This window comes from Oryctolagus cuniculus, chromosome Y, assembly GCF_051225735.1.
Source record: "Oryctolagus cuniculus isolate XC-2025 breed Fujian yellow rabbit chromosome Y, ASM5122573v1, whole genome shotgun sequence".
In the NCBI taxonomy this organism is placed as follows: domain Eukaryota; kingdom Metazoa; phylum Chordata; class Mammalia; order Lagomorpha; family Leporidae; genus Oryctolagus; species Oryctolagus cuniculus.
In genome coordinates this window covers 1741799-1884817 of record NC_142889.1, presented here as the reverse complement: position 1 = coordinate 1884817, position 143019 = coordinate 1741799, and the positions used below count along the sequence as shown (strand labels likewise).

Below are 143019 nucleotides of genomic sequence, written 5' to 3'. Positions count from 1 at the left end.
TGACACTGGGGGGGTTTCTCCCCGACTCCACTGGCAGCCAGTCACACTCCACCAGGATCCCAGGGCCACATCTGGGTCCCCATGGCCACATCCGGGTCTCCAGGGCAATATCCGGCTCCCCAGGGCTCCACTCATGTCCGCAGTGACACATCCAGGTCCCCAGGGGCACATCCTGGTCCCCAGGGCCACATCCAGGTCTAAGTGCTCCATCCAGGTCTCTGGGCTCCATCTGGGTCCCTAAGGGCTCCATCCGGGTCTCTGGGCTCCATCCGGGACTCCTGGCTCCATCCGAGTCTCTGGGCTCCATACAGGTCTCTGGGCTCCATCGGGGTCTCTGGTCTCCATCTGTATCTCTGGGCTCCATCTGGGTCCCTAAGGAAACATCCTGGTCCCTAAGGCTCCATCCGGGTCTCTGTGCTCCTTCAGGGTCACTAAGGCTACATCCGGGTCCTTAAGGTTTCTTCCGAGTCCTTAAGGCTCCATCCAGGTCTCTGGGCTCCATCCAGGTCTCTGGACCACATCCGGGTCTCTGGGCTCCATCCGGGTTTCGGGGCTCCAACTGTGTCCCTAAGGCTGCATCCAGTCTCTGGGCTCCATCCGAGTCTCTGGGCTCCACCCCAATCTTCAGGGCCACATCCAGGTCCCCAGGGCCACATCCGGGTCTCCAGGGCCACATCCGGTTCCCCAGGGCTCCATTCGGGTCTCCAGGGCCACACCAGGGTCTCCAGGGCCACACCAGGGTCTCCAGGGCCACATCCGGATCTCCAGGGCTCCCTCCAGGGCCATATCTGGGTCCCAGGGCTCCACCCAGGGTCTCTGGGCTCTCTCCAGGTCTCTGAGCTACATCCGGGTCCCTAAGGCTCCATCCTGGTCTCTGGGCTCCATCCTGGTCTCGGGGCTCTGCCCGAGTCTCTGGGCTCCATTCGGGTCCCTAAGGCTCCATCCGCATCCCTAAGGCTCCATGCGGGTCTTTGGGCTCCATCCAGGTCCCTAAGGATCCAACCGGGACTCCTGGCTCCATCTGAGTCTCTGGGCTCCATCCTGGTCTCGGGGCTCTGCCCGAGTCTCTGGGCTCCATCTGGGTCCCTAAGGCTCCATCCGCATCCCTAAGGCTCCATGCGGGTCTCTGGGCTCCATCCAGGTCCTTAAGGCTCCATCTGAGTCTCTGGGCTCCATTAGAGTCTCTGGGCTCCATCCGGGTCTTTGGGCTCCATCCAGGTCCCTAAGGATCGATCCGGGACTCCTGGCTCCATCCAAGTCTCTGGGCTCTTACAGGTCTCTGGGCTCCATCCATATCTCTGGGCTCCATCTGGGTCCCTAAGGATCCATCCGGGACTCCTGGCTCCATCCGAGTCTCTGGGCTCCATCCAATTCCCTAAGACTCCATCCAAGTCCCTAAGGATCCATCCGGGTCTCTGGGCTCCATCCAGGTCTCTGGGCTCCATCCAAGTCTCTGGGCTCCATCCGGGTTCCTAAGGCTCCATCCGGGTCCCTAAGGCTCCATCCAGTTCCCTAAGGCTCTTCCGAGACTCTGGGCTCCAACTGGGTCCATAAGGCTCCATCCGGGTCCATAAGGCTCCATCCGGGTCTTTGGGCTCAATGCGACTCTGTGGGGTCCATCCGGGTCTCTGGGCTCCATCCATATCTCTGAGCTCCATCTGGGTCCCTAGGGCTCCATCCTGGTCTCTGGGCTCCATCCTGGTCTCTGGGCTCCATCCGGGTCCCTAAGGCTCCATCCGGATCTCTGGGCTCCATCTGGGTCTCTGGGCTCCACCTGGGTCTCTGGGCTCCATCCAGGTCCCTAAGACTCCATCGGGGTCCCTAAGGCTCCATCCGGGTCTCTGGGCTCCATCCGAGTCCTTAAGGCTCTATCGGGTCTCTTGGCTCAATCCGAGTCTCTGGGCTCCATCCGGGTCTCTGAGCTCCATCCAGGTCTGCAGGGCCACATCGGGTCTCCCAGGGCTCCACATACGGGACCCAGGGCCACATCCGGTTCCCCAAGGGACATATCGGGGTCCCCAGGGCCACATCCAGGTGTCTCGGGCCATTACCGGTTCTCCAGGGCCACATCCGGGTCTAGGGCCACATCCAGGTCTCCAGGGCTCCATCCAGGTCTCCAGGAACATCTGGGTCTCCAGGGCCACATCAGCATGATCAGGGCCACATCCGGGTCTCTAGGGCTCTCTCCAGGGCCACATCCAGGTCTCCATCACTACATCCGGCTCTCTATGGCGCCATCCAGGTCTCCAGGGTCACATCCGGATCTCCAGGGCCACATACGGGCTCCCAGGGCCACATCCGGGTCCTTAGAGTCACATGGGGGTCTCCAGGGCCACACCCGGGTCTCTAGGGCCACATCTGGGTCTCCCAGGGCTCCATCCGGGTCCCCCAGGTCCACATCCGGGTTTCCAAGGCCACATCGGGGTCTCCCAGGGCTCCATCCAGGTCCACATCAGGTCCCCAGGGCCACATCCAGTTCTCCCAGGGCCACATTCGGGTCCCCACGTCCACACCCGGGTCCCAGGGCCACATCCAGGTCCCTAGGGCCATATCCGGGTCTCCAGGGCTCCATCCAGGTCTCTAAGGCTTTATCCAAGTCTCTGGGTTCCATCAGAGTCTCTGGGCTCCATCCGGATCTCTGAGCTCCATCCAGGTTCCTAAGACTCCATCCGGGTCTCTGGGCTCCATCCGAGCCCCTAATGCTCTATCTCAATCTCTGGGCTCCATCCAAGTCTCTGGGCTCCATCCGGATTCCTAAGGCTCCATCAGGTCTCTCAGCTCCATCTGGGTCCCTAAGGCTCCATCCAGATATCTGGGCTCTATCAGGTCTCTGGGCTCCATCCGGGTTCCTAAGGCTCCATCCAAGTCTCTGGGCTCCATCCAGGTCCCTAAGACTCCATCAAGGTCCCTAAGGCTCCATCCGGGTCTCTGGGCTCCATCCGGGTCTCCGTGCTCCATCCGGGTCCCTAATGCTCCATCGGGGTCCCTAAGGCTCCATCCGGGTCTCTGGGTTCCATCCGAGTCCCTAAGATTCCATCCGGGTCCCTAAGGCTCCATCCAGTCCCTAAGCCTCCATCCGGGTCTCTGGGCTCCATCCGGGTCTCTGGGCTCCCTCCAAGTCTCTGGGCTCCATCTGAGCCATAAGGCTCTATCTCACTCTCTGGACACCATCCGAGTCTCTGGACTCCATAGATATCTCGGCTCCATCCGGGTCTCTGGGCTCCATCCAAGTCTCTGGGCTCCATCTGGATCTCTGGGCTCCATCCAGGTTCCTAAGGCTCCATCCAGGTCTCTGAGCTCCATCCGGGTCTCTGGGCTCCATCCAGGTCTCTGGGCTCCATCTGGATCTCTGGGCTCCATCCAGGTTCCTAAGGCTCCATCCAGGTCTCTGGGTTCCATCCGAGTCTCTGGGCTCCATCCGGAACGCTAAGACTCCATCGGGGTCCCTAAGGCTCCATCGGGGTCCCTAAGGCTCCATCCGGGTCTCTGGGCTCCATCCGGGTCTCTGGGCTCCATCCAGGTCTCTGGGCTCCATCAGGGTCCCTAAGGCTCCATCCGGGTCTCTGGGCTCCATCCTGGTCTCTGGGCTCCTTCTGGGTCCCTAATGCTCCATCGGGGTCCCTAAGGCTCCATCCGAGTCTCTAGGTTCCATCCGAGTCCCTAAGATTCCATCCGGGTCCCTAAGGCTCCATCCAGTCCCTAAGCCTCCATCCGGGTCTCTGGGCTCCATCCGGGTCTCTGGGCTCCATCCGAGCCATAAGGCTCTATCTCACTCTCTGGACACCATTCGAGTCTCTGGGCTCCATCCATATCTCTGGGCTCCATCTGGATCTCTGGGCTCCATCCAGGTTCCTAAGGCTCCATCCAGGTCTCTGGGCTCCATCCGGGTCTCTGGGCTCCATCCAGGTCTCTGGGCTCCATCCGGGTCTCTGGGCTCCATCCAGGTCTCTGGGCTCCATCCAGGTTCCTAAGGCTCCATCCAAGTCTATGGGCTCCATCTGGATCTCTGGGCTCCATCCAGGTTCCTAAGGCTCCATCCAGGTCTCTGGGCTCCATCCGAGTCTCTGGGCTCCATCCGGATCCCTAAGACTCCATCGGGGTCCCTAAGGCTCCATCCGGGTCTCTGGGCTCCATCCGGGTCTCTGGGCTCCATCCGGGTCTCTGGGCTCCATCCAGGTCTCTGGGCTCCATCAGGGTCCCTAAGGCTCCATCCGGGTCTCTGGGCTCCATCCTGGTCTCTGGGCTCCTTCTGAGTCCCTAATGCTCCATCGGGGTCCCTAAGGCTCCATCCGAGTCTCTGGGTTCCATCCGAGTCCCTAAGATTCCATCCGGGTCCCTAAGGCTCCATCCAGTCCCTAAGCCTCCATCCGGGTTTCTGGGCTCCATCCGGGTCTCTGGGCTCCATCCGAGCCATAAGGCTCTATCTCACTCTCTGGACACCATTCGAGTCTCTGGGCTCCATCCATATCTCTGGGCTCCATCCGGGTCTCTGGGCTCCATCCGAGCCCCTAAGGCTCTATCTCACTCTGTGGGCTCCATCCATGTCTCTAGGCACCATCCGGATCTCTGGGCTTCACCCAGGTTCCAGGGCCACATCCGGGTCTCCAGGGCCACATCCGGATGCTCAGGGCCACATCCAGGTCTCTAGGGTTCTCTCCATGGCCACATCTGGGTCTCCAGGGCACCATCCGGGTCTCCAGGGTCACTCTGGGTCTCCAGGGCCAAATACGGGATCCCAGGGCCACATCCGGGTCCCCAGAGTCACATGGGGCTCTCTAGGGCCACACCCGGGTCTCTAGGGCCACATCTGGGTCCCTAGGGCCACTTCCGTGCCTCCAGGTCCACATCCGGGTCTCCAGAGCCACATCCGGGTCTCCATTTCTACATCCGGGTCTCGCAGGGTTCCATCCGGGTCCCCCAGGTCCACATCCCAAGTCCACATCATGGTCTCCCAGGGCTCCATCCAGGTCCACATAAGGTCTCCAAGGCCACATCTGGTTCTCCCAGGGCCACATCCGGGTTCCCAGGTCGACACCCGGGTCCCAGGGCCACATCCAGGTCCCTAGGGCCACATCCGGGTCTTCAGGGCCGCAACCGGCTCTCCAGGGACACATCTCGATCCCCCAGGGCCACATCCAGGTCTCCAGGGCTCACTCAAGGGCCACATCTTGGTCCCAGGGCTCCACCCAGGTCTCCAGGGCCACATCCGGGACTCCACGGCCACATCCGGGTCTCCAGGACCACATGCGGGTCTCCAAGGGCTTCACCGGGTCCCCAGGTCACATCTGGGTCCCCAGGGCTACATCGGGGTCCCCAGGGCTCCTTTAGTGTCTCCAGGGCCACATCCGGGTCTCCTGGGCCACATCCGGATCTCAAGGGCTACATCGGGGTCTCCAGGGCCACATCCGGGTCTCCAGGGCCACATCCAGGTCTTCGGGGCTCCCTCCAGGGCCACTTCTGTGTACCAAGGCTCCACCCGGTTCTCCAGGGGCACATCCGGGTCCCCAGGGCCACATCCAGGTCTCCCAGGGCTCCACTCGGTTCCCCAGGTCCACACCTGAGTCTCCAGTGCCCCATTGGGTCTTCAGGGCCACATTCAGGTCTCCGGGGCCACATCCGGGTCTCCAGGGCCACATCCGGGTCCCCAGGGCCACATCCGGGTCTCCAGGGACACATCCGGGTCCCCAGGGCCACATCCGGGTCTCCCAGGGCTCCACCTGGGTCTCCCAGGGACACATCCAGGTCTCCCAGGACTCCACCTGGGTCCCCAGGGCCACATCCGCGTACCCAGGGCCCCACCCAGGTTTCCAGGGCCACACCCAGGTCTCCAGGTCCACACCCTGGTCTCCAGTGCCCCATTGGGTCCTCAGGGTCACATCCAGGTCTCCAGGGCCACATCCGGGTCCTTGGGCCATATCTGGGTACCCAGGGCCACATCCCAGTGTCCAGAGCCACATCCAGGTCTCCCAGGGTCACATCAGGGTGTCTAGCGCCACATCCGGATCTCCAGGGCTACATCCAGGTCTCCAGGGCCACATCCGGATCTCCAGGGCCACATCCAGGTCTCCAGGGCGACATCTGGGTCTCATGGGCCACATCCGGGTCTGCAGAGCCACTTCCGGGTCTCCAGGGCCAATTCTGGGTCTCTAGGTCCACATCCGGGTTTCTAGGGACACATCTGGGTCTCCAGAGCTCCATGCAGGGCCCCACCCCGGTCTCCAGGGCCACATTGGGGTCTCCAGGGCCACATTGTGGTATCCCAGGGCCACATCCAGGTCTCCAGGGCCACAACCGGATTTCAAGGGCCACACCCAGGTCTTCAGGGCCACATCGGGTCCGCAGGACCACATCCGTGTGCCCAGGGCCACATCCGTGTGCCCAGGGCCACATCCAAGTCTCCAGGGCCACATCCAGGTCCACAAGGCCAATTCCGGGTCCCCAGGGCCAATTCCGGGTCTCCAGGGCCACTTCTGGGTCTCTAGGGCCACATCTGGGTCTTTAGGGCCAAATCCGATTCTTTAGGGCTACATCCTGGTCTCCAGGCCTCATCTGAGCCTCCAGGGCTCCCTCCAGGGCCACATCTGTGTCCCAGGGCTCCACCCGAGTCTCCAGGGCCACATCCGGGTCTCTAGGGCCACATCTGTGTCTCCAGGGCTCCATTCGGGTCTTCAGGGCACATCCGGGTCTCTAGGGCCACATCCAGTTTCCAGGCACATCCAGGTCTCCAAGGCTCCCTCCAGGGCCACATCTGTTTCTCAGGGCTCCACCTGGGTCTCCAGGGCCACATTCGGGTCTACAGGGCCACATCTGGGTCCCCAGGGCCACATCTGTTTCCCCTGGACCACATCCGGGTTTCCAAGACCACATCTGGGACCATCCAGGGTCTCCAGGGCCACATACGGGTCTCTAGGTCCACCTCCGGGTCTCCAGGACTCCTTCCAGGGCCCCAACCTTGCCTCCAGGGCCACACCCGGGTCTCCAGGGCCATACCTAGATCCCCAAGGCCACATCCGTATCCCCAGGGCCACATCCGGGTATCCAGGGTGACATGCAGGTCTCCCAGGTTCATATCCAGGTGTCTAGGGCCACATCCAGGACTCCAGGGCCACATCCAGGTCCCCAGGGCCACATCTGGGTCTCCCAGGGACACATCCAGGTCCCCCAGGGCCACATCCAGGACTCCAGAGCCACATCCAGGTCCCCAGGGCCACATCTGGGTCTCCCAGGGACACATCCAGGTCCCCAGGGCCACATCCAGGTCTCCAAGGCTCCCTCCAGGGCCACATCTGTTTCTCAGGGCTCCACCTGGGTCTCCAGGGCCACATTCGGGTCTCCAGGGCCACATCCGGGTCCCCAGGGCCACATCCAGGTCTCCAGGGACACATCCAGGTCTCCAGGGCCACATCCAGGTCTCCAAGGGGCACATCCAGGTCTCCAGGGCCACATCCGGATCTCCAGGGCCACATCCAGGTCTCCAGGGCGACATCTGGGTCTCATGGGCCACATCCGGGTCTGCAGAGCCACTTCCGGGTCTCCAGGGCCAATTCTGGGTCTCTAGGTCCACATCCGGGTTTCTAGGGACACATCTGGGTCTCCAGAGCTCCATGCAGGGCCCCACCCCGGTCTCCAGGGCCACATTGGGGTCTCCAGGGCCACATTGTGGTATCCCAGGGCCACATCCAGGTCTCCAGGGCCACAACCGGATTTCAAGGGCCACACCCAGGTCTTCAGGGCCACATCGGGTCCGCAGGACCACATCCGTGTGCCCAGGGCCACATCCGTGTGCCCAGGGCCACATCCAAGTCTCCAGGGCCACATCCAGGTCCACAAGGCCAATTCCGGGTCCCCAGGGCCAATTCCGGGTCTCCAGGGCCACTTCTGGGTCTCTAGGGCCACATCTGGGTCTTTAGGGCCAAATCCGATTCTTTAGGGCTACATCCTGGTCTCCAGGCCTCATCTGAGCCTCCAGGGCTCCCTCCAGGGCCACATCTGTGTCCCAGGGCTCCACCCGAGTCTCCAGGGCCACATCCGGGTCTCTAGGGCCACATCTGTGTCTCCAGGGCTCCATTCGGGTCTTCAGGGCACATCCGGGTCTCTAGGGCCACATCCAGTTTCCAGGCACATCCAGGTCTCCAAGGCTCCCTCCAGGGCCACATCTGTTTCTCAGGGCTCCACCTGGGTCTCCAGGGCCACATTCGGGTCTACAGGGCCACATCCGGGTCCCCAGGGCCACATCTGTTTCCCCTGGACCACATCCGGGTTTCCAAGACCACATCTGGGACCCAGGGCTCCGTCAGGGTCTCCAGGGCCACATACGGGTCTCTAGGTCCACCTCCGGGTCTCCAGGACTCCTCCCAGGGCCCCAACCTTGCCTCCAGGGCCACACCCGGGTCTCCAGGGCCATACCTAGATCCCCAAGGCCACATCCGTATCCCCAGGGCCACATCCGGGTATCCAGGGCGACATGCAGGTCTCCCAGGTTCATATCCAGGTGTCTAGGGCCACATCCAGGACTCCAGGGCCACATCCAGGTCCCCAGGGCCACATCTGGGTCTCCCAGGGACACATCCAGGTCCCCCAGGGCCACATCCAGGACTCCAGAGCCACATCCAGGTCCCCAGGGCCACATCTGGGTCTCCCAGGGACACATCCAGGTCCCCAGGGCCACATCCAGGTCTCCAAGGCTCCCTCCAGGGCCACATCTGTTTCTCAGGGCTCCACCTGGGTCTCCAGGGCCACATTCGGGTCTCCAGGGCCACATCCGGGTCCCCAGGGACACATCCAGGTCTCCAGGGACACATCCAGGTCTCCAGGGCCACATCCAGGTCTCCAAGGGGCACATCCAGGTCTCCAGGGCCACATCCGGATCTCCAGGGCCACATCCAGGTCTCCAGGGCGACATCTGGGTCTCATGGGCCACATCCGGGTCTGCAGAGCCACTTCCGGGTCTCCAGGGCCAATTCTGGGTCTCTAGGTCCACATCCGGGTTTCTAGGGACACATCTGGGTCTCCAGAGCTCCATGCAGGGCCCCACCCCGGTCTCCAGGGCCACATTGGGGTCTCCAGGGCCACATTGTGGTATCCCAGGGCCACATCCAGGTCTCCAGGGCCACAACCGGATTTCAAGGGCCACACCCAGGTCTTCAGGGCCACATGCGGGTCCGCAGGACCACATCCGTGTGCCCAGGGCCACATCCGTGTGCCCAGGGCCACATCCAAGTCTCCAGGGCCACATCCAGGTCCACAAGGCCAATTCCGGGTCCCCAGGGCCAATTCCGGGTCTCCAGGGCCACTTCTGGGTCTCTAGGGCCACATCTGGGTCTTTAGGGCCAAATCCGATTCTTTAGGGCTACATCCTGGTCTCCAGGCCTCATCTGAGCCTCCAGGGCTCCCTCCAGGGCCACATCTGTGTCCCAGGGCTCCACCCGAGTCTCCAGGGCCACATCCGGGTCTCTAGGGCCACATCTGTGTCTCCAGGGCTCCATTCGGGTCTTCAGGGCACATCCGGGTCTCTAGGGCCACATCCAGTTTCCAGGCACATCCAGGTCTCCAAGGCTCCCTCCAGGGCCACATCTGTTTCTCAGGGCTCCACCTGGGTCTCCAGGGCCACATTCGGGTCTACAGGGCCACATCCGGGTCCCCAGGGCCACATCTGTTTCCCCTGGACCACATCCGGGTTTCCAAGACCACATCTGGGACCCAGGGCTCCGTCAGGGTCTCCAGGGCCACATACGGGTCTCTAGGTCCACCTCCGGGTCTCCAGGACTCCTCCCAGGGCCCCAACCTTGCCTCCAGGGCCACACCCGGGTCTCCAGGGCCATACCTAGATCCCCAAGGCCACATCCGTATCCCCAGGGCCACATCCGGGTATCCAGGGCGACATGCAGGTCTCCCAGGTTCATATCCAGGTGTCTAGGGCCACATCCAGGACTCCAGGGCCACATCCAGGTCCCCAGGGCCACATCTGGGTCTCCCAGGGACACATCCAGGTCCCCCAGGGCCACATCCAGGACTCCAGAGCCACATCCAGGTCCCCAGGGCCACATCTGGGTCTCCCAGGGACACATCCAGGTCCCCAGGGCCACATCCAGGTCTCCAAGGCTCCCTCCAGGGCCACATCTGTTTCTCAGGGCTCCACCTGGGTCTCCAGGGCCACATTCGGGTCTCCAGGGCCACATCCGGGTCCCCAGGGCCACATCCAGGTCTCCAGGGACACATCCAGGTCTCCAGGGCCACATCCAGGTCTCCAAGGGGCACATCCAGGTCTCCAGGGCCACATCCGGATCTCCAGGGCCACATCCAGGTCTCCAGGGCGACATCTGGGTCTCATGGGCCACATCCGGGTCTGCAGAGCCACTTCCGGGTCTCCAGGGCCAATTCTGGGTCTCTAGGTCCACATCCGGGTTTCTAGGGACACATCTGGGTCTCCAGAGCTCCATGCAGGGCCCCACCCCGGTCTCCAGGGCCACATTGGGGTCTCCAGGGCCACATTGTGGTATCCCAGGGCCACATCCAGGTCTCCAGGGCCACAACCGGATTTCAAGGGCCACACCCAGGTCTTCAGGGCCACATGCGGGTCCGCAGGACCACATCCGTGTGCCCAGGGCCACATCCGTGTGCCCAGGGCCACATCCAAGTCTCCAGGGCCACATCCAGGTCCACAAGGCCAATTCCGGGTCCCCAGGGCCAATTCCGGGTCTCCAGGGCCACTTCTGGGTCTCTAGGGCCACTTCTGGGTCTTTAGGGCCAAATCCGATTCTTTAGGGCTACATCCTGGTCTCCAGGCCTCATCTGAGCCTCCAGGGCTCCCTCCAGGGCCACATCTGTGTCCCAGGGCTCCACCCGAGTCTCCAGGGCCACATCCGGGTCTCTAGGGCCACATCTGTGTCTCCAGGGCTCCATTCGGGTCTTCAGGGCACATCCGGGTCTCTAGGGCCACATCCAGTTTCCAGGCACATCCAGGTCTCCAAGGCTCCCTCCAGGGCCACATCTGTTTCTCAGGGCTCCACCTGGGTCTCCAGGGCCACATTCGGGTCTACAGGGCCACATCCGGGTCCCCAGGGCCACATCTGTTTCCCCTGGACCACATCCGGGTTTCCAAGACCACATCTGGGACCCAGGGCTCCGTCAGGGTCTCCAGGGCCACATACGGGTCTCTAGGTCCACCTCCGGGTCTCCAGGACTCCTTCCAGGGCCCCAACCTTGCCTCCAGGGCCACACCCGGGTCTCCAGGGCCATACCTAGATCCCCAAGGCCACATCCGTATCCCCAGGGCCACATCCGGGTATCCAGGGCGACATGCAGGTCTCCCAGGTTCATATCCAGGTGTCTAGGGCCACATCCAGGACTCCAGGGCCACATCCAGGTCCCCAGGGCCACATCTGGGTCTCCCAGGGACACATCCAGGTCCCCCAGGGCCACATCCAGGACTCCAGAGCCACATCCAGGTCCCCAGGGCCACATCTGGGTCTCCCAGGGACACATCCAGGTCCCCAGGGCCACATCCAGGTCTCCAAGGCTCCCTCCAGGGCCACATCTGTTTCTCAGGGCTCCACCTGGGTCTCCAGGGCCACATTCGGGTCTCCAGGGCCACATCCGGGTCCCCAGGGCCACATCCAGGTCTCCAGGGACACATCCAGGTCTCCAGGGCCACATCCAGGTCTCCAAGGGGCACATCCAGGTCTCCAGGGCCACATCCGGATCTCCAGGGCCACATCCAGGTCTCCAGGGCGACATCTGGGTCTCATGGGCCACATCCGGGTCTGCAGAGCCACTTCCGGGTCTCCAGGGCCAATTCTGGGTCTCTAGGTCCACATCCGGGTTTCTAGGGACACATCTGGGTCTCCAGAGCTCCATGCAGGGCCCCACCCCGGTCTCCAGGGCCACATTGGGGTCTCCAGGGCCACATTGTGGTATCCCAGGGCCACATCCAGGTCTCCAGGGCCACAACCGGATTTCAAGGGCCACACGCAGGTCTTCAGGGCCACATGCGGGTCCGCAGGACCACATCCGTGTGCCCAGGGCCACATCCGTGTGCCCAGGGCCACATCCAAGTCTCCAGGGCCACATCCAGGTCCACAAGGCCAATTCCGGGTCCCCAGGGCCAATTCCGGGTCTCCAGGGCCACTTCTGGGTCTCTAGGGCCACTTCTGGGTCTTTAGGGCCAAATCCGATTCTTTAGGGCTACATCCTGGTCTCCAGGCCTCATCTGAGCCTCCAGGGCTCCCTCCAGGGCCAAATCTGTGTCCCAGGGCTCCACCCGAGTCTCCAGGGCCACATCCGGGTCTCTAGGGCCACATCTGTGTCTCCAGGGCTCCATTCGGGTCTTCAGGGCACATCCGGGTCTCTAGGGCCACATCCAGTTTCCAGGCACATCCAGGTCTCCAAGGCTCCCTCCAGGGCCACATCTGTTTCTCAGGGCTCCACCTGGGTCTCCAGGGCCACATTCGGGTCTACAGGGCCACATCCGGGTCCCCAGGGCCACATCTGTTTCCCCTGGACCACATCCGGGTTTCCAAGACCACATCTGGGACCCAGGGCTCCGTCAGGGTCTCCAGGGCCACATACGGGTCTCTAGGTCCACCTCCGGGTCTCCAGGACTCCTTCCAGGGCCCCAACCTTGCCTCCAGGGCCACACCCGGGTCTCCAGGGCCATACCTAGATCCCCAAGGCCACATCCGTATCCCCAGGGCCACATCCGGGTATCCAGGGCGACATGCAGGTCTCCCAGGTTCATATCCAGGTGTCTAGGGCCACATCCAGGACTCCAGGGCCACATCCAGGTCCCCAGGGCCACATCTGGGTCTCCCAGGGACACATCCAGGTCCCCCAGGGCCACATCCAGGACTCCAGAGCCACATCCAGGTCCCCAGGGCCACATCTGGGTCTCCCAGGGACACATCCAGGTCCCCAGGGCCACATCCAGGTCTCCAAGGCTCCCTCCAGGGCCACATCTGTTTCTCAGGGCTCCACCTGGGTCTCCAGGGCCACATTCGGGTCTCCAGGGCCACATCCGGGTCCCCAGGGCCACATCCAGGTCTCCAGGGACACATCCAGGTCTCCAGGGCCACATCCAGGTCTCCAAGGGGCACATCCAGGTCTCCAGGGCCACATCCGGATCTCCAGGGCCACATCCAGGTCTCCAGGGCGACATCTGGGTCTCATGGGCCACATCCGGGTCTGCAGAGCCACTTCCGGGTCTCCAGGGCCAATTCTGGGTCTCTAGGTCCACATCCGGGTTTCTAGGGACACATCTGGGTCTCCAGAGCTCCATGCAGGGCCCCACCCCGGTCTCCAGGGCCACATTGGGGTCTCCAGGGCCACATTGTGGTATCCCAGGGCCACATCCAGGTCTCCAGGGCCACAACCGGATTTCAAGGGCCACACGCAGGTCTTCAGGGCCACATGCGGGTCCGCAGGACCACATCCGTGTGCCCAGGGCCACATCCGTGTGCCCAGGGCCACATCCAAGTCTCCAGGGCCACATCCAGGTCCACAAGGCCAATTCCGGGTCCCCAGGGCCAATTCCGGGTCTCCAGGGCCACTTCTGGGTCTCTAGGGCCACATCTGGGTCTTTAGGGCCAAATCCGATTCTTTAGGGCTACATCCTGGTCTCCAGGCCTCATCTGAGCCTCCAGGGCTCCCTCCAGGGCCACATCTGTGTCCCAGGGCTCCACCCGAGTCTCCAGGGCCACATCCGGGTCTCTAGGGCCACATCTGTGTCTCCAGGGCTCCATTCGGGTCTTCAGGGCACATCCGGGTCTCTAGGGCCACATCCAGTTTCCAGGCACATCCAGGTCTCCAAGGCTCCCTCCAGGGCCACATCTGTTTCTCAGGGCTCCACCTGGGTCTCCAGGGCCACATTCGGGTCTACAGGGCCACATCCGGGTCCCCAGGGCCACATCTGTTTCCCCTGGACCACATCCGGGTTTCCAAGACCACATCTGGGACCCAGGGCTCCGTCAGGGTCTCCAGGGCCACATACGGGTCTCTAGGTCCACCTCCGGGTCTCCAGGACTCCTCCCAGGGCCCCAACCTTGCCTCCAGGGCCACACCCGGGTCTCCAGGGCCATACCTAGATCCCCAAGGCCACATCCGTATCCCCAGGGCCACATCCGGGTATCCAGGGCGACATGCAGGTCTCCCAGGTTCATATCCAGGTGTCTAGGGCCACATCCAGGACTCCAGGGCCACATCCAGGTCCCCAGGGCCACATCTGGGTCTCCCAGGGACACATCCAGGTCCCCCAGGGCCACATCCAGGACTCCAGAGCCACATCCAGGTCCCCAGGGCCACATCTGGGTCTCCCAGGGACACATCCAGGTCCCCAGGGCCACATCCAGGTCTCCAAGGCTCCCTCCAGGGCCACATCTGTTTCTCAGGGCTCCACCTGGGTCTCCAGGGCCACATTCGGGTCTCCAGGGCCACATCCGGGTCCCCAGGGCCACATCCAGGTCTCCAGGGACACATCCAGGTCTCCAGGGCCACATCCAGGTCTCCAAGGGGCACATCCAGGTCTCCAGGGCCACATCCAGGTCTCCAGGGCGACATCTGGGTCTCATGGGCCACATCCGGGTCTGCAGAGCCACTTCCGGGTCTCCAGGGCCAATTCTGGGTCTCTAGGTCCACATCCGGGTTTCTAGGGACACATCTGGGTCTCCAGAGCTCCATGCAGGGCCCCACCCCGGTCTCCAGGGCCACATTGGGGTCTCCAGGGCCACATTGTGGTATCCCAGGGCCACATCCAGGTCTCCAGGGCCACAACCGGATTTCAAGGGCCACACGCAGGTCTTCAGGGCCACATGCGGGTCCGCAGGACCACATCCGTGTGCCCAGGGCCACATCCGTGTACCCAGGGCCACATCCAAGTCTCCAGGGCCACATCCAGGTCCACAAGGCCAATTCCGGGTCCCCAGGGCCAATTCCGGGTCTCCAGGGCCACTTCTGGGTCTCTAGGGCCACATCTGGGTCTTCAGGGCGCCATCCAGGGCCACTTCTGTGTCCCAGGGCTCCAACCGGGTTCCCAGGGCCACATCCGGTCCCCTGGCCACACCCGAGTCCCCAGGGCTCCACCCGGGTCTCTAGGGACACATCCGGGTACCCAGGGCTCCTTCTGGGTCTCCAGGGCCACATCCCCATCTCTAGGGCCACATCCGTGTCTCCAGGGCCACATCCGGGTCCCCCAGGGCCACATCCGGGTCCCCCAGGGCTACATCCGTATCTCTAGGGCCACATCCGGGTCCCCAGGGCAGCATCCGAGTCCCCAGGGCTCCATCTGGGTGTCCAGGGCCACATCCAGGTCTCCATGGCCAGATCTGAGTCTCCAGGGACACATCGGGGTCTTAGGGCCATATCGGGTTCCTCAGGGCCACATCTGGGTCTCTGGGCTCCATCCGGGTTTCTGGGCTCCATCTGAGTCTCTGGGCTCCATCCGGGTCTTTGGGCTCCATCCGGGTCTGGGCTCCATTTAGGTCTCTGGGCTCCATCCAGGTCTCTGGGCCACATCCGGGTCTCTGGGCTCAACCCGGGTCTCTGGGCCACATCCAGATCTCCAGGGGCACATCCGGGTCTCCAGGGCCACATCCAGGTCTCCAAGGGCCACATTCGGTCCCCAGAGTCACATCCATGTCCCTAGGGCACCATCCGGATCTCCAGGACCACATCCGGGTCTCCAGTGCCACATCCGGGTCTCTAGGGCCACAACTGGGTCTCCAGGGCTCCCTCCAGGGCCCCACCCGTGTCTCCAGGGCCACATCGGGGTCTCCAGGGCCACACCTGGATCTCCAGGGCCACATCCAAGTCTCCAGGGCCACATCCGGGTCTCAGGGCCACATCCGGGTCTCTAGGGCTCCATCCAGGTCTCCAGGGACACATCCGGGTCTCTAGGGCTTCATCCGGGTTACCAGGGCCACATAGGGGTCTCAGGGGCACACCCAGGTCTCTAGGGCCACATAGGGGTCTCAGGGGCAAGCCCGGGCCTCTAGGGCTACATCAGGGTCTCCAGGGCCACATCCGGATCTCCAGGGCCACATCCGGGTCTCCACGGTCATATCAGGTCCCCAGGGCTCCATCCAGGTTTCCAGGGCCACATCCTGGTCCCCATGTAAAAATCCGGGTCTCCAGGGCCACATCTGAATCCCAGGGCTACACCTGGGTCTCCAGGGCCACATTTGGGTCTCCAGGACCGCATCTGGGTTTCCCAGGGCCACATCCGAGTCTCCAGGGCCACATCTGGCTCCCCAGGGCTCCACCCGGCTCTCCACAGCCACATCCAGGTCTCCAGGGCTCCCTCCAGCGCTAAAACTGGGTCCCAGGGCTCCATCCAAATCTCTGGTCTCCATCCAGGTCTCTGGGCTCCATCCGGGTCTCTGGGCTCCATCAGGGTCCCTAAGGCTCCATTTGGGTCTCTGGGCTCCATGCGGGTCTCTGGGCTCCATCCGGGTCACTGGACTCTATCTGTGTCTCTGGGCTCCATTCGAGTCTCTGGGTTCCATCCGGGTCCCTAAGGTTCCATCTGGGTCCCTAAGGTTCCACCCGGGTCTCTGGGCTCCATCTGGGTTCCTGATGCTCCATCCGAGTCTCTGGGCTCCATCCGGGTCCCTAAGGCTACATCCGGGTCTCTAGGGCCATATCCGAGTCTCCAGGGCCACATCCATTATCTCCAGGGCTCCCTCCAGGGCCACATCTGGGTTCCAGGGCTCCACCCGGGTCTCCAGGGCCACATTCGGTTCCTCAGGGCCACATAGGGGTCTCCAGGGCCACATCCGGGTCTCCAGGGCTCCCTCCAGGGCCACATTCGGGTTTCAAGGGCTCTATCCGGGTCTCTAGGGCTCCACCCCTGTCTCCAGGGCAACATTCGTGTCTCCACACCACATCCGGATCCTCAGGGCCACATTCAGGTGTCCAGGGCTACATTCAGGTCTCTAGGGCTACATCAGGATCTCTAGGGTCACATCTGGGTCTCCAGGCCCACATTGGGGTCTCCAGGGCTCCATCCGGGTCCAGGGCCACATCCAGGTCTCCAGGGCCACATCCGGGTCTCCAGGGCTCCCTCCAAGGCTACATCTGGGTCCCAGGGCTCCACCCGGGTCCCAAGGGCCACATCTGGGTCCCCAGGGCCACCAACAGGTCTCCGGGCTACATCGGGTTCTCCGGGCTCCATCCGGGTCACTGGGCTCCATCCGGGTCTCTGGGCAACATCTGGGTGTCTGGGCTCTCTCTGAGTCTCTGGGCTCTCTCCAGGTCTCTGAGCTACATCCGTGTCCATAAGGCTCCATCCGAGTCTGGGCTCCAACCGAGTCTCTGGGCACCAGCAAGGTCCCTAGGATCCATCCGGGTTCCTAAGGCTCCATCCGGGTCCCTAAGGTTCCATTCGGGTCCCTAAAGCTCCATCCGAGTCTCTGGGCTCCATTAGGGTCTGTGGGATCCATCCGGGACCCTAAGACTCCATCCGGGTTTCTGGGCTCCATCCAGGTCCCTAAGGCTCCATCCAGGTCCCTAAGGCTCCATACGCGTCCCTAAGGCTCCATCCGGGTCTCTGGACTCAATCCGGGTCGCTAAGGATCCATTCCGGTCTCTGTGCTCCACCCGGGTCTCCAGGGCCACATCCCGGTCACTGCGCTCCATCTGGGTCTCTGGGCTCCATTAGAGTCTCTGGGCTCCATCCAGGTCTCTGGGCCCCATCCGAGTCTCTGGGCTCTATCCGGGTCTCTGGGACACATCAGGCTCTCTGAGCTCCATCCGGGTCACTGGGCTCCATCCGGGTCTCTGGGCCACATCGGGGTCATTGGCTCCATCCGAGTCTCTGAACTCCATCCGGGTCCCTAAGACTCCATCCTAGTTCCTAAGGCTCTATCTGGGTTCCTAAGGCTCCATCCGAGTCTATGGATTCCCTCCGGCTTACACAGAGCCGGGCGGGGAGACTACACCTCCCAGAAGCCTCAGCGGCGGCGGCGACGCTCTACGTGTGGGCTGTACTGGCCTGAGTGACAGGTAGCCCACCCAATGGCTTCCCCGGTCTCAGACTCCGAACCGCTCAGACGCGGGGTGGGTGTGTGCTTCCTGTTTCGGAGGCGTCTGCTCGGGGCGGAAATGGTGTGGAAAGGAACCGTGTTTCAACCCAGCTGTCTTCTTTCTCTTCTTTGAAAAAAAGCTCTGAGGCCTAATTTTCCTGACCTAAATGATCATTTTTCGTCTGTCACCTGTGGGCCATATTTCCTGGTTTCACATTGTCCAGCCACCCTATGCTTGGACAGGGTGGACCGGGGAGACTACAACTCCCCAAAGCCTCAGCGGCAGGGCGCTCTGCGGCTGGGCTCGTCTGAGTGACAGGTCGGGTAGCCATTGGCTTCACGCGGTCTCAGACTCCGTTGCCAATCAGATGCTGAGTGGTTGTGTCGCCCTGTTTCTGCGGCTCGGGGCGGAAATGGTGTGGAAAGGAACCGCCTCGAGCCACGCCCCTCGCGGCTCCTGATTGGACACGGGAAGTGACGTCTGCGCGCACCACGTGGCAGTCGTCCCGCCCATGTCCAGCTCGACCGGACCGGGCAGCTTCGGGTCTGGGTCCCGCACGTCCCTGGCAGCCCCTGAGCGGGCGCGTACCCGCCTGTCCGTCCGCCAGAACCTCGCCCTGTAGCTTGGCCCTGCCTGCCCTTGTCTGGGAGGAGAAACGCGCAGTAGGAGCCCAGAACCTGTCTTCTGCGACGCTGCCTGCCCGCGCCCAGCACGGGCGGGACAGGCCGCACTGTTCCTCCTCATCCAGCAGAGCCACTCAGGGCCGGGCAGAGGGCGAGGATCTGAACCTAGACCTGCGCCTCACTCGTCCAGGGAGGCCAGGCAGCCACCGGCGAGGAAGGAGGTGGCGTTCTGAGCGCGCACTGGAAAAAGTCATTAGCGGCAGTGCAGAGGGCGGGAGGAGGCGCACTCGGGCAGCTTCCGGGTCGCGTTAGGGGCAGCAGGAGCGCTAAGGGGGTGGGGTGCTGGCGGGAGTCTGACAGATTCCCGGTCCAGTCAGGGGCAGAAGGAGCGCCAAGGGGGTGGGGTGCTGGCGGGAAAGTGACAGGATCCCGGTCCAGTCAGGGGCAGGCAGCACCGCCAAGGGAGTGGGGTTTAGGTGGGAGACTGACAGGTTCCCCGTCCAGTCAGGGGCAGAAGGAGCGCCAAGGGGGTGGGGTTTAGGCGGGAGACTGACAGGATCCCGGTCCAGTCAGGGGCAGGCAGCACCGCCGAGGGGGTGGGGTTTACTCTCTTTTCTTGAAAATAAAAGCTCTATGATCTAATTTTCCTGACCTAAGTTATCATTTTTCTTTTATCATCTGTGGGCCACATTCTCTGGTTTCACATTGTCCAGCCACGCTCGGCTTGCACAGAGCGGGGCGGGGAGACTACAACTCCCAGAAGCCTCAGCGGCGGCGGCGACGCTCTACGTGTGGGCTGTACTGGCCTGAGTGACAGGTAGCCGACCCAATGGCTTCCCCGGTCTCAGACTCCGAACCGCTCAGACGCGGGGTGGGTGTGTGCTTCCTGTTTCGGAGGCGTCTGCTCGGGGCGGAAATTCTATATGTAAGAGCTGAGAAAGCTTTCTTTTCTTTCAAAAAAAAGAAAAAAAAGCTGTGAGGCCTAATTTTCCTGACCTGAGCTATCATTTTCCTTTTATCATCTGTGGGCCATATTTCCTGGTTTCACATTGCCCAGCCACCCTCTGCTTGGACAGGGTGGACCGGGGAGACTACAACTCCCCAAAGCCTCAGCGGCAGGGCGCTCTGCGGCTGGGCTCGTCTGAGTGACAGGTCGGGCAGCCATTGGCTTCACGCGGTCTCAGACTCCGTTGCCAATCAGATGCTGAGTGGTTGTGTCGCCCTGTTTCTGCGGCTCGGGGCGGAAATGGTGTGGAAAGGAACCGCCTCGAGCCACGCCCCTCGCGGCTCCTGACTGGACGCGGGAAGTGACGTCTGCGCGCACCACGCGGCAGTCCAGCTCGGACCCGACCGGGCAGCTTCGGGTCTGGGTCCCGCACGTCCCTGGCAGCCCCTGAGCGGGCGCGTACCCGCCTGTCCGTCCGCCAGAACCTCGCCCTGTAGCTTGGCCCTGCCTGCCCTTGTCTGGGAGGAGGAACGCGCAGTAGGAGCCCAGAACCTGTCTTCTGCCACGCTGCCTGCCCGCGCCCAGCACGGGCGGGACAGGCCGCACTGTTCCTCCTCATCCAGCAGAGCCACTCAGGGCCGGGCAGAGGGCGAGGTTCTGAACCTAGACCTGCGCCTCACTCGTCCAGGGAGGCCAGGCAGCCACCGGCGAGGAAGGAGGTGGCGTTCTGAGCGCGCACTGGAAAAAGTCATTAGCGGCAGTGCAGAGGGCGGGATGAGGCGTCCTCCGGCAGCTTCCGGGTCGCGTTAGGGGCAGCAGGAGCGCTAAGGGGGTGGGGTGCTGGCGGGAGTCTGACAGATTCCCGGTCCAGTCAGGGGCAGAAGGAGCGCCAAGGGGGTGGGGTGCTGGCGGGAGACTGACAGGATCCCGGTCCAGTCAGGGGCAGGCAGCACCGCCAAGGGGGTGGGGTTTAGGCGGGAGACTGACAGGTTCCCCGTCCAGTCTGGGGCAGGCAGGGGAACGCTAAACGGGTGGGGTGCTGGCGGGAGACTGACAGGTTCCCCGTCCAGTCAGGGGCAGAAGGAGCGCCGAGTGGGTGGGGTTTACTCTCTTTTCTCGAAAATAAAAGCTCTATGATCTAATTTTCCTGACCTAAGTTATCATTTTTCTTTTATCATCTGTGGGCCATATTCCCTGGTTTCACATTGTCCAGCCATGCTCGGCTTGCACAGAGCGGGGCGGGGAGACTACAACTCCCAGAAGCCTCAGCGGCGGCGGCGACGCTCTACGTGTGGGCTGTACTGGCCTGAGTGACAGGTAGCCGACCCAATGGCTTCCCCGGTCTCTGACTCCGGACCGCTCAGACGCGGGGTGGGTGTGTGCTTCCTGTTTCGGAGGCGTCTGCTCGGGGCGGAAATTCTATATGTAAGAGCTGAGAAAGCTTTCTTTTCTTTCAAAAAAAAAAAAAAAAAAGCTGTGAGGCCTAATTTTCCTGACCTGAGCTATCATTTTCCTTTTATCATCTGTGGGCCATATTTCCTGGTTTCACATTGCCCAGCCACCCTCTGCTTGGACAGGGTGGACCGGGGAGACTACAACTCCCCAAAGCCTCAGCGGCAGGGCGCTCTGCGGCTGGGCTCGTCTGAGTGACAGGTCGGGCAGCCATTGGCTTCACGCGGTCTCAGACTCCGTTGCCAATCAGATGCTGAGTGGTTGTGTCGCCCTGTTTCTGCGGCTCGGGGCGGAAATGGTGTGGAAAGGAACCGCCTCGAGCCACGCCCCTCGCGGCTCCTGACTGGACGCGGGAAGTGACGTCTGCGCGCACCACGCGGCAGTCGTCCCGCCCATGTCCAGCTCGGACCCGACCGGGCAGCTTCGGGTCTGGGTCCCGCACGTCCCTGGCAGCCCCTGAGCGGGCGCGTACCCGCCTGTCCGTCCGCCAGAACCTCGCCCTGTAGCTTGGCCCTGCCTGCCCTTGTCTGGGAGGAGGAACGCGCAGTAGGAGCCCAGAACCTGTCTTCTGCCACGCTGCCTGCCCGCGCCCAGCACGGGCGGGACAGGCCGCACTGTTCCTCCTCATCCAGCAGAGCCACTCAGGGCCGGGCAGAGGGCGAGGTTCTGAACCTAGACCTGCGCCTCACTCGTCCAGGGAGGCCAGGCAGCCACCGGCGAGGAAGGAGGTGGCGTTCTGAGCGCGCACTGGAAAAAGTCATTAGCGGCAGTGCAGAGGGCGGGAGGAGGCGCACTCGGGCAGCTTCCGGGTCGCGTTAGGGGCAGCAGGAGCGCTAAGGGGGTGGGTGGGGTGCTGGCGGGAGACTGACAGGTTCCCGGTCCAGTCAGGGGCAGAAGGAGCGCCAAGGGGGTGGGGTTTAGGCGGGAGACTGACAGGTTCCCCGTCCAGTCAGGGGCAGAAGGAGCGCCAAGGGGGTGGGGTGCTGGCGGCAGACTGACAGGATCCCGGTCCAGTCAGGGGCAGGCAACATGGTCTTGAACCCAGCTCACTTCTCTCTTTTCTTAGTTTGAAGGCAGAGTGGACAGTGAGAGAGAGACAGAGAGAAAGGTCTTCCTTTGCCGTTGGTTCACCCTCCCATGGCTGCTGCGGCCGGCGCACCGCGCTGATCCGATGGCAGGAGCCAGGTACTTTTCCTGGTCTCCCATGGGGTGCAAGGCCCAAGCACCTGGGCCATCCTCCATTGCACTCCCTGGCCACAGCAGAGAGCTGGCCTGGAAGAGGGGCAACCGGGACAGAATCCGGCGCCCCCACCGGGAGTAGAACCCGGCGTGCCGGCGCCGCAAGGTGGAGGATTAGCCTATTGAGCCACGGCGCCGGCTCGATCAAGGAGCTTTTTTTAAAAGAAAAGAGAGGAGAGAGCTGTGTGAAATGCGGTTCAGCACCACTTCCGCCCCGAGCCGCTGAAACAGGAAGCACACGCCCGCCCAGCCTCTGATTGGTCCCCGAGTCTGAGACCGGAGAAGCCATAGGCTGTGCTACTTGTCACTCGTACGAGCCCAGCCCAGTCGTAGAGCGCCGCATCCGCCGCCGCTAGGGCTCCTGGCAGCTGTAGTTCAGGGCTGCGTTCAGACAAGGCAAGTGTGCCTGCACAATTTGAAATCAGGAAAGATGGCCCAAAAATGATAAAAGAAAAATGATAACTTAGGTCCGGAAAATTAGATCATAGAGCTTTTATTTTCAAGAAAAGAGAGAAGTGAGTTGGGTTGAACGTGGTTTGTTTCAAGACCACGTCCGTCGGGAGCCGCAGAAACAGGAAGCCCGCAACCACCCAGCATCTGATTGGCCCCCGGGTCTGAGACGCGTGAAGCCATTGGCTTGCGGACCTGTCACTCAGGCGAGTCCAGCCCAGACGCAAAGCGACGCTCTCGCTGAGCCGTTTGGGAGTTGTGGTCTCCCCGCTCCGCCCAGTTCAAGCCTAGCGTGGCTGGGCAATGTGAAACCAGGAAATATGGCCCACAGATGATAACAGGAAAATGATAGCTCAGGTCAGGAAAATTAGGCCTCACAGCTTTTTTTTTTTTTTGAAAGAAAAGAAAGCTTTCTCAGCTCTTACATATAGAATTTCCGCCCCGAGCAGACGCCTCCAAAACAGGAAGCACACACCCACCCCGCGTCTGAGCGGTCCGGAGTCTGAGACCGGGGAAGCCATTGGGTCGGCTACCTGTCACTCAGACCAGTACAGCCCACACGTAGAGCGTCGCCGCCGCCGCTGAGGCTTCTGGGTGTTGTAGTCTCCCCGCCCCGCTCTGTGCAAGCCGAGCGTGGCTGGACAATGTGAGACCAGGGAATATGGCCCACAGATGATAAAAGAAAAATGATAACTTAGGTCAGGAAAATTAGATCATAGAGCTTTTATTTTCAAGAAAAGAGAGAAGGCCAGCGCCGCGGCTCACTAGGCTAATCCTCCAGCTAGCGGCGCCGGCACCCCGGGTTCTAGTCCCGGTGGGGGCGCCGGATTCTGTCCCGGTTGCCCCTCTTCCAGGCCAGCTCTCTGCTGTGGCCAGGGAGTGCAGTGGAGGATGGCCCAAGTGTTGGGCCCTGCACCCCATGGGAGACCAGGAAAAGTACCTGGCTCCTGCCATCGGATCAGCGCGGTGCGCTGGCCACAGCGCACCGACCGCAGCGTATTGGAGGGTGAACCAACGGCAAAAGGAAGATCTTTCTCTGTCTCTCTCTCTCACTGTCCACGCTGCCTGTCAAAAAAATAAAAGGCGGCGCCGCGGCTCACTAGGCTAATCCTCCGCCTAGCGGCGCCGGCACGCCGGGTTCTAGTCCCGGTGGGGGCGCCGGATTCTGTCCCGGTTGCTCCTCTTCCAGGCCAGCTCTCTGCTGTGGCCCGGGAGTGCAGTGAAGGATGGCCCAGGTGCTTGGCCCTGCACCCCATGGGAGACCAGGAGAAGTACCTGGCTCCTGCCATCGCATCAGCGCGGTGCGCTGGCCGCTTTGGCCACTGGAGGGTGAACCAACGGAAAAGACCTTTCTCTCTGTGTCTCTCTCATGGTCTATAACTCTGCCTCTCAGATAAATGTAATCTTTTTTTTAAAGATTTATGTATTTGAAAGGGTTACACAGAAGTTTTTATTCACAAGAAGCTATGAGCTAATGTATAATCTTTAAGTTTTTTTTTGTTTTTTGTTTTTTGGTTTTTTTTGAAGGCAGAGTGGACAGTGAGAGAGAGACAGAGAGAAAGGTCTTCCTTTGCCGTTGGTTCACCCTCCAATGGCTGCTGCGGCCAGCGCACCGCGTTGATCCGAAGCCAGGAGCCAGGTGCTTCTCCTGGTCTCCCATGGGGTGCAGGGCCCAAGCACTTGGGCCATCCTCCACTGCACTTCCTGGCCACAGCAGAGAGCTGGCCTGGAAGAGGGGCAACCGGGACAGAATCCGGTGCTCAAATGGGATGTTAGCATTGTAGGCCAGGGTGTTAAACCACTGCACCACAGCGCTGGCCCCATAAATAAAATCTTTAAAAAAAATGCACATTGGACAGTTAACTCAGAAATCAGGAAAAGTGACCAGCTAACATGTGAAAACTTCACAATTTAGGTTTTCAAATTAATGAAAATATAATTATAAATTCATCAATATTGTGTCATAGAGTTCTGAAATTTTACTCTTGTGAGGATTTTGTAATCTGTTTCCCTTCTATTTGTTTATTGATTATTTCTAGAAGATTGCTGTGTGCTATCATTCATATTTTTATTTTTTCTTTATTTTAAAATTATTGTTTTAATTGCCCATATTTTTGTGGTATAGTATGGTAATAGATTCATATATACAAATGTGCAATAATTAAATCAGGCTCAGATTTTTTTAAAGAATGGCTTTTTTTTTGAGAAAAAGAGAAAGAGCTACCATTTGTTGTTGCACTCATGTTCTTAAAGATTTCTTTGAAACACAGAGAGAAAGAGAGAGGGTGACATGGAGAACGACATCTTCCACCACCACTTCTTTCAACAAGTGGTTATAACAGCCAGGGCTTGGGTAGGTGGAAGCCTGCAGCCAAGAACACCATTTAGCTCTCCTGTGTGGTCATCAGGTACATTAACAGGAAGCTGCATCAGAACTGGAGCGGTGATGACTTTGGCATGTGATATAGGCAACCCAGCCCACTGTATCAGATTGCTTATTCCTAGGCTTGTTTCTACTGAAATTGGGCCCGATGTTGTTGGTTGAGAGAAGCAGTAGAAAATGACTCAGCCTAGAGTTTTTTGTGGCCCTTGGGGAAATAAAGCAACAAAAGGGCAATCTCTCTGTATTTCTGTCTGGCTCTGTTTCTCTCTGTCTCTGTAAGTCTGACTTTTCAATAAATAAATCTTGAAAAAAATCACTGAGATTTTTATGAGAACAAAGAACATTTTTTGCAACTCTTTTATTCTCCTCAGAGTATGCACAAGTAATCAAAATGCTGGGAAATGGACGATTAGAAGCAATGTGCTTTGATGGTGTAAAGCGATTATGCCATATTAGAGGAAAATTGAGAAAGAAGGTAGGTGTATAGATTTCTTTTATTATAAAATTTGCTGCAAAGAATTACTTTACTTCAGGTATACAACTGTTTGCCAAGCAGTTCAATTTTGTAAATTGCCAAAGACTTAAAACGAAACAGTTATTTATTTGAGAACACAAATTAAACTTCTCAAAAGATTCTATTTGTATAAAGAATTATATATTGTAGCTGTAAATGTTTACTGGATAGTTAATATAGAAATGATAAATGATTTCTACAGTACTACATTCAACTAAATGTTAATGTGAAAAAAACAATTTTTTAGTTTTAAAAGTGACAAAAGAGATGGGTAATTCATTCAGTTTATGTGTTACATTTTAGTTAAATAGAACTGCAAATGGTATGAGAAATTTGAATGTGAAGTCCTATAGATTCCTTTTGAAATGTATACATTGTTTAATGATAGTATCCATTTCACTTGAACACTTTTGAAGAGACTTCCTATGTGTGGATTTCATATTTTGGGTACCAGAATTTCTTTTTTAATTTCTTTCTGAACTGTTGGAAAACCCTTTGTAGTATGTGTTTTGTGGAAAGATTCATTTAACATTAAAATCATCTTCAAATGAAAATAATATGCTGTAAAATCTGTTTCATAGGTTTGGATAAATACCTCAGACATTATTTTGATTGGTCTCCGAGAGTATCAGGTAAAAACTAAGTTTAAATTTATGTTGCAGCCTCCATAGCAAGTCATTAATTGTTAGGAAACACAGAATTAACATTGTTGGGCAATTCTAGGCCAGTGTGTTTTTAACCATTCTGCTGTTTGCATTTTGTTTAACACTATAGTGTTTTTACTACAATTTATTAATCGTGTATTTGTTTTTATTTTTTGTAAGAAGACTTGGTCAATACAGTTTCTATTTATATATGTATTTATTTTAAATATTTATTTATTTATTTGAAAGGCAGAGTTACAGAGAGCCCGAGACAGAAGCAGTGAGTGAGAAAGAAAGGCCTTTATTTGAAAGATTTACAGAGAGAAGCAGAGAAAGAGACATCTTCCATCCGTTGGTTCACTGTCCAGTTGGCTGCAACAGCCAGAGCTCCACGATCCAGGAGCCAGGTGCAGCTCTGGCTGTTGCAGCCAACTGGAGAGTGAACCAACGTTGGAAGACGTCTCTGTCTCCTCCTCTTTCTCTGTATATCTGTCTTTCAAATAAATAAAATAAATCTTTAAAAAAAAGAAAAAAACTTCGCAGAATGCACAGAGCAGTCAAAGCTGGAATAAGCCAAAGCCAGGAACCTGAAACTCAATCTAGTTTTCCTATAGGATTTGAGGGTTGTCCCAGCCTCTTTAGTTTTCCAAAAACCTGTTCTTAAGTCATAATTTGTTGTTTTTCAAAACTGAATATTTTGTATGTCATTATGATGTTTTGTTACTACTGCTTGTTTTTAGTGATTTATGAAAAATAGAAGATTGTTTCCCTGTCCTACTTTATTCAGATGAAATTACAGATGTCCTATATTTTTAATTATTTAAAATTATATATTTTTTTCTATTTGTTTTAGAATTTTTTACTAGAGTACGGGTGGGTAAAGGAAGAAAAGCAGTGCAGTGTTATGAGTTTTACAAGTTTGTTTATTTCTAAGGATAACAAAGCAGACGTAATTTTAAAATACAATGCAGATGAAGCTAGAAGTCTGAAGGCATATGGCGAGCTTCCTGAACATGGTAATGTCTATTATTATTAATCTACTCTGTCATAGATATTTTCTTTTTTTATTTTTATTTTATTTATTTATTTATTTATTTATTTATTTATTTATTTATTTTGGCAGGCAGAGTGAACAGTGAGAGAGAGACAGAGAGAAAGGTCTTCCTTTGCCGTTGGTTCACCCTCCAATGGCCGCTGCGGCCAGCGCACCGCGCTGATGGGATGGCAGGAGCCAGGTGCTTTTCCTGGTCTCCCATGGGGTGCAGGGCCCAAGCACCTGGGCCATCCTCCACTGCACTCCTGGCCACAGCAGAGAGCTGGCCTGGAAGAGGGGCAACCGGGACAGAATCCGGCACCCAGACCGGGACTAGAACCCGGTGTGCCGGCGCCGCAAGGCGGAGGATTAGTCTACTGAGCCGCGGTGCCGGCTATGTCATAGATATTTTCATTCTTTGTGTTTAGTTGAAGGAATTTTCATGGAGTTGTCTGTGACATTAAATATATACACTTTCTGGTGAGTTTGTAAGTTTGCAAAACTTTGAAACCTGGATTTGTATAAACGTCTGTCAAAGTAACACATTATTAGCATTTTTCCATTTAACATTTCTCAGCCGACTCATAGTTTTCATTTTCTTAAAAAGATTTTATTTATTTATCTGAGAGGTAGAGTTGCAGACAGTGAGAGGGAGAGACACAGAGAAAGATCTGAAAATCAATTGAAATTCTTTGCATTTGAGGAAGTGCCGATGTCTGTGAATTAGTCTAGCACCTCCTTTTCTCTTTTATTATGTATTTATTTTAAAAAGATTTATTTATTTATTTGAAAGACAAAATTACAGAGAGACATAGAGATGAGACAGAGAGAGAGAGGTCCTCCACCCACTCGTTCACTCTCCAATTGGCTGCAATGGCCAGAGCTGTGCTGATCTGAAGCCAGGAGCCAGGAGCTTCCTCTGGGTCTCCCATGTGGGTGCAGGGGCCCAAGGACTTGAGCCATCTCCAACTGCTTTCCCAGGCCAGAGCAGAGAGCTAGATCAGAAATGGAGTAGCCAGGACTCGAACTGGTGCCCATATGGGATGGTGTCGCTGCAGGCAGATGCTTAGCCCAGTATGCCACAGCACCAGCTGTGCGTCACTGTTATTTCTTAAATGATAAACATGATTTGACTAAATCTTGCTCTGGTTTGCTAAGTTTCTCCAGTAGTTGTAGAACTAGTTGTTTTAATCTCATGATGTTTTATACTTCATGTGACTACATGTTGTTTAGTCATACTCATTTGATGTTTTTAAAATTGTTAAATTTTTAAAATGTTATTAAAATTATGTTGCACTGAACAAAAGTGCAGCACATATATTCTCTGTTGTAATGACTTAGGAATAGATGAATTTCTGGGGGATTTTGTTGTTAGATTGCTTTATATAGCTTCATAAAGCAATATATTTTGCTCCTAATAGCAGAACTTTGGTTGAATGGAAGGTTGGCCTATAATAAGACTCTTGCGGTTACTCATTTTAATAACATTTTAATTGTGTAATGAATGTTTTTTATGCATTTATTATTTATTTAGCTAAAATCAATGAAACTGATACATTTGGTCCTGGAGATGATGATGAAATCCAGTTTGATGATATTGGAGATGATGATGAAGACATTGATGATGTAAGTACATGACCCTAAAAGTTGAGGGGGTGTGTTTGCTAATAATGTTTAGTGCTTAATGCATAATGGAAATGCTGTGAATTTGAATATATTATTAGAAACAATCTAGCCAATCTAGGTGTTTATACTTGGACAAGCACTTTCTGAAAAGTAATTATTAACTTTCCCAGTGGATATTGCATGGTTACAGTTTGTATAAGCAGAGTATCTAAATAGATATTTCTGTTAAATAAAATAGTAGAAGATTTTTGTTTGAACTAACTTAGTGATATACTGAAGTTGCTGCATTTTTTTAAAGGTTTATTTGAGATGCAGAGTTACAGAGAGGTATGAGAGAGAGAGACAGAGGTCTTCCATCTTCTGGTTCACTCCCCAAATGTCTGCAATGGCTGCATCTGTGCTGAGCTGAAGCCAGGAGCCAGGAGCTTTTTCCATGTGGTGCAGGGGCTAATTTACTTATTTTGAAAGAGATGTGAAGAGAGACAGAGAGAGACAGGATCTTCCATTTGCAGATAGCTGCAGCAGCCAGTGCTGGTCTAGGTAGCTTCATTTGGATCTCCCATATGGGTGGCAGGGCCTTCTGCTTGGGCCATCTTTAGCTGGATTTCACAGGCCATTAGCAGGTAGCTGGATCAGATACGGAGCAGCATGGATACTGCTCTTCAAGGCAGAAGCTTAGCCCACTATTCCACAGTGTGCTGGCCCTACTGCAGACTCTTAAAGCCTGATTGTGGAGACAGATATTATGGAGCATGTAATAGGAAAATACTAATTTCTTTGTGAGGCATTGTTATTGCCCAGATCCTTGGTTTGGTCTTGTTGCATGCTTATTTTGTGCAAACTTAAAAAAGTGATGAGGACACAGAACTGAATGCCTTGCTACTGTTCTGTTGTTAACTCAATTTAAATGAAACATCCTGATTTTCTGTTTATCTATTAAAATAACTATATAGCTTACATTTCAATCTAGATTTTTTCTTACCACAGTGCAACAAAAATAGTTCAGAAAAAAAATCTGCATAGTTGCACACACAAACAATGCACACATAGAAAAACACAAAATGATTTTTTGCAGTTGTTTTTGACCAAGTTCATGCAATATAATAACCAGAGTTTCCAAAAATTATGAAGGCTAGTATCTTTGTGTATGTGCATTAAAAAATTTTAAACACAAAGTAATCTGCTGGTTTTATATAAGTTTAATATATACTTTATACTATATATCTTAATCTATCTTAAAACATACAGAACTTCCTTTGCAGATCCTAGATACGATGGATTCCCAAGGGTAGAAAGTATTAACAGTTAATTTCTTTGTCAAGCATCAAAAGTGTAACTATCATGGATTCAGGGTAGATTTGTGCATTTTTATAAGATTTTACTTTTCCTTCATTACCTAAAATCCTAACAACTTCTGGATCATTTTTCTGGGAGGTTTATAGGTTATATAATTTTGCTCCTGTGACTAATCACTCAGAGAACAGATTTGGGTAGGACTGTGCCTCATCTAATTGTTAAAGGACAGAAGGGTATACTGAACTTTTAAGGATATTTCCCATAGTAGAACATCTGAAACAGAAAGATTTTACTAATAGTAGATAGGAATTGAGAAAATCTAATGTATAATCTATTTCATTTAAAAGGAATTTGACATGTAATCCTGAAGAGATTCCTATGTTACAATAATTATTTCTTCATGGGTCTCTTTCTTTTCATTTACAGATCTAAATTGAATTTAGTTTTCATTTTCTGAAGACATTAACTGGGAATTTTGACCATCAACTTAAGAAGAATAGAACTTTATTTACCATGAGTATTGTTTATTAAAACAAATTGTCTTAATTCTGTTTTTTTTTTTTAATGTATTTACTATACTATATTTCTTTAAAAATTGATGTTGAACCATCTTAGGTGACATATTAATTCTTTATTTTTTATATAATGAGACTTAGAAATAAAACATTTTTAAAAAAGAGAAAGAAATGCCTTTTCTACCATTGACAGTCACAGTTGCAAGAAATTGATGTTTAATCAGAATTGAAAATCAAAATTGAAAGTCATAGATTTGTCTGGAATAGTATTTAACTAATTTCTATAGTCTATGGACTTGTTCTGTATCTTTCAGAAATATATTTATGGTCTCTATAACATTTAAGAATGATCAAAATATACTTTGGAATGGTGTCAGCTTAAGTATTTTTATACTGAGTTTGTTACCTTTTATATTTTTGTAACTATTTGTTTTCATCCTTGTAAGTCCATTTGTAAAATGCAGTTTTCAAAATAAGGATGTATGTTACAGTTTTGAATTTATAAGACTTGTGGCTCCAGAAATAGTATATTGAAACTGGAAGAAGTAGCATAGTAATTGATGCCATTTTCTTTAGCATGCATGGAAAAATTGTCAAGATGGTAAGGTACATCAAGTATTTTTTACTCTATGAAAAGTATGTTAAAAGGTGAAATTTTATTTATAACAGTCATCCATTGTAATCCAGTTTTAAGCTTCATAAACAGATGAATTCAGTATTTAAGTGGAAAACTAACTTCTTAGTAAATTTTTTAAACCAAAAAATTGTAAATCTTTTCCTGAACTTGGAGTATGGTATTCTTCCTGTGTACACAAAACTTCCTGTCATTTTCAATGTAATGGGACATCAGTCTTCACAAGAAGACTGGAACCTCATTTTCCAAGAACACAATGGAGCTTTATTATCTCAGAATGCAGTAAGGCATCACTTTTCCCAGAGGGCAAGGGAACTGCCCAACCCCAGAAGGCAGGGTGTGATGACAGAATTGTTAATAAGGTGAGGGACTCCATGGTTGGAAACATGCAGAAGTAAAGGAGACAAGGAGAGAGGAGAAAATAGTTGAGGATTGCAGGTGCTGAGAAGAAAGGATTTGAAATGATAATATACTGCTATAGAATTCACCTGTATTCCATTCCCAAACCACCCAAAGCTAAAAGGTGAGCTTGAGATGGACATTTCCTTATTGCTTCAAAAAGCAATGAAAAACATGTAAGTTTCATTTTTATGCATTGTTTTTGCACTGAGTACTGTATATCAGAGAAAACATATTTGTCTTTTAGGAACTGCCTTATTTCATTACGCAACATGATCTCAAGTCACATCCATTTTGTTAAAAAGACAGGCTTTCATTCCTTTTTATGCATGAGTAGTATTCCATAGTGTATATTTAACAGAATTTTAAAATTCAGCATGAGTTGATGGATAAGTTGATTGATTCTATATGTGAGGTATCATAAATTGAGCTGTCATACTCATAGTAGTGCAAATATCTTTCATTCATGGATATTTTTCTATCATCTGTGTACCATTTATCCGTTTGCTACAGGAAGTTTTCTCCCATGATATACAAAAAAGATCACGTGTTCACAGTTCAAACAGTCTTCAGAACATACCGGTTCTCATTTGGAATATTTGGAAGATGCATGGTTACAAGTTGTCATAGGCATTTTCTCTGAGAAAAACTTTATAAACAGTTTTCTCTCATGTTATTTTACTGTTTAAAGTTTTCTGCCATTGATTGGCAAACAAATATGATTCAGCCATGTGGTTTGTGTGTCTCCCAGGTGGTTGCAGCAAGTGCACAAGGTCCTGTAGTGTCCCCAGGAACTTGCTATGGTTGCAGCTTGAGCAGCTTAATGAATGGATGGGTGAGCAGGAAACTTCCCTGAGAGCCTCTCTTGGGATTGTAACACTATTCTGAATTGAAATACCCAGCAGAATGGCAGTGTACTTCACAACATTAATAAGAAATGAAATGAAAAATATAAATTTATGGTGCCAGTGCTGTGGCATAGTGGGTAAAGCCACCGCTGCAGTGCCGGCATCCCATATGGGTGCTGGTTCTAGTCCCAGCTGCTCTTCTTCTGATCCAGCTCTCTGCTGTGGCCTGGGAAAGCAGTAGAAGATGGCCCAAGTGCTTGGGCCCCTGCACCCGCATGGGAGACCCGGAGGAATCTCCTGGCTCGTGGCTTCAGATCTGCTCAGCTGTGGCTGTTGTGGCCATCTAGGGAGTGAACCAGTGGATGGAAGACCTCTCTCTCTGTCTCTACCTCTCTCTGTAACTGTCTCAAGTTTGATTGCTCATGGCTGCCTCTGTGCCACTTTCTGACTTCTGTATGTCTGTCTGAGGTTTCATTGGCCTTACCCCCGTCTGTTAGTCTGTGGGTTCAACTGATTCTACCTTCTCTCTGTTTCAGGTTTTATTGCCCATGGCTGCGTCTGTGTTACTGCCTCTCAGAGCTGTTTTCTCTCCTTTAGATTTGTTCTGACTTGTCTGTCTCAGGTTCGAGTGGCTATGTGTGTATGGGTTTGATTAATTCTAGCTTTCTGTGTCTAAGTTTTCATTGACCATGCCTGCCTGTGACTGACTGTGGGTTTGGTTGTAGTACTCTGTCAGGTTTCTTTCTTTTTTTTTTTTTAATTTATAGATTTTATTTATTTGAGAAGCAGAGTTAGAGAGAGAGACAGAGAACCATTTGTTCACTCCCCAGATGGTCACAACAGCCGGTGCTGTGCTGCTCTGAAGTCAGGAGCCAGCAGCAGTATAGGCAAGGGCCAGGGTACATTCCACTCTGGTATTTTGCAAGCCTGGACACTCAGTATGTCAGAACAGTAAAGAAAGAATTTCTTTAGGAACTGGTGCATTCATCTGTGTGCCTGTCAGATTCTGTAGGAGGAGAGAATTTTATTGGGTTTGCCAAAAGAATAATGAGGTTGGGATGGAACACTTTGTTCTCCATTCCTGTGTGTTCTCTGGAAAAAAATAGGGATGTGTTGTACATGAGACAATGTATGACAAAAAACTTAAGTTCCCAGTGTTGCCCATTGACTTATCAGTCCTGCATGGATTGATTTTGCAGTGTGCACTTTGTACTATACATTTCCTCTACCCACAGGTATCAGGAAAGAGAAAAGGCACTCAATATAGGATGAAAAGACACAAATGGCCCTTGACTTCATTCATGTAAACAGTTTTATCCATTATTAAAGCATATCTCTCAACCTATCTGATGCTCGATTTTCATTGTAAAATGAGATTAGTGCATGCCTCACAAAAAGGTGGGAAAATTAAATGAGTAAATACATATAGAAAGACATTTCCAACTCTTTAAGTACTATGTTAATGTGAGATTATTCAGCTTGATAATTGTTGGGGTCTCTAGGGTATTTCAATATAATTCCATGGTATGACTTTTGTATATGACTGACAATTGGAGAGTGCCTTTACAGCAAGCCACTTTAAAGATCCAGAAGCCATCTGATGTGCCTATTTTATGACAGGTTGTTCCAGGGCCCTCTGATCATCATTTGAAGTTACAATACAGTCATATTATGACATGTACTAGAAGCTTCCATTTCTACTCTAGTCCTTTTAGATCATGATAATACCCTCTATACATATGCTCTGCATATATTAAGTGATGATTAGAAAATCTGCATTTAGCCACTTGAGGAAAAATTCTCACAGAATCCTGTCAAGCATCTCCATGAAATCCTAAGCCTCCTAGACTTCTTGGCTTCTTCTCAGTCCATCTGATCAAGTCATCCAAGAATCCAGTCACCTACCTATCCACCCATTCATACACTCATGAACATACCAACTCATCCAAACATAACAACTACCCATCCATCCACAACCAGTCACCTACCTATCCACCCATTCATCCACTCACATACAACCACCCATTCATCCACACAACTATCCTTCCATCCACCCACTAGTCCAACTATCCATCAGTCCTACTATCCCATGAGTTCATTGACCCTTGTGTATTTTTGAACATTAATTAATGATCTATCTTTCTAATGTCATACACTGTCTTTTGGTGTAGAAGCAGACCCAGTGCCTGCTCTCCAGGCACATAAAATTTGGCAGTAGAAAATTAGTTGACGAGTTAAACCTGGAGAAATTGACATAGAACCTGAGTAACACTTTATAAGTTATTTTTTTTATTTATTTAATTTTTGGACAGGCAGAGTGGACAGTGAGAGAGACAGAGAGAAAGGTTTTCCTTTTGCCTCCAATGGCCGCCATGGTTGGCGCGCTGCGGCCAGCGCACCACGCTGATCCGATGGCAGGAGCCAGGTGCTTAACCTGGTCTCCCATGGGGTGCAGGGCCCAGGCACCTGGGCCATCCTCCACTGCACTCCCGGGCCACAGCAGAGAGCTGGCCTGGAAGAGGAGCAACCGGGACAGAATCCGGCGCCCCGACCAGGACTAGAACCCGGTGTTCCAGTGCTGCAAGGCGAAGGATTAGCCTAGTGAGCCGCGGCGCCAGCCCACCACAGTGGCTTTCAATGAGGTAAGCCTGGACTTTAATAGAAATCAGCTCATTAAGAGCCCTGGCAGCTCTGCCAGCCAAGAGTTGGATCACTGGAAATGGACCTGCCCTGGAGTTGAAGGATACCCAGGTGAGAGTCATGGATCTTATTGGCTCTAAGCTGAAAAGTCTTTCACTCAGCCCAGCTTCCAAGGTGACCACTGCTGCTGAAGGGGTGGCCAAGCAGGGTCTGCAACATTACAGGCAGAACTGTAAATTTCCTGTTGGAGATGCCATCTGCCTTTACCTGGCCAACTCTCCTCCCAGGCCAGCTGGTAATGGAAGTCAACAGGGTGCCTTCCCCAAGGAGGTTCACACCTCTCTTAAAATGTACCCCATGTAAAGAGATAGATGAGTCTGGGCCTCATAACTGACAGGACCATAAAGCCCAGCAGATTATCAAGCCCCTTCTGTCAGGTTCTATTTGCCTCTCAATCAGAGAACTTATTTGTGGCTTAGACAGCAGCTTCCTTAGGTCCTCCACTAGTAACTCTTCTAGACCCTGTCTAGCCCACTTGGGGCCTCATTCCTTTGTAATCACAGCCTCTACTCTAACATCAGTGGCTCTACTCCCAACCCGTGTGTACTGATGGTCCTCTCTCCCACTCAATGTTGTATGATTGTTCAGGATTTTCTCCACAGACAAATCCCTCTACTGATTACCTGTGTGGTCCTTGGGAAAGAGCAGATGAATGTTATACCCACAGGAGCCAGAGATTGGACGCTGACTACCTTCAATTCTGCTTAGCTGTGCAGCATTACTTCCCTTCTGAATAAAAAAATAATAAATAAAAAAAGAGAGAGATTTACCATGCCTAACCTGGGAGTGTCACCTTTGGCATACCCTTGACCCTGAGGAACCAAACAGGCTCTCAGGCCACACCTATCTCAAGCCTCTAAGGCTCCATCAAAAGCAGACAGTCCACTTAATACAGTCATAGTATAACAAGAAAAAAACACCACAGCAAGGGAAGAAGCATCCAAAGAGTATCCACAATGCCAAGCAACAAATGCAGAAACCGAGGAAACAAGATCAAGGAAGACATTATGGCACCCCCAAAATGAACAAGACACCCCAATTCAAGATTATGAAGATGATGAGATAGAAGAAATGAAAGATAGAGATTTCAAAAAATTTATGATAAGAACATTTAGAAGTTTTCAAAAGCAAATCCTTGAACTACAGAAATCCTTACTGGACAGGATTGAAAATCTCTCTCATGAAAATGAAATTTTAAGGAAGAATCAAAATGAAACACAGAAACTAGTAGAACAGGAAAGTGTGATAGTGAGGCGAAACCAAAATGAAATGAAGAGCTCAATAGATCAAATGACAAACACATTAGAAAGCCTTAAAAACAGAGTCAGTGAAACAGAAGAGAGAATATTGGGCTTAGAAGACAGAGCACAGGAAAACATACAGTCAAACCAAAGAAAAGAAGAGGAAATTAGAAATCTAAAAAATATTGTTGGGAATCTACAGGATACTATTGAAAAAACCAACATTCGAGTTCTAGGAGTTCCTGAAGGCATGGAGAGAGAGAAAGGATTAGAAGGCCTTTTTAGTGAGATACTAGCAGAGAACTTTATGGGTGTGGAGAAGGACAGAGACATCCTAGTACAGGAAGCTCATAGAACCCCCAATAAACATGACCAAAAGAGATCCTCACCACGACACGTGGTAATTAAACTCACCACAGTGAAACATAAAGAAAAGATCCTAAAATGTGCAAGAGAGAAACGTCAGATTACTCTCAGAGGATCTCCAATTAGACTCACAGACTTGTATGCCAGCAAACAGGGAAATCTATCAGAAATGGAGAGATTCCTGGACACATACAATCTACCTAAATTGAACCAGGAAGACAGAAAACCTAAATGTTCAGGATCACTAGCACTCAGGGAAATGCAAATCAAAACCACAATGAGGTTTCACCTCACCCCAGTTAGAATGGCTCACATTCAGAAATCTACCAACAACAGATGCTGGCGAGGATGTGGGGAAAAAGGGACACTAACCCACTGTTGGTGGGAATGCAAACTGGTCAAGCCACTATGGAAGTCAGTCTGGAGATTCCTCAGAAACCTGAATATAACCTTACCATACAACCCAGCCATCCCACTCCTTGGAATTTACCCAAAGGAAATTAAATTGGCAAACAAACAAGCTGTCTGCACATTAATGTTTAGTGCAGCTCAATTCACAATAGCTAAGACCTGGAACCAACCCAAATGCCCATCAACAGTAGACTGGATAAAGAAATTATGGGACATGTACTCTATAGAATACTATACAGCAGTCAAAAACAATGAAACCCAGTCATTTGCAACAAGATGGAGAAACCTTGAAAACATCATGCTGAGTGAAATAGGCCAGTCCCAAAGGGACAAATATCATATGTTCTCCCTGATCGGTGACAACTGACTGAGCACCAAAGAGGAAACCTGTTGAAGTGAAATGGACACTGTGAGAAACGGTGACTTGATCAGCTCTTGTCCTGACTGTTGATGTACAATGTAATACTTTATCCATTTTAGTATTTTTTCTTTTCTTGTTCTATTACTATTGGTTGAATTCTGTAATTAACACACAATTCTTCTTAAGTGCTGAAACTTAACTGAAAAGTGATCCCTGTTAAACATAAGAGTGGGAATAAGAGAGGGAAGAGATGTGCAATTCGGGACATGCTCAAGCTGACTTACCTCAAACGGTAGAGTTAGAAACATACCAGGGGATTCCAATTCAATCCCATCAAGGTGGCATGTACCAATGCCATCTCACTAGTCCCGGTGATCAATTTCAGTTCACAATTGATCACACTGATAGGTCTAAGAGTCAAAGGGATCACACAAACAAGACTAGTGTCTGCTAATACTAACTGATATAATCAAAAAGGGAGAGAACCATCCAATGTGGGGAGCGGGATACACAGCAGACTCATAGAATGGCAGATGTCCTAACAGCACTCTGGCCTCAGAATCAGCCCTTAAGGCATTCAGATCTGGCTGAAGAGCCCATGAGAGTATTTCAGGCATGGAAAGCCAAGACACTCTGGAAAAAAAAAAAAAAAACACCTAAATGAAAGATCTCTGTGAGTGAGATCCCAGTGGAAAGAATGGGCCATCAAAGAAGGAGGTACCTTTCTCTGAAGGGAGGAGAGAACTTCCACTTTGACTATGACCCTGTCCGAACAAGATCGAAGTCGGCAAACTCAAAAGGCTTCCATAGCCTTGGCGACTCATGACTAGAGCCTAGGGTGATTACTGATACCATAAACAGGAGTGTCAATTTGTTAAGTCAACAACAGGAGTCACTGTGCACTTACTCCTCATGTAGGATCTCTGTCCTTGGTGTGCTGTACATTGAGATTTAATGCTATAACTAATACTCAAACAGTATTTTTCACTTTATGTTTCTGTGTGGGAGCAAACTATTGAAATCTTTTTTTTTTAATTTTTTTTTTTTAACAGGCAGAGTGGACAGTGAGAGAGAGAGATAGAGAGAAAGGTCTTCCTTTGCCGTTGGTTCACCCTCCAATGGCCGCCGCGGCCGGCGCGCTGCGGCCGGCGCACCGCGCTGATCCGATGGCAGGAGCCAGGAGCCAGATACTTTTCCTGGTCTCCCATGGGGTGCAGGGCCCAAGCACCTGGGCCATCCTCCACTGCACTCCCTGGCCACAGCAGAGAGCTGGCCTGGAAGAGGGGCAACCGGGACAGAATCCGGCGCCCCGACCGGGACTAGAACCTGGTGTGCCGGCGCTGCTAGGCGGAGGATTAGCCTAGTGAGCCGCGGCGCTGGCCTGAAATCTTTACTTAATGTATGCTAAACTGATCTTCTGTATATAAAGAGAATCGAAAATGAATCTTGATGTGAATGGAAGGGGAGAGGGAGAGAGAAAGGGGAGGGTTGCGGGTGGGAGGGATGTTATGGGGGGGAAGCCATTGTAATCCATACGCTGTACTTGGGAAATTTATATTGATTAAATAAAAGCTACAAAAAAAAAAAAACAGACTAACTTAAAAAAATTGAATAGAATTATGTTCTAGCAATTATTAATGCATTTGCTTTGACCCTGAGAATGCAATGTATTAATACATTTCTTTATAAAATATAAAATGAAATAAAGTTAACTTTCAAATATTCAATGTGAAGTTTCATATCAAATGACTGGAACTTCATAAACTATACAACTAATAGCAGACTAGCCTCCTGTCAATATAAAATATTTACTATAAAACTATATTTTGAAAAGAAAAAAAATCATAAAGTTGAACATGTCATTTTATTGTTCAAGTAATAGAATTTCAGTTATTTTTTCAGAACTGATGAACATAACACCTTTCCGTGTCTAATTTTCATTTAGTCGAAGGTCAGTTAAAATTAGGATATTGGTATATTGAGGATGGTTGATTAGTTGACATTGGCGGGGAGGCAGCAGTTCTACTAGCTATCATTGGCATAGTGAACCATGGATTGCTTGCTGTTAACGTGCTAGAAAAAGGACCCACAATTGTTGCTAAAGAAGGATGTCTAGGTGCAAAAACAGGACGGTTTGCCATCAGTCCAAAATAATTATTCTGTACTGGAGACAATATTTGAAATTGGGAAATAGAAGTTGTAGTTGTCACAACATTCAGGATATGGCCATGTGCTTGAGAGTAGGTGCTATATGAATGCCTATGAGAAGTGGTCATTTGATTTAAAAGAGCATGTTGATTTGTTACAAATTGTACTGATGGTGCAATTAAAGTTGATGATGGAGTCAAAATATTACTTGTCACTGGATCATTTGAATTAGCAATTCTGTGGCTAGTAGGAGGCACATTTAAATTTGTAGAAGTTGAAAGTAACCTTTCTTCATTAGTTTCTGTAGATGAGCTAGGATTTTTGAGTATGCACATACTCGCCTGCACTGTGGTATGTCTTGTCAAGATTGTGAACTAAAGAAGCAGATGGTGGAGATGTGTGTTTAATCCCAACTCTGCGCTTCATTCTTACTAGAAGTTGGGGACATCCTCGCTTAAAATTTGGATTCTGATAGAACAGTAACTGAAACCAAAGGAGAAAGCATTTAGTGATACTTCAAACCAAGAGTCACAAATTAATATATATGAATATATGCAATCTATGAATAAATGAATAGATAAAATTATTAAATCTAAAATATCAGGTTCAACATAATTACAACAAATAAAACTTGATTATTCCTAAATGTAAAAGTTAGCAAACATTTAAATATGATAACCGTTCCACTAAACTGACCTTAACTTCTTTGTGTGGAGCTCATTGATAAGATTCAAAATAACTAGTAACATTGCTTATATTTTTGAATTTCAAACTTTCTTCTCATAAAAATTTAATGTTGATCCAGCTAATTTTAAACTTTGTGTCTTACTCCATAAATAAATATATTAAGTGAGGTACAAACTAAACTTAGTTGTGATGCCTACATTAGTTGTAAGTGAATATGTTAATACCTTGCTAAAAACAGGTATGTTGTTTTCTTCTTCCAGAAAGTCAGTCAGGGATGCAGAGCTTTGGAAATCTTGTCGTATTTTTCTAAATCCATAAAGGTTAAGCTGTCGAACTAAACTTTTCATGCTGTCTGCTTCAAATATCTTAAAAGGGGTCTTTCTTTCCAACACTTCTTTCTTAAAGTATTCTTCATTTATCACAATAGAAGTCCCATTTTCGTCCCACCAAATTGACTTAAATTGATCACTTTCAACTATCTTCCAAAGTTTTACAGGAAAGGTCAGAGAAACAAAATCATTCCCTTCTGGGGTGTCAGACATACAAAGTGTATAGCGTGGTCTTTTTATCAAGGGTCCTTCAGATAAAGCTTGAAAGGCATTTTCTTCAACTACAGACCTTAAATCCAAGTCATTATCAATTGTGGGATACCAGCCTGGAGCTTCAGTGGTGTTTTCTGAATCAGTTGTTCCACTCTGAGGAGAGACACCTTGAACTTCTGAGGGAACCTGGGCCATCTCAAATAAATTTTTCTTTGGCTTCTGCCTGGTTTTGAGAACTGAGGCCTCAAATGTTGCTTTAGTAGACTTACACAAGACTAGCTGATGTCAGCCATCACCATGGTCCTGAGTTACTGTGACATCATAAGAGGACTTGTCTCTTAGCAATGCAAATATGACTTTCTGCCTAATGTTGGTTTTCCTCCCTGCAAAACAAGTTAAAATAAAACATTCACAGATAATTTACACAATACACATGTTGCAAAGTCTTGTCGCAGCAAATATTTTGGTTAAATAAAATGGATAAAATGCCTAAATTAGAAGTTTTCCCTTCTTTCTAGCTACATTCTTTACTAAACTTTCATAAGTTGAATGATTCCTGCATGCCAGGAATAAATTTGACTTGGTCCTGATGCACATTCTTGCTGATACATTGTTGGATTTAATTATATCGTACTTTGTTGAGGACTTTTGCATCTATATTCATCAGACATTGCTCTATAATTATCTTTCCTTATTGTATCTTTGTCTGGTTTTAGAATTAGGTGATGCTGGCCTCATAAAAGGAGTCTGGGATAATATCCATGTTTTCAAAAGCTTGAGAACAATTGGAATCAATTTTTCTTTGGATCATGTTCAGCATTGAAGTCATCCAGTCCTCAGTTTCTCAATGTCGTGGAGGGTCTTTATTAATAATTCAACTGCTGGGTACCAAAAAGTATGCTGTGCCCAGATCATTAGATCCCTGCAGAGACCCCCAGAGTGTCGATCACACCGAACTGCAAAAGCAAGGTTTATTCAGGAGTACAAGCCGCGACAGGGACCCCATCCAACCAACCAGCACAGCAGAGGAAGGAGTGAGGCCCCGATCTTTCTTAGGGAGAGTTTTTAAAGGGAAAAAGGGCTACATCAGCAGGAAAACGGAGTTACATACAACATGGAAGCTTTGGATACAGGGAGTCACAGGGGGGCTTACAGCACAGAAGCTTTGGATGCAGGGAGTTACTTTGTTCAGCAATCTCTACTGTACTGAAGCCAGAATCCACTTCCTTGACTTCACCGGGAACCTGTCAGTCTGCTGCCAGGACCTCACTCCCTGAGGCTGCCCTGTGTGGCCCTGATGGTACCTAGACCTGACAGCCTGTGCCCAGAACCCAACTTCCTGTGGCTGTGCTGAGTAGCATTGACTGTACATGTCAATCTGTAACAGGAACCCCACATCCTTAGGTGCGCAGACTGCTCCTGATGGGACTGGAAACCTGTCTGTCTGTGGCCATCACACCAACTTTTTGCTCCCCTGCCTGCCCATGAGTGGATCAGGAACCTGTGAGTCTGAGGCCAGAACCCCACACTCTTAGCCTCCCTGCCAGGCCATAAGGAGCAGGAACATGTAAGTCTGCAGTCAGAACCATATCTCCTTTGTTCCCCTGCCTGGCCTTACTAGACCGGACCCTGTCAATCTTCAGTCATAACCCCATGTTCTTAGCTCCCTTGCCTGCCCCTGATGGACCCGCAACCTGTCAGTCTCCCGCCAGAACCCCACCTCCTTGGTTCCCCTTCCTGCCCCTGACTGGACTAGGAACCTGTCAGTCTGCGCCCAAACCCCAAGGCCTTAGCTCCCCTGCCGGCCCACAACTGGACCGGGAAACTGTCACTCTGCCGCCAGAACCCCACCCCCTGGGCGGTCCTGCCTGCCCCAGACTGGACGGGACCCTGTCAGTCTCCCGCCAGAACCCCACCTCCTTGGCTCCCCTGCCAGCTCCTGACTCGGACCAAAAGCTGCCCGTCGTCAACCAGAACCCCGCATCCCTAGCTCCCCTGCCTGCCCCTGCCTGGACCGGGAACCTGTCAGTCTCCCGCCAGAAACCCACCCCCTTAGCTCCCCTGCCTGCCCCTGATTGGACCGGGATCATGTCAGTCACCCGCCTAAACCCCAGCCCCTCGGCGCTCCTTCTGCCCCTGAGTGGACGGGGAACCTGTCAGTCTCCCGCCAGAAACCGCACCCTCTTGGCGCTATTTCTGCCCCTGACCGGACGGGAAACCTGTCAGTCTCCCGCCTAAACCCCACCCCCTTGGCGCTCCTTCTGCCCCTGACTGGACGGGGAACCTGTCAGTCTCCCGCCAGAAACCCACCCCTTTAGCGTTCCCCTGCCTGCTCCTGAATGGATGGGGAACCTGTCAGTCTCCCGCCAGAAACCCACCCCCTTAGCTCCCCTGCCTGCCCCTGCCTGGACCGGGAACCTGTCAGTCTCCCGCCAGAAACCCACCCCTTTAGGCTCTACTGCCTGCCCCTGATTGGACCCCAATCCTGTCAGTCTCCCGCCTAAACCCCAGCCCCTCGGCGCTGCTTCGGCCCCTGACTGGACGGGGAACCTATCAGTCTCCCGCCAGAAACCCACCCCTTTAGCGTTCCCCTGCCTGCCCCTGAATGGATGGGGAACCTGTCAGTCTCCCGCCTAAACCCCACCCTCTTGGCGCTATTTCTGCCCCTGACTGGACGGGGAACCTGTCAGTCTTCCGCCTAAACCCCACCCCCTTGGCGGTGCTGCCTGCCCCTGACTGGACCGGGATCCTGTCAGTCTGCCGCTCAAACCACACCCCATTGGCGCTCCTTCTGCCCCTGACTGGACGGGGAACCTGTCAGTCTCCTGCCTAAAGCCCACCCCCTCGGCGTTCCTTCTGCCCCTGACTGGACGGGGATCCTGTCAGTCTCCCACCAGAACCCCACCTCCTTGGGTCCCCTTCCTGACCCTGACTGGACCAGGAACCTGTCAGTCTGCGCCCAAACCCCAAGCCTTAGCTCCCCTGCCGGCCCACAACTGCACCGGGAAACTGTCACTCTGCTGCCAGAACCCCACCCCCTTGGCGGTCCTGCCTGCCCCAGACTGGACGGGACCCTGTCAGTCTCCCGCCAGAACCCCACCTCCTTGGCTCCCCTGCCAGCTCCTGACTCGGAGCAAAAGCTGCCCGTAGTCAACCAGAACCCCGCATCCCTAGCTCCCCTGCCTGCCCCTGCCTGGACCGGGAACCAGTCAGTCTCTCGCCAGAACCCCACCCCCTTAGCTCCCCTGCCTGACCCTCCCTGGACCGGGAACCTGTCAATCTCCCGCCAGAAACCCACCCCCCTGAGCTCCCCTGCCTGGCCCTGATTGGACCGGGATCCTGTCAGTCTCCCGCCTAAACCCCAGCCCCTCGGCGCTCCTTCTGCCCCTGACTGGACGGGGAACCTGTCAGTCTCCCGCCAGAAGCCCACACCCTTAGCTCCCCTGCCTGCCCCTGCCTGGACCGGGAACCTGTCAGTCTCCCGCCAGAAACCCACCCCTTTAGGCTCAATGCCTGCCCCTGATTGGACGGGGTTCCTGTCAGTATCCCGCGTAAGCCCCACCCCCTCGGTGCTCCTTCTGCCCCTGACTGGACGGGGAACCTGTCAGTCTCCCGCCTAAACCTCACCCCTTTAGCGTTCGCATGCCTGCCCCTGACTGGACGGGGAACCTGTCAGTCTCCCGCCTAAACCACACCCTCTTGGTGCTATTTCTACCGCTGAATGGATGGGGAACCTGTCAGTCTCCCGCCTACACTCCACCCCCTTGGCGGTGCTGCCTGCCCCTGACTGGACCGTGATCCTGTCAGTCTCCCGACAGCACCCCACCCCCTTGGCGCTCCTTCTGCCCCTGACTGGACGGGGAACCTGTCAGTCTCCCGCCTAAACCCCACCCTCTAGGCGGTGCTGCCTGCCACTGACTGGACCGTGATCCTGTCAGTCTCACGCCAGCACCCCACCCCCTTGGGGCTCCTGCTGCCCCTGACTGGACGGGGAAACTGTCAGTCTCCCTCCTAAACCCCACCCCCTTGGCGCTCCTGCTGCACCTGAGTGGACCGGGATCCTGTAGTCTCCCGCCAGCACCCCACCCCCTTGGCGCTCCTTCTGTCCCTGATTGGACGGGGAACCTGTCAGTCTCCCGCCTGAACCCCACCCCCTCGACGCTCCTTCTGCCCATGACTGGACGGGGATCCTGTGTGTCTCCCTCCTAAACCCCACCCCCTTGGCGGTGCTGCCTGCCCCTGACTGGACGGGGATCCTGTCAGTCTCCCGCCTAAACCCCACCCCCTTGGCTCTCCTTCTGCCCCTGACTGGACGGGGATCCTGTCACTCTCCCGCCTAAACCCCACCCCCTTGGCGCTCCTTCTGCCCCTGACTGGACCGGGAACCTGTCAGTCTCCCGCCAGCACCCCACCCCCTTAGCGCTCCTGCTGCCCCTAACGCGACCCGGAAGCTGCCCGAGTGCGCAATGTGAAACCAGGAAATATGGCCCACAGATGATAAAAGGAAAATGATAGCTCAGGTCAGGAAAATTAGGCCTCAGAGCTTTTTTTCAAAGAAGAGAAAGAAGACAGCTGGGTTGAAACACGGTTCCTTTCCACACCATTTCCGCCCCGAGCAGACGCCTCCGAAACAGGAAGCACACACACACCCCACGTCTGAGTGGTCCGGAGTCTGAGACCGGGGAAGCCATTGGGTCGGCTACCTGTCACTCAGGCCAGTACAGCCCACACGTAGAGCGTCGCCGCCGCCGCTGAGGCTTCGGGGAGGTGGAAGTCTCCCCGCCCCGCTCTGTGCAAGCCGAGCGTGGCTGGACAATGTGAAACCAGGGAATATGGCCCACAGATGATAAAAGAAAAATGATAACTTAGGTCAGGAAAATTAGATCATAGAGCCTTTTTTTTTTTTCCAAGAAAGGGAGAGATCTGTGTTGAAACGGGGTTCCTTTCAAGACCATGTCTGCACCGAGTCGCAGAAACAGGACGCACACACCAACCCGGCCTGTGATTGGCCCCCGGGTCTGAGACAGGGGGAAGCCATTGGCTGCCCGACGTGTCACCCAGGCGAGTCCAGCCCAGACGCAAAGCGACGCTCTCGCTGAGCCGTTTGGGAGTTGTAGTCTTCCCGCTCCTCCCTGTCCAAGCCTACTGTGGCTGGACGGTGTGAAACCAGGACATATGGCCCACAGATGATAGAAGCAAAATGATAATTTCGGTCAGGAAAATTAGATCAAGGAGCTTTTTTTTTTTAAAGAAAAGAGAGAAGAGAGCTGTGTGGAATCGCGGTTCAACACCACTTCCGCCCCGAGCCGCTGAAACAGGAAGCACACGCCCGCCCAGCGTCTGATTGGTCCCCGCGTCTGAGACGGGGGGAGCCATTGGCTGTGAACTCGTCATTCTGCGCCCAGAACCCCACCCCCTGAGGCTCCACTGCCTGCTCTCGAGTGGACGGGGAACCTGTCAGTCTGCCGCCAGGACCCCACCCCCTTAGCTCCCCTGCCTGCCCCTGATGGGACGGGGAACCTCTCGGTCTGCAGCCAGAAACCCACTGCCTTAGGATCCACTGAATGCCCCTGACTGGATGAGGAACCTGTTAGCTAGCATCTAGAACCCCCACTCGCCAGCTCCCCACATGCCCCTGACGGTACTTGGAACTGTCAGGCTGCGGCAGGAAACCAGGGTCCTTAGTTCCCCTGCCTGTCCATACTGGGCCGTCCATACTGTCAGTCTGCAGCCAGAACCCCCACCCTCTTAGGCTCCACTGAGTGCCCCTGACAGGACCGGACACCTGTCAGTCAGCACAGAGAACCCCACCTTGTTAGTTCCCCAGCATGCCCCTGAGAGGACTGTGATCTCGTCAGTCTGTGGCCAGAACCCCACATCCTCAGCTCCCCTGCCTGCCCCTGATGGGACCAGGAAACCTCAGTCTGTTCAGAACTCCACCCCCTTAGCTCCCCTGCCTATCCATTCACGACCAGGAACCGGTCAGTCTGCCACCATAACCCCACCCCCTTAAGCTCCACTGAGTACCCCTGACTGGACAGGGAACCTGTCAGTCTGCAGCCAGAACCCCACACCCTTTGCTCCCTCGCGGGTCCACTGACTGAACCAGAAATCTGTCAGTTTGCTATCAAAACCCAGCCCCTTAGCTCTCCTGACGCCCCTAACGGCACCCGGAACCTGCCAGTCTCCCGCCAGAACCCCACCTCCTGGGCTCCCCTGCCCGCCCCTGACTGGCACAGGAACCTGTCAGTCTGCCGCCAGAACTGCACCTGCTTAGCTCCCCTGCCTGCCCCCGATGAGAATGGGAACCTGTTGGTCTGCGGCCAGAAACCCACGTCTTGGTTCCCTGCCTGCCCCTGACTGGACAGGGGAACTGTCGGTCTGCAGCCCAAACCCCACACCATGAGCTCCCTCGCCTGCCCATGACAGGACCAGGAACCTGTCAGACTGTGACCAGAACCACACCTCCTTAGGCTCCCCTGTCTGCCCCTGACTGGACCAGGAACCTGTCAGTCTGCAGCCAAAGCCCCACCCAGCTTGGCTCCACTGAGTGCTCTTGACAGGACCGGGAACCTGTCAGTCTGTGGCCAGAACCCCACGTCCTTAGCTGCCCGCCCGCCTTTGATAGACCTGGAACCTGTAGTCTGCAGAAAGAACCTCACCACCGTGCCTCCCTGTCCTACTCCACACGCACATGGAACCTGTAAGTCTGCCGCCAGAACCCCACATCCTTAGCTCCTTTGGCTGCCCCTGATGGGACCAGGAGCCTGTCAGTCTGCATGCAGACTTCATGTCCTTAGCTCCCCTTATTGCCCCTGACTGGACCAGGAACCTGTCAGTGTGCAGCCAAACCCCACATCCTTAGCTCCACTGCCTACCCCTGTTGGAAATGGAACCCGTGAGTCTGTGGCCAGAACCCCACCCACTTTGGCTCCCCTGCCTGCCCTTGACGGGACTGGGAACCTGTCAGTTGCGGCCAGAACCCCATGTCCTTAGCTGCCCTTCCTGCCCCTGACTGGACCGGGAACCTGTCAGTGTGCAGCCAGAACCCCACATCCTTAGCTCCACTGCCTGCCTCTGTTGGACCCAGTACCTGTAAGTCTGCGGCTAGAACCCCAGCTCCTGGGCTCATTTCCCGCCCCAGATGGACCCGGAATGTGTCAGTCTGCCACTAGAACCCTAACTTCTTTGCTCCCCTGACTTGCCCCTAACTGGAGCAGGAACCTTTCAGTCTGCAGCCAGAACCCCACCCTCTAGTCTCTGCTGAGTGCTCCTGACAGGACCGGGCACCAGTCAGTCTGCGGCCAAAACTCCACCCCCTTAGCTCCCTTGCCTGACCATACTGGACCAGGAATCTGTCAGTCTGTGGCCAGAACCACACGTAGCTAACTCCCCTTCCTGGCGTCACTGGACCGAAACGTGTCACTCTGAGGCCAGAACCACCCTCCTTGGCTCCCCTGACTGCCACTGATGGGACCGGGAACCCATCAGTCTGCAGCCAGAACCCCAACCTTGAGGCTCCAGTGAGTCCCCCTGATGGGACTGGGATCCTTTCAGTCTGCGGACAGAACTCCACCCCTTAGCTCCCAGGCCTGCCCCTGACTAGACCAGGAACCTGTCAGTCTGTGGCCAGAACCCCACCTCCTTGGCTCCTCTGACTGTCCCTGACTGGACTGGGAACCTGTCAGTCTGTGGCCAGAACCCCACCTCCTTGGCTCCTCTGACTGTCCCTGACTGGACCAGGAACCTGGCAGTCTGTGGCCAGAACTCCACTCCTTAGCTCCCAGGCCTGCCCCTGACTAGACCAGGAACCTGTCAGTCTGTGGCCAGAACCCCACCTCCTTGGCTCCTCTGACTGTCCCTGACTGGACTGGGAACCTGTCAGTCTGTGGCCAGAACCCCACCTCCTTGGCTCCCCTGACTGCCACTGATGGGACCGGGAACCCATCAGTCTGCAGCCAGAACCCCAACCTTGAGGCTCCAGTGAGTCCCCCTGATGGGACTGGGATCCTTTCAGTCTGCGGACAGAACTCCACCCCTTAGCTCCCAGGCCTGCCCCTGACTAGACCAGGAACCTGTCAGTCTGTGGCCAGAACCCCACCTCCTTGGCTCCTCTGACTGTCCCTGACTGGACTGGGAACCTGTCAGTCTGTGGCCAGAACCCCACCTCCTTGGCTCCTCTGACTGTCCCTGACTGGACCAGGAACCTGGCAGTCTGTGGCCAGAACTCCACTCCTTAGCTCCCCTGCCTGCCCCTGACTGGACCTGGAATCTGTCAGTCAGTCTGCGGAAGGAACCCCATGTCCTTAGCTCCCTGCCTAATCCTGATGGGACCAGAGACCTGTCGTCATTCTGTGGCCAGATCCCCACCTCCGTAGGCTACGCTGCCCGCCCCTGACTGGACCAGGAACTTGTGAGTCTGCAGCCAGAACCCCACCCCATCAGCACCCCTCCCTACCCTTGATGGACCTGCAACTGTCACCAGTGGCCAGAACCCCGCTTCCTTAGGCTCCCCGGCCTACCTGTGACGGGACTCGGAACCTGTCAGTCTCGACCAGAGCCTAACCTGTGTGGCTCCCCTGACTTTCCCTGAGGGGGCCAGGAACCTGTCACTCTGTAGCCAGAACCCCACCTCATTGGGCTGCCCTGACAGCAACGGGAACCTGTCAGCCTGTGGCCAGATCCCCATGTCCTCAGCTCCCCTGCCTGCCCCTGATAGACCTGAACCTGTCAGTCTGTGGCCAGAACCAACCTCCTTGGCTCCCCTGACTGCCCGCGATGGGACCAGGAACCTGTCATGCTGCTGCCAGAACCTTAGCCAGAACGCCTTAGCTTCCCTGCCTGGCCATATGGACCGGGAACCTGTCCATGTGCGGCCAGAACCCCACATGCTTAGCTCCCCGGCTTGTCCCTGACTAGACAGGGAACTGGTATGTCTGTGGCAGGAACACCATCCTCTTACACTACCCTGCCTGCCCCTGACTGGAACCAGAGCCTGTCATTCTGCGGCCAGAACCCCACCTCCTTGGCTCCCCTGACTGCCTCTTTCTGGCCTGAGAACCGGACAGTCTCGGACTACAACCCCACCTCTTGGATCCCCTGCCGGCCCTTGATGGAACTGGGAACCTGTCATTCTGCGGCCAGAACCCCACCTCCTTGTCTCCCCTGCCTGCCGCTGATGGGACTGGTAGCTTGCCAGTCTAGGGCCAGAAACGCCGTCTTTGGCTCCCCTGCCTGCCCCTGACAGGACCGGGAACCTGTCAGTCTGCGGCAGGAACCCCAAGTCCTTAGCTCTCCTGCCTGCCCCTGACTGACCCAGAACCTGTCACTCTGCGACAGTTCCTGATCCAGTCAGGGGCACTCAGTGGATCCTAAGGGAGTGGTTTCTCCGCCATATCTGAATGTGAAAGTCCAGCTGGGTGCAGAAACTAGGGAAGAACAGACAGTGCACACATCTGGTCAGATGGCAAGTGTGTGACATTCAAGATGGTTTACAAAGTGGCCCACAACAGGTGATCTCTCCCTACCTCTTCATGTAGCGTGCCTTCAGACACTAACACCTGGCTCACAACTTGAAGTCTATAAAGGACGGAGACCCTCAGCTATCACTGAGTGGCTCAGAGGACACTGCATGGCTTGTGCTCAATCACTTGTGTCCCTGTTCAAAGCACAGTTTATGAAAATAATCATACAAGCCGGCGCCGCGGCTCACCAGGCTAATCCTCCACCTGCGACGCCAGCACACCGGGTTTTAGTCCCGGTCAGGGCACCGGATTCTGTCCCGGTTGCCCCTCTTCCAGGCCAGCTCTCTGCTGTGGCCCGGGAGTGCAGTGGAGGATGGCCCAAGTGCCTGGGCCCTGCACCCCATGGGAGACCAGAAGAAGTACCTGGCCCCTGCCATTGCATCAGCGCGGTGCGCCGGCCGCGGCGGCCATTGGAGGGTGAACCAACGGCAAAGGAAGACCTTTCTCTCTGTCTCTCTGTCTCTCACTGTCCACTCCTGCCTGTCAAAAAAAAAAAAAAAAAGAGGCTATCAGCAAAAACCAAGACTCGTTCAAGGTGGTGAAGACCGCGCGTACGTTTCGGGAGTCTTATTTCAAGTTTTAATTCTTCTGCCAACACACTCATGGTAATCCCAGGCTAGTTGCTCTCATTTCTGAATCGACGTGTCACCCACTGCGCCTCCCTCGTCTGGGCACTTCATCACTCACTCACTGAAGTTGCTGTTCAGAGTGTCCGCTGTGTCCTGTTCTCTCCTGCTCTAAAGTCACTGAGGAGACAGTACTGACGACGAAGCTGCAAACCCTTTCAAGAAGCAAACGTGTCTATACACGACCATGTTTTCAAGGCATTTCCGATGGATCTGACTGCCTGTCAAAAAAAAAATAAAAAAAAAATAACTGAGATATTGGGGGTCTTGGTATTAGAAGATGAGCAAACTTTGTAGTTATGAATCTGCCTTGTCCAACGTGCTCTACACGCCACGTTGATGACCCTCCTCTCCCTGAGAGAAGAGCCAGCCTGAGCCATGGAGTGAGTGGAGCAGAAAACCAGGTTAAAGGATTACACAACGCAGAACCGGTCAAGTCGGTTTTTCCCATCGAGAGACAGAAACTAGAGTGACCTCCCTGGAGCTCTCAAGGTCACGTCTGGGTGCCTGGGCACGAAAAACGCTAAAAAAATCCAGGTTCTGGAACATTCTAGGACATTCTAGAATGTTCCGGGATCCCTAGAATTTTTCCGAGGTGTTCTAGAATGTACCAGAACATCACCAAGTGAGTCTGGGGGGATTCTGGGATACGGGTCTGAGTAGAAGTTTCCCGGCTGGGTGTGACGGGTGTCCTGGTGCCGGCCTGGCCCTGCGGACATTGACGTGACATCCCGCGCCCACCGGGGCTGCGGAAACTTCCAGCACGTCGGCAGAGGGTCTCAGACCCCCCAGGACGCTCGCTGGGTTCTCTGGAACATACTGGAACATTCTACAACATTTCAAGACCCCAAAGACACTCACCAAGCGGTCCAGGGCATCCTACGAACATTCTAGAAAATTCTACGTCATCCGCCAGTATTCCGGAACACTCCAAGACCAGGCGCTCTAGAATACTCTAAGGCCCCGAGGACGTGCGCCGGGCTCTCTGGACGTGTTCTGGAACATTCTGGAACATTCCACAGAATTCCTCGCGATTCCAAGGACATTCCCTGGGCATTCTAGAACATTCTGGAATCCTGGAAACACCCACCAGGGGTTCTGGAAAATTCCAAGGCCCAAGAACGCACGACAGACTCTCCCAGAATTCCCTGGGAGCACTGACCGTTCCGGAACGTCCCTGGTGTCCACCAGGATGTTTGCACAACCTTCGGCCCGCCAACTCCTCCCCCAGCCCTGGCAATAAATAGACGCCGGGTCCCCGCCGGCTCAGACGACAACGAAGACGATGGTGATGAAGATGACGGTGACGAAGGCTCTCCTCCTCGCCCTCACGGTGGGCGTGGCCTGTGCGGACATCGACCCTGCCCAGGTATCATAAATTTGCATCATTAGTTCCCAGTATTAATTCTCGTCATGAATTCATATCATTTCTTCACATCATTACTTCGCATCACTAATTCGCATCACTACTTTGCGTTGTTTCTTCAGCCGTATCATTAATGCGCGTCATTTCTTCACCTCCCTGAAAGGAGCGGCCGAGAGCCGCCATAAAATGGCCTTAATAAAACAGTCCTGGGAAATGGGGAGTAAACTAAGTTCACAGAGAAAGCAGATAGCTACTAGCCAGAGATAAGGGCTACTAGCCAGAGATAAGGGCGACAGAACATCCTGGTATGCACATAAGCCCCCTCCCCTGTGCTTGTTCAAGCTTAACAAAGAAACCACGAGACACGTAGGGCACGTAGCCACCCCTTTCTGCTCTTCAAGGACCCCCTCCCCTTGTCCAAGCTTAGACACGTAGGGCACGTAGCCCCGGTTTCTGTTCTCTCCTCCTCCTCGACGACCTCCTCCCCTTGTAGTTACCCAATAAACTTACGCCACCCTATGGTATGTTAATTTTGTGGTTTTGCCCCTTAAAAGCTGTGTGAGATAGCTGCTCGGGGCTCCTCTCGCTTGCTTGCTGCTTGCAGCAGTAGGGGGCCCATTTGCGCAAATGAAATAAAAATTACCTCCTGCTCTATTGCATCGTCTGGTCTGGAGTCTGTGTTTCTGGGGTCGTCACAAGAGGACACCGCTTTTGGGGTCCTACACTCCCCAGCTCTCCGGGCCCTGGCGCACCTCCGCCATGGCCTCCGACAACCTGGAAATGATCCTGGAGGATGGGCCACTCCGGATGCTGTTCCGCGAGATGGAGTGCAACGAGGACTGCAACGCCCTGAACGTCTTCTTCTACGTCAAGTGAGGGGCGGGGCCAGGGGAGACAAGCCGAGGCCAGAGACAGAGAGCCAGGGGGGAGCAATCGAGCCCAGAGAGCGGGGAAGACAGGCGCCGCCAAGCCAAATCGATCCCAGAGAGAGACAGAGCAGGCCAGGGCGACCAGCCGAGCCCAGAGAGAGAGATAGCAGACAGGAGTAGTTGAGCCCAGAGTCAGAGAGCATGTGGGCTAGAGGGGAGTAATGGAGCTGAGAGTGAGCAGACAGGAGTAGTTGAGCCCAGAGTCAGAGAGCATGTGGGCTAGAGGGGAGTAATGGAGCTGAGAGTGAGCAGACAGGAGTAGTTGAGCCCAGAGTCAAAGAGCAAGCCAGGGGGGAGCAGCCGAGCCCAGGGAGAGTGAGCAGACAGGAGTAGTTGAGCCCAGAGTCAGAGAGCATGTGGGCTAGAGGGGAGTAATGGAGCTGTGAGCAGACAGGACCAGCCGATCCCAGAGTCAAAGAGCAGGCCATGGTGGACCAGCCGAGCCCAGAGAAAGAGTAGACAGGAGCAGTTGAGCCCAGAGTCAGAGAGCAGGTGGGCTAGACGGGAGTAATGGAGCTAAGAGTGAGCAGACAGGACCAGCCGATCCCAGAGTCAAAGAGCAGGCCATGGTGGACCAGGCGAGCCCAGAGGGAGAGCAGACAGGAGCAGTTGAGCCCACAGCGAGCGGCCATGTTCCCAGTCTCTCCTTCAGGAAGAACGAGGTATGCACCCCGCACACGGTTGTGGCCCAGAAGAACGCAGACGGCATCTACACCACTGACTGTGAGTACAGAGCATTTCGGAAAGTTCCAGACAATTCCAGACGACCCCAGGGAATGTCCGGTGTGTTCCAGAATGTTCGAGAATGTTCCCAGAAATGTTCCAGGATGCTGCAAATGTCCCAGAATGCTCCAGTTCCTCAATGTTCTAGAATGTTCCAGAATGCGCTAGAATGTCCCAGCATGCCCCGGCACATCCAGAACACCCACCTCTCTCCCTACAGTCGAGGGCCAGACCTCCTTCCAGTTCCACGAATTGGATCCCGCTAGGCTCTTCGTCTTCATCAATAAAATGGGGTCCAGCGGCACCACCAGCCGCCTCAGCTTCCTCACTGGTGAGCCCCCCTCACACACACATGTACACTGCCGGTGCCCGCTAGGGATACGCACCACGACCCGAGAGTCTGAGCCCAACTGTATACAGGGAAAGGGGGGATACAGTCGGTGCCCACTGGATAAAGCGAGTGTATACAGTCAGTGCCCACTAGACATGGTGGGCATATACAGTCGGTGCCCACTAACGCTAGCATATACAGTTGGCGCTCGCTAGATGGGGTGAGCGTATACAGCCACTAAAGTGAGTGTATGCAGTAGGCTCACACTAAAGCAAGCGTACTCAGTTGGCACCCACTCTTGCCACAGTCAAATTGAGAGTCATAAATGACGACCGGCTGGAGGACTACGCGAGGCTCACGGAGCAGAATGGGATCCCGCGGAAGTACATCCGGCGTGTGGGCGACACAGGTGAGGCCTTGGCGGCTTCCGGGCTGACTCGGCGCTGACTCGGCGCTGACTCGGCTTTCCTCTCTCTCCAACAGACACCTGTCCACCCTGAGGACGCCTCCCTTGGAGAAGGTGCCAGAACGTTCTAGACCATTCCAGAACCGCCCCTCCTGCACAATGATTCCTCCCCTGATCGCCTCACCATCTCCTCCCACCTGCGAACGCGCTAGTATGCTCCGGAACATTCTAGAGCATTCTGGATTGATCCAAGATGGTCTGGATTGTTCCAGAATTTCTAGAAAGCTTCGGAACATTCTAGAATCGGCCGTCCCCAGCTTTCTCTGCTTCCTGTTCATGGAATAAACTCATCCCAGGCACAGTCCCAGTCGTTTATTTTAAACGATTTTTATTGTTCCGTCAAAAGACAGAGCGAGCTGGTGGAGGAACCCAGGGGCTACCTCCGGGTCTCCCTGCACTGTCAGTCACCGTTCACTGACAAGGGGGTGGGCTCTGTCATCTGGTGGCTGTCAATCAGCCCTGAGTGACACTGGGGGGGTTCTCCCCGACTCCACTGGCAGCCAGTCACACTCCACCAGGATCCCAGGGCCACATCCGGGTCCCCATGGCCACATCCGGGTCTCCAGGGCAATATCCGGCTCCCCAGGGCTCCACTCATGTCCGCAGTGACACATCCAGGTCCCCAGGGGCACATCCTGGTCCCCAGGGCCACATCCGGGTCTAAGTGCTCCATCCGGGTCTCTGGGCTCCATCTGGGTCCCTAAGGGCTCCATCCGGGTCTCTGGGCTCCATCCGGGACTCCTGGCTCCATCCGAGTCTCTGGGCTCCATACAGGTCTCTGGGCTCCATCGGGGTCTCTGGTCTCCATCTGTATCTCTGGGCTCCATCTGGGTCCCTAAGGAAACATCCTGGTCCCTAAGGCTCCATCCGGGTCTCTGTGCGCCTTCAGGGTCACTAAGGCTACATCCGGGTCCTTAAGGTTTCTTCCGAGTCCTTAACGCTCCATCCAGGTCTCTGGGCTCCATCCAGGTCTCTGGACCACATCCGGGTCTCTGGGCTCCATCCGGGTTTCGGGGCTCCAACCGTGTCCCTAAGGCTGCATCCAGTCTCTGTGCTCCATCCGAGTCTCTGGGCTCCACCCCGATCTCCAGGGCCACATCCAGGTCCCCAGGGCCACATCCGGGTCTCCAGGGCCACATCCGGTTCCCCAGGGCTCCATCCGGGTCTCCAGGGCCACACCAGGGTCTCCAGGGCCACACCAGGGTCTCCAGGGCCACATCCGGATCTCCAGGGCTCCCTCCAGGGCCATATCTGGGTCCCAGGGCTCCACCCAGGGTCTCTGGGCTCTCTCCAGGTCTCTGAGCTACATCCGGGTCCCTAAGGCTCCATCCTGGTCTCTGGGCTCCATCCTGGTCTCGGGGCTCTGCCCGAGTCTCTGGGCTCCATTCGGGTCCCTAAGGCTCCATCCGCATCCCTAAGGCTCCATGCGGGTCTTTGAGCTCCATCCAGGTCCCTAAGGATCCAACCGGGACTCCTGGCTCCATCTGAGTCTCTGGGCTCCATACGGGTCTCTGGGCTCCATCCTGGTCTCGGGGCTCTGCCCGAGTCTCTGGGCTCCATCTGGGTCCCTAAGGCTCCATCCGCATCCCTAAGGCTCCATGCGGGTCTCTGGGCTCCATCCAGGTCCTTAAGGCTCCATCTGAGTCTCTGGGCTCCATTAGAGTCTCTGGGCTCCATCCGGGTCTTTGGGCTCCATCCAGGTCCCTAAGGATCGATCCGGGACTCCTGGCTCCATCCAAGTCTCTGGGCTCCATACAGGTCTCTGGGCTCCATCCAGGTCTCTGGGCTCCATCCATATCTCTGGGCTCCATCTGGGTCCCTAAGGATCCATCCGGGACTCCTGGCTCCATCCGAGTCTCTGGGCTCCATCCAATTCCCTAAGACTCCATCCAAGTCCCTAAGGATCCATCCGGGTCTCTGGGCTCCATCCAGGTCTCTGGGCTCCATCCAAGTCTCTGGGCTCCATCCGGGTTCCTAAGGCTCCATCCGGGTCCCTAAGGCTCCATCCAGTTCCCTAAGGCTCTTCCGAGACTCTGGGCTCCATCTGGGTCCATAAGGCTCCATCCAGGTCCATAAGGCTCCATCCGGGTCTTTGGGCTCAATGCGAGTCTCTGGGCTCCATCCGGGTCTCTGGGCTCCATCCATATCTCTGAGCTCCATCTGGGTCCCTAGGGCTCCATCCTGGTCTCTGGGCTCCATCTGGGTCTCTGGGCTCCATCCGGGTCCCCAAGGCTCCATCCGGATCTCTGGGCTCCATCTGGGTCTCTGGGCTCCACCTGGGTCTCTGGGCTCCATCTGGGTTCCTATGGCTCCATCCGGATCTCTGGGCTCCATCCGGGTCCCTAAGACTCCATCGGGGTCCCTAAGGCTCCATCCGGGTCTCTGGGCTCCATCCGAGTCCTTAAGGCTCTATCCGGTCTCTTGGCTCAATCCGAGTCTCTGGGCTCCATCCGGGTCTCTGAGCTCCATCCGGGTCTGCAGGGCCACATCGGGTCTCCCAGGGCTCCACATACGGGACCCAGGGCCACATCCGGTTCCCCAAGGGACATATCGGGGTCCCCAGGGCCACATCCAGGTGTCTCGGGCCATTACCGGTTCTCCAGGGCCACATCCGGGTCTAGGGCCACATCCAGGTCTCCAGGGCTCCATCCAGGTCTCCAGGAACATCTGGGTCTCCAGGGCCACATCAGCATGATCAGGGCCACATCCGGGTCTCTAGGGCTCTCTCCAGGGCCACATCCAGGTCTCCATCACTACATCCGGCTCTCTATGGCGCCATCCAGGTCTCCAGGGTCACATCCGGATCTCCAGGGCCACATACGGGCTCCCAGGGCCACATCCGGGTCCTTAGAGTCACATGGGGGTCTCCAGGGCCACACCCGGGTCTCTAGGGCCACATCTGGGTCTCCCAGGGCTCCATCCGGGTCCCCCAGGTCCACATCCGGGTTGCCAAGGCCACATCGGGGTCTCCCAGGGCTCCATCCAGGTCCACATCAGGTCCCCAGGGCCACATCCAGTTCTCCCAGGGCCACATTCGGGTCCCCACGTCCACACCCGGGTCCCAGGGCCACATCCAGGTCCCTAGGGCCATATCCGGGTCTCCAGGGCTCCATCCAGGTCTCTAAGGCTTTATCCAAGTCTCTGGGTTCCATCAGAGTCTCTGGGCTCCATCCGTATCTCTGAGCTCCATCCAGGTTCCTAAGACTCCATCCGGGTCTCTGGGCTCCATCCGAGCCCCTAATGCTCTATCTCAATCTCTGGGCTCCATCCAAGTCTCTGGGCTCCATCCGGATTCCTAAGGCTCCATCAGGTCTCTGAGCTCCATCTGGGTCCCTAAGGCTCCATCCGGATATCTGGGCTCTATCAGGTCTCTGGGCTCCATCCGGGTTCCTAAGGCTCCATCCAAGTCTCTGGGCTCCATCCAGGTCCCTAAGACTCCATCAAGGTCCCTAAGGCTCCATCCGGGTCTCTGGGCTCCATCCGGGTCTCCGTGCTCCATCCGGGTCCCTAGGGCCATATCTGGGTACCCAGGGCCACATCCCAGTGTCCAGAGCCACATCCAGGTCTCCCAGGGTCACATCAGGGTGTCTAGCGCCACATCCGGATCTCCAGGGCTACATCCAGGTCTCCAGGGCCACATCCGGATCTCCAGGGCCACATCCAGGTCTCCAGGGCGACATCTGGGTCTCATGGGCCACATCCGGGTCTGCAGAGCCACTTCCGGGTCTCCAGGGCCAATTCTGGGTCTCTAGGTCCACATCCGGGTTTCTAGGGACACATCTGGGTCTCCAGAGCTCCATGCAGGGCCCCACCCCGGTCTCCAGGGCCACATTGGGGTCTCCAGGGCCACATTGTGGTATCCCAGGGCCACATCCAGGTCTCCAGGGCCACAACCGGATTTCAAGGGCCACACCCAGGTCTTCAGGGCCACATGCGGGTCCGCAGGACCACATCCGTGTGCCCAGGGCCACATCCGTGTGCCCAGGGCCACATCCAAGTCTCCAGGGCCACATCCAGGTCCACAAGGCCAATTCCGGGTCTCCAGGGCCAATTCCGGGTCTCCAGGGCCACTTCTGGGTCTCTAGGGCCACATCTGGGTCTTTAGGGCCAAATCCGATTCTTTAGGGCTACATCCTGGTCTCCAGGCCTCATCTGAGCCTCCAGGGCTCCCTCCAGGGCCACATCTGTGTCCCAGGGCTCCACCCGAGTCTCCAGGGCCACATCCGGGTCTCTAGGGCCACATCTGTGTCTCCAGGGCTCCATTCGGGTCTTCAGGGCACATCCGGGTCTCTAGGGCCACATCCAGTTTCCAGGCACATCCAGGTCTCCAAGGCTCCCTCCAGGGCCACATCTGTTTCTCAGGGCTCCACCTGGGTCTCCAGGGCCACATTCGGGTCTACAGGGCCACATCCGGGTCCCCAGGGCCACATCTGTTTCCCCTGGACCACATCCGGGTTTCCAAGACCACATCTGGGACCCAGGGCTCCGTCAGGGTCTCCAGGGCCACATACGGGTCTCTAGGTCCACCTCCGGGTCTCCAGGACTCCTTCCAGGGCCCCAACCTTGCCTCCAGGGCCACACCCGGGTCTCCAGGGCCATACCTAGATCCCCAAGGCCACATCCGTATCCCCAGGGCCACATCTGGGTATCCAGGGCGACATGAAGGTCTCCCAGGTTCATATCCAGGTGTCTAAGGCCACATCCAGGACTCCAGGGCCACATCCAGGTCCCCAGGGCCACATCTGGGTCTCCCAGGGACACATCCAGGTCCCCCAGGGCCACATCCAGGACTCCAGAGCCACATCCAGGTCCCCAGGGCCACATCTGGGTCTCCCAGGGACACATCCAGGTCCCCAGGGCCACATCCAGGTCTCCAAGGCTCCCTCCAGGGCCACATCTGTTTCTCAGGGCTCCACCTGGGTCTCCAGGGCCACATTCGGGTCTACAGGGCCACATCCGGGTCCCCAGGGCCACATCCAGGTCTCCAGGGACACATCCAGGTCTCCAGGGCCACATCCAGGTCTCCAAGGGGCACATCCAGGTCTCCAGGTCCACATCCAGGTCTCCAAGGGCCACATTCGGTCCCCAGAGTCACATCCATGTCCCTAGGGTACCATCTGGGTCTCCAGGGCCACACCCGGGTCTCCAGGGCCACTTCCGGCCCCAGGGCAATATCTGATTGTCTAGAGCCACATCAGGGATCCCAGGGTCACATCTGGGTGACTAGGGCCACATCCGGATCTCCAGGGCCGCATCCGGGTCTCTAGGGCACCATCCGGGTCTCCAGGACCACAGCCGGTTCTCTAGGGCTCCCTCCAGGTCCCCACCCATGTAACCAGGGCCACATCGGGGTCTCCAGGGCCACATCGGGGTCTCCAGGGCCCCACCCATGTCTCCAGGGCCACACCCGGATCTCCAGGGCCACATCCGGGTCTCTAGGGCTCCATCCGGGTCTCCAGGAACACATCTGGGTCTCTAGGGCCACATCCGAGTCACTAAGGCTCCCTCCAGGGCCCCACCCGGGTCTCCAGGGCCACATCCGGGTCCCCAGGGCCACATCCGGGTCTTTAGGGAACGCTACAGGGCCACATCCGGGACCCCAGGGCCACATCCGGATGTCTAGTGTCACATCCGGATCCCCAGGGCTCCATGCAGGTTTCCAGGGCCACATCTCAATCCCAGGGCTCCACCCAGGTCTCCAGGGCCACATCCGGGTCTCCAGGGCCACATCCGGGTCTTTAGGGATCCCTACAGGGCCACATCCGGGTCCCCAGGGCCACATCCGGGTCTCTAGGGCCACATCCGGGTCTCCTAGGGCTCCACCCGTGTTTCTAGGGACACATCCGGATCCCCAGGTCCACATCTGCGTCCCCAGGGCCACACCTGAGTCTCCAGGGCCACACCCGGGTCTCCAGGGCCACATCCAGGTCCCCAGGGCTCCTTCCGGGTCTCCAGGGCCACATCCCCATCTCTAGGGCCACATCCGGGTCCCCAAGGCTGCATCCGGGTCCCCAGGGCTCCATCTGGGTGTCCAGGGCCACATCCAGGTCTCCATGGCAATATCCGAGTCTCCAGGGACACATCAATGTCTTAGGGCCATATCTGGTGCTTCAGGGCCACGTCCTGGTCTCCAGGGCCACATCCGGGGCTTCAGGGCGCCATCCAGGGCCACTTCTGTGTCCCAGGGCTCCAACCGGGTCCCCAGGGCCACATCCGCGTCCCCAGGGCCTCACCTGGGTCTCCAGGGCTACATCGGGGTCTCCAGTGCCCCATCGGGTCCCCAGGGCCACATCCGGTCCCCTGGCCACACCCGAGTCCCCAGGGCTCCACCCGGGTCTCTAGGGACACATCCGGGTACCCAGGGCTCCTTCTGGGTCTCCAGGGCCACATCCCCATCTCTAGGGCCACATCCGTGTCTCCAGGGCCACATCCGGGTCCCCCAGGGCCACATCCGGGTCCCCCAGGGCCACATCCATATCTCTAGGGCCACATCCGGGTCCCCAGGGCAGCATCCGAGTCCCCAGGGCTCCATCTGGGTGTCCAGGGCCACATCCAGGTCTCCATGGCCAGATCTGAGTCTCCAGGGACACATCGGGGTCTTAGGGCCATATCGGGTTCCTCAGGGCCACATCTGGGTCTCTGGGCTCCATCCGGGTTTCTGGGCTCCATCTGAGTCTCTGGGCTCCATCCGGGTCTTTGGGCTCCATCCGGGTCTGGGCTCCATTTAGGTCTCTGGGCTCCATCCAGGTCTCTGGGCCACATCCGGGTCTCTGGGCTCAACCCGGGTCTCCGGGCCACATCCAGATCTCCAGGGGCACATCCGGGTCTCCAGGGCCACATCCAGGTCTCCAAGGGCCACATTCGGTCCCCAGAGTCACATCCATGTCCCTAGGGCACCATCCGGATCTCCAGGACCACATCCGGGTCTCCAGTGCCACATCCGGGTCTCTAGGGCCACAACTGGGTCTCCAGGGCTCCCTCCAGGGCCCCACCCGTGTCTCCAGGGCCACATCGGGGTCTCCAGGGCCACACCCGGATCTCCAGGGCCACATCCAAGTCTCCAGGGCCACATCCGGGTCTCAGGGCCACATCCGGGTCTCTAGGGCTCCATCCGGGTCTCCAGGGACACATCCGGGTCTCTAGGGCTTCATCCGGGTTACCAGGGCCACATAGGGGTCTCAGGGGCACACCCAGGTCTCTAGGGCCACATAGGGGTCTCAGGGGCAAGCCCGGGCCTCTAGGGCTACATCAGGGTCTCCAGGGCCACATCCGGATCTCCAGGGCCACATCCGGGTCTCCACGGTCATATCAGGTCCCCAGGGCTCCATCCAGGTTTCCAGGGCCACATCCTGGTCCCCATGTAAAAATCCGGGTCTCCAGGGCCACATCTGAATCCCAGGGCTACACCTGGGTCTCCAGGGCCACATTTGGGTCTCCAGGACCGCATCTGGGTTTCCCAGGGCCACATCCGAGTCTCCAGGGCCACATCTGGCTCCCCAGGGCTCCACCCGGCTCTCCACAGCCACATCCAGGTCTCCAGGGCTCCCTCCAGCGCTAAAACTGGGTCCCAGAGCTCCATCCAAATCTCTGGTCTCCATCCAGGTCTCTGGGCTCCATCCGGGTCTCTGGGCTCCATCAGGGTCCCTAAGGCTCCATTCGGGTCTCTGGGCTCCATCCGGGTCTCTGGGCTCCATCCGGGTCACTGGACTCTATCTGTGTCTCTGGGCTCCATTCGAGTCTCTGGGTTCCATCCGGGTCCCTAAGGTTCCATCTGGGTCCCTAAGGTTCCACCCGGGTCTCTGGGCTCCATCTGGGTTCCTGATGCTCCATCCGAGTCTCTGGGCTCCATCCGGGTCCCTAAGGCTACATCCGGGTCTCTAGGGCCATATCCGAGTCTCCAGGGCCACATCCATTATCTCCAGGCTCCCTCCAGGGCCACATCTGGGTTCCAGGGCTCCACCCGGGTCTCCCGGGCCACATTCGGTTCCTCAGGGCCGCATAGGGGTCTCCAGGGCCACATCCGGGTCTCCAGGGCTCCCTCCAGGGCCACATTCGGGTTTCAAGGGCTCTATCCGGGTCTCTAGGGCTCCACCCCTGTCTCCAGGGCAACATTCGTGTCTCCACACCACATCCGGATCCTCAGGGCCACATTCAGGTGTCCAGGGCTACATTCGGGTCTCTAGGGCTACATCAGGATCTCTAGGGTCACATCTGGGTCTCCAGGCCCACATTGGGGTCTCCAGGGCTCCATCCGGGTCCAGGGCCACATCCAGGTCTCCAGGGCCACATCCGGGTCTCCAGGGCTCCCTCCAAGGCTACATCTGGGTCCCAGGGCTCCACCCGGGTCCCAAGGGCCACATCTGGGTCCCCAGGGCCACCAACAGGTCTCCGGGCTACATCGGGTTCTCTGGGCTCCATCCGGGTCACTGGGCTCCATCCGGGTCTCTGGGCAACATCTGGGTGTCTGGGCTCTCTCCGAGTCTCTGGGCTCTCTCCAGGTCTCTGAGCTACATCCGTGTCCATAAGGCTCCATCCGAGTCTGGGCTCCAACCGAGTCTCTGGGCACCAGCAAGGTCCCTAGGATCCATCCGGGTTCCTAAGGCTCCATCCGGGTCCCTAAGGTTCCATTCGGGTCCCTAAGGCTCCATCCGAGTCTCTGGGCTCCATTAGGGTCTGTGGGATCCATCCGGGACCCTAAGACTCCATCCGGGTTTCTGGGCTCCATCCAGGTCCCTAAGGCTCCATCCAGGTCCCTAAGGCTCCATACGCGTCCCTAAGGCTCCATCCGGGTCTCTGGACTCAATCCGGGTCGCTAAGGATCCATTCCGGTCTCTGTGCTCCACCCGGGTCTCCAGGGCCACATCCGGGTCACTGCGCTCCATCTGGGTCTCTGGGCTCCATTAGAGTCTCTGGGCTCCATCCAGGTCTCTGGGCCCCATCCGAGTCTCTGGGCTCTATCCGGGTCTCTGGGCCACATCGGGCTCTCTGAGCTCCATCCGGGTCACTGGGCTCCATCCGGGTCTCTGGGCCACATCGTGGTCATTGGCTCCATCCGGGTTTCTGGGCTCCATCCAGGTCCCTAAGGCTCCATCCAGGTCCCTAAGGCTCCATACGCGTCCCTAAGGCTCCATCCGGGTCTCTGGACTCAATCCGGGTCGCTAAGGATCCATTCCGGTCTCTGTGCTCCACCCGGGTCTCCAGGGCCACATCCGGGTCACTGCGCTCCATCTGGGTCTCTGGGCTCCATTAGAGTCTCTGGGCTCCATCCAGGTCTCTGGGCCCCATCCGAGTCTCTGGGCTCTATCCGGGTCTCTGGGCCACATCGGGCTCTCTGAGCTCCATCCGGGTCACTGGGCTCCATCCGGGTCTCTGGGCCACATCGTGGTCATTGGCTCCATCCGGGTCTCTGGGCTCTATCCGGGTCTCTGGGCCACATCGGGCTCTCTGAGCTCCATTCGAGTCTCTGGGCTCTCTCCAGGTCTCTGAGCTACATCCGGGTCCCTAAGGCTCCATCCTCTTCTCTGGGCTCCATCCTAGTCTCAGGGCTCCATCCGAGTCTCTGGGCTCCATCCGAGTCTCTGGGCTCCATCCGGGTCCCTAAGGCTCCATTCCGGTCTCTGGGCTCCATCCGGGTCTCTGGTCTCCATTCGAATCTATGGACTCCATCCGACTCTCTGCGCTCCATCCGGGTTCTTAAGGCTCCATCTTGTGTATAAGGCTCCCTCCGAGTCTCTAGGATCAATCCAGGTCCCTAAGGCTCCATCGAGGTCTCTGGGCTCCACCAGGGTCTCCGGGCCACATCCGAGTCCCCATTGCCACATCCGCGTCCCCAGGGCCACCTCCAGGTCTCTGGATTCCATCGGGTTCTCTGGGCTCCATGCGAGTCTCTGTGCTGCATCCGGGTCTCTTGGCTCCTTCCGGGTACCTAAAGCTCCATCCGAGTCTCTGAACTCCATCCGGGTCCCTAAGACTCCATCCGAGTTCCTAAGGCTCTATCTGGGTTCCTAAGGCTCCATCCGAGTCTATGGATTCCCTCCGGCTTACACAGAGCCGGGCGGGGAGAATACACCTCCCCGAAGCCTCAGCGGCGGCGGCGACGCTCTACGTGTGGGCTGTACTGGCCTGAGTGACAGGTAGCCGACCCAATGGCTTCCCCGGTCTCAGACTCCGGACCGCTCAGACGCGGGGTGGGTGTGTGATTCCTGTTTCGGAGGCGTCTGCTCGGAGCGGAAATGGTGTGGAAAGGAACCGTGTTTCAACCCAGCTGTCTTCTTTCTCTTCTTTGAAAAAAAGCTGTGAGGCCTAATTTTCCTGACCTGAGCTATCATTTTCCTTTTATCATCTGTGGGCCATATTTCCTGGTTTCACATTGCCCAGCCACCCTCTGCTTGGACAGGGTGGACCGGGGAGACTACAACTCCCCAAAGCCTCAGCGGCAGGGCGCTCTGCGGCTGGGCTCGTCTGAGTGACAGGTCGGGCAGCCATTGGCTTCACGCGGTCTCAGACTCCGTTGCCAATCAGATGCTGAGTGGTTGTGTCGCCCTGTTTCTGCGGCTCGGGGCGGAAATGGTGTGGAAAGGAACCGCCTCGAGCCACGCCCCTCGCGGCTCCTGACTGGACGCGGGAAGTGACGTCTGCGCGCACCACGCGGCAGTCGTCCCGCCCATGTCCAGCTCGGACCGGACGGGGCAGCTTCGGGTCTGGGTCCCGCACGTCCCTGGCAGCCCCTGAGCGGGCGCGTACCCGCCTGTCCGTCCGCCAGAACCTCGCCCTGTAGCTTGGCCCTGCCTGCCCTTGTCTGGGAGGAGGAACGCGCAGGAGGAGCCCAGAATCTGTCTTCTGCCACGCTGCCTGCCCAGCACGGGCGGGACAGGCCGCACTGTTCCTCCTCATCCAGCAGAGCCACTCAGGGCCGGCCAGAGGGCAAGGTTCTGAACCTAGACCTGCGCCTCACTCGTCCAGGGAGGCCAGGCAGCCACCGGCGAGGAAGGAGGTGGCGTTCTGAGCGCGCACTGGAAAAAGTCATTAGCGGCAGTGCAGAGGGCGGGATGAGGCGTCCTCCGGCAGCTTCCGGGTCGCGTTAGGGGCAGCAGGAGCGCTAAGGGGGTGGGGTGCTGGCAGGAGACTGACAGATTCCTGGTCCAGTCAGGGGCAGAAGGAGCGCCAAGGGGGTGGGGTGCTGGCGGGAGACTGACAGATTCCCGGTCCAGTCAGGGGCAGAAGGAGCGCCAAGGGGCTGGGGTGCTGGCGGGAGACTGACAGGTACCCCGTCCAATCAGGGGCAGCAGGAGCGCTAAGGGGGTGGGGTTTAGGCGGGAGACTGACAGATTCCCGGTCCAGTCAGGGGCAGCAGGAGCGCTAAGGGGGTGGGGTGCTGGCGGGAGACTGACAGGATCCCGGTCCAGTCAGGGGCAGGCAGCACCGCCAAGGGGGTGGGGTTTAGGCGGGAGACTGACAAGTTCCCCGTCCAGTCAGGGGCAGAAGGAGCGCCAAGGTGGTGGGGTTTAGGCGGGGGACTGACAGGTTCCCCGTCCAGTCAGGGGAAGGCAGCACCGCCAAGGGGGTGGGGTTTAGGCGGGTGACTGACAGGTTCCCCGTCCAGTCAGGGGCAGAAGGAGCGCCAAGGCGGTGGGGTTTATGCGGGAAACTGACAGGATCACGGTCCAGTCAGGGACAGGCAGTAGCGCTAAAGGGGAGGGGTTTAGGCGGGATACTGACAGGTTCCGCGTCCAGTCAGGGCCAGAAATAGCGCCAAGAGGGTGGGGTGCTGGCGGGAGACTGACAGGTTCCCCGTCCAGTCAGGGGCAGGCAGGGGAACGCTAAAGGGGTAGGGTGCTGGCGGGAGACTGACAGGATCCCGGTCCAGTCAGGGGCAGGCAGCACCGTAAAGTGGGTGGGGTTAGTCGGGAGACTGAGAAGTTCCCCGTCCAGTCAAGGGCAGGCAGGGGAACGCTAAAGGGGTGGGGTGCTGGCGGGAGACTGACAGGTTCCCCGTCCAGTCAGGGGCAGGAGCGCCGAGGTGGTGGGGTTTAGGCGGGAGACTGACAGGATCCCGGTCCAATGTGTGGCAGGCAGTGGAGCCTAAAGGGTGGGTTTCTGGCGGGAGACTGACAGGTTCCCGGTCCAGGCAGGGGCAGGCAGGGGAGCTAAGGGGGTGGGTTTCTGGCGGGAGACTGACAGGTTCCCGGTCCAGGCAGGGGCAGGCAGGGGAGCTAGGGATGCGGGGTTCTGGTTGACGACGGGCAGCTTTTGGTCCGAGTCAGGAGCTGGCAGGGGAGCCAAGGAGGTGGGGTTCTGGCGGGAGACTGACAGGGTCCCGTCCAGTCTGGGGCAGGCAGGACCGCCAAGGGGGTGGGGTGCTGGCGGCAGAGTGACAGTTTCCCGGTGCAGTTGTGGGCCGGCAAGGGAGCTAAGGCCTTGGGGTTTGGGCGCAAACTGACAGGTTCCTGGTCCAGTCAGGGGCAGGAAGGGGACCCAAGGAGGTGGGGTTCTGGCGGGAGACTGACAGGTTGCGGGTCCATCAGGGGCAGGCAGAGGAGCTGAGGTGGTGGGTTTCTGGTCGTCCACTGAGAGCTTCCCGGTCCCGTCAGTGGCAGTCAGGGGAGCCAGTGAGCTGTGGTTTGAGTGGCAGACTGACAGGTTCCAGGTCCACTGGGGTAGGGAGGGGAGCTGAGGAGGTGGGGTTCTGGCTGCAGACTTGGAGGTTCCGGGTCCCATCGGGGCAGGCAGAGGAGACGAGGTGGGGTCCAGGCTGCAGAAAGAAAGATTCCTCGTCCATCAGGGGCAGGCAGAGCAGATAAGGAGGTGGGGTTCTGGCCACAGACTGACAGGTTCCCGTTCGTCGAGTCAGGGGCACTCGGGTGAGCCAAGAAACTGTGGACGTTTACTTCTTCCTGAGAGGATGCGGTCTGAGAGGAGGAGCGTGGTGGGGGCAAGAGGTGCGGAGTCACCGCACGGACGCCGGGAGGCGGGTGAGAGCAGTCCTGAGGCGGGCAGCCAGCAGACTGACTCGTTTATTTCAGTTGCTACAGCTGCTTCTATGGCCAAGACAGCCCATCCAGTCAAGGGGCGGTCTAGGCCCTCACCAATCACAGGCTGTGGCCAGGCGGTTTCCAAAGCCATCCAATCACAGCCTGTGGCCAGGCAGGCTCTTGGTGCCAGGCAGGTTCTGAAACCATCCAGTCACGGCCCGCCATCAGTCAGGCTCTGTTGTCATGTGGTTTCTGAAAGCATCCAATCACGGCCGGCTGGCTGACAGTCAGGCTCTGTTGTCGTGTGGTTTCCTCTGTTGCCATGTGGTTTCAGAAGCCATCCAATCACGGCCTGGTGCCAGGCAATTTCTGTGGTCAGCGGCCATCTTGGCATGACCTTTTCTCCTCGGCGGCCATCTTGGCATGACCTTTTTCCCTCAGTGGCTATCTTGACATGACCTCTTCACCTTAATGACCTTTTCACCTTACCCCTTGCCATAGTGCACAGGGAACCTGTCAGCCTGCGACCAGACACTCCCCCTTAGCTCTCATGCCTGGACATTTTGGTCCAGGATCCTTTCCGTCTGTGGCCAAACCTGGGAACCTTTCCATCTGCGGCAGGAATCTCACGTCCTTGGCTCACCTGCCTGCCCCTGAGGGGACCAGGAACCTGTCGGTCAGCAGCCAGAGCCCACCCCCTTAGTCTCCACTGAGTGGCCCTGACGGGACCGGGAACCTGTCGGCCTGCTGACAGAACCCCATGTCATTGGCTCCGCTGACTGCCCCTGACAGCATGGGAACCTGTCAGTGTGTGACCGGAAACCAACCGCTTTAGCTCCTCTGCCTGCCCCTGATGGAGGTGGAATCCGTCACTCTGCGGCCAGAACCCCACATCCTTGGTTCCACTGACTTCCCCCTAATGGACCCAGAACCTCTCAGCCTCTGGCCAGACCCCACCTCCTTGGCTCCTCTGACTGTCCCTGACTGGACCGGGAACCTGTCAGTCTGTGGCCAGAACTCCACCCCTTAGCTCCCCTGCCTGCCTCTGACTGGACCTGGAATCTGTCAGTCAGTCTGCGGAAGGAACCCCATGTCCTTAGCTCCCTGCCTACTCCTGATGGGACCAGAGACCTGTTGTCATTCTGTGGCCAGAACCCCACCTCCGTAGGCTACGCTGCCCGCCCCTGACTGGACCAGGAACTGGTGAGTCTGCAGCCAGAACCCCACCCCATCAGCACCCCTCCCTACCCTTGATGGACCCGCAACTGTCACCTGTGGCCAGAACCCCACCTCCTTAGGCTCCCCTGCCTACCTGTGACGGGACTCGGAACCTGTCAGTCTCGACCAGAGCCTAACCTGCGTGGCTCCCCTGACTTTCCCTGAGGGGGCCAGGAACCTGTCACTCTGTAGCCAGAACCCCACCTCATTGGGCTCCCCTGACAGCAACGGGAACCTGTCAGCCTGTGGCCAGATCCCCATGTCCTCAGCTCCCCTGCCTGCCCCTGATAGACCTGAACCTGTCCTCCTGTGGCCAGAACCAACCTCCTTGGCTCCCCTGACTGCCCGCGATGGGACCAGGAACCTGTCATGCTGCTGCCAGAACCTTAGCCAGAACGCCTGTCCATGTGCGGCCAGAACCCCACATGCTTAGCTCCCCGGCTTGTCCCTGACTAGACAGGGAACTTGTATGTCTGTGGCAGGAACACCATCCTCTTACACTACTCTGCCTGCCCCTGACTGAAACCAGAGCCTGTCATTCTGCGGCCAGAACCCCACCTCCTTGGCTCCCCTGACTGCCTCTTTCTGGCCTGAGAACCGGACAGTCTCGGACTACAACCCCACCTCTTGGATCCCCTGCCGGCCCTTGATGGAACTGGGAACCTGTCAGTCTGGGGCCAGAACCCCACCTCCTTGTCTCCCCTGCCTGCCGCTGATGGGACTGGTAGCTTGCCAGTCTAGGGCCAGAAACGCCGTCTTTGGCTCCCCTGCCTGCCCCTGACAGGACCGGGAACCTGTCAGTCTGCGGCAGGAACCCCAAGTCCTTAGCTCTCCTGCCTGCCCCTGACTGACCCAGAACCTGTCACTCTGCGACAGTTCCTGATCCAGTCAGGGGCACTCAGCGGATCCTAAGGGAGTGGTTTCTCCGCCATATCTGAATGTGAAAGTCCAGCTGGGTGCAGAAACTAGGGAAGAACAGACAGTGCACACATCTGGTCTAATGGCAAGTGTGTGACATTCAAGATGGTTTACAAAGTGGCCCACAACAGGTGATCTCTCCCTACCTCTTCATGTAGTGTGCCTTCAGACACTAACACCTGGCTCACAACTTGAAGTCTATAAAGGACGGAGACCCTCAGCTATCACTGAGTGGCTCAGAGGACACTGCATGGCTTGTGCTCAATCACTTGTGTCCCTGTTCAAAGCATAGTTTATGAAAATAATCATACAAGCCGGCGCCGCGGCTCACCAGGCTAATCCTCCACCTGCAGCGCCGGCACACCGGGTTTTAGTCCCGGTCAGGGCACCGGATTCTGTCCCGGTTGCCCCTCTTCCAGGCCAGCTCTCTGCTGTGACCAGGGAGTGCAGTGGAGGATGGCCCAAGTGCTTGGGCCCTGCACCCCATGGGAGACCAGGAGAGGCACCTGGCTCCTGCCATCGGATCAGCGCGGTGCGCCGGCCGCGGCGGCCATTGGAGGGTGAACCAACGGCAAAGGAAGACCTTTCTCTCTGTCTCTCTGTCTCTCACTGTCCACTCCTGCCTGTCAAAAAAAAAAAAAAGAGGCTATCAGCAAAAACCAAGACTCGTTCAAGGTGGTGAAGACCGTGCGTACGTTTCGGGAGTCTTATTTCAAGTTTTAATTCTTCTGCCAACACACTCATGGTAATCCCAGGCTAGTTGCTCTCGTTTCTGAATCGACGTGTCACCCACTGCGCCTCCCTCGTCTGGGCACTTCATCACTCACTCACTGAAGTTGCTGTTCAGAGTGTCCGCTGTGTCCTGTTCTCTCCTGCTCTAAAGTCACTGAGGAGACAGTACTGACGACGAAGCTGCAAACCCTTTCAAGAAGCAAACGTGTCTATACACGACCATGTTTTCAAGGCATTTCCGATGGATCTGACTGCCTGTCAAAAAAAAATTAAAAAATAACTGAGATATTGGGGGTCTTGGTATTAGAAGATGAGCAAACTTCGTAGTTATGAATCTGCCTTGTCCAGCGTGCTCTACACGCCACGTTGATGACCCTCCTCTCCCTGAGAGAAGAGCCAGCCTGAGCCGTGGAGTGGAGCAGAAAACCAGATTAGAGGATTACACAACGCAGAACCGGTCAAGTCGGTTTTTCCCATCGAGAGACAGAAGCTACAGTGACCTCCCTGGAGCTCTCAAGGTCATGTCTGGGTGCCTGGGCACGAAAAAAGCTAAAAAAAAATAAAATAAAATAAAAAATCCAGGTTCTGGAACATTCTAGGACGTTCTAGAATGTTCCGGGATCCCTAGAATTTTTCCGAGGTGTTCTAGAATGTACCAGAACATCACCAAGTGAGTCTGGGGGGATTCTGGGATCCGGGTCTGAGTAGAAGTTTCCCGGCTGGGTGTGACGGGTGTCCTGGTGCCGGCCTGTCCCTGCGGACATTGACGTGACATCCCGCGCCCACCGGGGCTGCGGAAACTTCCAGCACATCGGCAGAGGGTCTCAGACCCCCCAGGACGCTCGCTGGGTTCTCTGGAACATACTGGAACATTCTACAACATTCCAAGACCCCAAAGACACTCTCCAAGCGGTCCAGGGCATCCTACGAACATTCTACAAAATTCTACGTCATCCACCAGTATTCCGGAACACTCCAAGACCAGGTGCTCTAGAATACTCTAAGGCCCCGAGGACGTGCACCGGGCTCTCTGGACATGTTCTAGAACGTTCCGGAACATTCCACAGAATTCCTCGCGATTCCAAGGACATTCCCTGGGCATTCTAGAACATTCTGGAATCCTGGAAACACGCACCAGGGGTTCTGGAAAATTCCAAGGCCCAAGAACGCACGACAGACTCTCCCAGAATTCCCTGGGAGCACTGACCGTTCCGGAACGTCCCTGGTATCCACCAGGATGTTTGCACAACCTTCGGCCCCGCCAACTCCTCCCCCAGCCCTGGCAATAAATAGACGCCGGGTCCCCGCCGGCTCAGACGACAACGAAGACGATGGTGATGAAGATGACGGTGACGAAGGCTCTCCTCCTCGCCCTCACGGTGGGCGTGGCCTGTGCGGACGTCGACCCCGCCCAGGTATCATTAATTTGCATCATTAGTTCCCAGTATTAATTCTCGTCATGAATTCATATCATTTCTTCACATCATTACTTCGCATCACTAATTCGCATCACTACTTCGTGTTGTTTCTTCAGCCGTATCATTAATGCGCGTCATTTCTTCACCTCCCCAGCTCTCCGGGCCCTGGCGCACCTCCGCCATGGCCTCCAACAACCTGGAAATGATCCTGAAGGATGGGCCACTCCGGATGCTGTTCCGCGAGATGGAGTGCAACGAGGACTGCAACGCCCTGAACGTCTTCTTCTACGTCAAGTGAGGGGCGGGGCCAGGGGAGACAAGCCGAGGCCAAAGACAGCCAGGGGGGAGCAATCGAGCCCAGAGAGCGGGGAAGACAGGCGCCACCAAGCACAATCGATCCCAGAGAGAGAGAGAGAGAGAGCAGGCCAGGGCGACCAGCCGAGCCCAGAGAGAGAGAGAGCAGACAGGAGTAGTTGAGCCCAGAGTCAGAGAGCATGTGGGCTAGAGGGGAGTAATGGAGCTGAGAAAGAGCAGACAGGAGTAGTTGAGCCCAGAGTCAAAGAGCAAGCCAGGGGGCACCAGCCGAGCCCAGGGAGAGTGAGCAGACAGGAGTAGTTGAGCCCAGAGTCAGAGAACAGGTGGGCTAGAGGGGAGTAATGGAGCTGAGAGTGAGCAGACAGGACCAGCCGATCCCAGAGTCAAAGAGCAGGCCATCGTGGACCAGCCGAACCCAGAGAGAGAAAGAGTAGACAGGAGTAGTTGAGCCCAGAGTCAGAGAGCATGTGGGCTAGAGGGGAGTAATGGAGCTGAGAGCAGACAGGACCAGCCGATCCCAGAGTCAAAGAGCAGGCCATGGTGGACCAGGCGAGCCCAGAGGGAGAGCAGACAGGAGTAGTTGAGCCCAGAGTCAGAGAGCATGTGGGCTAGAGGGAAGTAATGGAGCTGAGAAAGAGCAGACAGGAGTACTTGAGCCCAGAGTCAAAGAGCAAGCCAGGGGGCACCAGCCGAGCCCAGGGAGAGTGAGCAGACAGGAGTAGTTAAGCCCAGAGTCAGAGAGCATGTGGGCTAGAGGGGAGTAATGGAGCTGAGAGTGAGCAGACAGGACCAGCCGATCCCAGAGTCAAAGAGCAGGCCATGGTGGACCAGCCGAGCCCAGAGAGAGAAAGAGTAGACAGGAGCAGTTGAGCCCAGAGTCAGAGAACAGGTGGGCTAGAGGGGAGTAATGGAGCTGAGAGAGAGCAGACAGGACCAGCCGATCCCAGAGTCAAAGAGCAGGCCATGGTGGACCAGGCGAGCCCAGAGGGAGAGCAGACAGGAGCAGTTGAGCCCACAGCGAGCGGCCATGTTCCCGGTCTCTCCTTCAGGAAGAACGAGGTATGCACCCCGCACACGGTTGTGGCCCAGAAGAACGCAGACGGCATCTACACCACTGACTGTGAGTACAGAGCATTTCGGAAAGTTCCAGACAATTCCAGATGACCCCAGGGAATGTCCGGTGTGTTCCAGAATGTTCGAGAATGTTCCCAGAAATGTTCCAGGATGTTGCAAATGTCCCAGAATGCTCCAGTTCCTCAATGTTCTAGAATGTTCCAGAATGCGCTAGAATGTCCCAGCATGCCCCGGCACATCCAGAACACCCACCTCTCTCCCTACAGTCGAGGGCCAGACCTCCTTCCAGTTCCAGGAATTGGATCCCACTAGCCTCATCGTCTTCATCAATAACATGGCATCCGGCGGCACCACCAGCCGCCTCAGCTTCCTCACTGGTGAGCCCCCCTCACACACACATGTACACTGCCGGTGCCCGCTAGGGATACGCACCACGACCCGAGAGTCTGAGCCCGACTGTATACGGGGAAAGGGGGGCTGCATGGCCAGGCATATACAGTCGGTGCCCACTGGATAAAGCGGGTGTATACAGTCAGTGCCCACTAGACATGGTGGGCATATACAGTCGGTGCCCACTAACGCTAGCATATACAGTTGGTGCTCGCTAGATGGGGTGAGCGTATACAGTCACTAAAGCGAGTGTATGCAGTAGGCGCACACTAAAGCGAGCGTACTCAGTCGGCGCCCACTCTTGCCACAGCCAAATTGAATTTCATAAACGATGACGCGCTGGACGACTACGCGAGGCTCACGGAGCAGAATGGGATCCCGCGGAAGTACATCCGGCGTGTGGCCGACACAGGTGAGGCCTTGGCGGCTTCCGGGCTGACTCGGCGCTGACTCGGCGCTGACTCAGCGCTGACTCGGCTTTCCTCTCTCTCCAACAGACACCTGTCCACCCTGAGGACGCCTCCCTTGGAGAAGGTGCCAGAACGTTCTAGACCATTCCAGAACCGCCCCTGATCGCCTCACCATCTCCTCCCACCTGCGAATGCGCTAGCATCCTCCGGACATTCTAGAACGTTCTGGATTGATCCAAGATGGTCTGGATCGTCCCAGAATTTCTAGAAAGCTCCGGAACATTCTAGAATCGGCCGTCCCCGGCTTTCTCTGCTTCCTGTTCATGGAATAAACTCATCCTAGGCACAGTCCCAGTCATTTATTTTAAACGATTTTTATTGTTCCGTCAAAAGACAGAGCGAGCTGGTGGAGGAACCCAGGGGCTACCTCCGGGTCTCCCTGCACTGTCAGTCACCGTTCACTGACAAGGGGGTGGGCTCTGTCATCTGGTGGCTGTCAATCAGCCATGAGTGACACTGGGGGGGTTCTCCCCGACTCCACTGGCAGCCAGTCACACTCCACCAGGATCCCAGGGCCACACCCGGGTCCCCATGGCCACATCCGGGTCTCCAGGGCAATATCCGGCTCCCCAGGGCTCCACTCATGTCCGCAGTGACACATCCAGGTCCCCAGGGGCACATCCTGGTCCCCAGGGCCACATCCGGGTCTAAGTGCTCCATCCAGGTCTCTGGGCTCCATCTGGGTCCCTAGGGCTCCATCCGGGTCTCTGGGCTCCATCCGGGACTCCTGGCTCCATCCGAGTCTCTGGGCTCCACACAGGTCTCTGGGCTCCATCGGGGTCTCTGGTCTCCATCTGTATCTCTGGGCTCCATCCGGGTCCCTAAGGAAACATCCGGGTCCCTAAGGCTCCATCCGGGTCTCTGTGCTCCTTCAGGGTCACTAAGGCTACATCCGGGTCCTTAAGGTTCCTTCCAAGTCCTTAAGGCTCCATCCGAGTCTCTGGGCTCCATCCAGGTCTCTGGACCACATCCGGGTCTCTGGGCTCCATCCGGGTTTCGGGGCTCCAACCATGTCCCTAAGGCTGCATCCAGTCTCTGGGCTCCATCCGAGTCTCTGGGCTCCATCCCAGTCTCTGGGCTCCACCCCGATCTCCAGGGCCACATCCAGGTCCCCAGGGTCACATCCGGGTCTCCAGGGCCACATCCGGTTCCCCAGGGCTCTATCCGGGTCTCCAGGGCCACATCCGGGTCCCCCAGGGCCACATCGTGGTGTCTAGGGCCACATCCGGGTCTCCATGGCCACATCCAGGTCTCCAGGGCTCCCTCCAGGGCCACATCTGCGTCCCAGGGCTCCACCCGCGTCCAGAGCTACATCCGGGTCCCCAGAGCCACATCCAGGTCTCCATGGCCACATTCAGGTCCCCAGGGCCACATTCGGTCTCCCAGGGCTCTACCCGGGTTTCCCAGGGCTACATACGGGTCCCCAGGGCCACATCTGGGTCCCCAGGGCCACACCCGGGTCTCCAGGGCCACACCAGGGTCCAGGGCCACATCCGGATTTCCAGGACTCCCTCCAGGGCCATATCTGGGTCCCAGGGCGCCACCCGGGTCTCTGGGCTCTCTCCAGGTCTCTGAGCTACATCTGGGTCCCTAAGGCTCCATCCTGGTCTCTGGGCTCCATCCTGGTCTCTGGGCTCCGTCCGAGTCTCTGGGCTCCATCTGGGTCACTAAGGCTCTATCCGCATCCCTAAGGCTCCATGCGGGTCTCTGGGCTCCATCCAGGTCCTTAAGGCTCCATCTGAGTCTATGGGCTCCATTCGAGTCTCTGGGCTCCATCCGGGTCTTTGGGCTCCATCCAGGTCCCTAAGGATCCATCCGGGACTCCTGGCTCCATCCGAGTCCCTGGGCTCCATACGGGTCTCTGGGCTCCATCCAGGTCTCTGGGCTCCATCCGTATCTCTGGGCTCCATCTGGGTCCCTAAGGCTCCATCCATATCTCTGGGCTCTATGCGAGTCTCTGGGCTCCATCCGATTCCCTAAGACTCCATCCAAGTCCTAAGGCTCCATCCGGGTCTCTGGGCTCCATCCAGGTCTCTGGGCTCCATCCAAGTCTCTGGGCTCCATCTGGGTTCCTAAGGCTCCATCCGGGTCCCTAAGGCTCCATCCAGTTCCCTAAGGCTCTTCCGAGTCTCTGGGCTCCATCTGGGTCCCTAAGGCTCCATCCGGGTCCATAAGGCTCGATCCGGGTCTCTGGGCTCCATCCGGGTCTCTGGGCTCCATCCGGGTCCCTAATGCTCCATCGGGGTCCCTAAGGCTCCATCCGGGTCTCTGGGTTCCATCCGAGTCCCTAAGATTCCATCTGGGTCCCTAAGGCTCCATCCAGTCCCTAAGCCTCCATCCGGCTCTCTGGGCTCCATCCGGGTCTCTGGGCTCCCTCCAAGTCTCTGGGCTCCATCCGAGCCATAAGGCTCTATCTCACTCTCTGGACACCATCCGAGTCTCTGGACTCCATACATATCTCGGCTCCATCCGGGTCTCTGGGCTCCATCCAAGTCTCTGGGCTCCATCTGGATCTCTGGGCTCCATCCAGGTTCCTAAGGCTCCATCCAGGTCTCTGGGCTCCATCCGGGTCTCTGGGCTCCATCCAAGTCTCTGGGCTCCATCTGGATCTCTGGGCTCCATCCAGGTTCCTAAGGCTCCATCCAGGTCTCTGGGCTCCATCCGGATCCCTAAGACTCCATCGGGGTCCCTAAGGCTCCATCTGGGTCTCTGGGCTCCATCCGGGTCTCTGGGCTCCATCCGGGTCTCTGGGCTCCATCAGGGTCCCTAAGGCTCCATCCGGGTCTCTGGGCTCCATCCTGGTCTCTGGGTTCCATCTGAGTCCCTAAGATTCCATCCGGGTCCCTAAGGCTCCATCCAGTCCCTAAGCCTCCATCCGGGTCTCTGGGCTCCATCCGGGTCTCTGGGCTCCCTCCAAGTCTCTGGGCTCCATCTGAGCCATAAGGCTCTATCTCACTCTCTGGACACCATCCAAGTCTCTAGGCTCCATCCGGATCTCTGGGCTCCATCCGAGTCTCTGGGCTCCATCCGAGACTCTGGGCTCTATCCGGGTCTCTGGGCTCCATCCAAGTCTCTGGACTCCATCCGAGTCTCTGGGCTTCACCCAGGTTCCAGGGCCACATCTGGGTCTCCAGGGCCACATCCGGATGCTCAGGGCCACATCCAGGTCTCTAGGGTTCTCTCCATGGCCACATCCGGGTCTCCAGGGTACCATCCAGGTCTCCAGGGTCACTCTGGGTCTCCAGGGCCAAATACGGGATCCCAGGGCCACATCCGGGTCCCCAGAGTCACATGGGGCTCTCTAGGGCCACACCCGGGTCTCTAGGGCCACATCCGGGTCCCTAGGGCCACTTCCGTGCCTCCAGGTCCACGTCCGGGTCTCCAGAGCCACATCCGGGTCTCCATCGCTACATCCGGGTCTCCCAGGGCTCCATCCGGGTCCCCCAGGTCCACATCCCAAGTCCACATCCAGGTCTCCCAGGGCTCCATCCAGGTCCACATAAGGTCTCCAGGGCCACATCTGGTTCTCCCAGGGCCACATCCGGTTCCCAGGTCGACACCCGGGTCCCAGGGCCACATCCAGGTCCCTAGGGCCACATCCGGGTCTTCAGGGCCGCAACCGGCTCTCCAGGGACACATCTCGATCCCCCAGGGCCACATCCAGGTCTCCAGGGCTCACTCAAGGGCCACATCTTGGTCCCAGGGCTCCACCCAGGTCTCCAGGGCCACATCCGGGACTCCACGGCCACATCCGGGTCTCCAGGGCCACATCCTTGTCTCCAGGGCCACATCCAGGTCTCCCAGGGCTTCACCGGGTCCCCAGGTCACATCTGGGTCCCGAGGGCTACATCGGGGTCCCCAGGGCTCCTTTAGTGTCTCCAGGGCCACATCCGGGTCTCCTGGGCCACATCTGGATCTCAAGGGCTACATCGGGGTCTCCAGGGCCACATCCGGGTCTCCAGGGCCACATCCAGGTCTTCAGGGCTCCCTCCAGGGCCACTTCTGTGTCCCAAGGCTCCACCCGGTTCTCCAGGGGCACATCCGGGTCCCCAGGGCCACATCCAGGTCTCCCAGGGCTCCACTCGGTTCCCCAGGTCCACACCTGGGTCTCCAGTGCCCCATTGGGTCTTCAGGGCCACATCCAGGTCTCCAGGACCACATCCGGGTCCCCAGGGCCACATCTGGGTCTCCAGGGACACATCCGGGTCCCCAGGGCCACATCTGGGTCTCCCAGGGCTCCACCTGGGTCCCCCAGGGCCACATCCAGGTCTCCCAGGGCTCCACCTGGGTCCCCAGGGCCACATCCGCGTCCCCAGGGCCCCACCCAGGTTTCCAGGGCCACACCCGGGTCTCCAGGTCCACACCCTGGTCTCCAGTGCCCCATTGGGTCCTCAGGGTCACATCCAGGTCTCCAGGGCCATATCCGGGTACCCAGGGCCACATCCCAGTGTCCAGAGCCACATCCAGGTCTCCCAGGGTCACATCAGGGTGTCTAGCGCCACATCCAGATCTCCAGGGCTACATCCAGGTCTCCAGGGCCACATCCGGATCTCCAGGGCCACATCCAGGTCTCCAGGGCGACATCTGGGTCTCATGGGCCACATCCGGGTCTGCAGAGCCACTTCCGGGTTTCCAGGGCCAATTCTGGGTCTCTAGGTCCACATCCGGGTTTCTAGGGACACATCTGGGTCTCCAGAGCTCCATGCAGGGCCCCACCCCGGTCTCCAGGGCCATATTGTGGTATCCCAGGGCCACATCCGGGTCTCCAGGGCCACAACCGGATTTCAAGGGCCACACCCAGGTCTTCAGGGCCACATCCGGGTCCGCAGGACCACATCCGTGTGCCCAGGGCCACATCCTGGTGTCTAGGGCCACATCCGAGTCTCTAGGACCACATCCAGGTCCACAAGGCCAATTCCGGGTCTCCAGGGCCAATTCCGGGTCTCCAGGGCCACTTCTGGGTCTCTAGGGCCACATCTGGGTCTTTAGGGCCAAATCCGATTCTTTAGGGCTACATCCTGGTCTCCAGGCCTCATCCGAGCCTCCAGGGCTCCCTCCAGGGCCACATCTGTGTCCCAGGGCTCCACCCGAGTCTCCAGGGCCACATCCGGGTCTCTAGGTCCACATCTGTGTCTCCAGGGCTCCATTCGGGTCTTCAGGGCACATCCGGGTCTCTAGGGCCACATCCAGTTTCCAGGCGCATCCAGGTCTCCAAGGCTCCCTCCAGGGCCACATCTGTTTCTCAGGGCTCCACCTGGGTCTCCAGGGCCACATTCAGGTCTACAGGGCCACATCTGGGTCCCCAGGGCCACATCTGTTTCCCCTGGACCACATCCGGGTTTCCAAGACCACATCTGGGACCCAGGGCTCCGTCAGGGTCTCCAGGGCCACATACGGGTCTCTAGGTCCACCTCCGGGTCTCCAGGACTCCTTCCAGGGCCCCAACCTTGCCTCCAGGGCCACACCCGGGTCTCCAGGGCCATACCTAGATCCCCAAGGCCACATCCGTATCCCCAGGGCCACATCCGGGTATCCAGGGCGACATGCAGGTCTCCCAGGTTCATATCCAGGTGTCTAGGGCCACATCCAGGACTCCAGGGCCACATCCAGGTCCCCAGGGCCACATCTGGGTCTCCCAGGGACACATCCAGGTCTCCAGGGCCACATCCAGGTCTCCAAGGCTCCCTCCAGGGCCACATCTGTTTCTCAGGGCTCCACCTGGGTCTCCAGGGCCACATTCGGGTCCCCAGGGCCACATCTGGGTCCCCAGGGCCACATCCAGTCTCCCAGGGCTCCACCTGGGTTTCCCAGGGCCACATCTGGGTCCGCAGGGCCACACCCAGGTCTCCAGGGCCACACCCGGGTCTCCAGGACCACACCAGCGTCCAGGGCCACATCCGGATCTCCAGGGCTCCCTCCAGGGCCATATCTGGGTCCCAGAGCTCCACCCGGGGCCCAAGGGCCACATCCGAGTCCCCATAGCCACTTTCCGGTTCTCCAGGGCCACTTCCGGGTCCCCAGAGCCACATCTGGGTCTTCAGGACCACATCCAGTTCTCTGGGATACATCTGGGTCTCTGGGCTCCATCCGAGTCTCTGGGCTCCATCCGGGTCTCTGGGCCACATCCGGGTCCCTAAGGTTCCATCCAGTCCCTAAGGCTCCATTCGGGTCTCTGGGCTCCATCCGGGTCCCTAAGGCTCGATCTGAGTCTATGGGCTCCATTTGAGTCTCTGGGCTCCATCCGGGTCTCTGGGCTCCATCCGGGACCCTAAGGCTCCAACCAGGTCCGTAAGGCTCTATCCGGGTCCCTAAGGCACCATCTGGGTATCTGGGCTCCATCCCGATCCCTAAGGCTCCATCCGGGTCCCTCAGGCTCCAACCGGGTCCCTAAGGCACCATCCGGTTCTCTGGGCTCCATCCAAGTCTCTGGGCTCCATCCGGGTCCCTAAGGCTCCATCTGAGTCTATGGGCTCCATTCGAGTCTCTGGGCTCCATCCGGGTCTCTGGGCTTCATCCGGGTCTCTGGGCTCCATCCTGATCCCTAAGGCTCCATCCGGGTCCCTAAGGCTCCAACCGGGTCCGTAAGGCTCTATCCGGGTCCCTAAGGCACCATCTGGGTCTCTGGGCTCCATCCCGATCCCTAAGGCTCCATCCGGGTCCCTAAGGCTCCAACCGGGTCCGTAAGGCTCTATCCAGGTCCGTAAGGCACCATCCGGGTCTCTGGGCTCCATCCAAGTCTCTGGGCTCCATCCGGGTCCCTAAGGCTCCATCCTGTCCCTAAGGCTCCATTCGGGTCTCTGGGCTCCATCCTGGTCCCTGGGCTCCATCCGGGTCTCTGGGCTCCATCCGGGTCACTGGACTCTATCTGTGTCTCTGGGTTCCATTCGAGTCTCTGGGCTCCATCCGGGTCCCTAAGGTTCCATCTGGGTCCCTAAGGTTCCATCCGGGTCTCTGGGCTCCATCCGTGTCTCTGGGCTCCATCCGGGTCCCTAAGGCTATATCCGGGTCTCTAGGGCCATATCCGAGTCTCCAGGGCCACATCCATTATCTCCAGGGCTCCCTCCAGGGCCACATCTGGGTTCCAGGGCTCCACCCGGGTCTCCAGGGCCACATAGGGGTCTCCAGTGCCCAATCCGGGTCTCCAGAACCACATCCGGGTCTCCAGGGCTCCCTCCAGGGCCACATTCGGGTTTCAAGGGCTCTATCCGGGTCTCTAGGGCTCCACCCCTGTCTCCAGGGCAACATTCGTATCTCCACACCATATCCGGATCCTCAGGGCCACATTCAGGTGTCCAGGGCTACATTCGGGTCTCTAGGGCTACATCAGAATCTCTAGGGTCACATCTGGGTCTCCAGGCCCACATTGGGGTCTCCAGGGCTCCATCCAGGTCCAGGGCCACATCCAAGTCTCCAGGGCCACATCCGGGTCTCCAGGGCTCCCTCCAAGGCTACATCTGGGTCCCAGGGCTCCACCCGGGTCCCAAGGGCCACATCTGGATCCCCAGGGCCACCAAGAGGTCTCTGGGCTACATCGGGCTCTCTGGGCTCCATCCGGGTCACTGGGCTCCATCCGGGTCTCTGGGCAACATCTGGGTGTCTGGGCTCTCTCCGAGTCTCTGGGCTCCCTCCAGGTCTCTGAGCTACATCCGTGTCCATAAGGCTCCATCCGAGTCTGGGCTCCAACCGAGTCTCTGGGCACCAGCAAGGTCCCTAGGATCCATCCGGGTTCCTAAGGCTCCATCCGGGTCCCTAAGGCTCCATCCGAGTCTCTAGGCTCCATCCGGGTCTCTGGGCTCCATTAGGGTCTGTGGGATCCATCCGGGACCCTAAGACTCCATCCGGGTTTCTGGGCTCCATCCAGGTCCCTAAGGCTCCATCCAGGTCCCTAAGGCTCCATACGCGTCCCTAAGGCTCCATCCGGGTCTCTGGGCTCAATCCGGGTCGCTAAGGATCCATTCCGGTCTCTGTGCTCCACCCGGGTCTCCAGGGCCACATCCGGGTCACTGCGCTCCATCTGGGTCTCTGGGCTCCATTAGAGTCTCTGGGCTCCATCCAGGTCTCTGGGCCCCATCCGAGTCTCTGGGCTCTATCCGGGTCTCTGGGCCACATCGGGCTCTCTGAGCTCCATCCGGGTCACTGGGCTCCATCCGGGTCTCTGGGCCACATCGGGGTCACTGGGCTCCATCCGGATCTCTGGGCTCCATCCGGGTCTCTGGGCCACATCGGGCTCTCTGAGCTCCATTCGAGTCTCTGGGCTCTCTCCAGGTCTCTGAGCTACATCCGGGTCCCTAAGGCTCCATCCTCTTCTCTGGGCTCCATCCTAGTCTCAGGGCTCCATACGAGTCTCTGGGCTCCATCCGGGTCTCTGGTGTCCATCTGGGTCTCTGGGCTCCATTCGAATCTCTGGACTCCATCCGACTCTCTGCGCTCCATCCGGGTTCTTAAGGCTCCATCTTGTGTATAAGGCTCCCTCCGAGTCTCTAGGATCACTCCAGGTCCCTAAGGCTCCATCGAGGTCTCTGGGCTCCACCAGGGTCTCCGGGCCACATCCAAGTCCCCATTGCCACATCCGGGTCCCCAGGGCCACCTCCAGGTCTCTGGATTCCATCGGGTTCTCTGGGCTCCATGCGAGTCTCTGGCTGCATCCGGGTCTCAAGGCTCCTTCCGGGTACCTAAGGCTCCATCCGAGTCTCTGAACTCCATCCGGGTCCCTAAGACTCCATCCGAGTTCCTAAGGCTCTATCTGGGTTCCTAAGGCTCCATCCGAGTCTATGGATTCCCTCCGGCTTACACAGAGCCGGGCGGGGATACTACACCTCCCCGAAGCCTCAGCGGCGGCGGCGACACTCTACCTGTGGGCTGTACTGGCCTGAGTGACAGGTAGCCGACCCAATGGCTTCCCCGGTCTCAGACTCCGGACCGCTCAGACGCGGGGTGGGTGTGTGCTTCCTGTTTCGGAGGCGTCTGCTCGGGGCGGAAATGGTGTGGAAAGGAACCGTGTTTCAACCCAGCTGTCTTCTTTCTCTTCTTTGAAAAAAAGCTGTGAGGCCTAATTTTCCTGACCTGAGCTATCATTTTCCTTTTATCATCTGTGGGCCATATTTCCTGGTTTCACATTGCCCAGCCACCCTCTGCTTGGACAGGGTGGAGCGGGGAGACTACAACTCCCCAAAGCCTCAGCGGCAGGGCGCTCTGCGGCTGGGCTCGTCTGAGTGACAGGTCGGGCAGCCATTGGCTTCACGCGGTCTCAGACTCCGTTGCCAATCAGATGCTGAGTGGTTGTGTCGCCCTGTTTCTGCGGCTCGGGGCGGAAATGGTGTGGAAAGGAACCGCCTCGAGCCACGCCCCTCGCGGCTCCTGACTGGACGCGGGAAGTGACGTCTGCGCGCACCACGCGGCAGTCGTCCCGCCCATGTCCAGCTCGGACCGGACGGGGCAGCTTCGGGTCTGGGTCCCGCACGTCCCTGGCAGCCCCTGAGCGGGCGCGTACCCGCCTGTCCGTCCGCCAGAACCTCGCCCTGTAGCTTGGCCCTGCCTGCCCTTGTCTGGGAGGAGGAACGCGCAGTAGGAGCCCAGAACCTGTCTTCTGCCACGCTGCCTGCCCAGCACGGGCGGGACAGGCCGCACTGTTCCTCCTCATCCAGCAGAGCCACTCAGGGCCGGCCAGAGGGCAAGGTTCTGAACCTAGACCTGCGCCTCACTCGTCCAGGGAGGCCAGGCAGCCTCCCAGGCGAGGAAGGAGGTGGCGTTCTGAGCGCGCACTGGAAAAAGTCATTAGCGGCAGTGCAGAGGGCGGGATGAGGCGCCCTCCGGCAGCTTCCGGGTCGCGTTAGGGGCAGCAGGAGCGCTAAGGGGGTGGGGTGCTGGCAGGAGACTGACAGATTCCCGGTCCAGTCAGGGGCAGAAGGAGCGCCAAGGGGGTGGGGTGCTGGCGGGAGACTGACAGATTCCCGGTCCAGTCAGGGGCAGAAGGAGCGCCAAGGGGCTGGGGTTTAGGCGGGAGACTGACAGGTACCCCGTCCAATCAGGGGCAGCAGGAGCGCTAAGGGGGTGGGGTTTAGGCGGGAGACTGACAGATTCCCGGTCCAGTCAGGGGCAGCAGGAGCGCTAAGAGGGTGGGGTGCTGGCGGGAGACTGACAGGATCCCGGTCCAGTCAGGGGCAGGCAGCACCGCCAAGGGGGTGGGGTTTAGGCGGGAGACTGACAAGTTCCCCGTCCAGTCAGGGGCAGAAGGAGCGCCAAGGTGGTGGGGTTTAGGCGGGGGACTGACAGGTTCCCCGTCCAGTCAGGGGAAGGCAGCACCGCCAAGGGGGTGGGGTTTAGGCGGGTGACTGACAGGTTCCCCGTCCAGTCAGGGGCAGAAGGAGCGCCAAGGCGGTGGGGTTTATGCGGGAAACTGACAGGATCACGGTCCAGTCAGGGACAGGCAGTAGCGCTAAAGGGGAGGGGTTTAGGCGGGATACTGACAGGTTCCGCGTCCAGTCAGGGCCAGAAATAGCGCCAAGAGGGTGGGGTGCTGGCGGGAGACTGACAGGTTCCCCGTCCAGTCAGGGGCAGGCAGGGGAACGCTAAAGGGGTAGGGTGCTGGCGGGAGACTGACAGGATCCCGGTCCAGTCAGGGGCAGGCAGCACCGTGAAGTGGGTGGGGTTAGTCGGGAGACTGAGAAGTTCCCCGTCCAGTCAAGGGCAGGCAGGGGAACGCTAAAGGGGTGGGGTGCTGGCGGGAGACTGACAGGTTCCCCGTCCAGTCAGGGGCAGGAGCGCCGAGGTGGTGGGGTTTAGGCGGGAGACTGACAGGATCCCGGTCCAATTTGTGGCAGGCAGTGGAGCCTAAAGGGTGGGTTTCTGGCGGGAGACTGACAGGTTCCCGGTCCAGGCAGGGGCAGGCAGGGGAGCTAAGGGGGTGGGTTTCTGGCGGGAGACTGACAGGTTCCCGGTCCAGGCAGGGGCAGGCAGGGGAGCTAAGGGGGTGGGTTTCTGGCGGGAGACTGACAGGTTCCTGGTCCAGGCAGGGGCAGGCAGGGGAGCTAGGGATGCGGGGTTCTGGTTGACGACGGGCAGCTTTTGGTCCGAGTCAGGAGCTGGCAGGGGAGCCACGGAGGTGGGGTTCTGGCGGGAGACTGACAGGGTCCCGTCCAGTCAGGGGCAGAAGGAGCGCCAAGGGGGTGGGGTGCTGGCGGGAGACTGACAGGATCCCGGTCCAGTCAGGGGCAGGCAGCAGCGCCAAGGGGGTGGGGTTTAGGCGGGAGACTGACAGGTTCCCCGTCCAGTCAGGGGCAGAAGGAGCGCCGAGGGGCTGGGGTTTAGGCGGGAGACTAACAGGATCCCGGTCCAATCAGCGCAGGCAGTGGAGCCTAAAGGGGTGGGTTTCTGGCGGGAGACTGACAGGTTCCCGGTCCAGGTAGGGGCAGGCAGGGGAGCTAAGGGGGTGGGTTTCTGGCGGGAGACTGACAGGTTCCCCGTCCAGTCAGGGGCAGAAGGAGCGCCGAGGGGCTGGGGTTTAGGCGGGAGACTGACAGGATCCCGGTCCAATCAGGGGCAGGCAGGGGAGCTAAGGGGGTGGGGTTCTGGCGGGAGACTGACAGGTTCCCGGTCCAGGCAGGGGCAGGCAGGGGAGCTAGGGATGCGGGGTTCTGGTTGACGACGGGCAGCTTTTGGTCCGAGTCAGGAGCTGGCAGGGGAGCCAAGGAGGTGGGGTTCTGGCGGGAGACTGACAGGGTCCCGTCCAGTCTGGGGCAGGCAGGACCGCCAAGGGGGTGGGGTGCTGGCGGCAGAGTGATAGTTTCCCGGTGCAGTTGTGGGCCGGCAGGGGAGCTAAGGCCTTGGGGTTTGGGCGCAGACTGACAGGTTCCTGGTCCAGTCAGGGGCAGGAAGGGGACCCAAGGAGGTGGGGTTCTGGCGGGAGACTGACAGGTTGCGGGTCCATCAGGGGCAGGCAGAGGAGCTGAGGTGGTGGGTTTCTGGTCGTACACTGAGAGCTTCCCGGTCCCGTCAGTGGCAGTCAGGGGAGCCAGTGAGCTGTGGTTTGAGCGGCAGACTGACAGGTTCCAGGTCCACTGGGGTAGGGAGGGGAGCTGAGGAGGTGGGGTTCTGGCTGCAGACTTGGAGGTTCCGGGTCCCATCGGGGCAGGCAGAGGAGACGAGGTGGGGTCCAGGCTGCAGAAAGAAAGATTCCTCGTCCAGCAGGGGCAGGCAGAGCAGATAAGGAGGTGGGGTTCTGGCCACAGACTGACAGGTTCCCGTTCGGCGAGTCAGGGGCACTCGGGTGAGCCAAGAAACTGTGGACGTTTACTTCTTCCTGAGAGGATGCGGTCTGAGAGGAGGAGCGTGGTGGGGGCAAGAGGTGCGGAGTCACCGCACGGACGCCGGGAGGCGGGTGAGAGCAGTCCTGAGGCGGGCAGCCAGCAGACTGACTCGTTTATTTCAGTTGCTACAGCTGCTTCTATGGCCAAGACAGCCCATCCAGTCAAGGGGCGGTCTAGGCCCTCACCAATCACAGGCTGTGGCCAGGCGGTTTCCAAAGCCATCCAATCACAGCCTGTGGCCAGGCAGGCTCTTGGTGCCAGGCAGGTTCTGAAACCATCCAGTCACGGCCCGCCATCAGTCAGGCTCTGTTGTCATGTGGTTTTTGAAAGCATCCAATCACGGCCGGCTGTCAGTCAGGCTCTGTTGTCGTGTGGTTTCCTCTGTTGCCATGTGGTTTCAGAAGCCATCCAATCACGGCCTGGTGCCAGGCAATTTCTGTGGTCAGCAGCCATCTTGGCATGACCTTTTCTCCTCGGCGGCCATCTTGGCATGACCTTTTCCCTCAGTGGCTATCTTGACAGGACCTCTTCACCTTAACGACCTTTTCACCTTACCCCTTGCCATAGTGCACAGGGAACCTGTCAGCCTGCGACCAGACACTCCCCCTTAGCTCTCATGCCTGGACATTTTGGTCCAGGATCCTTTCCGTCTGTGGCCAAACCTGGGAACCTTTCCATCTGCGGCAGGAATCTCACGTCCTTGGCTCACCTGCCTGCCCCTGAGGGGACCAGGAACCTGTCGGTCAGCAGCCAGAGCCCACCCCCTTAGTCTCCACTGAGTGGCCCTGATGGGACCGGGAACCTGTCGGCCTGCTGACAGAACCCCATGTCATTGGCTCCGCTGACTGCCCCTGACAGCATGGGAACCTGTCAGTGTGTGACCGGAAACCAACCGCTTTAGTTCCTCTGCCTGCCCCTGATGGAGGTGGAATCCGTCACTCTGCGGCCAGAACCCCACATCCTTGGTTCCACTGACTTCCCCCTAATGGACCCAGAACCTCTCAGCCTCTGGCCAGACCCCACCTCCTTGGCTCCCCTTCCTGCCCCTGATGGGACCGGGAATCTGTCAGTCTGCCGCCAAAACCCCACCCCTTAGCTCCCCTGCCTGGCCGTTCTGGACCGGGAACCTGTCAGTCTGCGACCAGAACCCCACCTCCATGGCTTCCCTGACTGCCACTGACAGAACTGAAACCCTGTCAGTCTGCGTCCAGAACCCCGCCTCCTTAGCTCCCCTGCCTTTCCCTGATGGGACCAGGAACCTCTCAGTCTCCGAGCAGAACCCCACTCCATCTGCTCCCCTTCCTGGACATCCTGCACCGGGACCTGTCCGTCTGACTCCAGAACCCAAACTCCTTAGGCTCCCCTGCCTGCCCCTAACAGCACCGGGTCATGTCAGTCTGCGACCAGAGGCTCACCTGTCTGCCCCTGACTCGACCTGGAACCTGTCAGTCTGCGGCAGGAATCCCACGTCCTTAGCTCCCCTGCCTGCCCCGAACAGAACTGGGAACCTGTCAGTCTGTGGCCCGGTCCCCCCACCTCCTTAGGCTCCCCTGCCTGCCCCTGACTGGACCAGGAACCTGTCAGTCTGCAGCCAAAGCCCCACCCAGCTTGGCTCCACTGAGTGCTCTTGACAGGACTGGGAACCTGTCAGTCTGTGGCCAGAACCCCACGTCCTTAGCTGCCCGCCTGCCTTTGATAGACCTGGAACCTGGAGTCTGCAGAAAGAACCTCACCACCCTGCCTCCCTGTCCTACTCCACACGCACATGGAACCTGAAAGTCTGCCGCCAGAACCCCACATCCTTAGCTCTTTTGGCTGCACCTGATGGGACCAGGAGCCTGTCAGTCTGCATGCAGACTTCCTGTCCTTAGCTCCCCTTATTGCCCCTGACTGGACCAGGAACCTGCCAGTGTGCAGCCAAACCCCACATCCTTAGCTCCACTGCCTACCCCTGTTGGAAATGGAACCCGTGAGTCTGTGGCCAGAACCCCACCCACTTTGGCTCCCCTGCCTGCCCTTGACGGGACTGGGAACCTGTCAGTTGCGGCCAGAACCCCATGTCCTTAGCTGCCCTTCCTGCCCCTGACTGGACCGGGAACCTGTCAGTGTGCAGCCAGAACCCCACATTCTTAGCTCCACTGCCTGCCTCTGTTGGACCCAGTACCTGTAAGTCTGCGGCTAGAAGCCCAGCTCCTGGGCTCATTTCCCGCCCCAGATGGACCCGGAATGTGTCAGTCTGCCACTAGAACCCTAACTTCTTTGCTCCCCTGACTTGCCCCTAACTGGAGCAGGAACCTGTCAGTCTGCAGCCAGAACCCCACCCTCTAGTCTCTGCTGAGTGCTCCTGACAGGACCGGGCACCAGTCAGTCTGCGGCCAAAACTCCACCCCCTTAGCTCCCTTGCCTGACCATACCGGGCCAGGAATCTGTCAGTCTGTGGCCAGAACCACACGTAGCTAACTCCCCTTCCTGGCGTCACTGGACCGAAACGTGTCACTCTGAGGCCAGAACCACCCTCCTTGGCTCCCCTGACTGCCACTGATGGGACCGGGAACCCGTCAGTCTGCAGCCAGAACCCCAACCCTTGAGGCTCCAGTGAGTCCCCCTGATGGGACTGGGATCCTTTCAGTCTGCGGACAGAACTCCACCCCTTAGCTCCCAGGCCTGCCCCTGACTAGACCAGGAACCTGTCAGTCTGTGGCCAGAACCCCACCTCCTTGGCTCCCCTGACTGCCTCTTTCTGGCCTGAGAACCTGACAGTCGAGGACTACAACCCCACCTCTTGGATCCCCTGCCGGCCCTTGATGGAACTGGGAACCTGTCAGTCTGGGGCCAGAACCCCACCTCCTTGTCTCCCCTGCCTGCCGCTGATGGGACTGGTAGCTTGCCAGTCTAGGGCCGGAAACGCCGTCTTTGGCTCCCCTGCCTGCCCCTGACAGGACCGGGAACCTGTCAGTCTGCGGCAGGAACCCCAAGTCCTTAGCTCTCCTGCCTGCCCCTGACTGACCCAGAACCTGTCACTCTGCGACAGTTCCTGATCCAGTCAGGGGCACTCAGTGGATCCTAAGGGAGTGGTTTCTGGCTGCTGCAGACTGAGAGGTTCCCTTCCCATCAGGGACAGGCAGGGGTCTAAGGAGGTGTGGTTCTGGTCACAGTCTGACAGGTTCCTGGTCCTGTCATGGGCAGGCGAGGGAGCTCATGGTGTGGGGTTTGGGCCGCAGACCGACAGTTTCCCTGTCCAGTCAGGGGCAGGCAGGGAACCAAGACGTGGGTTTCTGGCCGCAGACCAACAGGTTCCCATTGTCATCGGTGGCAGGCAGGGGAGCTAAGCAGGTGCAGTTCTGGCGGCAGACTGACAGGTTCCTGTGCCAGTCAGGGGCGGGCAGGGGAGCCCAGGAGGTGGGGTTCTGGCGGGAGACTGGCAGGTTCCGGGTGCCGTTAGGGGCGTCAGGAGAGCTAAGGGGCTGGGTTTTGATAGCAAACTGACAGATTTCTGGTTCAGTCAGTGGACCCGCGAGGGAGCGAAGGGTGTGGGGTTCTGGCTGCAGACTGACAGGTTCCCTGTCCAGTCAGGGGTACTCAGTGGAGCTTAAGGGGGTGGGGTTATGGTGGCAGACTGACCGGTTCCTGGTCGTGAATGGATAGGCAGGGGAGCTAAGGGGGTGGAGTTCTGAACAGACTGAGGTTTCCTGGTCCCATCAGGGGCAGGCAGGGGAGCTGAGGATGTGGGGTTCTGGCCACAGACTGACGAGTTCACAGTCCTCTCAGGGGCATGCTGGGGAACTAACAAGGTGGGGTTCTCTGTGCTGACTGACAGGTGTCCGGTCCTGTCAGGGGCACTCAGTGGAGCCTAAGAGGGTGGGGGTTCTGGCTGCAGCCTGACAGTATGGACGGCCCAGTATGGACAGGCAGGGGAACTAAGGACCCTGGTTTCCTGCCGCAGCCTGACAGTTCCAAGTACCGTCAGGGGCATGTGGGGAGCTGGCGAGTGGGGGTTCTAGATGCTAGCTAACAGGTTCCTCATCCAGTCAGGGGCATTCAGTGGATCCTAAGGGAGTGGGTTTCTGGCTGCAGACCGAGAGGTTCCCCGTCCCATCAGGGGCAGGCAGGGGAGCTAAGGGGGTGCGGTCCTGGCGGCAGACTGACAGGTTCCCCGTCCAGTCGAGAGCAGGCAGTGGAGCCTCAGGGGGTGGGGTTCTGGGCGCAGAATGACGAGTTCACAGCCAATGGCTCCCCCCGTCTCAGACGCGGGGACCAATCAGACGCTGGGCGGGCGTGTGTTTCCTGTTTCAGCGGCTCGGGGCGGAAGTGGTGTTGAACCGCGATTCCACACAGCTCTCTTCTCTCTTTTCTTTCAAAAAAAAAGCTCCTTGATCTAATTTTCCTGACCGAAATTATCATTTTGCTTCTATCATCTGTGGGCCATATGTCCTGGTTTCACACCGTCCAGCCACAGTAGGCTTGGACAGGGAGGAGCGGGAAGACTACAACTCCCAAACGGCTCAGCGAGAGCGTCGCTTTGCGTCTGGGCTGGACTCGCCTGGGTGACACGTCAGGCAGCCAATGGCTTCCCCCTGTCTCAGACCCGGGGGCCAATCACAGGCCGGGTTGGTGTGTGCGTCCTGTTTCTGCGACTCGGGGCAGACATGGTCTTGAAAGGAACCACGTTTCAACACAGATCTCTCCCTTTCTTGGAAAAAAAAAAAAAGGCTCTATGATCTAATTTTCCTGACCTAAGTTATCATTTTTCTTTTATCATCTGTGGGCCATATTCCCTGGTTTCACATTGTCCAGCCACGTTAGGCTTGCACAGAGCGGGGCGGGGAGACTTCCACCTCCCCGAAGCCTCAGCGGCGGCGGTGACGCTCTACGTGTGGGCTGTACTGGCCTGAGTGACAGGTAGCCCACCCAATGGCTTCCCTGGTCTCAGACTCCGGACCACTCAGACGTGGGGTGTGTGTGTGCTTCCTGTTTCGGAGGCGTCTGCTCGGGGCGGAAATGGTGTGGAAAGGAACCGTGTTTCAACCCAGCTGTCTTCTTTCTCTTCTTTGAAAAAAAGCTCTGAGGCCTAATTTTCCTGACCTAAATGATCATTTTTCGTCTGTCACCTGTGGGCCATATTTCCTGATTTCACATTGTCCAGCCGCCCTATGCTTGGACAGGGTGGACCGGGGAGACTACAACTCCCCAAAGCCTCAGCGGCAGGGCGCTCTGCGGCTGGGCTCGTCTGAGTGACAGGTCGGGCAGCCATTGGCTTCACGCGGTCTCAGACTCCGTTGCCAATCAGATGCTGAGTGGTTGTGTCGCCCTGTTTCTGCGGCTCGGGGCGGAAATGGTGTGGAAAGGAACCGCATCGAGCCACGCTCCTCGCGGCTCCTGACTGGACGCGGGAAGTGACGTCTGCGCGCACCACGCGGCAGTCGTCCCGCCCATGTCCAGCTCGGACCGGACGGGGCAGCTTCGGGTCTGTGTCCCGCACGTCCCTGGCAGCCCCTGAGCGGGCGCGTACCCGCCTGTCCGTCCGCCAGAACCTCGCCCTGTAGCTTGGCCCTGCCTGCCCTTGTCTGGGAGGAGGAACGCGCAGGAGGAGCCCAGAACCTGTCTTCTGCCACGCTGCCTGCCCGCGCCCAGCACGGGCGGGACAGGCCGGACTGTTCCTCCTCATCCAGCAGAGCCAGTCAGGGCCGGGCAGAGGGCGAGGTTCTGAACCGAGACCTGCGCCTCACTCGTCCAGGGAGGCCAGGCAGCCACCGGCGAGGAAGGAGGTGGCGTTCTGAGCGCGCACTGGAAAAAGTCATTAGCGGCAGTGCAGAGGGCGGGAGGAGGCGCCCTCCGGCAGCTTCCGGGTCGCGTTAGGGGCAGCAGGAGCGCTGAGGGGGTGGGGTGCTGGAGGGAGACTGACAGATTCCCCGTCCAGTCAGGGGCAGAAGGAGCGCCAAGGGGGTGGGGTGCTGGCGGGAGACTGACAGAATCCCGTCCAGTCAGGGGCAGGCAGCACCGCCAAGGGGGTGGGGTTTAGGCGGGAGACTGACAGGTTCCCGGTCCAGTCAGGGGCAGAAGGAGCGCCAAGGGGGTGGGGTTTATGCGGGAGAGTGACAGGATCCCGGTCCAATCAGGGGCAGGCAGCACCGCCAAGGGGGTGGGGTTTAGGCGGGAGACTGACAGGTTCCCGGTCCAGGCAGGGGCAGGCAGGGGAGCTAGGGATGCGGGGTTCTGGTTGACGACGGGCAGCTTTTGGTCCGAGTCAGGAGCTGGCAGGGGAGCCAAGGAGGTGGGGTTCTGGCGGGAGACTGACAGGTTCCCCGTCCAGTCAGGGGCAGAAGGAGCGCCGAGGGGCTGGGGGTTTAGGCGGGAGACTGACAGGATCCCGGTCCAATCAGGGGCAGGCAGGGGAGCTAAGGGGGTGGGTGTCTGGCGGGAGACTGACAGGTTCCCGGTCCAGGCAGGGGCAGGCAGGGGAGCTAGGGATGCGGGGTTCTGGTTGACGACGGGCAGCTTTTGGTCCGAGTCAGGAGCTGGCAGGGGAGCCAAGGAGGTGGGGTTCTGGCGGGAGACTGACAGGGTCCCGTCCAGTCTGGGGCAGGCAGGACCGCCAAGGGGGTGGGGTGCTGGCGGCAGAGTGATAGTTTCCCGGTGCAGTTGTGGGCCGGCAGGGGAGCTAAGGCCTTGGGGTTTGGGCGCAGACTGACAGGTTCCTGGTCCAGTCAGGGGCAGGAAGGGGACCCAAGGAGGTGGGGTTCTGGCGGGAGACTGACAGGTTGCGGGTCCATCAGGGGCAGGCAAGGGAGCTAAGAACATGGGGTTATGACTGAAGATTGACAGGGTCCGGTCTAGTAAGGCCAGGCAGGGGAACAAAGGAGATATGGTTCTGACTGCAGACTTACATGTTCCTGCTCCTTATGGCCTGGCAGGGAGGCTAAGAGTGTGGGGTTCTGGCCTCAGACTCACAGGTTCCTGATCCACTCATGGGCAGGCAGGGGAGCAAAAAGTTGGTGTGATGGCCACAGACAGACAGGTTTCCAGTCCCATCAGGAGCAGTCTGCGGACCTAAGGATGTGGGGTTCCTGTTACAGATTGACATGTACAGTCAATGCTACTCAGCACAGCCACAGGAAGTTGGGTTCTGGGCACAGGCTGTCAGGTCTAGGTACCATCAGGGCCACACAGGGCAGCCTCAGGGAGTGAGGTCCTGGCAGCAGACTGACAGGTTCCCGGTGAAGTCAAGGAAGTGGATTCTGGCTTCAGTACAGTAGAGATTGCTGAACAAAGTAACTCCCTGCATCCAAAGCTTCTGTGCTGTAAGCCCCCCTGTGACTCCCTGTATCCAAAGCTTCCATGTTGTATGTAACTCCGTTTTCCTGCTGATGTAGCCCTTTTTCCCTTTAAAAACTCTCCCTAAGAAAGATCGGGGCCTCACTCCTTCCTCTGCTGTGCTGGTTGGTTGGATGGGGTCCCTGTCGCGGCTTGTACTCCTGAATAAACCTTGCTTTTGCAGTTCGGTGTGATCGACACTCTGGGGGTCTCTGCAGGGATCTAATGATCTGGGCACAGCATACTTTTTGGTACCCAGCAGTTGAATTATTAATAAAGACCCTCCACGACATTGAGAAACTGAGGACTGGATGACTTCAATGCTGAACATGATCCAAAGAAAAATTGATTCCAATTGTTCTCAAGCTTTTGAAAACATGGATATTATCCCAGACTCCTTTTATGAGGCCAGCATCACCTAATTCTAAAACCAGAAAAAGATACAATAAGGAAAGATAATTATAGAGCAATGTCTGATGAATATAGATGCAAAAGTCCTCAACAAAGTACGATATAATTAAATCCAACAATGTATCAGCAAGAATGTGCATCAGGACCAAGTCAAATTTATTCCTGGCATGCAGGAATCATTCAACTTATGAAAGTTTAGTAAAGAATGTAGCTAGAAAGAAGGGAAAACTTCTAATTTAGGCATTTTATCCATTTTATTTAACCAAAATATTTGCTGCGACAAGACTTTGCAACATGTGTATTGTGTAAATTATCTGTGAATGTTTTATTTTAACTTGTTTTGCAGGGAGGAAAACCAACATTAGGCAGAAAGTCATATTTGCATTGCTAAGAGACAAGTCCTCTTATGATGTCACAGTAACTCAGGACCATGGTGATGGCTGACATCAGCTAGTCTTGTGTAAGTCTACTAAAGCAACATTTGAGGCCTCAGTTCTCAAAACCAGGCAGAAGCCAAAGAAAAATTTATTTGAGATGGCCCAGGTTCCCTCAGAAGTTCAAGGTGTCTCTCCTCAGAGTGGAACAACTGATTCAGAAAACACCACTGAAGCTCCAGGCTGGTATCCCACAATTGATAATGACTTGGATTTAAGGTCTGTAGTTGAAGAAAATGCCTTTCAAGCTTTATCTGAAGGACCCTTGATAAAAAGACCACGCTATACACTTTGTATGTCTGACACCCCAGAAGGGAATGATTTTGTTTCTCTGACCTTTCCTGTAAAACCTTGGAAGATAGTTGAAAGTGATCAATTTAAGTCAATTTGGTGGGACGAAAATGGGACTTCTATTGTGATAAATGAAGAATACTTTAAGAAAGAAGTGTTGGAAAGAAAGACCCCTTTTAAGATATTTGAAACAGACAGCATGAAAAGTTTAGTTCGACAGCTTAACCTTTATGGATTTAGAAAAATACGACAAGATTTCCAAAGCTCTGCATCCCTGACTGACTTTCTGGAAGAAGAAAACAACATACCTGTTTTTAGCAAGGTATTCAACATATTCACTTACAACTAATGTAGGCATCACAACTAAGTTTAGTTTGTACCTCACTTAATATATTTATTTATGGAGTAAGACACAAAGTTTAAAATTAGCTGGATCAACATTAAATTTTTATGAGAAGAAAGTTTGAAATTCAAAAATATAAGCAATGTTACTAGTTATTTTGAATCTTATCAATGAGCTCCACACAAAGAAGTTAAGGTCAGTTTAGTGGAACGGTTATCATATTTAAATGTTTGCTAACTTTTACATTTAGGAATAATCAAGTTTTATTTGTTGTAATTATGTTGAACCTGATATTTTAGATTTTATAATTTTATCTATTCATTTATTCATAGATTGCATATATTCATATATATTAATTTGTGACTCTTGGTTTGAAGTATCACTAAATGCTTTCTCCTTTGGTTTCAGTTACTGTTCTATCAGAATCCAAATTTTAAGCGAGGATGTCCCCAACTTCTAGTAAGAATGAAGCGCAGAGTTGGGATTAAACACACATCTCCACCATCTGCTTCTTTAGTTCACAATCTTGACAAGACATACCACAGTGCAGGCGAGTATGTGCATACTCAAAATCCTAGCTCATCTACAGAAACTAATGAAGAAAGGTTACTTTCAACTTCTACAAATTTAAATGTGCCTCCTACTAGCCACAGAATTGCTAATTCAAATGATCCAGTGACAAGTAATATTTTGACTCCATCATCAACTTTAATTGCACCATCAGTACAATTTGTAACAAATCAACATGCTCTTTTAAATCAAATGACCACTTCTCATAGGCATTCATATAGCACCTACTCTCAAGCACATGGCCATATCCTGAATGTTGTGACAACTACAACTTCTATTTCCCAATTTCAAATATTGTCTCCTGTACAGAATAATTATTTTGGACTGATGGCAAACCGTCCTGTTTTTGCACCTAGACATCCTTCTTTAGCAACAATTGTGGGTCCTTTTTCTAGCACGTTAACAGCAAGCAATCCATGGTTCACTATGCCAATGATAGCTAGTAGAACTGCTGCCTCCCCGCCAATGTCAACTAATCAACCATCCTCAATATACCAATATCCTAATTTTAACTGACCTTTGACTAAATGAAAATTAGACACGGAAAGGTGTTATGTTCATCAGTTCTGAAAAAATAACTGAAATTCTATTACTTGAACAATAAAATGACATGTTCAACTTTATGATTTTTTTTCTTTTCAAAATATAGTTTTATAGTAAATATTTTATATTGACAGGAGACTAGTCTGCTATTAGTTGTATAGTTTATGAAGTTCCAGTCATTTGATATGAAACTTCACATTGAATATTTGAAAGTTAACTTTATTTCATTTTATATTTTATAAAGAAATGTATTAATACATTGCATTCTCAGGGTCAAAGCAAATGCATTAATAATTGCTAGAACATAATTCTATTCAATTTTTTAAGTTAGTCTGGTTTTTTTGGTAGCTTTTATTTAATCAATATAAATTTCCAAAGTACAGCTTATGGATTACAATGGCTTCCCCCCCATAACATCCCTCCCACCCACAACCCTCCCCTTTCCCACTCCCTCTCCCCTTCCATTCACATCAAGATTCATTTTCGATTCTCTTTATATACAGAAGATCAGTTTAGCATACATTAAGTAAAGATTTCAGGCCAGCGCCGCGGCTCACTAGGCTAATCCTCCGTCTAGCGGCACCGGCACACCGGGTTCTAGTCCCGGTCGGGGCGCCGGATTCTGTCCCGGTTGCCCCTCTTCCAGGCCAGCTCTCTGCTGTGGCCAGGGAGTGCAGTGGAGGATGGCCCAGGTGCTTGGGCCCTGCACCCCATGGGAGACCAGGAAAAGCACCTGGCTCCTGGCTCCTGCCATCGAATCAGCGCGGTGCGCCGGCCGCAGCGCGCCGGCCGCGGCGGCCATTGGAGGGTGAACCAACGGCAAAGGAAGACCTTTCTCTCTATCTCTCTCTCTCACTGTCCACTCTGCCTGTCAAAAAAAAAAATTAAAAAAAAAAAGATTTCAACAGTTTGCTCCCACACAGAAACATAAAGTGAAAAATACTGTTTGAGTATTAGTTATAGCATTAAATCTCAATGTACAGCACACCAAGGACAGAGATCCTACATGAGGAGTAAGTTCACAGTGACTCCTGTTGTTGACTTAACAAATTGACACTCCTGTTTATGGCATCAGTAATCACCCTAGGCTCTAGTCATGAGTCGCCAAGGCTATGGAAGCCTTTTGAGTTTGCCGACTTCGATCTTGTTCGGACAGGGTCATAGTCAAAGTGGAAGTTCTCTCCTCCCTTCAGAGAAAGGTACCTCCTTCTTTGATGGCCCATTCTTTCCACTGGGATCTCACTCACAGAGATCTTTCATTTAGGTGTTTTTTTTTTTTTTTTGCCACCGTGTCTTGGCTTTCCATGCCTGAAATACTCTCATGGGCTCTTCAGCCAGATCTGAATGCCTTAAGGGCTGATTCTGAGGCCAGAGTGCTGTTAGGACATCTGCCATTCTATGAGTCTGCTGTGTATCCTGCTTCCCACATTGGATGGTTCTCTCCCTTTTTGATTATATCAGTTAGTATTAGCAGACACTAGTCTTGTTTGTGTGATCCCTTTGACTCTTAGACCTATCAGTGTGATCAATTGTGAACTGAAATTGATCACCGGGACTAGTGAGATGGCATTGGTACATGCCACCTTGATGGGATTGAATTGGAATCCCCTGGTATGTTTCTAACTCTACCGTTTGAGGTAAGTCAGCTTGAGCATGTCCCGAATTGCACATCTCTTCCCTCTCTTATTCCCACTCTTATGTTTAACAGTGATCACTTTTCAGTTAAGTTTCAGCACTTAAGAAGAATTGTGTGTTAATTACAGAATTCAACCAATAGTAATAGAACAAAAAAAGAAAAAATACTAAAATGGATAAAGTATTACATTGTACATCAACAGTCAGGACAAGAGCTGATCAAGTCACCATTTCTCACAGTGTCCATTTCACTTCAACAGGTTTCCTCTTTGGTGCTCAGTCAGTTGTCACCGATCAGGGAGAACATATGATATTTGTCCCTTTGGGACTGGCCTATTTCACTCAGCATGATGTTTTCAAGGTTTCTCCATCTTGTTGCAAATGACTGGGTTTCATTGTTTTTGACTGCTGTATAGTATTCTATAGAGTACATGTCCCATAATTTCTTTATCCAGTCTACTGTTGATGGGCATTTGGGTTGGTTCCAGGTCTTAGCTATTGTGAATTGAGCTGCACTAAACATTAATGTGCAGACAGCTTGTTTGTTTGCCAATTTAATTTCCTTTGGGTAAATTCCAAGGAGTGGGATGGCTGGGTTGTATGGTAAGGTTATATTCAGGTTTCTGAGGAATCTCCAGACTGACTTCCATAGTGGCTTGACCAGTTTGCATTCCCACCAACAGGGGGTTAGTGTCCCTTTTTCCCCACATCCTCGCCAGCATCTGTTGTTGGTAGATTTCTGAATGTGAGCCATTCTAACCGGGGTGAGGTGGAACCTCATTGTGGTTCTGATTTGCATTTCCCTGAGTGCTAGTGATCCTGAACATTTAGGTTTTCTGTCTTCCTGGTTCAATTTAGGTAGATTGTATGTGTCCAGGAATCTCTCCATTTCTGATAGATTTCCCTGTTTGCTGGCATACAAGTCTGTGAGTCTAATTGGAGATCCTTTGAGAGTAATCTGACGTTTCTCTCTTGCACATTTTAGGATCTTTTCTTTATGCTTCACTGTGGTGAGTTTAATTACCACGTGTCGTGGTGAGGATCTCTTTTGGTCATGTTTATTGGGGGTTCTATGAGCTTCCTGTACTAGGATGTCTCTGTCCTTCTCCAAACCTGGAAAGTTCTCTGCTAGTATCTCACTAAAAAGGCCTTCTAATCCTTTCTCTCTCTCCATGCCTTCAGGAACTCCTAGAACTCGAATGTTGGTTTTTTCAATAGTATCCTGTAGATTCCCAACAATATTTTTTAGATTTCTAATTTCCTCTTCTTTTCTTTGGTTTGACTGTATGTTTTCCTGTGCTCTATCTTCTAAGTCCGATATTCTCTCTTCTGCTTCACCCATTCTGTTTTTAAGGCTTTCTAATGTGTTTGTCATTTGATCTATTGAGCTCTTCATTTCATTTTGATTTCTCTTCACTATTACACTTTCCTGTTCTACTAGTTTCTGTGTTTCATTTTGATTCTTCCTTAAAATTTCATTTTCACGAGAGAGATTTTCAATCCTGTCCAGTAAGGATTTCTGTAGTTCAAGGATTTGCTTTTGAAAACTTCTAAATGTTCTTATCATAAATTTTTTGAAATCTCTATCTTTCATTTCTTCTATCTCATCATCTTCATAATCTTGAATTGGGGTGTCTTGTTCATTTTGGGGGTGCCATAATGTCTTCCTTGATCTTGTTTCCTCAGTTTCTGCATTTGTTGCTTGGCATTGTGGATACTCTTTGGATGCTTCTTCCCTTGCTGTGGTGTTTTTTTCTTGTTATACTATGACTGTATTAAGTGGACTGTCTGCTTTTGATGGAGCCTTAGAGGCTTGAGATGGGTGTGGCCTGAGAGCCTGTTTGGTTCCTCAGGGTTAAGGGTATGCCAAAGGTGACACTCCCAGGTTAGGCATGGTAAATCTCTCTCTTTTTTTATTTATTATTTTTTTATTCAGAAGGGAAGTAATGCTGCACAGCTAAGCAGAATTGAAGGTAGTCAGCGTCCAATCTCTGGCTCCTGTGGGTATAACATTCATCTGCTCTTTCCCAAGGACCACACAGGTAATCAGTAGAGGGATTTGTCTATGGAGAAAATCCTGAACAATCATACAACATTGAGTGGGAGAGAGGACCATCAGTACACACGGGTTGGGAGTAGAGCCACTGATGTTAGAGTAGAGGCTGTGATTACAAAGGAATGAGGCCCCAAGTGGGCTAGACAGGGTCTAGAAGAGTTACTAGTGGAGGACCTAAGGAAGCTGCTGTCTAAGCCACAAATAAGTTCTCTGATTGAGAGGCAAATAGAACCTGACAGAAGGGGCTTGATAATCTGCTGGGCTTTATGGTCCTGTCAGTTATGAGGCCCAGACTCATCTATCTCTTTACATGGGGTACATTTTAAGAGAGGTGTGAACCTCCTTGGGGAAGGCACCCTGTTGACTTCCATTACCAGCTGGCCTGGGAGGAGAGTTGGCCAGGTAAAGGCAGATGGCATCTCCAACAGGAAATTTACAGTTCTGCCTGTAATGTTGCAGACCCTGCTTGGCCACCCCTTCAGCAGCAGTGGTCACCTTGGAAGCTGGGCTGAGTGAAAGACTTTTCAGCTTAGAGCCAATAAGATCCATGACTCTCACCTGGGTATCCTTCAACTCCAGGGCAGGTCCATTTCCAGTGATCCAACTCTTGGCTGGCAGAGCTGCCAGGGCTTTTAATGAGCTGATTTCTATTAAAGTCCAGGCTTACCTCATTGAAAGCCACTGTGGTGGGCCGGCGCCGCGGCTCACTAGGCTAATCCTTCGCCTTGCAGCACTGGAACACCGGGTTCTAGTCCTGGTCGGGGCGCCGGATTCTGTCCCAGTTGCCCCTCTTCCAGGCCAGCTCTCTGCTGTGGCCAGAGAGTGCAGTGGAGGATGGCCCAAGTGCCTGGGCCCTGCACCCCATGGGAGACCAGGAGAAGTACCTGGCTCCTGCCATTGGATCAGCGCGGTGCACCAGCCACGGCGGCCATTGGAGGGTGAACCAACAGCAAAGGAAGACCTTTCTCTCTGTCTCTCTCTCTCACTGTCCACTCTGCCTGTCAAAAAAAAAAAAGAGTTGCTTTATATCAGTCTAACAATAGTATCTGATATTTTGTGCGATGCCCTCTTGTTAGCCATTGATATCCTTTAAGTGAGTCTGTGTCAGGGCCTTTTAAAGCTTCATACAGGCAGGCGCCACGGCTCACTAGGCTAATCCTCTACCTTGCGGCACCGGCACACCAGGTTCTAGTCCCGGTCAGGGCGCTGGATTCTGACCCAGTTGCCCCTCTTCCAGGCCAGCTCTCTGCTGTGGCCAGGGAGTGCAGTGGAGGATGGCCCAAGTACTTGGGTCCTGCACCCCATGGGAGACCAGAATAAGTACCTGGCTCCTGCTTTCAGATCAGTGCAGTGCGCCGGCCGTGGTGGCCATTGTAGGGTGAACAATGGCAAAGGAAGACCTTTCTCTCTGTCTCTCTCTCTCACTGCCCATGCTGCCTGTCAAAAAAAAAAAGAAGAAGAAGAAGAAGAAGAAGAAGAAGAAGAAGAAGAAGAAGAAGAAGAAGAAGAAGAAAGAAAGCCACTGCAGTGGACTGGCCTGTTGGGTCTCTAATGGCAGATCACTGTACAGAGCTACATTTAATAGGCCTTCCACCCATCTTTACATTGCTTCTGAAGCCTAGCTCTCTTCCTTCCAGTTTTTGTTAAACCAGGCCAGAGGATGCAAGTCAAAGGGGGTGCTCAAGTCCCATCTCAAATCTGTAATTTACAGTCTGTAATTACAGACATGTTCTGATAAAGGTTTATTTCATGCCCATGAGGAAAGCTATGTCCTTACTTTAAAACCTTTCTGATCTGAAAGGGAGATTTTGACTGTTTACTGTGCTGATGGCAAAGTAATCCAAGCGATAAAATTATAATTTAAGCTTTAATTTTGGGTATGCTGTTACAGAATATATTTGCCATCCCTTTTATTATATGTAAAGATCAAATCGTGCATCCTAGAGAGTCCTTCAGTATAGTCAGTTTCCTACCTTGAAGAGAATAGAGAAATAAGGGAGCAAGTCCCAGATCACTTGCTGATGGTAACAATATCAAATGAAAACTTCTATACATTTTTTGTCTTTTTTTTTAATATTTTTTTATTTTTTTTATTTATTTTTTATTTTTGATAGGCAGAGTGGACAGTGAGAGAGAGAGACAGAGAGAGAAAGGTCTTCCTTTGCCGTTGGTTCACCCTCCAATGGCCGCTGCTGCAGCCGGCGCACCGCGCTGATCCGATGGCAGGAGCCAGGATCCAGGTGCTTTTCCTGGTCTCCCATGGGGTGCAGGGCCCAAGCACCTGGGCCATCCTCCACTGCACTCCCTGGCCATAGCAGAGAGCTGGCCTGGAAGAGGGACAACCGGGACAGAAGCCGGCGCCCCGACCGGGACTAGAACCCAGTGTGCCGGCGCCGCTAGGCGGAGGATTAGCCTATTGAGCCACGGCGCCGGCTCACTTCTATACATTTTAATGATACTTGTATTTGGAAACATCTCTTAAATATCTAACATGGTATAGCTTTTTTAGCCAGTAAATTCAAGCACAAACATATAAAAATGGTGGGGGCTGGCACTGTGGCACAGTGAGTTAAAGCCTTGGCCTGCAGTGCTGGTATCCCACCAGTTCATGTCCTGGCTGCTCCTCTTCTGATCCAGCTCTCTGCTGTGGCCTGGGAAAGCAGTAGAAGTTGGCCCAAGTCCTTGGGCCCCTGCACCCACATGGGAGACCTGGAAGAGGCTCCTGGCTCCTGGCTTTGGATGGGCGCAGCTCTGGCTGTTGCAGCCATCTGGGGAGTGATGCAGTGGGTAGAAGACCCTCTCTCTGTCACTACCTCTCTCTGTAACTCTTTCAAATAAATAAAATAAATCTTAAAAAAAAAAAAACAACTGTGTTAGTTTCTTTCTACCACCAAGTTTAAAACATCTGATCCAGACTCAGGTCACATGAATCAAAATGTATCTGATTAATTTAGCAGTTTAAACTTATGAGCAATCTTTTATCTATAAGCCAATTAAAACAGAGTTCTTAATCAATTATCCCATGTAGACAGACAATATGTACACACATGTAACATAACATACAAGATAGGACAATAAAGCAGCTTCAGTAATAGCTTCTTAAACTCTTTGTTTTTTAAATTACTAATTGATTCAAATTACTTTCTGCTCTAAGTAGCCTGTATTAACCATGCTTTCTCTGAATTGGAACCTGTAGTGCATTATTGGCTTCATCTGTTTACAGAACCATCCCATAGTACTGAATACAATAGAAGTAACTGGAAAAAGTCCATCAGAAGCTATGGGAGGGCAGCTAAACACAGAATCAACAATGTTTTAGTTTCATGAGCAGAAAATCTGATATATAAAACTGTGGATGACAAGACTTCAAATAGCCATGTTTAAAATTATAAACACATCAACCAACAAGAGGCACTTGCTAACTCCACACAGTATTTTCAAAAGCACCTGTAGGATTTTAGAAAGCATCTAATCCTTTTAGACCTCAGGGCCTTTCTCATTAAGATGACCATTAATTTAGTAACACAAGATCATTAAACTTTTTAACATTCAGACATTTATATCAGTAGCATTTTATATTATAAAACTTAAAATTTAGCACCACTTCACATCTTGACAGTACTTCTAATATAATCCAAATAGCCTGATTAGTTGTGTCTCTCTATGATGAGACATATGTCTTTGAAATTTCCAGGAGCACATCTGGAATTGTCAAAGTGTAAATTTTTGGAATTTTGATTTTTTGAATGACTGTCAAGGATGTCAAGAAAGCTCAAAATCTAAAATATCTGGTTGAAATAAAATTCTTTAACATCATGACATTATATAGACCAAATCTGATCCTTGTTACAAGGTGACTATTCAAATGCTTGGAAAAAAAAAAAAAGCACATATTTAAATAACCCACAGCTCTAAATAAAAACTCAGCTATTTTTAAATAATTAGGATTTAACAGAGACATCAAGGGAACATAATAGATAGCTTTAACTCACTGCTTTAAGAATCATATCCTGGCTGGCACCGCGGCTCACTAGGCTAATCCTCCGCCTAGCGGCGCCGGCACACCGGGTTCTAGTCCCGGTGGGGGCGCCGGATTCTGTCCCGGTTGCCCCTCTTCCAGGCCAGCTCTCTGCTGTGGCCAGGGAGTGCAGTGGAGGATGGCCCAAGTGCCTGGGCCCTGCACCCCATGGGAGACCAGGTTAAGCACCTGGCTCCTGCCATCGGATCAGCGTGGTGCGCTGGCCGCAGCGCGCCAACCGTGGCGGCCATTGGAGGCAAAAGGAAAACCTTTCTCTCTGTCTCTCTCACTGTCCACTCTGCCTGTCCAAAAATTAAATAAATAAAAAAAATAACTTATAAAGTGTTACTCAGGTTCTATGTCAATTTCTCCAGGTTTATTTTAACTCGTCAACTAATTTTCTACTGCCAAATTTTATGTGCCTGGAGAGCAGGCACTGGGTCTGCTTCTACACCAAAAGACAGTGTATGACATTAGAAAGATAGATCATTAATTAATGTTCAAAAATACACAAGGGTCAATGAACTCATGGGATAGTAGGACTGATGGATAGCTGGACTAGTGGGTGGATGGAAGGATAGTTGTGTGGATGAATGGATGGTTGTATGTGAGTAGATGAATGGGTGGATAGGTAGGTGACTGGTTGTGGATGGATGGGTAGTTGTTATGTTTGGATGAGTTGGTATGTTCATGAGTGTATGAATGGGTGGATAGGTAGGTGACTGGATTCTTGGATGACTTGATCAGATGGACTGAGAAGAAGCCAAGAAGTCTAGGAGGCTTAGGATTTCATGGAGATGCTTGACAGGATTCTGTGAGAATTTTTCCTCAAGTGGCTAAATGCAGATTTTCTAATCATCACTTAATATATGCAGAGCATATGTATAGAGGGTATTATCATGATCTAAAAGGACTAGAGTAGAAATGGAAGCTTCTAGTACATGTCATAATATGACTGTATTGTAACTTCAAATGATGATCAGAGGGCCCTGGAACAACCTGTCATAAAATAGGCACATCAGATGGCTTCTGGATCTTTAAAGTGGCTTGCTGTAAAGGCACTCTCCAATTGTCAGTCATATACAAAAGTCATACCATGGAATTATATTGAAATACCCTAGAGACCCCAACAATTATCAAGCTGAATAATCTCACATTAACATAGTACTTAAAGAGTTGGAAATGTCTTTCTATATGTATTTACTCATTTAATTTTCCCACCTTTTTGTGAGGCATGCACTAATCTCATTTTACAATGAAAATCGAGCATCAGATAGGTTGAGAGATATGCTTTAATAATGGATAAAACTGTTTACATGAATGAAGTCAAGGGCCATTTGTGTCTTTTCATCCTATATTGAGTGCCTTTTCTCTTTCCTGATACCTGTGGGTAGAGGAAATGTATAGTACAAAGTGCACACTGCAAAATCAATCCATGCAGGACTGATAAGTCAATGGGCAACACTGGGAACTTAAGTTTTTTGTCATACATTGTCTCATGTACAACACATCCCTATTTTTTTCCAGAGAACACACAGGAATGGAGAACAAAGTGTTCCATCCCAACCTCATTATTCTTTTGGCAAACCCAATAAAATTCTCTCCTCCTACAGAATCTGACAGGCACACAGATGAATGCACCAGTTCCTAAAGAAATTCTTTCTTTACTGTTCTCACATACTGAGTGTCCAGGCTTGCAAAATACCAGAGTGGAATGTACCCTGGCCCTTGCCTATGCTGCTGCTGGCTCCTGACTTCAGAGCAGCACAGCACCGGCTGTTGTGACCATCTGGGGAGTGAACAAATGGTTCTCTGTCTCTCTCTCTAACTCTGCTTCTCAAATAAATAAAATCTATAAATTAAAAAAAAAAAAAAGAAAGAAACCTGACAGAGTACTACAACCAAACCCACAGTCAGTCACAGGCAGGCATGGTCAATCAAAACTTAGACACAGAAAGCTAGAATTAATCAAACCCATACACACATAGCCACTCGAACCTGAGACAGACAAGTCAGAACAAATCTAAAGGAGAGAAAATAGCTCTGAGAGGCAGTAACACAGACGCAGCCATGGGCAATAAAACCTGAAACAGAGAGAAGGTAGAATCAGTTGAACCCACAGACTAACAGACGGAGGTAAGGCCAATGAAACCTCAGACAGACATACAGAAGTCAGAAAGTGGCACAGAGGCAGCCATGAGCAATCAAACTTGAGACAGTTACAGAGAGAGGTAGAGACAGAGAGAGAGGTCTTCCATCCGCTGGTTCACTCCCTAGATGGCCACAACATCCACAGCTGAGCAGATCTGAAGCCAGGAGCCAGGAGATTCCTCCGGGTCTCCCATGCGGGTGCAGGGGCCCAAGCACTTGGGCCATCTTCTACTGCTCTCCCAGGCCACAGCAGAGAGCTGGATCAGAAGAAGAGCAGCTGGGACTAGAACCAGCACCCATATGGGATGCCGGCACTGCAGCGGCGGCTTTACCCACTATGCCACAGCACTGGCACCATAAATTTATATTTTTCATTTCATTTCTTATTAATGTTGTGAAGTACACTGCCATTCTGCTGGGTATTTCAATTCAGAATAGTGTTACAATCCCAAGAGAGGCTCTCAGGGAAGTTTCCTGCTCACCCATCCATTCATTAAGCTGCTCAAGCTGCAACCATAGCAAGTTCCTGGGGACACTACAGGACCTTGTGCACTTGCTGCAACCACCTGGGAGACACACAAACCACATGGCTGAATCATATTTGTTTGCCAATCAATGGCAGAAAACTTTAAACAGTAAAATAACATGAGAGAAAACTGTTTATAAAGTTTTTCTCAGAGAAAATGCCTATGACAACTTGTAACCATGCATCTTCCAAATATTCCAAATGAGAACCGGTATGTTCTGAAGACTGTTTGAACTGTGAACACGTGATCTTTTTTGTATATCATGGGAGAAAACTTCCTGCAGCAAACGGATAAATGGTACACAGATGATAGAAAAATATCCATGAATGAAAGATATTTGCACTACTATGAGTATGACAGCTCAATTTATGATACCTCACATATAGAATCAATCAACTTATCCATCAACTCATGCTGAATTTTAAAATTCTGTTAAATATACACTATGGAATACTACTCATGCATAAAAAGGAATGAAAGCCTGTCTTTTTAACAAAATGGATGTGACTTGAGATCATGTTGCGTAATGAAATAAGGCAGTTCCTAAAAGACAAATATGTTTTCTCTGATATACAGTACTCAGTGCAAAAACAATGCATAAAAATGAAACTTACATGTTTTTCATTGCTTTTTGAAGCAATAAGGAAATGTCCATCTCAAGCTCACCTTTTAGCTTTGGGTGGTTTGGGAATGGAATACAGGTGAATTCTATAGCAGTATATTATCATTTCAAATCCTTTCTTCTCAGCACCTGCAATCCTCAACTATTTTCTCCTCTCTCCTTGTCTCCTTTACTTCTGCATGTTTCCAACCATGGAGTCCCTCACCTTATTAACAATTCTGTCATCACACCCTGCCTTCTGGGGTTGGGCAGTTCCCTTGCCCTCTGGGAAAAGTGATGCCTTACTGCATTCTGAGATAATAAAGCTCCATTGTGTTCTTGGAAAATGAGGTTCCAGTCTTCTTGTGAAGACAGATGTCCCATTACATTGAAAATGACAGGAAGTTTTGTGTACACAGGAAGAATACCATACTCCAAGTTCAGGAAAAGATTTACAATTTTTTGGTTTAAAAAATTTACTAAGAAGTTAGTTTTCCACTTAAATACTGAATTCATCTGTTTATGAAGCTTAAAACTGGATTACAATGGATGACTGTTATAAATAAAATTTCACCTTTTAGCATACTTTTCATAGAGTAAAAAATACTCGATGTACCTTACCATCTTGACAATTTTTCCATGCATGCTAAAGAAAATGGCATCAATTACTATGCTACTTCTTCCAGTTTCAATATACTATTTCTGGAGCCACAAGTCTTATAAATTCAAAACTGTAACATACATCCTTATTTTGAAAACTGCATTTTACAAATGGACTTACAAGGATGAAAACAAATAGTTACAAAAATATAAAAGGTAACAAACTCAGTATAAAAATACTTAAGCTGACACCATTCCAAAGTATATTTTGATCATTCTTAAATGTTATAGAGACCATAAATATATTTCTGAAAGATACAGAACAAGTCCATAGACTATAGAAATTAGTTAAATACTATTCCAGACAAATCTATGACTTTCAATTTTGATTTTCAATTCTGATTAAACATCAATTTCTTGCAACTGTGACTGTCAATGGTAGAAAAGGCATTTCTTTCTCTTTTTTAAAAATGTTTTATTTCTAAGTCTCATTATATAAAAAATAAAGAATTAATATGTCACCTAAGATGGTTCAACATCAATTTTTAAAGAAATATAGTATAGTAAATACATTAAAAAAAAAACGGAATTAAGACAATTTGTTTTAATAAACAATACTCATGGTAAATAAAGTTCTATTCTTCTTAAGTTGATGGTCAAAATTCCCAGTTAATGTCTTCAGAAAATGAAAACTAAATTCAATTTAGATCTGTAAATGAAAAGAAAGAGACCCATGAAGAAATAATTATTGTAACATAGGAATCTCTTCAGGATTACATGTCAAATTCCTTTTAAATGAAATAGATTATACATTAGATTTTCTCAATTCCTATCTACTATTAGTAAAATCTTTCTGTTTCAGATGTTCTACTATGGGAAATATCCTTAAAAGTTCAGTATACCCTTCTGTCCTTTAACAATTAGATGAGGCACAGTCCTACCCAAATCTGTTCTCTGAGTGATTAGTCACAGGAGCAAAATTATATAACCTATAAACCTCCCAGAAAAATGATCCAGAAGTTGTTAGGATTTTAGGTAATGAAGGAAAAGTAAAATCTTATAAAAATGCACAAATCTACCCTGAATCCATGATAGTTACACTTTTGATGCTTGACAAAGAAATTAACTGTTAATACTTTCTACCCTTGGGAATCCATCGTATCTAGGATCTGCAAAGGAAGTTCTGTATGTTTTAAGATAGATTAAGATATATAGTATAAAGTATATATTAAACTTATATAAAACCAGCAGATTACTTTGTGTTTAAAATTTTTTAATGCACATACACAAAGATACTAGCCTTCATAATTTTTGGAAACTCTGGTTATTATATTGCATGAACTTGGTCAAAAACAACTGCAAAAAATCATTTTGTGTTTTTCTATGTGTGCATTGTTTGTGTGTGCAACTATGCAGATTTTTTTTCTGAACTATTTTTGTTGCACTGTGGTAAGAAAAAATCTAGATTGAAATGTAAGCTATATAGTTATTTTAATAGATAAACAGAAAATCAGGATGTTTCATTTAAATTGAGTTAACAACAGAACAGTAGCAAGGCATTCAGTTCTGTGTCCTCATCACTTTTTTAAGTTTGCACAAAATAAACATGCAACAAGACCAAACCAAGGATCTGGGCAATAACAATGCCTCACAAAGAAATTAGTATTTTCCTATTACATGCTCCATAATATCTGTCTCCACAATCAGGCTTTAAGAGTTTGCAGTAGGGCCAGCACACTGTGGAATAGTGGGCTAAGCTTCTGCCTTGAAGAGCAGTATCCATGCTGCTCCGTATCTGATCCAGCTACCTGCTAATGGCCTGTGAAATCCAGCTAAAGATGGCCCAAGCAGAAGGCCCTGCCACCCATATGGGAGATCCAAATGAAGCTACCTAGACCAGCACTGGCTGCTGCAGCTATCTGCAAATGGAAGATCCTGTCTCTCTCTGTCTCTCTTCACATCTCTTTCAAAATAAGTAAATTAGCCCCTGCACCACATGGAAAAAGCTCCTGGCTCCTGGCTTCAGCTCAGCACAGATGCAGCCATTGCAGACATTTGGGGAGTGAACCAGAAGATGGAAGACCTCTGTCTCTCTCTCTCATACCTCTCTGTAACTCTGCATCTCAAATAAACCTTTAAAAAAAGCAGCAATTTCAGTATATCACTAAGTTAGTTCAAACAAAAATCTTCTACTATTTTATTTAACAGAAATATCTATTTAGATACTCTGCTTATACAAACTGTAACCATGCAATATCCACTGGGAAAGTTAATAATTACTTTTCAGAAAGTGCTTGTCCAAGTATAAACACCTAGATTGGCTAGATTGTTTCTAATAATATATTCAAATTCACAGCATTTCCATTATGCATTAAGCACTAAACATTATTAGCAAACACACCCCCTCAACTTTTAGGGTCATGTACTTACATCATCAATGTCTTCATCATCATCTCCAATATCATCAAACTGGATTTCATCATCATCTCCAGGACCAAATGTATCGGTTTCATTGATTTTAGCTAAATAAATAATAAATGCATAAAAAACATTCATTACACAATTAAAATGTTATTAAAATGAGTAACCGCAAGAGTCTTATTATAGGCCAACCTTCCATTCAACCAAAGTTCTGCTATTAGGAGCAAAATATATTGCTTTAGAGCCGGCGCCGTGGCTCAATAGGCTAATCCTCCACCTTGCGGCGCCGGCACACCGGGTTCTAGTCCCGGTCGGGGCGCCGGATTCTGTCCCGGTTGCCCCTCTTCCAGGCCAGCTCTCTGCTATGGCCAGGGAGTGCAGTGGAGGATGGCCCAGGTGCTTGGGCCCTGCACCCCATGGGAGACCAGGAAAAGCACCTGGCTCCTGTCTCCTGCCAGGATCAGCGCGGTGCGCCGGCTGCAGCGGCGGCCATTGGAGGGTGAACCAGCGGCAAAGGAAGACCTTTCTCTCTCTGTCTCTCTCTCTCACTGTCCACTCTGCCTGTCAAAAAAAAAAATATATATATTGCTTTATGAAGCTATATAAAGCAATCTAACAACAAAATCCCCCAGAAATTCATCTATTCCTAAGTCATTACAACAGAGAATATATGTGCTGCACTTTTGTTCAGTGCAACATAATTTTAATAACATTTTAAAAATTTAACAATTTTAAAAACATCAAATGAGTATGACTAAACAACATGTAGTCACATGAAGTATAAAACATCATGAGATTAAAACAACTAGTTCTACAACTACTGGAGAAACTTAGCAAACCAGAGCAAGATTTAGTCAAATCATGTTTATCATTTAAGAAATAACAGTGACGCATAGCTGGTGCTGTGGCATACTGGGCTAAGCATCTGCCTGCAGCGACACCATTCCATATGGGCACCAGTTCGAGTCCTGGCTACTCCATTTCTGATCTAGCTCTCTGCTCTGGCCTGGGAAAGCAGTTGGAGATGGCTCAAGTCCTTGGGCCCCTGCACCCACATGGGAGACCCAGAGGAAGCTCCTGGCTCCTGGCTTCAGATCAGAACAGCTCTGGCCATTGCGGCCAATTGGAGAGTGAATCAGTGGGTGGAGGACCTCTCTCTCTCTGTCTCATCTCTATGTCTCTCTGTAATTTTGTCTTTCAAATAAATAAATAAATCTTTTTAAAATAAATACATAATAAAAGAGAAAAGGAGGTGCTAGACTAATTCACAGACATCGGCACTTCCTCAAATGCAAAGAATTTCAATTGATTTTCAGATCTTTCTCTGTGTCTCTCCCTCTCACTGTCTGCAACTCTACCTCTCAGATAAATAAATAAAATCTTTTTAAGAAAATGAAAACTATGAGTCGGCTGAGAAATGTTAAATGGAAAAATGCTAATAATGTGTTACTTTGACAGACGTTTATATAAATCCAGGTTTCAAAGTTTTGCAAACTTACAAACTCACCAGAAAGTGTATATATTTAATGTCACAGACAACTCCATGAAAATTCCTTCAACTAAACACAAAGAATGAAAATATCTATGACATAGCCGGCACCGCGGCTCAGTAGACTAATCCTCCGCCTTGCGGCGCCGGCACACCGGGTTCTAGTCCCGGTCGGGGCGCTGGATTCTGTCCCGGTTGCCCCTCTTCCAGGCCAGCCCTCTGCTGTGGCCCGGGAGTGCAGTGGAGGATGGCCCAAGTGCTTGGGCCCTGCACCCCATGGGAGACCAGGAGAAGCACCTGGATCCTGGCTCCTGCCATCGGATCAGCGCGGTGCGCCGGCCGCAGCAGCCATTGGAGGGTGAACCAACGGCAAAGGAAGACCTTTCTCTCTGTCTCTCTCTCACTGTCCACTCTGCCTGCCAAAATAAATAAATAAATAAATAAATAAATAAATAAATAAATAAATAAATAAATAAAAGAAAAATAAAAAAAGAAAAAAAAGAAAATATCTATGACAGAGTAGATTAATAATAATAGACATTACCATGTTCAGGAAGCTCGCCATATGCCTTCAGACTTCTAGCTTCATCTGCGTTGTATTTTAAAATTACGTCTGCTTTGTTATCCTTAGAAATAAACAAACTTGTAAAACTCATAACACTGCACTGCTTTTCTTCCTTTACCCACCCGTACTCTAGTAAAAAATTCTAAAACAAATAGAAAAAAATATATAATTTTAAATAATTAAAAATATAGGACATCTGAGCCGGCGCCGTGGCTCAATAGGCTAATCCTCCGCCTTGCAGCGCCGGCACACCGGGTTCTAGTCCCGGTCGGGGCGCCGGATTCTGTCCCGGTTGCCCCTCTTCCAGGCCAGCTCTCTGCTATGGCCAGGGAGTGCAGTGGAGGATGGCCCAGGTGCTTGGGCCCTGCACCCCATGGGAGACCAGGAAAAGCACCTGGATCCTGGCTCCTGCCATCGGATCAGCACGGTGCGCCGGCTGCAGCGGCGGCCATTGGAGGGTGAACCAACGGCAAAGGAAGACCTTTCTCGCTGTCTCTCTCTCTCACTGTCCACTCTGCCTGTCAAAAAAAAAAAGAAATATATAGGACATCTGTAATTTCATCTGAATAAAGTAGGACAGGGAAACAATCTTCTATTTTTCATAAATCACTAAAAACAAGCAGTAGTAACAAAACATCACAATGACATACAAAATATTCAGTTTCGAAAAACAACAAATTATGACTTAAGAACAGGTTTTTGGAAAACTAAAGAGGCTGGGACAACCCTCAAATCCTATAGGAAAACTAGATTGAGTTTCAGGTTCCTGGCTTTGGCTTATTCCAGCTTTGACTGCTCTGTGCATTCTGCGAAGTTTTTTTTCTTTTTTTTAAAGATTTATTTTATTTATTTGAAAGACAGATATACAGAGAAAGAGGAGGAGACAGAGACGTCTTCCAACGTTGGTTCACTCTCCAGTTGGCTGCAACAGCCAGAGCTGCACCTGGCTCCTGGATCGTGGAGCTCTGGCTGTTGCAGCCAACTGGACAGTGAACCAACGGATGGAAGATGTCTCTTTCTCTGCTTCTCTCTGTAAATCTTTCAAATAAAGGCCTTTCTTTCTCACTCACTGCTTCTGTCTCGGGCTCTCTGTAACTCTGCCTTTCAAATAAATAAATAAATATTTAAAATAAATACATATATAAATAGAAACTGTATTGACCAAGTCTTCTTACAAAAAATAAAAACAAATACACGATTAATAAATTGTAGTAAAAACACTATAGTGTTAAACAAAATGCAAACAGCAGAATGGTTAAAAACACACTGGCCTAGAATTGCCCAACAATGTTAATTCTGTGTTTCCTAACAATTAATGACTTGCTATGGAGGCTGCAACATAAATTTAAACTTAGTTTTTACCTGATACTCTCGGAGACCAATCAAAATAATGTCTGAGGTATTTATCCAAACCTATGAAACAGATTTTACAGCATATTATTTTCATTTGAAGATGATTTTAATGTTAAATGAATCTTTCCACAAAACACATACTACAAAGGGTTTTCCAACAGTTCAGAAAGAAATTAAAAAAGAAATTCTGGTACCCAAAATATGAAATCCACACATAGGAAGTCTCTTCAAAAGTGTTCAAGTGAAATGGATACTATCATTAAACAATGTATACATTTCAAAAGGAATCTATAGGACTTCACATTCAAATTTCTCATACCATTTGCAGTTCTATTTAACTAAAATGTAACACATATACTGAATGAATTACCCATCTCTTTTGTCACTTTTAAAACTAAAAAATTGTTTTTTTCACATTAACATTTAGTTGAATGTAGTACTGTAGAAATCATTTATCATTTCTATATTAACTATCCAGTAAACATTTACAGCTACAATATATAATTCTTTATACAAATAGAATCTTTTGAGAAGTTTAATTTGTGTTCTCAAATAAATAACTGTTTCATTTTAAGTCTTTGGCAATTTACAAAATTGAACTGCTTGGCAAACAGTTGTATACCTGAAGTAAAGTAATTCTTTGCAGCAAATTTTATAATAAAAGAAATCTATACACCTACCTTCTTTCTCAATTTTCCTCTAATATGGCATAATCGCTTTACACCATCAAAGCACATTGCTTCTAATCGTCCATTTCCCAGCATTTTGATTACTTGTGCATACTCTGAGGAGAATAAAAGAGTTGCAAAAAATGTTCTTTGTTCTCATAAAAATCTCAGTGATTTTTTTCAAGATTTATTTATTGAAAAGTCAGACTTACAGAGACAGAGAGAAACAGAGCCAGACAGAAATACAGAGAGATTGCCCTTTTGTTGCTTTATTTCCCCAAGGGCCACAAAAAACTCTAGGCTGAGTCATTTTCTACTGCTTCTCTCAACCAACAACATCGGGCCCAATTTCAGTAGAAACAAGCCTAGGAATAAGCAATCTGATACAGTGGGCTGGGTTGCCTATATCACATGCCAAAGTCATCACCGCTCCAGTTCTGATGCAGCTTCCTGTTAATGTACCTGATGACCACACAGGAGAGCTAAATGGTGTTCTTGGCTGCAGGCTTCCACCTACCCAAGCCCTGGCTGTTATAACCACTTGTTGAAAGAAGTGGTGGTGGAAGATGTCGTTCTCCATGTCACCCTCTCTCTTTCTCTCTGTGTTTCAAAGAAATCTTTAAGAACATGAGTGCAACAACAAATGGTAGCTCTTTCTCTTTTTCTCAAAAAAAAGCCATTCTTTAAAAAAATCTGAGCCTGATTTAATTATTGCACATTTGTATATATGAATCTATTACCATACTATACCACAAAAATATGGGCAATTAAAACAATAATTTTAAAATAAAGAAAAAATAAAAATATGAATGATAGCACACAGCAATCTTCTAGAAATAATCAATAAACAAATAGAAGGGAAACGGATTACAAAATCCTCACAAGAGTAAAATTTCAGAACTCTATGACACAATATTGATGAATTTATAATTATATTTTCATTAATTTGAAAACCTAAATTGTGAAGTTTTCACATGTTAGCTGGTCACTTTTCCTGATTTCTGAGTTAACTGTCCAATGTGCATTTTTTTAAAGATTTTATTTATGGGGCCAGTGCTGTGGTGCAGTGGTTTAACACCCTGGCCTACAATACTAACATCCCATTTGAGCACCGGATTCTGTCCCGGTTGCCCCTCTTCCAGGCCAGCTCTCTGCTGTGGCCCGGGAGTGCAGTGGAGGATGGCCCAGGTCCTTGGGCCCTGCACCCCATGGGAGACCAGGAGAAGCACCTGGCTCCTGTCATCAGATCAACGCGGTGCGCTGGCCGCAGCAGCCATTGGAGGGTGAACCAATGGCAAAGGAGGACCTTTCTCTCTGTCTCTCTCTCTCACTGTCCACTCTGCCTGTCAAAAAATAAAATAAAAAAATAAATAAAATGAAGTAAAAGTAAGAAAAGAGAGAAGTGAGCTGGCTTCAAGACCATGTCCGCCCGGAGTCGCAGAAACAGGACGCACACACAAACCCGGCCTGTGATTGGCCCCCGGGTCTGAGACAGGGGGAAGCCATTGGCTGCCCGACGTGTCACCCAGGCGAGTCCAGCCCAGACGGAGGGCGAGGTCGGCGGCGAGGCTTCCGGGAGTTGTAGTCTCCCCGCTCCGCCCTGTCCAAGCCTACTGTGGCTGGACGGTGTGAAACCAGGACATTTGGCCCACAGATGATAAAAGCAAAATGATAATTTAGGTCAGGAAAATTAGATCAAGGAGCTTTATTTAAAAGAAAAGAGAGAAGAGAGCTGTGTGGAATCGCGGTTCAGCACCACTTCCGCCCCGAGCCGCTGAAACAGGAAGCACACGCCTGCCCAGCGTCTGATTGGTCCCCGCGTCTGAGACGGGGGGAGCCATTGGCTGTGAACTCGTCATTCTGCGCCCAGAACCCCACCCCCTGAGGCTCCACTGCCTGCTCTCGACTGGACGGGGAACCTGTTCTGAGAGGAGGAGCGTGGTGGGGGCAAGAGGTGCGGAGTCACCCCACGGACTCCGGGAGGCGGGTGAGAGCAGTCCTGAGGCGGGCAGCCAGCAGACTCGTTTATTTCAGTTGCTACAGCTGCTTCTATGGCCAAGACAGCCCATCCAGTCAAGGGGCGGTCTAGGCCCTCACCAATCACAGCCTGTGGCCAGGCGGTTTCCAAAGCCATCCAATCACAGCCTGTGGCCAGGCAGGCTCTTGGTGCCAGGCAGGTTCTGAAACCATCCAGTCACGGCCTGCCATCACTCAGGCTCTGTTGTCATGTGGTTTCCTCTGTTGTCATGTGGTTTCAGAAGCCATCCAATCACGGCCTGGTGCCAGGCAATTTCTGTGGTCAGCGGCCATCTTGGCATGACCTTTTCTCCTCGGCGGCCATCTTGGCATGACCTTTTTCCCTCAGTGGCTATCTTGACAGGACCTCTTCACCTTAACGACCTTTTCACCTTACCCCTTGCCATAGTGCACAGGGAACCTGTCAGCCTGCGACCAGACACTCCCCCTTAGCTCTCATGCCTGGACATTGTGGTCCAGGATCCTTTCCGTCTGTGGCCAAACCTGGGAACCTTTCCATCTGCGGCAGGAATCTCACGTCCTTGGCTCACCTGCCTGCCCCTGAGGGGACCAGGAACCTGTCGGTCAGCAGCCAGAGCCCACCCCCTTAGTCTCCACTGAGTGGCCCTGACGGGACCGGGAACCTGTCGGCCTGCTGACAGAACCCCACGTCATTGGCTCCGCTGACTGCCCCTGACAGCATGGGAACCTGTCAGTGTGTGACCGGAAACCAACCGCCTTAGCTCCTCTGCCTGCCCCTGATGGAGGTGGAATCCGTCACTCTGCGGCCAGAACCCCACATGCTTGGTTCCACTGACTTCCCCCTAATGGACCCAGAACCTCTCAGCCTCTGGCCAGACCCCACCTCCTTGGCTCCCCTTCCTGCCCCTGATGGGACCGGGAATCTGTCAGTCTGCCGCCAAAACCCCACCCCTTACCTCCCCTGCCTGGCCGTTCTGGACCGGGAACCTGTCAGTCTGCCACCAGAACCCCACCTCCATGGCTTCCCTGACTGCCACTGACAGAACTGAAACCCTGTCAGTCTGCGTCCAGAACCCCGCCTCCTTAGCTCCCCTGCCTTTCCCTGATGGGACCAGGAACCTCTCAGTCTCTGAGCAGAACCCCACTCCATCTGCTCCCCTTCCTGGACATCCTGCACCGGGACCTGTCAGTCTGACTCCAGAACCCAAACTCCTTAGGCTCCCCTGCCTGCCCCTAACAGCACCGGGTCATGTCAGTCTGCGACCAGAGGCTCACCTGCCTGCCCCTGACTCGACCTGGAACCTGTCAGTCTGCGGCAGGAATCCCACGTCCTTAGCTCCCCTGCCTGCCCCTGACTGGACCAGGAACCTGTCAGTCTGCAGCCAAAGCCCCACCCAGCTTGGCTCCACTGAGTGCTCTTGACAGGACCGGGAACGTGTCAGTCTGTGGCCAGAACCCCACGTCCGTAGCAGACCGCCTGCCTTTGATAGACCTGGAACCTGCAGTCTGCAGAAAGAACCCCACCACCCTGCCTCCCTGTCCTACTCCACACGGACATGGAACCTGAAAGTCTGCCGCCAGAACCCCACATCCTTAGCTCCTTTGGCTGCCCCTGATGGGACCAGGAGCCTGTCAGTCTGCATGCAGACTTCATGTCCTTAGCTCCCCTTATTGCCCCTGACTGGACCAGGAACCTGTCAGTGTGCAGCCAAACCCCACATCCTTAGCTCCACTGCCTACCCCTGTTGGAAATGGAACCCATGAGTCTGTGGCCAGAACCCCACCCACTTTGGCTCCCCTGCCTCCCCTTGACGGACTGGGAACCTGTCAGTTGCGGCCAGAACCCCATGTCCTTAGCTGCCCTTACTGCCCCTGACTGGACCGGGAACCTGTCAGTGTGCAGCCAGAACCCCACATCCTTAGCTCCACTGCCTGCCTCTGTTGGACCCAGTACCTGTAAGTCTGCGGCTAGAACCCCAGCTCCTGGGCTCATTTCCCGCCCCAGATGGACCCGGAATGTGTCAGTCTGCCACTAGAACCCTAACTTCTTTGCTCCCCTGACTTGCCCCTAACTGGAGCAGGAACCTGTCAGTCTGCAGCCAGAACCCCACCCTCTAGTCTCTGCTGAGTGCCCCTGACAGGACCGGGCACCAGTCAGTCTGCGGCCAAAACTCCACCCCCTTAGCTCCCTTGCCTGACCATACCGGACCAGGAATCTGTCAGTCTGTGGCCAGAACCACACGTAGCTAACTCCCCTTCCTGGCGTCACTGGACCGAAACGTGTCACTCTGAGGCCAGAACCACCCTCCTTGGCTCCCCTGACTGCCACTGATGGGACCGGGAACCCGTCAGTCTGCAGCCAGAACCCCAACCCTTGAGGCTCCAGTGAGTCCCCCTGATGGGACTGGGATCCTTTCAGTCTGCGGACAGAACTCCACCCCTTAGCTCCCAGGCCTGCACCTGACTAGACCAGGAACCTGTCAGTCTGTGGCCAGAACCCCACCTCCTTGGCTCCTCTGACTGTCCCTGACTGGACCAGGAACCTGTCAGTCTGTGGCCAGAACTCCACCCCTTAGCTCCCAGGCCTGCCCCTGACTGGACCTGGAATCTGTCAGTCAGTCTGCGGAAGGAACCCCACCCATGTCCTTAGCTCCCTGCCTACTCCTGATGGGACCAGAGACCTGTCGTCATTCTGTGGCCAGAACCCCACCTCCGTAGGCTACGCTGCCCGCCCCTGACTGGACCAGGAACTGGTGAGTCTGCAGCCAGAACCCCACCCCATCAGCACCCCTACCTACCCTTGATGGACCCGCAACTGTCACCTGTGGCCAGAACCCCGCCTCCTTAGGCTCCCCTGCCTACCTGTGACGGGACTCGGAACCTGTCAGTCTCGACCAGAGCCTAACCTGCGTGGCTCCCCTGACTTTCCCTGAGGGGGCCAGGAACCTGTCACTCTGTAGCCAGAACCCCACCTCATTGGGCTCCCCTGACAGCAACGGGAACCTGTCAGCCTGTGGCCAGATCCCCATGTCCTCAGCTCCCCTGCCTGCCCCTGATAGACCTGAACCTGTCAGTCTGTGGCCAGAACCAACCTCCTTGGCTCCCCTGACTGCCCGCGATGGGACCAGGAACCTGTCATGCTGCTGCCAGAACCTTAGCCAGAACGCCTTAGCTTCCCTGCCTGGCCATATGGACCGGGAACCTGTCCATGTGCGGCCAGAACCCCACATGCTTAGCTCCCCGGCTTGTCCCTGACTAGACAGGGAACTTGTATGTCTGTGGCAGGAACACCATCCTCTTACACCACCCTGCCTGCCCCTGACTGGAACCAGAGCCTGTCATTCTGCGGCCAGAACCCCACCTCCTTGGCTCCCCTGACTGCCTCTTTCTGGCCTGAGAACCTGACAGTCTAGGACTACAACCCCACCTCTTGGATCCCCTGCCGGCCCTTGATGGAACTGGGAACCTGTCCGTCTGGGGCCAGAACCCCACCTCCTTGTCTCCCCTGCCTGCCGCTGATGGGACTGGTAGCTTGCCAGTCTAGGGCCAGAAACGCCGTCTTTGGCTCCCCTGCCTGCCCCTGACAGGACCGGGAACCTGTCAGTCTGCGGCAGGAACCCCAAGTCCTTAGCTCTCCTGCCTGCCCCTGACTGACCCAGAACCTGTCACTCTGCGACAGTTCCTGATCCAGTCAGGGGCACTCAGTGGATCCTAAGGGAGTGGTTTCTGGCTGCTGCAGACTGAGAGGTTCCCTATCCCATCAGGGACAGGCAGGGGTCTAAGGAGGTGTGGTTCTGGTCACAGTCTGACAGGTTCCTGGTCCTGTCATGGGCAGGCGAGGGAGCTCATGGTGTGGGGTTTGGGCCGCAGACCGACAGTTTCCCTGTCCAGTCAGGGGCAGGCAGGGAACCAAGACGTGGGTTTCTGGCCGCAGACCAACAGGTTCCCATTGTCATCGGGGGCAGGCAGGGGAGCTAAGCAGGTGCAGTTCTGGCGGCAGACTGACAGGTTCCTGTGCCCGTCAGGGGCGGGCAGGGGAGCCCAGGAGGTGGGGTTCTGGCGGGAGACTGGCAGGTTCCGGGTGCCGTTAGGGGCGTCAGGAGAGCTAAGGGGCTGGGTTTTGATAGCAAACTGACAGATTCCTGGTTCAGTCAGTGGACCCGCGAGGGAGCGAAGGGTGTGGGGTTCTGGCTGCAGACTGACAGGTTCCCTGTCCAGTCAGGGGTACTCAGTGGAGCTTCAGGGGGTGGGGTTATGGTGGCAGACTGACAGGTTCCTGGTCGTGAATGGATAGGCAGGGGAGTTAAGGCGGTGGAGTTCTGAACAGACTGAGGTTTCCTGGTCCCATCAGGGGCAGGCAGGGGAGCTGAGGATGTGGGGTTCTGGCCACAGACTGACGAGTTCACAGTCCTCTCAGGGGCATGCTGGGGAACTAACAAGGTGGGGTTCTATGTGCTGACTGACAGGTGTCCGGTCCTGTCAGGGGCACTCAGTGGAGCCTAAGAGGGTGGGGGTTCTGGCTGCAGACTGACAGTATGGACGGCCCAGTATGGACAGGCAGGGCAACTAAGGACCCTGGTTTCCTGCCGCAGCCTGACAGTTCCAAGTACCGTCAGGGGCATGTGGGGAGCTGGCGAGTGGGGGGTTCTAGATGCTAGCTAACAGGTTCCTCATCCAGTCAGGGGCATTCAGTGGATCCTAAGGGAGTGGGTTTCTGGCTGCAGACCGAGAGGTTCCCCGTCCCATCAGGGGCAGGCAGGGGAGCTAAGGGGGTGGGGTCCTGGCGGCAGACTGACAGGTTCCCGGTGCAGTCGAGAGCAGGCAGTGGAGCCTCAGGGGGTGGGGTTCTGGGCGCAGAATGACGAGTTCACAGCCAATGGCTCCCCCCGTCTCAGACGCGGGGACCAATCAGACGCTGGGCGGGCGTGTGCTTCCTGTTTCAGCGGCTCGGGGCGGAAGTGGTGCTGAACCGCGATTCCACACAGCTCTCTTCTCTCTTTTCTGTTAAAAAAAGCTCCTTGATCTAATTTTCCTGACCGAAATTATCATTTTGCTTTTATCATCTGTGGGCCGTATGTCCTGGTTTCACACCGTCCAGCCACAGTAGGCTTGGACAGGGCGGAGCGGGGAGACTACAACTCCCGGAAGCCTCGCCGCCGACCTCGCCCTCCGTCTGGGCTGGACTCGCCTGTGTGCGTCCTGTTTCTGCGACTCGGGGCGCACATGGTCTTGAACCCAGCTCACTTCTCTCTTTTCTTATTTTTACTTTATTTTTTTTTTTATTTTATTTTTTGACAGGCAGAGTGGACAGTGAGAGAGAGACAGAGAGAAAGGTCTTCCTTTGCCGTTGGTTCACCCTCCAATGGCTGCTGCGGCCGGCGCACCACGCTGATGCGATGGCAGGAGCCAGGTGCTTTTCCTGGTCTCCCATGGGGTGCAGGGCCCAGGCACTTGGGCCATCCTCCACTGCATTCCCTGGCCACAGCAGAGAGCTGGCCTGGATGAGGGGCAGCCGGGACAGAATCCGGCGCCCCGACCTGGACTAGAACCTGGTGTGCCGGCGCCGCTAGGTGGAGGATTAGCCTAGTGAGCTGCAGCGCCGGCCTATTACCTACATCTTTAGAATCCTACCTGGTAAAGGCAAAACAGAAGAAGAGGGCTGGTTGTTAACCATATCCGTAACTTACCTCCTGCCTTTTGTTCTTTGGCTGCAGGACACATTTCATGATTTTATTTTCATTTCATTCACACCACTTTTTTTAAAATTGACAATTATCCCGGTTTATTTTAAATAAGCAGAAAATTCCAAATGGCCTTTAAGATGACTGTGGTTTGCTTTCATGCTTACTTATAGTTTCCACTAAAAAAGTACCAATCTCTGGCAGGAAAAACATGTCATCCTACCTGTAGATAAGGACAGCAGGAATAAGCCCAACATTTTTCTTTTTCCAAAGCTGTGACATAAGCCTGGGGCTGTGGTGTTAGCACGTTAAGCCTCTGCCTGTGGCGCCGGCATCCCGTATGGGCGCGGGTTCGAGTTCCAGCTGCTCCACTTCTGATCCAGCTTTCTGCTGTGGCCTTGGAAAGCAGTGGAAGATGGCCCAAGTCCTTGGGACCCTGCACCCGCGTGGGAGACTCAGAAGAAGCTCCTGGCTCCTGGCTTTGGATCAGTCCAGCTCTGGTGGTTGTGACCATCTGGGGAGTGAACCAGTGGATGGATGGAACCCCGCCCCCCCCCGTAACTCTGCCTCTCAAATCAATCAATCAATCTTATGTCCACAACAGCCAGGGCTGGGCTAGGCTGAAGCCAGGAGAGTGGAACTCCATTGGGGTCTTCCACGTGGGTGGCAGGGACCCAAGGACTTGGGCCACCACCTGCTGCCTTCCCAGGAGCGTTAGCAGAAGCTGGAATGGACGTGGAGGCGGGACTAGAACTGGCATCCTGAAACAGAATGTGGGTGTCCCCTGGGCACTCTGGCTTTGGCCTGGCCCAGCCCTGTATATTGTGTGCATTTGGGGGGTGGACCAGTAACCAGCAGAGAGCAGATTCCCCCCCACTCTGCTGTTGCTCTGCCTTTCAAGTAGATGAAGCCAAACATGCTTTTAAAAATTCATAGAGGCCGGCGCAGCGGCTCACTAGGCTAATCCTCCGCCTTGCGGCGCCGGCACACCGGGTTCTAGTCCCGGTCGGGGCGCCGGATTCTGCCCCGGTTGCCCCTCTTCCAGCCCGGCTCTCTGCTGTGGCCAGGGAGTGCAGTGGAGGATGGCCCAAGTGCTTGGCCCCTGCACCCCATGGGAGACCAGGAGAAGCACCTGGCTCCCGCCATCGGATTGGCACAGCTCCCGCCACGGCGGCCATCTTGGAAGGTAAACCAACGGCAAAAGGAAGACCTTTCTCTCTGTCTCTCTCTCTCACTGTCCACTCTGCCTGTCAAAAAAAAATTCATAGAGAATGGAATTTTGGTGCAAAAAAAGATTGAAGTCCATGTGTAGTTTTTTCACAATCCTTTTTCCATAAATTTTTTTGAAGGTCCCTTGAACTCAAAGAAGTCTAGAAGCTAATACAACGGAAACGTTACATCACCGTTCCCAGCCTTAGGGCCAGATTTGGAATATTACCTGTGCCCCAAACGAGGAGCTATAAAACAGCTTTACATATCGGGGAAGAAAGAGTGCAAATGTCGGGGCAGAGAGGAGGGATGAGGAGACAGAGGCGCGCACTCACGTCGCTCTTCTCGGTGCTTCTCAGTCGTCGCGAAGTACCGGCGCAGCTCCTCGGTGATCTCCATGTTGCTCAGGTCGCATTCCACCTCCGCATCCGACTCAGACTCCAGCTCCTCCTCCTCCTCCTCCTCCTCCTCCTCCTCCTCGGACACAGTCTGGTCTTTTCTCATGGACACCTGCATCCTACCGCTGCCATGTGGAAGCCGCCCGTACCTTTCACGAGGTGAGTAAGAGAATTTTTTTTTAGAATTTTTCCGAGGTGTTCTAGAATGTACCAGAACATCACCAAGTGAGTCTGGGGGGATTCTGGGATCCGGGTCTGAGTAGAAGTTTCCCGGCTGGGTGTGACGGGCGTCCTGGTGCCGGCCTGGCCCTGCGGACATTGACGTGACATCCCGCGCCCACCGGGGCTGCGGAAACTTCCAGCACGTCGGCAGAGGGTCTCAGACCTCCCAGGACGCTCGCTGGGTTCTCTGGAACATACTGGAACATTCTACAACATTCCAAGACCCCAAAGATACTCTCCAAGCGGTCCAGGGCTTCCTATGAACATTCTAGAAAATTCTACGTCATCCGCCAGTATTCCGGAACACTCCAAGACCAGGCGCTCTAGAATACTCTAAGGCCCCGAGGACGTGCGCCGGGCTCTCTGGGCGTGTTCTAGAACGTTCCAGAACATTCCACAGAATTCCTCGCGATTCCAAGGACATTCCCTGGGCATTCTAGAACATTCTGGAATCCTGGAAACACCCACCAGGGGTTCTGGAAAATTCCAAGGCCCAAGAACGCACGACAGACTCTCCCAGAATTCCCTGGGAGCACTGACCGTTCCAGAACGTCCCTGGTGTCCACCAGGATGTTTGCACAACCTTCGGACCCGCCAACTCCTCCCCCAGCCCTGGCAATAAATAGACGCCGGGTCCCCGCCGGCTCAGACGACGACGAAGACGATGGTGATGAAGATGACGGTGACGAAGGCTCTCCTCCTCGCCCTCACGGTGGGCGTGGCCTGTGCGGACGTCGACCCCGCCCAGGTATCATTAATTTGCATCATTAGTTCCCAGTATTAATTCTCGTCATAAATTCATATCATTTCTTCACATCATTACTTCGCATCACTAATTCGCGTTGTTTCTTCAGCCGTATCATTAATTCGCGTCATTTCTTCACCTCCCCAGCTCTCCGGGCCCTGGCGCACCTCCGCCATGGCCTCCGACAACCTGGAAATGATCCTGGAGGGTGGGCCATTCCGGATGCTGTTCCGCGAGATGGAGTGCAACGAGGAATGCAACGCCCTGAACGTCTTCTTCTACGTCAAGTGAGGGGCGGGGCCAGGGGAGACAAGCTGAGGCCAGAGACAGAGAGCCAGGGGGGAGCAATCGAGCCCAGAGAGCGGGGAAGACAGGCGCCGCCAAGCCCAATCGATCCCAGAGAGAGAGAGAGAGAGCAGGCCAGGGCGACCAGCCGAGCCCAGAGAGAGAGCAGACAGGAATAGTTGAGCCCAGAGTCAGAGAGCATGTGGGCTAGAGGGGAGTAATGGAGCTGAGAAAGAGCAGACAGGAGTAGTTGAGCCCAGAGTCACAGAGCAAGCCAGGGGGGACCAGCCGAGCCCAGGGAGAGTGAGCAGACAGGAGTAGTTGAGCCCAGAGTCAGAGAGCATGTGGGCTAGAGGGGAGTAATGGAGCTGAGAGTGAGCAGACAGGACCAGCCGATCCCAGAGTCAAAGAGCAGGCCATGGTGGACCAGCTGAGCCCAGAGAGAGAAAGAGTAGACAGGAGCAGTTGAGCCCAGAGTCAGAGAACAGGTGGGCTAGAGGGGAGTAATGGAGCTGAGAGAGAGCAGACAGGACCAGCCGATCCCAGAGTCAAAGAGCAGGCCATGGTGGACCAGGCGAGCCCAGAGGGAGAGCAGACAGGAGCAGCCGATCCCAGAGTCAAAGAGCAGGCCATGGTGGACCAGGCGAGCCCAGAGGGAGAGCAGACAGGAGCAGTTGAGCCCACAGCGAGCGGCCATGTTCCCAGTCTCTCCTTCAGGAAGAACGAGGTATGCACCCCGCACACGGTTGTGGCCCAGAAGAACGCAGACGGCATCTACACCACTGACTGTGAGTACAGAGCATTTCGGAAAGTTCCAGACAATTCCAGATGACCCCAGGGACTGTCCGGTGTGTTCCAGAATGTTTGAGAATGTTCCCAGAAATGTTCCAGGATGCTGCAAATGTCCCAGAATGCTCCAGTTCCTCAATGTTCTAGAATGTTCCAGAATGCGCTAGAATGTCCCAGCATGCCCTGGCACATCCAGAACACCCACCTCTCTTCCTACAGTCGAGGGCCAGACCTCCTTCCAGTTCCACGAATTGGATCCCGTTAGGCAAATCGTCTTCATCAATAACATGGGGTCCAAAGGCAAGACCAGCCGCCTCAGCTTCCTTGTGGGTGAGCCCCCCTCACACACACATGTACACTGCCGGTGCCCGCTAGGGATACGCTCCATGACCCGAGAGTCTGAGCCCGACTGTATACGGGGAAAGGGGGGCTGCATGGCCAGGCATATACAGTCGGTGCCCACTGGATAAAGCGAGTGTATACAGTCAGTGCCCACTAGACATGGTGGGCATATACAGTCGGTGCCCACTAACGCTAGCATATACAGTTGGCGCTCGCTAGATGGGGTGAGCGTATACAGTCACTAAAGCGAGTGTATGCAGTAGGCGCACACTAAAGCGAGCGTACTCAGTCGGCGCCCACTCTTGCCACAGTCAAATTGAATATCATAAATGAGGACCCACCAGAGGACTACGCGAGGCTCACGGAGCAGAATGGGATCCCGCGGAAGTACATCCGGCGTGTGGCCGACACAGGTGAGGCTTCGGCGGCTTCCGGGCTGACTTGGCGCTGACTCGGCGCTGACTCGGCTTTCCTCTCTCTCCAACAGACACCTGTCCACCCTGAGGACGCCTCCCTTGGAGAAGGTGCCAGAACGTTCTAGACCATTCCAGAACCGCCCCTGATCGCCTCACCATCTCCTCCCACCTGCGAATGCGCTAGCATGCTCCGGAACATTCTAGAACGTTCTGGATTGATCCAAGATGGTCTGGATTGTTCCAGAATTTCTAGAAAGCTCCGGAACATTCTAGAATCGGCCGTCCCCAGCTTTCTCTGCTTCCTGTTCATGGAATAAACTCATCCCAGGCACAGTCCCAGTCGTTTATTTTAAACGATTTTTATTGTTCCGTCAAAAGACAGAGCGAGCTGGTGGAGGAACCCAGGGGCTACCTCCGGGTCTCCCTGCACTGTCAGTCACCGTTCACTGACAAGGGGGTGGGCTCTGTCATCTGGTGGCTGTCAAACAGCCCTGAGTGACACTGGGGGGGTTCTCCCCGACTCCACTGGCAGCCAGTCACACTCCACCAGGATCCCAGGGCCACATCCGGGTCCCCATGGCCACATCCGGGTCTCCAGGGCAATATCTGGCTCCCCAGGGCTCCATTTGTGTCCGCAGTGACACATCCAGGTCCCCAGGAGCACATCCTGGTCCCCAGGGCCACATCCGGGTCTAAGTGCTCCATCCGGGTCTCTGGGCTCCATCTGGGTCCCTAGGGCTCCATCCGGGTCTCTGGGCTCCATCCGGGACTCCTGGCTCCATCCGAGTCTCTGGGCTCCATCGGGGTCTCTGGGCTCCATCTGTATCTCTGGGCTCCATCCGGGTCTCTGGGCTCAATCCAAGTCTCTGGGCTCCATCCGGGTCCCTAAGGAAACATCCGGGTCCCTAAGGCTCCATCCGGGTCTCTGTGCTCCTTCAGGGTCACTAAGGCTACATCCGGGTCCTTAAGGTTCCTTCCGAGTCCTTAAGGCTCCATCCAGGTCTCTGGACCACTTCCGGGTCGCTGGGCTCCATCCGGGTTTCGGGGCTCCAACCGTGTCCCTAAGGCTGCATCCAGTCTCTGGGCTCCATCCCAGTCTCTGGGCTCCACCCTGATCTCCAGGGCCACATCCAGGTCCCAAGGGCCACATCCAGGTCCCAAGGGCCACATCCGGGTCTCCAGGGCCACATCCGGTTCCCCAGGGCTCCATCCGGGTCTCCAGGGCCACATCCGGGTCCCCCAGGGCCACATCGTGGTGTCTAGGGCCACATCCCGGTCTCCATGGCCACATCCAGGTCTCCAGGGCTCCCTCCAGGGCAACATCTGTGTCCCAGGGCTCCACCCGGGTCCAGGGCTACATCCGGGTCCCCAGAGCCACATCCAGGTCTCTATGGCCACATCCAGGTCCCCAGGGCCACATCCAGTCTCCCAGGGCTCTACCCGGGTTTCCCAGGGCTACATACGGGTCCCCAGGGCCACATCTGGGTCCCCAGGGCCACACCAGTGTCCAGGGCCACATCCGGATCTCCAGGGCTCCCTCCAGGGCCATATCTGGGTCCCAGGGCTCCACCCAGGTCTCTGGGCTCTCTCCAGGTCTCTGAGCTACATCCGGGTCCCTAAAGCTCCATCCTGGTCTCTGGGCTCCATCCGAGTCTCTGGGCTCCATCTGGGTCCCTAAGGCTCCATCTGCATCCCTAAGGCTCCATGCGGGTCTCTGGGCTCCATCCAGGTCCCTAAGGATCCATCCGGGACTCCTGGCTCCATCCGAGTCTCTGGGCTCCATACGGGTCTCTGGGCTCCATCCAGGTGTCTGGGCTCCATCCGTATCTCTGGGCTCCATCTGGGTCCCTAAGGCTCCATCCACATCTCTGGGCTCTATCCGAGTCTCTGGGCTCCATCCGATTCCCTAAGACTCCATCCAAGTCCTAAAGCTCCATCCAGGTCTCTGGGCTCCATCCAGGTCTCTGGGCTCCATCCAGGTCTCTGGGCTCCATCCGGGTTCCTAAGGCTCCATCCGGGTCCATAAGGCTCCATCCGGGTCCATAAGGCTCCATCCGGGTCTTTGGGCTCAATGCGAGTCTCTGGGCTCCATCTGGGTCCCTAGGGCTCCATCCCGGTCTCTGGCTCCATCTGGGTCTCTGGGCTCCATCCGGGTCTCTGGGCTCCATCCGGGTCCATAAGGCTCCATCCGGGTCTCTGGGCTCCATCCGGGTCTCTGGGCTCCATCCGGTTCCAATGGCTCCATCCGGATCTCTGGGCTCCATCTGGGTCCCTAAGGCTCCATCCGGGTCTCTGGACTCCATCCCGGTCTCTGGCTCCATCCGAGTCTCAAGGCTCCATCCATATCTCTGAGCTCCATCTGGGTCCCTAGGGCTCCATCCCGGTCTCTGGCTCCATCTGGGTCTCTGGGCTCCATCCGGGTCTCTGGATTCCATCCGGGTCCCTAAGGCTCCATCCGGGTCTCTGGGCTCCATCTGGGTCTCTGGGCACCATCCAGGTCTCTAAGGCTCCATCCACGTCTATGGGCTGCATCCGAGTGTCTAGGCTCCATCCGGGTCCCTAAGACTCCATCGGGGTCCCTAAGGCTCCATCCGGGTCTCTGGGCTCCATCCGAGTCCTTAAGGCTCTATCCGGTCTCTCAGCTCAATCCGAGTCTCTGGGCTCCATTCGGGTCTCTGGGCTCCATTCGGGTCTCCAGGGCTCCACATACGGGACCCAGGGCCACATCCGGTTCCCCAAGGGACATATCGGGGTCCCCAGGGCCACATCCAGGTGTCTCAGGCCATTACCGGTTCTCCAGGGCCACATCCGTGTCTAGGGCCACATCCGGGTCTAGGGCCACATCCAGGTCTCCAGGAACATCTGGGTCTCCAAGGCCACATCAGCATGATCAGGGCCACATCCGGGTCTCTAGGACTCTCTCCAGGGCCACATCCAGGTCTCCATCACTATATCCGGCTCTCTATGGCGCCATCCGGGTCTCCGGGGTCACATCCGGATCTCCAGGGCCACATACGGGCTCCCAGGGCCACATCCGGGTCCTTAGAGTCACATGGGGGTCTCCAGGGCCACACCCGGGTCTCTAGGGCCACATCTGCGTCTCCAAGGACCGCATCCGGGTCCCCCAGGTCCACATCCTGGTTGCCAAGGCCACATCGGGGTCTCCCAGGGCTCCATCCAGGTCCACATCAGGTCCCCAGGGCCACATCCGGTTCTCCCAGGGCCACATTCTGGTCCCCATGTCCACACCCGGGTCCCAGGACCACATCCAGGTCCCTAGGGCCATATCAGGGTCTCCAGGGCTCCATCAAGGCCTCTAAGGCTTTATCCAAGTCTCTGGGTTCCATCAGAGTCTCTGGGCTCCATCCGTATCTCTGGGCTCCATCCGGGTTCCTAAGACTCCATCTGGGTCTCTGGGCTCCATCCGAGCCCCTAATGCTCTATTTCACTCTCTGGGCTCCATCCAAGTCTCTGGGCTCCATCCAGGTCCCTAAGACTCCACCAGGGTCCCTAAGGCTCCATCCGGGTCTCTGTGCTCCATCCGGGTCTCTGTGCTCCATCCGGGTCCCTAATGCTCCATCGGGGTCCCTAAGGCTCCATCAGGGTCTCTGGGCTCCATTCGAGTCCCTAAGATTCCATCCGGGTCCCTAAGGCTCCATCCAGTCCCTAAGCCTCCATCAGGGTCTCTGGGCTCCATCCGGGTCTCTGGGCTCCATCCGGGTTCTTAAGGCTCCATCTTGTGTATAAGGCTCCCTCCGAGTCTCTAGGATCAATCCAGGTCCCTAAGGCTCCATCGAGGTCTCTGGGCTCCACCAGGGTCTCCGGGCCACATCCGGGTCCCCAGGGCCACCTCCAGGTCTCTGGATTCCGTCGGGTTCTCTGGGCTCCATCCGAGTCTCTGAGCTGCATCCGGGTCTCTTGGCTCCTTCCGGGTACCTAAGGCTCCATCCGAGTCTCTGAACTCCATCCGGGTCCCTAAGACTCCATCCGAGTTCCTAAGGCTCTATCTGGGTTCCTAAGGCTCCATCCGAGTCTATGGATTCCCTCCGGCTTGCACAGAGCGGGGCCGGGAGACTACACCTCCCCGAAGCCTCAGCGGCGGCGGCGACGCTCTACGTGTGGGCTGTACTGCCCTGAGTGACAGGTAGCCGACCCAATGGCTTCCCCGGTCTCAGACTCCGGACCGCTCAGACGTGGGGTGGGTGTGTGCTTCCTGTTTCGGAGGCATCTGCTCGGGGCGGAAATGGTGTGGAAAGGAACCGTGTTTCAACCCAGCTGTCTTCTTTCTCTTCTTTTAAAGAAAGCTCTGAGGCCTAATTTTCCTGACCTAAATGATCATTTTTCGTCTATCACCTGTGGGCCATATTTCCTGATTTCACATTGTCCAGCCACCCTCTGCTTGGACAGGGTGGACCGGGCAGACTACAACTCCCCAAAGCCTCAGCGGCAGGGCGCTCTGCGGCTGGGCTCGTCTGAGTGACAGGTCAGACAGCCATTGGCTTCACGCGGTCTCAGACTCCGTTGCCAATCAGATGCCGAGTGGTTGTGTCGCCCTGTTTCTGCGGCTCGGGGCGGAAATGGTGTGGAAAGGAACCGCCTCGAGCCACGCCCCTCGCGGCTCCTGACTGGACGCGGGAAGTGACGTCTGCGCGCACCACGCGGCAGTCGTCCCGCCCATGTCCAGCTCGGACCGGACGGGGCAGCTTCGGGTCTGGGTCCCGCACGTCCCTGGCAGCCCCTGAGCGGGCGCGTACCCGCCTGTCCGTCCGCCAGAACCTCGCCCTGTAGCTTGGCCCTGCCTGCCCTTGTCTGGGAGGAGGAACGCGCAGTAGGAGCCCAGAACCTGTCTTCTGCGACGCTGCCTGCCCGCGCCCAGCACGGGCGGGACAGGCCGGACTGTTCCTCCTCCTCCATCAGAGCCAGTCAGGGCCGGGCAGAGGGCGAGGTTCTGAACCTAGACCTGCGCCTCACTCGTCCAGGGAGGCCAGGCAGCCACCGGCGAGGAAGGAGGTGGCGTTCTGAGCGCGCACTGGAAAAAGTCATTAGCGGCAGTGCAGAGGGCGGGAGGAGGCGCCCTCCGGCAGCTTCCGGGTCGCGTTAGGGGCAGCAGGAGCGCTAAGGGGGTGGGTGCTGGCGGGAGACTGACAGATTCCCGGTCCAGTCAGGGGCAGAAGGAGCGCCAAGGGGGTGGGGTGCTGGCGGGAGACTGACAGGATCCCGGTCCAGTCAGGGGCAGGCAGCACCGCCAAGGGGGTGGGGTTTAGGCGGGAGACTGACAGGTTCCCCGTCCAGTCAGGGGCAGAAGGAGCGCCGAGGGGCTGGGGTTCAGACGGGAGAGTGACAGGATCCCGGTCCAATCAGGGGCTGGCAGTGGAGCCTAAAGGGGTGGGGTTTAGGCGGGAGACTGACAGGTTCCCGGTCCAGGCAGGGGCAGGCAGGGGAGCTAAGGGGGTGGGCTTCTGGCGGGAGACTGACAGGGTCCTGTCCAGTCTGGGGCAGGCAGGACCGCCAAGGGGGTGGGGTTCTGGCGGCAGAGTGACAGTTTCCCGGTCCAGTTGTGGGCCGGCAGGGGAGTTAAGGCCTTGGGGTTTGGGCGCAGACTGACAGGTTCCTGGTCCAGTCAGGGGCAGGAAGGGGAACCAAGGAGGTGGGGTTCTGGCGGGAGACTGACAGGTTGCGGGTCCATCAGGGGCAGGCAGAGGAGCTGAGGTGGTGGGTTTCTGGTCGTCCACTGAGAGCTTCCCGGTCCCGTCAGTGGCAGTCAGGGGAGCCAATGGGGGTGGGGGTTCTGGCTGCAGACTGACAGTATGGACGGCCCAGTATGGACAGGCAGGGCAACTAAGGACCCTGGTTTCCTGCTGCAGCCTGACAGTTCCAAGTACCGTCAGGGGCATGTGGGGAGCTGGCGAGTGGGGGTTCTAGATGCTAGCTAACAGGTTCCTCATCCAGTCAGGGGCATTCAGTGGATCCTAAGGGAGTGGGTTTCTGGCTGCAGACCGAGAGGTTCCCCGTCCCATCAGGGGCAGGCAGGGGAGCTAAGGGGGTGGGGTCCTGGCGGCAGACTGACAGGTTCCCCGTCCAGTCGAGAGCAGGCAGTGGAGCCTCAGGGGGTGGGGTTCTGGGCGCAGAATGACGAGTTCACAGCCAATGGCTCCCCCCGTCTCAGACGCGGGGACCAATGAGACGCTGGGCGGGCGTGTGCTTCCTGTTTCAGCGGTTCGGGGCGGAAGTGGTGTTGAACCGCGATTCCACACAGCTCTCTTCTCTCTTTTCTTTTAAAAAAAGCTCCTTGATCTAATTTTCCTGACCGAAATTATCATGTTGCTTTTATCATCTGTGGGCCATATGTCCTGGTTTCACACCGTCCAGCCACAGTAGGCTTGGACAGGGCGGAGCGGGGAGACTACAACTCCCGGAAGCCTCGCCGCCGACCTCGCTCTCCGTCTGGGTTGGACACGCCTGGGTGACACGTCGGGCAGCCAATGGCTTCCCCCTGTCTCAGACCCGGGGGCCAATCACAGGCCGGGTTGGTGTGTGCTCCTGTTTCTGCGACTCGGGGCGGACATGGTCTTGAACCCAGCTCACTTCTCTCTTTTCTTATTTTTATTTTATTTTATTTTTTTTAATTTTTTAAAGGCAGAGTGGACAGTGAGAGAGAGACAGAGAGAAAGGTCTTCCTTTTGCCGTTGGTTCACCCTCCAATGGCCGCTGCGGTCGGTGCGCTGTGACCAGCGCACCGTGCTGATGCGATGGCAGGAGCCAGGTGCTTAACCTGGTCTCCCATGGGGTGCAGGGCCCAAGCACTTGGACCATCCTCCACTGCACTCCCTGGCCACAGCAGAGAGCTGGCCTGGAAGAGGGGCAACCGGGACAGAATCCGGCGCCCCGACCGGGACTAGAACCCGGCGTGCCGGCGCCGCAAGGCGGAGGATTAGCCTAGTGAGCCGCGGCGCTGGCCTTCTCTCTTTTCTTGAAAATAAAAGCTCTATGATCTAATTTTCCTGACCTAAGTTATCATTTTTCTTTTATCATCTGTGGGCCATATTCCCTGGTTTCACATTGTCCAGCCACGCTCGGCTTGCACAGAGCGGGGCCGGGAGACTACAACTCCCAGAAGCCTCAGCGGCGGCGGCGACGCTCTACGTGTGGGCTGTACTGGCCTGAGTGACAGGTAGCCGACCCAATGGCTTTCCCGGTCTCAGACTCCGGACCGCTCAGACGCGGGGTGGGTGTGTGCTTCCTGTTTCAGAGGCGTCTGCTCGGGGCGGAAATTCTATATGTAAGAGCTGAGAAAGCTTTCTTTTCTTTCAAAAAAAAAAAAAAAAAGGTGTGAGGCCTAATTTTCCTGACCTGAGCTATCATTTTCCTTTTATCATCTGTGGGCCATATTTCCTGGTTTCACATTGCCCAGCCACGCTAGGCTTGAAATGGGCGGTGCGGGGAGACCACAACTCCCAAACGACTCAGCGAGAGCGTCGCTGTGCGTCTGAGCTGGACTCGCCTGAGTGACAGGTCCGCAAGCCAATGGATTCACGTGTCTCAGACCCGGGGGGGGCAATCAGATGCTGGGTGGTTGCTGGCTTCCTGTTTCTGCGGCTCCGGACGGACGTGGTCTTGAAACAAACCACGTTCAACCCAGCTCACTTCTCTCTATTCTTGAAAATAAAAGCTCTATGATCTAATTTCCCGGACCTAAGTTATCATTTTTCTTTTATCATTTTTGGGCCATCTTTCCTGATTTCAAATTGTGCAGGCACACTTCCTTGTCTGAACGCAGCCCTGAACTACAGCTGCCAGGAGCCCTAGCGGCGGCGGATGCGGCGCTCTACGACTGGGCTGGGCACGTACGAGTGACAGGTAGCACAGCCTATGGCTTCTCCGGTCTCAGACTCAGGGACCAATCAGACGCTGGGCGGGCGTGTGCTTCCTGTTTCAGCGGCTCGGGGCGGAGGTGGTGCTGAACCGCATTTCACACAGCCCTCTCCTCTCTTTTCTGTTAAAAAAAGCTCCTTGATCTAATTTTCCTGACCTAAATTATCATTTTGCTTTTATCATCTGTGGGCCATATGTCCTGGTTTCACACCGTCCAGCCACAGTAGGCTTGGACAGGGAGGAGCGGGAAGACTACAACTCCCAAAGGGCTCAGCGAGAGCGTGGCTTTGCGTCTGGGCTGGACTCGCCTGGGTGACACTTCAGGCAGCCAATGGCTTCCCCCTGTCTCAGACCCGGGGGCCAATCACAGGCCGGGTTGGTGTGTGCGTCCTGTTTCAGCGACTCGGGGCGGACATGGTCTTGAAAAGAAGCCCGTTTCAACCCAGATCTCTCCTTTTCTTGGAAAAAAAAAAAAAACTCTATGATCTAATTTTCCTGACCTAAGTTATCATTTTTCTTTTATCATCTGTGGGCCATATTTCCTGGTTTCACATTGTGCAGCCACGTTAGGCTTGCACAGAGCGGGGCCGGGAGACTTACACCTCCCCGAAGCCTCAGCGGCGGTGGCGACGCTCTACGTGTGGGCTGTACTGGCCTGAGTGACAGGTAGCCGACCCAATGGCTTCCCCGGTCTCAGACTCCGGACCACTCAGACGTGGGGTGGGTGTGTGCTTCCTGTTTTGGAGGCGTCTGCTCGGGGCGGAAATGGTGTGGAAAGGAACCGTGTTTCAACCCAGCTGTCTTCTTTCTCTTCTTTGAAAAAAAGCTCTGAGGCCTAATTTTCTGACCTAAATTATCATTTTTCGTCTGTCACCTGTGGGCCATATTTCCTGATTTCACATTGCCCAGCCACCCTCTGCTTGGACTGGGTGGAGCGGGGAGACTACAACTCCCCAAAGCCTCAGCGGCAGGGCGCTCTGCGGCTGGGCTCGTCTGAGTGACAGGTCGGGCAGCCATTGGCTTCATGCGGTCTCAGACTCCGTTGCCAATCAGATGCTGAGTGGTTGTGTCGCCCTGTTTCTGCGGCTCGGGGCGGAAATGGTGTGGAAAGGAACCGCCTCGAGCCACGCCCCTCGCGGCTCCTGACTGGACGCGGGAAGTGACGTCTGCGCGCACCACGCGGCAGTCGTCCCGCCCATGTCCAGCTCGGACCGGACGGGGCAGCTTCGGGTCTGGGTCCCGCACGTCCCTGGCAGCCCCTGAGCGGGCGCGTACCCGCCTGTCCGTCCGCCAGAACCTCGCCCTGTAGCTTGGCCCTGCCTGCCCTTGTCTGGGAGGAGGAACGCGCAGTAGGAGCCCAGAACCTGTCTTCTGCGACGCTGCCTGCCCGCGCCCAGCACGGGCGGGACAGGCCGGACTGTTCCTCCTCCTCCATCAGAGCCAGTCAGGGCCGGGCAGAGGGCGAGGTTCTGAACCTAGACCTGCGCCTCACTCGTCCAGGGAGGCCAGGCAGCCACCGGCGAGGAAGGAGGTGGCGTTCTGAGCGCGCACTGGAAAAAGTCATTAGCGGCAGTGCAGAGGGCGGGAGGAGGCGCCCTCCGGCAGCTTCCGGGTCGCGTTAGGGGCAGCAGGAGCGCTAAGGGGGTGGGTGCTGGCGGGAGACTGACAGATTCCCGGTCCAGTCAGGGGCAGAAGGAGCGCCAAGGGGGTGGGGTGCTGGCGGGAGACTGACAGGATCCCGGTCCAGTCAGGGGCAGGCAGCACCGCCAAGGGGGTGGGGTTTAGGCGGGAGACTGACAGGTTCCCCGTCCAGTCAGGGGCAGAAGGAGCGCCGAGGGGCTGGGGTTCAGACGGGAGAGTGACAGGATCCCGGTCCAATCAGGGGCTGGCAGTGGAGCCTAAAGGGGTGGGGTTTAGGCGGGAGACTGACAGGTTCCCGGTCCAGGCAGGGGCAGGCAGGGGAGCTAAGGGGGTGGGCTTCTGGCGGGAGACTGACAGGGTCCTGTCCAGTCTGGGGCAGGCAGGACCGCCAAGGGGGTGGGGTTCTGGCGGCAGAGTGACAGTTTCCCGGTCCAGTTGTGGGCCGGCAGGGGAGTTAAGGCCTTGGGGTTTGGGCGCAGACTGACAGGTTCCTGGTCCAGTCAGGGGCAGGAAGGGGAACCAAGGAGGTGGGGTTCTGGCGGGAGACTGACAGGTTGCGGGTCCATCAGGGGCAGGCAGAGGAGCTGAGGTGGTGGGTTTCTGGTCGTCCACTGAGAGCTTCCCGGTCCCGTCAGTGGCAGTCAGGGGAGCCAATGGGGGTGGGGGTTCTGGCTGCAGACTGACAGTATGGACGGCCCAGTATGGACAGGCAGGGCAACTAAGGACCCTGGTTTCCTGCTGCAGCCTGACAGTTCCAAGTACCGTCAGGGGCATGTGGGGAGCTGGCGAGTGGGGGTTCTAGATGCTAGCTAACAGGTTCCTCATCCAGTCAGGGGCATTCAGTGGATCCTAAGGGAGTGGGTTTCTGGCTGCAGACCGAGAGGTTCCCCGTCCCATCAGGGGCAGGCAGGGGAGCTAAGGGGGTGGGGTCCTGGCGGCAGACTGACAGGTTCCCCGTCCAGTCGAGAGCAGGCAGTGGAGCCTCAGGGGGTGGGGTTCTGGGCGCAGAATGACGAGTTCACAGCCAATGGCTCCCCCCGTCTCAGACGCGGGGACCAATGAGACGCTGGGCGGGCGTGTGCTTCCTGTTTCAGCGGTTCGGGGCGGAAGTGGTGTTGAACCGCGATTCCACACAGCTCTCTTCTCTCTTTTCTTTTAAAAAAAGCTCCTTGATCTAATTTTCCTGACCGAAATTATCATGTTGCTTTTATCATCTGTGGGCCATATGTCCTGGTTTCACACCGTCCAGCCACAGTAGGCTTGGACAGGGCGGAGCGGGGAGACTACAACTCCCGGAAGCCTCGCCGCCGACCTCGCTCTCCGTCTGGGTTGGAGACGCCTGGGTGACACGTCGGGCAGCCAATGGCTTCCCCCTGTCTCAGACCCGGGGGCCAATCACAGGCCGGGTTGGTGTGTGCTCCTGTTTCTGCGACTCGGGGCGGACATGGTCTTGAACCCAGCTCACTTCTCTCTTTTCTTATTTTTATTTTATTTTATTTTTTTTAATTTTTTAAAGGCAGAGTGGACAGTGAGAGAGAGACAGAGAGAAAGGTCTTCCTTTTGCCGTTGGTTCACCCTCCAATGGCCGCTGCGGTCGGTGCGCTGTGACCAGCGCACCGTGCTGATGCGATGGCAGGAGCCAGGTGCTTAACCTGGTCTCCCATGGGGTGCAGGGCCCAAGCACTTGGACCATCCTCCACTGCACTCCCTGGCCACAGCAGAGAGCTGGCCTGGAAGAGGGGCAACCGGGACAGAATCCGGCGCCCCGACCGGGACTAGAACCCGGCGTGCCGGCGCCGCAAGGCGGAGGATTAGCCTAGTGAGCCGCGGCGCTGGCCTTCTCTCTTTTCTTGAAAATAAAAGCTCTATGATCTAATTTTCCTGACCTAAGTTATCATTTTTCTTTTATCATCTGTGGGCCATATTCCCTGGTTTCACATTGTCCAGCCACGCTCGGCTTGCACAGAGCGGGGCCGGGAGACTACAACTCCCAGAAGCCTCAGCGGCGGCGGCGACGCTCTACGTGTGGGCTGTACTGGCCTGAGTGACAGGTAGCCGACCCAATGGCTTTCCCGGTCTCAGACTCCGGACCGCTCAGACGCGGGGTGGGTGTGTGCTTCCTGTTTCAGAGGCGTCTGCTCGGGGCGGAAATTCTATATGTAAGAGCTGAGAAAGCTTTCTTTTCTTTCAAAAAAAAAAAAAAAAGCTGTGAGGCCTAATTTTCCTGACCTGAGCTATCATTTTCCTTTTATCATCTGTGGGCCATATTTCCTGGTTTCACATTGCCCAGCCACGCTAGGCTTGAAATGGGCGGTGCGGGGAGACCACAACTCCCAAACGACTCAGCGAGAGCGTCGCTGTGCGTCTGAGCTGGACTCGCCTGAGTGACAGGTCCGCAAGCCAATGGATTCACGTGTCTCAGACCCGGGGGGGCCAATCAGATGCTGGGTGGTTGCTGGCTTCCTGTTTCTGCGGCTCCGGACGGACGTGGTCTTGAAACAAACCACGTTCAACCCAGCTCACTTCTCTCTATTCTTGAAAATAAAAGCTCTATGATCTAATTTCCCGGACCTAAGTTATCATTTTTCTTTTATCATTTTTGGGCCATCTTTCCTGATTTCAAATTGTGCAGGCACACTTCCTTGTCTGAACGCAGCCCTGAACTACAGCTGCCAGGAGCCCTAGCGGCGGCGGATGCGGCGCTCTACGACTGGGCTGGGCACGTACGAGTGACAGGTAGCACAGCCTATGGCTTCTCCGGTCTCAGACTCAGGGACCAATCAGACGCTGGGCGGGCGTGTGCTTCCTGTTTCAGCGGCTCGGGGCGGAGGTGGTGCTGAACCGCATTTCACACAGCCCTCTCCTCTCTTTTCTGTTAAAAAAAGCTCCTTGATCTAATTTTCCTGACCTAAATTATCATTTTGCTTTTATCATCTGTGGGCCATATGTCCTGGTTTCACACCGTCCAGCCACAGTAGGCTTGGACAGGGAGGAGCGGGAAGACTACAACTCCCAAAGGGCTCAGCGAGAGCGTGGCTTTGCGTCTGGGCTGGACTCGCCTGGGTGACACTTCAGGCAGCCAATGGCTTCCCCCTGTCTCAGACCCGGGGGCCAATCACAGGCCGGGTTGGTGTGTGCGTCCTGTTTCAGCGACTCGGGGCGGACATGGTCTTGAAAAGAAGCCCGTTTCAACCCAGATCTCTCCTTTTCTTGGAAAAAAAAAAAAAACTCTATGATCTAATTTTCCTGACCTAAGTTATCATTTTTCTTTTATCATCTGTGGGCCATATTTCCTGGTTTCACATTGTGCAGCCACGTTAGGCTTGCACAGAGCGGGGCCGGGAGACTTACACCTCCCCGAAGCCTCAGCGGCGGTGGCGACGCTCTACGTGTGGGCTGTACTGGCCTGAGTGACAGGTAGCCGACCCAATGGCTTCCCCGGTCTCAGACTCCGGACCACTCAGACGTGGGGTGGGTGTGTGCTTCCTGTTTTGGAGGCGTCTGCTCGGGGCGGAAATGGTGTGGAAAGGAACCGTGTTTCAACCCAGCTGTCTTCTTTCTCTTCTTTGAAAAAAAGCTCTGAGGCCTAATTTTCTGACCTAAATTATCATTTTTCGTCTGTCACCTGTGGGCCATATTTCCTGATTTCACATTGCCCAGCCACCCTCTGCTTGGACTGGGTGGAGCGGGGAGACTACAACTCCCCAAAGCCTCAGCGGCAGGGCGCTCTGCGGCTGGGCTCGTCTGAGTGACAGGTCGGGCAGCCATTGGCTTCATGCGGTCTCAGACTCCGTTGCCAATCAGATGCTGAGTGGTTGTGTCGCCCTGTTTCTGCGGCTCGGGGTGGAAATGGTGTGGAAAGGAACCGCCTCGAGCCACGCCCCTCGCGGCTCCTGACTGGACGCGGGAAGTGACGTCTGCGCGCACCACGCGGCAGTCGTCCCGCCCATGTCCAGCTCGGACCGGACGGGGCAGCTTCGGGTCTGGGTCCCGCACGTCCCTGGCAGCCCCTGAGCGGGCGCGTACCCGCCTGTCCGTCCGCCAGAACCTCGCCCTGTAGCTTGGCCCTGCCTGCCCTTGTCTGGGAGGAGGAACGCGCAGTAGGAGCCCAGAACCTGTCTTCTGCCACGCTGCCTGCCCGCGCCCAGCACGGGCGGGACAGGCCGGACTGTTCCTCCTCCTCCATCAGAGCCAGTCAGGGCCGGGCAGAGGGCGAGGTTCTGAACCTAGACCTGCGCCTCACTCGTCCAGGGAGGCCAGGCAGCCACCGGCGAGGAAGGAGGTGGCGTTCTGAGCGCGCACTGGAAAAAGTCATTAGCGGCAGTGCAGAGGGCGGGAGGAGGCGCCCTCCGGCAGCTTCCGGGTCGCTTTAGGGGCAGCAGGAGCGCTAAGGGGGTGGGGTGCTGGCGGGAGACTGACAGGATCCCGGTCCAATCAGGGGCAGGCATCACCGCCAAGGGGGTGGGGTTTAGGCGGAGACTGACAGGTTCCCCGTCCAATCAGGGGCAGGCAGGGGAGCTAAGGGGGTGGGTTTCTGGCGGGAGACTGACAGGTTCCCGGTCCACGCAGGGGCAGGCAGCACCGCCAAGGGGATGGGGTTTAGGCGGGAGACTGACAGGTTCCCCGTCCAGTCAGGGGCAGAAGGAGCGCCAAGGGGGTGGGGTTTAGGCGGGAGACTGACAGGTTCCCCGTCCAGTCAAGGGCAGGCAGGGGAACGCTAAAGGGGTGGGGTGGTGGTGGGAGACTGACAGGATTCCGGTCCAGGCAGGGGCAGGCAGGGGAGCCAAGGAGGTGGGGTTCTGGCGGGAGACTGACAGGGTCCCGTACAGTCTGGGGCAGGCAGGACCGCCAAGAGGTTGGGGTTCTGGCGGCAGAGTGACAGTTTCCCGGTGCAGTTGTGGGCCGGCAGGGGAGCTGAGGCCTTGCGGTTTGGGCGCAGACTGACAGGTTCCTGGTCCAGTCAGGGTCAGGAAGGGGAACCAAGGAGGTGGGGTTCTGGCGGGAGACTGACAGGTTGCGGGTCCATCAGGGGCAGGCAGAGGAGCTGAGGTGGTGGGTTTCTGGTCGTCCACTGAGAGCTTCCCGGTCCCGTCAGTGGCAGTCAGGGGAGCCAATGAGCTGTGGTTTGAGCGGCAGACTGACAGGATCCAGGTCCACTGGGGTAGGGAGGGGAGCTGAGGAGGTGGGGTTCTGGCTGCAGACTTGGAGGTTCCGGGTCCCATCGGGGCAGGCAGAGGAGACGAGGTGGGGTCCAGGCTGCAGAAAGAAAGATCCCTCATCCAGCAGGGGCAGGCAGAGCAGATAAGGAGGTGGGGTTCTGGCCACAGACTGACAGGGTCCCGTTCGGCGAGTCAGGGGCACTCGGGTGAGCCAAGAAACTGTGGACGTTTACTTCTTCCTGAGAGGATGCGTTCTGAGAGGAGGAGCGTGGTGGGGGCAAGAGGTGCGGAGTCACCGCACGGACGCCGGGAGGCGGGTGAGAGCAGTCCTGAGGCGGGCAGCCAGCAGACTCGTTTATTTCAGTTGCTACAGCTGCTTCTATGGCCAAGACAGCCCATCCAGTCAAGGGGCGGTCTAGGCCCTCACCAATCACAGCCTGTGGCCAGGCGGTTTCCAAAGCCATCCAATCACAGCCTGTGGCCAGGCAGGCTCTTGGTGCCAGGCAGGTTCTGAAACCATCCAGTCACGGCCTGCCATCAGTCAGGCTCTGTTGTCATGTGGTTTCTGAAAGCATCCAATCACGGCCGGCCGGCTGTCAGTCAGGCTCTGTTGTCATGTGGTTTCCTCTGTTGTCATGTGGTTTCAGAGGCCATCCAATCACGGCCTGGTGCCAGGCAATTTCTGTGGTCAGCGGCCATCTTGGCATGACCTTTTCTCCTCGGCGGCCATCTTGGCATGACCTTTTTCCCTCAGTGGCTATCTTGACATGACCTCTTCACCTTAACGACCTTTTCACCTTACCCCTTGCCATAGTGCACAGGGAACCTGTCAGCCTGCGACCAGACACTCCCCCTTAGCTCTCATGCCTGGACGTTTTGGTCCAGGATCCTTTCCGTCTGTAGCCAAACCTGGGAACCTTTCCATCTGCGGCAGGAATCTCACGTCCTTGGCTCACCTGCCTGCCCCTGAGGGGACCAGGAACCTGTCGGTCAGCAGCCAGAGCCCACCCCCTTAGTCTCCACTGAGTGGCCCTGACGGGACCGGGAACCTGTCGGCCTGCCGACAGAACCCCACGTCATTGGCTCCGCTCACTTCCCCCTGACAGGATGGGAACCTGTCAGTGTGTGACCGGAAACCAACCGCTTTAGCTCCTCTGCCTGCCCCTGATGGAGGTGGAATCCGTCACTCTGCGGCCAGAACCCCACATCCTTGGTTCCACTGACTTCCCCTAATGGACCCAGAACCTCTCAGCCTCTGGCCAGACCCCACCTCCTTGGCTCCCCTTCCTGCCCCTGATGGGATCGGGAATCTGTCAGTCTGTCGCCAAAACCCCACCCCTTAGCTCCCCTGCCTGGCCGTTCTGGACCGGGACCCTGTCAGTCTGCGACCAGAACCCCACCTCCATGGCTTCCCTGACTGCCACTGACA

At 54.7% G+C, this 143019-nt stretch overlaps 1 pseudogene; it reads right to left on the bottom strand.

Moving 5' to 3' along the window:
- Window positions 1–35638: 35638 nt before the first annotated feature.
- LOC149119103 (heat shock transcription factor, Y-linked-like) lies at window positions 35639–124120 on the bottom strand (annotated as a pseudogene).
- Between the last annotated feature and the right edge of the window lie 18899 nt (window positions 124121–143019).